The following is a 121,896-nucleotide window of genomic DNA, read 5'->3' as shown; positions in this document are numbered from 1 at the left end:
TTAATTTTAATAAATAATTTTAAATAATATTTTTATATTTATTTATTAAATAAATTAAATATTAATAAAAATTTATTTGGTGTTAATATTCGTAAATAAATTCGTTAAAATTTTTTTATTTATTATTTGTTTATTTTTTAATAATAATAATAATAATAATAAATTATTTTTTTATTTTTTATCTTAATTTTATTTTAACATTCGTTTGAATTTGTTTATATTTATTTAAAATTTATTTATTATTCATAAATATATTTATAAATATATTCATTTAATATTTATAAATGAATTAATTTAATTTTATTAAATTAAATACAAATATTTTTCTATTTAAACGAACCGAATTCAAATGAACGAAATAATTTTTTTTTATGAAACACGAATCAAATCTAAATCCCTTTAAAAACAAATAAATGAATAACCTGCATATATATATATATATATATTTCTGTTCGATTATTGTTGCATTAATAGCTACAATTATAAGTATACAATATAATGGTATTCTTAATCAAGTAGAAATAAATAATAAAGAATTATTGCCTTTATAAAGAACTTGAAGAAGCATTAGATTGAGACACTGTTTGGAATTCCCTTGCCAGTAAGTCCACCTTCACTAGTAGGATAGAGCAAAGTGTATGGCACATGAACTGGACCAACACGGTTCTTCAATTTCTCGTCATTGTTCATCTGCACAATTCTTTCCTCAATTCCTGAAAGCCTGTTTCCGAATTCCTCAAAAGCTGCTAATGGTGTTTCATCTGATGTCCAATCAGGTGTGTCTCTTTGCCCCAGATAAACCTCATCTGATGAGTGCCTTGACAGAATTTCAATCAAGGAAATTCCAAGCAGAGTCTGCAGCTGAGCAGTGATTGTTTTCAAGTAAGCCTTGTCAGGGTTCGACTCGAGCTCAGCATATTCGGAAGTGCCTTTCTCAGGCATGAACCTGCGGCTTATAGTAGGGCGGTTGGGGAGGTAGCCTGCATAAGGATATTGGCCGAAGTTGACTGCTGCATGGAGAGCTGAAGCCACCCATATGATAATGGTGCAAGAATCTATCAGCTCTTCGCGAGTCTGCATTTTAGGCCACCATGGCTCATCCTTCTTGTCACCGTGACCCTCCTCTCGAAGTTCTTTCCACCAGGCTTGAACCTCAGGGTCTTGTTGAACCATTTCATCCGTCTTGTAGTAAAAGGAGCAATAATCCCTCACCCATTTTTCTATTGCAAACCAAATCTCCAATCCATCAACAGCATATGGATAGTCTTTTATCAGTAGGCGAAGACCATTTGGTGAATCCTTATCATCAATTGCAACTCCTCTGAATCCAGAAAAAGGAAGAATGTCATTTGGATAAAACAATAACTAAATGTACCCAAAAATACTCTGAATTTAGATTTGAATCTAATCTATTATCATTTTTGAACCATGAATTTGTCATTACTTAGCTGCAGGATTTACCTTTTCTTGAGATCTCTGGGAAGTGCCTGGTCAAGCAAATTCCAATCCTTATATATTACTGATGACATTTCCATGGCATATTTTGCAGGGAAAACTGTCAACTCTAGGATTCCACCTCCATTAATCAGAATCTGCCGGGCGAAAGCATTTATGTTCATTGTGTCACGGAAGTGAGGTTGGAGAAGCTTATAAATTGGATGAACCACACTTAGCTGCCTGTTTGTTGCAATCACAAATGGCTCAATTGTTGCATGCGTGTTCAACCTGTGACCAAATTAAAAGCATATAAATAAATCCCCTCTCAATTTGAAGCAAACCAACATATAATTGCTATTAAAATTTAAGCCTTCCTAGGCACATATCCATACCAATGGCTTATGAGCTGATGAACACCAGAATCATTTACAGCCACGTAAGCTTTAGCCAGCTGCCATATGGAACCTTCAACTCCATGTTCTGCTGGTGTGTACACCTTGCTAACAGCACCATATTGATCCCCATCTGGATGTGGCAAACTCAATTCAATTGCCAATGGCTTCAAAGTGCCGTCATCCCTCAAAAGTAAGATGGTCCTAGACGCGTAAGTCTTTGTAGTAGTAGAGTTTATCCTCCTGAGGTATGGCATAAGTGTATCATGATGATTCAATATGAACAACCTGTTGCTCGTCAGTGCCTGTTCAACCAATTCTTTTTAAGTTAAAAAAATCCCGAAGCACTAATTTATATACTGTACTTTTGAATGAAATTAAGAAATATACAAAACATTACCCCTTCTATGGTGAGACCCTCTAAGTTGTGTTCTATGTGTTCCTTTGTGATAGCACTATTTTGATTACCATACACTTCAGGATCTAGCTTGCTTGTTGGAGGAAATTCCTGCAATTGAGATCAGAAAACAAAGAAAGGTTGAATTATGAGATAAATTTTAATGTTTTTCTATTTGTTTTCCTTGGATCTACTGGCTTGACAAACAGTAGGAAAAATGAATATTCAGAATGGTGCTCAAGCTTACTTCAAGAAGACTAATGATAACAGGGTCTACTCCAGCAAGCATTTCTCTGGCGAATTCCTCATCAGTCCTCCACGCAGTCTTACTGTCTGCTCCAATTCATCAAATTATAATGCAGATTATCATCTGAAGTCTATATATGATATTAAACTCTCAAATCAGCAATATATATGTATATATATTTGATGTATACCTTGAATCACTTGAGGCACGGGGTATTTTAGAAGCTGTTCCCCATCAGTCCGAAAAATTTCTTTGAGCATCTCCAAGGGAATGTTCTTGATGATATTATCAAGCAAAGGGCCAGAAGGAAGCTTAACTCCTCCGTAGTAGACTTTAAGTACATCCTCAAATGAGTCGAATTCATTATGAGTACGGTCAGTTAGATCTTTTAGCTCAGGTATAATGAATTGAACTATAGACTTTAGTGCATAAGCAAGAAAATCCGACAACTTCAGATGTCCAAATCGTTCATCTCTTGGAACATAAATGTTCAAGCTCATAAGAAGTGTTATCCTACTCTCAGTGTTGGGATCTGTCAATTATTAAGAACAAAACCTTGTCAGACTCAAAATATAAACACACGACAAAGACAATCTGATCAATGTAATTTCTTACCTGTTTCTGTTGGTGGTCTGCCTGTTCTTCCTCTACGAGGATAAGGGTACTCAGCAGATCCTCCAAGAACAGGGCGGGCGTATTCGAGATCCTTATCAGGATTCCCCAAATCATTGTAATAAGCATAGTCATAGACACGGTCCCATTCTTGGAGCTCTCCTTCGCCATTCCCTCTCAATGCCTTTAGCTCTTCTTCTCTGTATTTACGTAGTGGTTCTGGCATCTCATGCGGAAGGTATGTCTGGAGAAACATCAAACACTTGTTACCAAAACACAACATAAAATCCTTTGAAAGTCAATTAATTACAACATTTCATACGTAATTTTATAGCATTTTCTTTTTGCTTGTGTGATGAAAGTATTTACCTTGTTAGTGAAGAAAACACGATCTTTTTCATATCTTTTATCAGGATAAACCCAAGAATTGCAAACAAAGTGAATCCGACCTTGGCCTGGAACATGTTCCAGAGTGATTGTCCTGAGGTAGAATTCACTATGATGGTTATTTTTTATCAGTACAGCTCCAGGTGTTCCAATTTCCTCTTCCCAATCAAAGTCAACACTGAATTTAGATTCCCCTGCTACTGGAGAAGCATCTGTAAGAGTCCAATTCTCCAAATATGCCGGCTTTCCAAGCTTTCCTTGCAACCCATTAGCTACCAACGCAAATCAAATATCAAAGTTAAGCCTTAATTTTAAGCAGCTGATAATCAATCTACAAACAAATTAATTTATTGGTCTAACTCTTTCACATTGTTCATGAATACATATATATAAATTGAAACTAGGTAAATAGGATTAGTAGAAGAAGCGAAATAGAAATAGAAGTGTGCATAAATTGAACCGGATCCAATTGATACTTCTAAAAGCTAAGTTCATGCTCAAGTCCCACCCACTCAAGCTTATCCATTATGGTTTATATTATTTTTAAAATTATTAAAATATTAAAAATATTTTTACCTTAATATTTTAATATTTTATAATTATTATATTATAATTAATTATGATCAAGAAATGTGTATGATCATCAAAATATTTTTTGAAGTTTAAATCTACAAAATATAATTTTATATAAAAAATTATAAAATTATAAATGAAATACTTTCGTATTTATTCTCGAACAAACATAAAACAAGAGCAAATTAAAACATTATTTTCTTGGATATATGAATCAGTAATAAGACAGAGTAAAACTGATTCATTAAAACGAACAAGAGAAAAACAAAAGATGTAGTCAAAGTCAAGTTTAATAGCTTCTGCCTGTCTCCTTCAAATTCCATTAATGTTAATTGATGAAATATTTTCTATTCCCTTTGAAATCAGATTTTGAATTGACCTCATTGCTATATATGTGTTTTGGAGATAGCTATGACTAAGTCATGATTGATGACATATTACCAATTCTCAGCATAAAAAGTATAGAAGAAAAAAAAATTAACAAAATTATTTTGGTAATATAAGAATAAGAATAGTTTCTCTAGTTAGTACCTGGCTAGATCAGATGGCCAAAAGAATTAGCACCTTGATCATGACACATATCTTAATTTTTTTTTCAAAATATAAATATATATATATATATATGAAGTATGGAAATATCATGTTTTTAATCATAAGAGAGACAATTTATGCTACAAATGAAAAAAATCAAGATTTCCTTAATCCATTAGTTGATATGCATAAAACATTAAATTTCGCCAGTTAATTACTACTATAACTTTTGATTAAAAGCTTATGTATTATTTTTTGCCTATTATTTCATGACACACATATATATATATTTGGGTTTCAAAAAATAAATAAATAAAGTTAAGATATTATAAAACTTGGAAAGAAAGTCACTTTCTATTGCATCGGCTGAAAAAATAGACGTCAATTAGATAAATTCGTGTATTTAATTTTTGTTATATTTATTATGATTGAGATGGAGGATAATTTCAAGGAATTAATGATATAGTTATAGTTATTGTTTATGATATTTAAATTTGTACTCATATATATGCTTATTGAAACATAAAGAAAAAACGTACTTAATTTTTTTGTCATTGGAAATCATCCTAGCTAGTAAAAAACAAGAAGTAAATAGTCGAATACAATAATTAATAGCATAGTCAAGCTTTAGTACAGACATAACAAACATGCTTTGGTATCTTTTGCTTTCAGCTTTTTCTCATGAAACAAACGCAGGAAAAAGAAAAAAAAAAAGAGGCAGATTAAAACTCACCAGCATCACCATTTTCAGCACTGATAAGCTGCAAGGAAACTCTTTTCCCTAACAATTCATGAATCCCATCAAGAAAAGATGCCTGGAAATCATTGAAGTCCAAGACATTTTTTTTCATCAAAACAACGGTGCCCTTGATCTTCTCTGATCGCATCTTCTTGCTGCCATTGTCGCCACCGTGGGTGGCCTTTAGTAAATGGCTAAGCATCTTTAAAAATTTGCTTCTCTAGAAAGAAGAAAAAAAGGTTACTAAGACGATGATGGTGGTGAAAGAATATGTTCAATGGTTGGTTTAATTAATTGGCTAAATGTGAGAATCTGTGATAAAGTGTTGGGGCCTTGGGGGTGTTTTTTATAGAGAAAAATTGGCCTCGTAGCCCAATGTGGAATTGACAGGCGAAGCTGCCCTTTACGTTCATATTCATGTGGAGTTTCTGCTCAATTTCCCTTTAATCAAAGACTTGGTTGAAAGTGTAAAGCACTTCGGTCTTGGTACGCTTATCTTTTTTGATAAGTTCTCTCTTTTGAAATTGACTTAAAAGAAATCAACGTGTGCTAGCTGAAGCCACGTCTTTTTTTTTTTTCAATTACTTAACTGTGAAATTTCTATTTTTTGGGATTATTATAGAAACGGGACAGTCCTCTTACTTGGAAAGTAGGCAACACGTTTAAAATTTTAACTTTCAGTCATGATACAAGCAATGAATAAAAATTTGGACCGGACGTTGAACCGATGGAGTTGTCGATTTTTTATTTAGTCGGTTTAATTGATTCAAGTTAAAAGAAATTTTATGGTTAAATACATGATTTTTAATTTAATTTAATTGCATTTATTAGATCGAATAAATCACTTGTTTAATTTATTTGACTTGTCGGTCCACTCTAATTTTTATTAATGGGATACAATAACTATATTTTTTTATTCAATTCGTGCACTTTCTAATTGGATTTTAATTTCAATTCTCTAAAAAACTTAAACATGTCATTAATGGTATTTAATTTTATTGTTTTTTTTTTTTATTTGATAAAATATTTGTTGGTTTAGGCGGCCAGCCGAACCAAATCCTTTACTGCATGTCGGTGTGCTTTTGTGCGGACGATGTATGACAAAGTCTTATTTAAATTAATTAATTCTTTTTTTTTTTTTTTTTGGAAAGCCAAAGAGGACTATGGCACACTGAAAACAAGTAATGTTACCTAAACAAGGGAAAAAAAAGATTAAAAATCTAAGTAATTATTTAAAAAAGCCAAGTTGTGAATTATGTTTTTTCAGAAACTAAGAACAATTCCTTTTAACAACTAAATCATAGGACGATGTCAATTATTGTCGACGAATATATAATTCGGTAAAAATCTGTATATTATTTTGTCTACTCATTTAATTTTGACCTTATTTTATAATGTACATGCATGTGGGTAATTATATAAAACTAAAAAAAAAAAAAAAAAAAAATTATAATATGCTTTAAATTTTTTTTATTTCCTCAAATTATTAAAATTATTTTATTTTTAATAGGAAATATATATGCACAATAACGAATTTAGAAGGCAAGTAAGTAGGAATATTCATTCGGTTAATTGATTAATTTCAAATCAAATTATCTAAAATTGAATTATATTATATTATTTTTATTAATTGAATAAAAAAATTTTTAATTTAAAAAATTAGTTGATCAAAATTAATTCGATCGATTAAGTTAATTTTTGTGATTAATAAAATATATTAAACTATATTATATTTTAAATTTCTATTTTTTTCATATATAAAACAAATTAAATAAAATCATTTAACAAAAATATTCAAATATCAAAGTATTAAATTAAAAATTCTAATAACTTGAAATAAAATGGATAATTTTATATATTTTTAGTTTTATATATAAATTTTATAATATTTTGGTTAATTTGATTAATTTAATTTTAAAATCAAAAACAAAAAATTTTTATAAATTATTTTTTATAATCAATCAAAATTAATTTAGTGATTGATCAACTAACCTAATTAAATCAAATTAATTCAATTAAATCAAATTATAAACATCCCTACAAGCAACAGTTACCACCCTTAAAAGAATAATTATATTATAATTTTTAACTCGACCCTCATTTTTAAAAATTGATAATATTATAATTTCAAGAGTCACGTAAATATATATATATATATATATATCATTAAAATTGATTATTAATTATGTGATTTTTAAATTGACAATGAAAGTATGCCATAACAGCGCGTCCCTCTGCCAAAATGATTCGTGTCAAAAGTGATAGTTCTCAATCGGACAAGGCGTCCGACAAGGCGTCGATCTTTTTTTGACTTCAAACGAAAGGATAATTTTTTAAAAATTCAAAAGAATAGAAGAGGGAGGCGTCTTCACAAGATTATATCCATCTTCCACCAACTTTTTTCATCTATCTTTTTTTAATTTGGAATTTTTTATATATGCAATTTGTTTCCTTTTTGCATAGCAGCCCTAATTTGAATCTTTAAAATAAAAAAATATAAAAATTTTATTATCTTTAAAACCACGTGTGCAAATACAATTAGTGAGATCAAATCAAAGATAGACAGAATCCATATGTTTTTCGTTTTTCTGATCTTGAAAATGTTATCCTTTTTGGAAAATCCTAACTAATAATATAAAAATCTAATCATTTAGCTTTTGATATTTAAATCATTTCCATATATAATGGACTTTTTGTCTTACAAAAACATATATATTTTTTACATTTATATATATATATATGGTAGCTGAGGAATGTCAATTTTCATCATAAAATATGCCTTTCCAAAGCATATTTTACATTGTATAACTTGAGAGTTGAGACTCTAATTTAGATAATTTCAAGTAATTTGAACCTTAAAATTAAATCTAAAAATTTATATATGCGATAATAATTAAGAAAATTTTATTTTTTATTGTATAACTCAAAATTTGATTTTTTTTTTCGACACTTGATAAATCTAATATTAATAAGGATAATTATTGTTAGTATTAGGTAATAGGACTAGTGACTTTGACTAGTTGTTCAGATGGGATGTGCTTAATTTGGCATTTGGTTAACAAACTAATCTACATCATTTGAATTCTAGTTAGCCATCAATTTAAGTTTGGCATCGGTCCATTACTAGTTAGGAATTGAATTTTTTACTCAATATATGCATAAGAAAAACTATTCCAACCATTTCTTAATTAAATAATATTCTATATATGACATTTTATGTAATATCAAACAAAAAGGCGTACTAGATGAGTTTCGATAACGAATACACTATAAATCATTGACGTTTTGAGAAAGAAATAATTCCCCATCTAGTCTATGTTGATCTAACCAAATTCAAGAGGGATTAAGATGAATCTAAATTAATCTTTGTTAGGATTTCCAATGAATTATGATTAAGGGTTTTGATTTTTTTTTATTTTTTATTTTTACATAAGAAGACTTAGGGTGTTCAATTGAAAGTGCATCTCTCTCCTATTACCCCCAAAAAATAAAAGGATTCAAAATTTTCTTTTTTTAATAATTAAACTTTTTTTGTGTAAAAAGTTATCACTAAGGTAATTAAGTTTTGTCATTTACCAAAAACCTTAGATATATAATTGAAATATTCCTATATTTATATCTATTATTTTGGAAAAAAAAAAACCGTAATCTAATGATAAGAGAAATTAATTACAAAATTATTTCTAGAAGTTAATAATTTTTTCGGAGAAAATTTGTTAATTAATTTATGGTAGTAGTTACAGCTTTTTTAAGGATTGTGTTAACTTGTCAATGGTTATAAGATTAATTCGAAGAAGGAAATTCTTCTTAGCAAGAAATTTAGGAGTTGCAATGTTTAATTTGATTGTTGCAGCAAAGATGGTTTTCTCAAATTTGAAAGCTATAAAGTTTTGCTGAAAATCTTCTGAGACAAATGCTTCATAATCAAACATTCAAAATGTTGTGATTAATTTCAAGATTCATAGTTAGGCACGAAACTAGAAAACTTATAACATAATTTAAGATATATATATTTTTAGAACTCGGCTTTGTGCATTAATAATCCGAAAGATAAGAATCAAACTATCGTGTCATTTGCGTGTTAATAATTAATAATTCATAATATTATTTCAAATAAAAAAAATAGACATACGTATATGAATAGATCATCAAATTTCATCACATAAATGGATAAAATATCAATTATTATGATTCAAATTTTGAATAATTCAGCAAAGTTTTGATAAGATATATATGACCAAAATTCAACCATGTGAAAAGAAATTAAGAAAATGGAAATGATGTAACATGTTTATAAAATAATCAGGCAAATTTCTTAAAATTCTCATGTATTCCAAGAGTTTTATTGGTTAAAAAAAATATTTTTAAATAGAAAATTTTAATTAAATTATATCACGTGAATTGATCGTTTCTAATAAGAGCAAACTGAAATCCGAATGGCTTCTACCAAGAATGCTATTTGAGTACAATGCACGTCAGTAATCCCCTGAAATTGACTGTAATCACAAATTTTAAAGAACAGGTTACACAACTGGCTTGGATTTTAGTTGAGGTAGGCAGGCCTCAACTGTCAATGTCAAAAGTCAACTCTTAATTTAAAAAAAAAAATTGAGAAATTGTAAATATTAAATTTATTAATTCTTAAGAATTATTATATAAATTAATTTACTTATAAATCTGAGTTAAAAAATCGACTCTTAATTTGATAAAAAGATTAAGGTTTTCTAACTAATAATTTGTTATTATCATCATTGAATGTAAGTAATAACTAGCTAGGTGATAATTGATAAATAATAGATAAAAATATTTGAAAATTTCGAGAATTTTCAATAAAAAAATTTATTGGTTCATTTAAATAAGAAGTTTCCACACCTATTTTGCTATCTTCCAATCCTTTCTTTGCTCCTTTCTGTATGTGCAGTTGAACACTAGCTGTCATGCTAATCTTCTAGAAAGATAAATATATATATATCATCAATTAAGCTCACTTCAACAAGCAAAATATGCAATTTGTATTTATTTAATTGGCTTCCCTACTTGCATAAATGTTTTATTTGAATCAACTTCTTGTGCAAATATATTTAATTGCATTTTTCATGTATTATTGAATCAAATATTCTTTTTTTTTTCTTTTTGTTCGTTTAATTTAAAACAGAAAATAAAAAGAGCATATTATTTTATAAGATGCTCTCAACCATAAGCTGTTGATTAAAAAAATAGTATATTATAAAATGAAATTTGCACATCTCACACTACTTATTATTAATAGTAATATGACTTGTATATCTCAATAAATGCAAACGACCCCCTTTAATTGTTTTAAAAAAGGAAACATTGCCCATTTAATTATAAATTTCACATCCCTACGTTTTTCAATATTGTAATCATGACGTTATTCACTTGTTTGTATGCCATCACACCTAGCTTTGTATAAATATCAACCACTTCACTTATGAAATAAATTAACATCTGAAATACATTATTAAAATCCATATATAATTAATTTGGATTTGTAGCAAGATAATATAAATTAACGCACCAACAATCATATAATCTGCTAATAAAATTTATAATATGATTTTTGGCAATTCCAAATATAAAAAATATATATTAATGCATTTAAATAATTAGCTAATTAGTGAGCCGATCGATTTGCATCTTCTTATTTTTTTCAAAATGAAAAATAAAAAAAAGGTAAAAATTAACAGTATATATTATTAGCAGAAAAACAATATATATATTTCTCAACTTAAAAACTTAGGGTCTGAATCTCATGTTTATTATTTAAAATTGTATTCAGCGATCATGTTCATGTATGCTTAATTAGAGAATTCAAACACGAGATTTACATGCAAAATTTATTATTGCTTTCACATTAATATTTTGCGTGTTTAAATCAAGAAAACATTCAGATGAGGATGGGGTATCATTAACTAACTAATCATAGCTAGTTATAATTTTGTTTTGTCATTACCTAAGGAAAAAAAAATATATATATTATTCTTTAGTGAGACATCATTTTAGTTGGGAATTGTTTATTTTATTCGGAACGTCAAAAACCATGTTCTTTAATCAACAACGACTCATTTAATTTGAAAGTGATTAAAAAAAAATGTTCTGTGATATAGATAATCACTTTGACCGATTAATTATTAAATTATTGACATTGAATGAACGTTTTATAAAAAAAAAAAACATATTTTCCTTAATGAACAGCGAGGCATTTGGTTAAGGAGTTGGTCATCATTATTTTTTTTTCTTTTGAATAAATCTGGTCATCGTTATTAATTTATAAAAGAAAGAAATAAAAAAAAGACATATTAATTGCCACTTGTGATTATTAATGTCTTTGTGAAAGGCAACGGACATGCCATTGACAAATTAGAAATGCATAAGATCGATTGTTTAGCCTATGAATAAGTCTATATGAGCTTTAGACATAAATTTTTAAGTTTGAATTCAGCTTAATTCATCTCATAGATATATTTATTTGTAATTTTTTAATATTTTGTTATAAAATAAAAATTACTTATATTTGTAATTTTTTTTTTTTGGGATATTCAAATATATTTGTTCCCCTGGTTTAAAAATTAGTTTTGCTTCCATTCAAAAATAAAGTGAAAAACATATTTTATTTCTCCTTATAATTATTTATAACAATTGTTTTAAAAGAAGATGAATTGAAGATATAATTATATTTACTCAAAATAAGTTATTTACTTTATGTAGTATTGGAGTTGACTCATGGTAATCGTGAGTGTCCCATTCAAATTTTAATTGCAACCCAAAAGACAAATAAGTATTCCATTGGACTTGATTGGATTGAACTAAAGCCCACTATGGTCTAAAGTTGGTTCTTTTGGTTTAAAAGTCCAATTCCTAATTCCAACAAAATAAGCCAATTGGATATATTCGGGCTATTTAAAGCCCTGCTTATTAATTAGTAGCGGAGGTTCTTTTTTTAAGTAATGTAATAAATAAAAAATAATAATTTTAATTAATGTTTCAAAATCAAAAATCAATATCTCCGCTCAAAAGCCTCCTTGGTAATCAAGAGATATCTGCCATTTTGACATTTTAAAAATTTATTATATGAGATGTTATTTCATCATTGTACTGATGTGTTTGTTCACGTTGTCGCACCATTCTATGTAAGGACAACAAAGTCTCATCCACTTATTCCAAAGCATATTTCAACACAGACAAAAAAATTTTGCTAAAATGTTTACAAAACTATATTATTTTTATTTCATTGATTCTTGTAGATAATATCATGGGATATACTTTCTGGCCTTTTTTTCTCTTCAAACCTATAATAAGTAATGTAATTTCAGGGAACCTTGTCAGACAACTCCTCTGAATTGAATCCTTCAGCTTCTAAATCCATTCAGGCAATCGATAGAATTAGTAGTAGTTCTGTTCCCCGTTTATATTTTGCATCATGCCTCATGATGCGAAATCCGTGGCAGAATTTTTTTTACATTTGTCACAGTTTATAGTTTTCTTCACCATACGCTATTTGTGTTTAATTTGTAGGGAAAGCTTGTGGGAACAGGGAAAAAGCAAGTTCTATATTTCATTCTTGTTATTGGATTCTGGACTTTTTCATATCACCTTTGTTGTCTAACCTCAGGTAACATAAATTAAGTTATTAGCTTTTTCAACTTTGTCATATCAATCTGATTTTTTTTATGAACTATCTCATTAACTCAAGAGGTAGGGGATTGCTTTCTCCATCTCTTAATGCCAAGCGCTACTAGGCCATTTGGCATGATCAAGTTGCCTAAGAAATAAAAAATTGTACTGTCAAACGAAGAATTCAGCCTGAAAATGCTAAAAGTTGACAGGTAGAATCAGATATGTATTGTCTGAGAAAGATGAGAGTTAAAACCAATAAATAAAGAAAATTCTTATGTTTCCTAATGACTTTGGCTGCAGAGAAAGCTAGGATATATATGCGTGTCAGAGTTTAAAATTCACACCTTACTAGACAGCTAAAGAAAGAAGTGAACAAATTACTTTAGAGCATAGAGAAATATCTGAATGCTGCAGTTTGGATGCATTTTGATTCATAATCGACTAAACACTCCCTTATAGGAATGAAATGAAAATACAGACAAGTATACTGAAGAAACATCAGGAACTTGCTTAGTTCCTAGTACAATTAAATACTCTGAATTTGGACAATGTTAACACTTGACAGTATGCTTCATTACAATAACTTTACATGGAAAAACAGTTAACTACATATGCTAATGAAGGAATCTTATTAAGGCTGTGAATTCTAGGTCCCTTATCATCCATCAACTTGATATACCTTTCCAACTAGGCCAAGCCTCTCTGCCTCTCCCACCTGAGGTCTGAAGAGAATTGAGAGAGTGCAAGTCGGGGATCACCACCTGAAATGGACAAATAGTATTGAGCAGTTCCATCATCAACTTGCATGCTTCTCTTCAATGAGTCAATCACCCTTCTCTTGCCTCGATCGGAGGTCATTCTATTCAACAATGTTCCAGTCTTTTTGTCAGGATTGCCATCAAGATACAGCACTGCCACTTCTCGCTTTGCATAGGTATCCAACTCTATATAGCATGTCCCGTTTATTAGAACGTCTGGATTGCTTATAGGGATCAATAACCTCTCTCTTGAGTAAATCCCATGTTCACTCATCGTGTTATTCAGGCGCTTTATGTCCATAACCTACAAATACAAGTAAGGTATATTTATACCACTAATTCACTTAACATTGAGCGAAGGGCAAAGTTAATGTTGAAAAACTAAAAGAAAAGGTTTGCAACAGAAAAGGGAACTGGAAACCCTAAAGACAAACTCCATGTAGAAGAACCATGATGCTAATCCCTGAAAGAGTACGTAAAGACCAAGGAAGAAGCAATGGTGATTGTTGATGAGAAAAAGGCCAAGGAAGTAGTCACTCTTTCAAGTACAACTAAGAAGAGATTTGAAAGAAAATATTAATAATTTTAGGCAATCAGTTTTCATCAGTGACTTTGTCTATGTTGTTTGTTTGTAGTTAATTATTTCATGCTTTGCTTTCAGCTTTTTCTTTTTCAACATTGTGGTTTAAAAGAGTCTTGTCATTTCCAACAATTTAGAGGTCGAGCTTTAATGAATTTGCTTCTTAGCATGTAGTTCGTCAGTTTTTCCATTCAATTATATACATGAAAAGACGTCACACTTTTGTAGGTTTTGGAGCCAGTATCAAAGTTATGTTCAACCATGAATCATAAAATGAAGAGCTTGTGAATTCTTATAAATTCTCATCTAAGCTGGATAATGAGTAGGCTAATTAACAGAAAAGGAAATTGGAAACCCTGAAGACAAACTCCAAGTAGAGGAGACACAAAATGCTAATCCTTAAAGCAAAAAAAAAAAAAAAAGACTGTTGCATCTCTCATTTCACCAAATTGTAGTCTCATGACTCTCATCTATGCACACCAAATGCCAATCAGTTATCAAGTTATTTCAGCTACCTTAGTAACCAAAACCAGAAACTCTCAACCAACCTAACACAAATCAAACCCTGTCTATTCCTACTGCTTTTGCCTTAAGGCCTAAGCCTCCCCATCTCCACCCAAATCTTAAATCTCGCACCAGAAGATGAACACCCAATTTTCAAAAGGAATACATGAAAAAGGTTGACATTCAAGCAAATTCATTCTTATATACTCTTCATGCTGTGATTAAAGTTTTACCCTTTTTTAACACTATCATTCAATTAAAAAAAGACAATCTTTTATACAAAAGACAAAAGATTTACCAAAACAGAATCATAAATTTCTCAAATTTCCAAGCAAATTTCTTCACTTTCTCATCAAACAAAAATACCCATTTTTTTGTTTACCTGAACAGAGTACTTAACAGCAAGACTAGCAATACTCTCTCCTCTCAAAATCCGATGCGAGATAGCGAACTTCCCAATCCCATTATCTCTCCAGAAACTTCTAGAACTCGGCTTCCCCACCACTTCCAGAAGCTTCCAAGGAGCCATGAATGCCTCCATAACCATCTCGTCATCGGAAGCGACGGCGTTCCAGGCCTTGCAAACGCAGCTGGCACGTGCCAAGTCCGCGAGAGAGAGTTTCTCGAAGATGAGTCGGAGAGTGTCGCCGCACGTCAGAGCTGCGAAATTGGAGTTCATTGGGGAGATGGTGACGTTTGTATCCGTAACGATGAGGTTCGAGGTGGAAGAGAGTGGTGTTGTGAGGGTTGATTCGTCGTCGTTTTGGTCGCAGCAACAGCTCATCTTCGCAGACAAAGAAGCGATAGCGGTGGTCGAAGGAAAATATATCCAAAGGAAACAAAAGAAAAAGTCCAAATATTATTGTTGATAGCCCATTGGACTTAGGCTGATCTGAAGCTCAAATAAGTATAAAACTTTCGGACCCAACTTTAACGATTGATGCATCAAAATTCTAATTCTCTCCTTCACGCCATGCGGTGGTAATTAGAAAAAAATCGAAAAAATTAAAAATTGATTTAAAATTTTAGTGTTCAATTTATTTTAGATGAATTTTTTTGATTTTATTCAGATTAAATTTAAATATTAAATGCATATAATAAAATTTCGAATTGAATTTCAAGAAAGGTAAAAAACTTTAAAAAAAATTCAAATTAAATTATTTTTATACATATTTTAAATTTTTATAAAATATAAATAATAATTTTTAATCAAAATTTATTTAAATATATTAAAATTTTATATTATAATAATATATAAAAACCAATTTTTTTTTTTTAAAATTGATAAATCAAATTAAACAAAACTAATAAAATTTAGTTTAATCTGAATCGATTTATATTTGAATTAAATTTTAAAAATTTATAATATTATATAATAGTTTAAAAAATTAAATTGAATCCGAAATTTTATATCCCGGCTAACCAACTTTGATATACTCTCAAATTGCCAACAAAAATTGTAAAACAGAAAAAAAACAAATCTTTCCTTTTGTAAAGCAAGGCACAGAAGAAGTAGGAAATCCTAATACAAATAAAACTCAGACAGGAACCGCATCTTTCTGAGTCTATATAAATATATAGCTTCAGGCTGAGAAACATAAGTTATAATTCTCGTCTCCATAGCAATTACAGTAGCAGCCAGCAAAGAAAAGAAACATGGGGAAGTTGGGTGGAGAAACATTGGCCACTGTAGGTTCTAGCATCCCTGCCCTAATGTTTACATGTGCAACTTTTAAACAGTTCTTCCCTCATACTGTCAAAATCAAGCTTGAAATTTGGTGGGATAAATTGGTTCACTGGTTGTTTCCTGAAGTGCAAATCACATTCAATGAGTACGGCTCGAGCTTGTACAACCGTAGCGTGGCTTACGATACGGTAGAGAGCTACCTGTGTTCCAAATCTGTAGCACAAGCTGCAAGACTCAAGGCAGTATCTGTGAAGAAAGACCAACCTCTTGTTCTTGCCATGGATGACTATGAGGAGGTTCATGATGAGTTTCAAGGTATCAAGGTTAGTTGGTATAGAGGAAAAGAATCCACTGATCTTCTAACCAACTCAATTTATCCTAGCCAAACCAACTCAATTTATTCTAGGCAACGTGCACCTGAGTCTAGGTACTACCAACTTACCTTCCCTGAGAAACACCGCGAATTCGTTACAGGAAAGTACTTAAAGCATGTGATGCAGGAGGGTAAGGCTCTTAAAAAAGGTAGGCGTTTCCGAAGGCTTTATATGAAGAATCCATCAGATGGTTTCTGGGATTATGCAATTTTTCAGCATCCATCTACCTTTGATACTTATGCTATGGATGCCAAGAGGAAAAAGGCTATAATCAATGATCTTATCACTTTTAGCCGGGCTAAAGACTATTACGCAAAGATTGGAAAGGTTTGGAAGCGGGGCTATTTGCTTTATGGTCCACCAGGAACAGGCAAATCCACCATGATAGCTGCCATGTCTAATCTTTTAGGCTATGACATCTATGATCTTGAGTTGACAACAATTAAGGACAATGCAGAGTTAAAGACCCTTTTGATTAATACAAAAAGTAAATCTATTATTGTTGTTGAAGACATAGATTGTTCACTTGATTTTACAGGAAAACGCAAAGAGACAGATGAAGAGAAAAAGGAAAAGGCTAATTATGGTGAAAGCAAGGTTACATTATCTGGTTTTTTGAATTTTGTTGACGGAATTTGGTCTGCTTGTGAAGGGGAAAGAATCTTTGTATTTACAACTAATCATGTTGAAAAACTTGATCCGGCTTTGATTCGAAGAGGAAGGATGGATATGCACATTGAGTTATCGTATTGCTGCTTTGAAGCATTCAAGGTCTTGGCAAGGAATTATTGGAACATTGATTCACATCCTTTGTTTGAGAAGATTAAACAGTTGTTCAGTGAAGTAAACATGACACCAGCTGATGTTGCAGAAAATTTGATGCCTAAGACCTTGGGAGGAGACGTAATTACAAGCCTGGAAACCCTGATTCAGGCACTCGAAACCGTCAAGGAAGGAGCCGGTGCGAAGACCAAGGAAGAAGCTAAGGTCGATGCTGAAGAGGAAGAGGCCAAGAAGGAAGAAGAAGAAGAAGAAGTATAAGTAACAGTTCTAGGAACTCAGTTCCCATCAGTGGCTTCATCTAACTTGTTTTTTTTTTTTTTTTTAGTTAATTATTTCATGCTTTGTTTCCACCTTTTTTTTTTTCTTGACATTGTTGTTTCCAACAATTTGAATGTCGAGCTTTAAGAGATTCATTTCTTTTTATGTAGTTGATCAGTTCTTCTATTCAATTATATATGCATGAAAAACCATTTTTTGGTATCAATATCAGAGTTATGTTCAACCACGAACCATACATTGAAAGAGGTTCTGAATTCTTATAAATTCTCCTGTAAGCTGGAAAATTAGTAGACTTGGGAACTCTTTATAGGGTTTAAGTTGGTGAAAAGAATCAAATCTTATATACTGCGAAGCATATTAAGCTCAAATTCACATAAAAATCGGCTTCAGAAATAAATTCACAGTTATGATGTAACATCCAAAATGCAGGAAGGGCTTCGAGTTTTCCCTTCAAAAACAGCTCCATGGTATCATCGTAACAACAATCAGTACCTTATTGGCTTGATTTTTTAGTTAGTATATTGTTGCAAAGGTTAGAACTAATATAAACCTTTCTTTCTTAATTGGAAAATATATAAGTCTAGCAAGCTTGCAGAAAACATGCTTTTAGGATTACAATTTAGTAGAAGAATCATGGACAACAATAAGTATCTCAAAAGCGGCATAGAATACCACATGCGGGTAGCGGCACAGCTAGATCTAATCTCTAACTTTAATCTGGTTGATTAAAATAGAAAGAAACAGATTAACTGCCCCAAGTGTGACCAAGACCGTATGCATCCATAAAACCAGCTGCGTGAGCATGGTCGTGCCCATGGGCACTGTGGCCATGACCATGACCATGATGATGATGATGATGATGGTCAGTGCCTTTTGCTTCATCAAACATCTTCTGAATATGCTCAGGAATGGGCTCTTCCTCAACTTGTCTAACTGTTTTTGGCAATGAAGACACAAATTGAGCTACATTCTCAGCTAGTTCACCAGCAGCATCTTCCTGAGGTCGCAAAGACATAGCATGCATGAATTTCAAATGCAGTGAATGCATGTGATTTTAAAAAACACATTGAAGCCATCTAAGGAACTTGGTAAAAAAAGAAAACATCTTCCTTATTATTCTAGAAAACATTAAATCAATCATCATGCTTTTGATTTAAAATCCACAGGGTGCATCCATGATCCTATTAGTTTGGAATGATGCAGTGGGTAAGTGGCAAGCAAAATAAGAGATTATCAGACCAATTTGAACTGAGAGAACAAGATTCATAAATTATGAAAAAGAACCAAGAATGAAATGCATTCAAATATAAATAATTCTCAAAACTGAGCATGTAGTCCCAGTTTACAAGGTTATTTTTCAATACAGTCAATCACATCCTATTAGTTTGGGAAGACATGATTAGCAACAGACTTCCAAATTTTTTATTTTAAATAATTTCATTCACCATAAGAGGGCCTACCCAGGTGTTGGTTGCACTCTCGAAGACCCCAATCATACAATCTATTAAAGACATAAAATGAATCAGTCGTGCATGATTTTAGCAACAATAGAACATGGTTGTACATCTAAAGAACCATATTAGAGCTAAAATCAGGAGTCAAAATATGAGAACTAAAATCTGTCTTTTCCTCATTCATACAAACAAGTCCGAATCAATCACAAACTCATTCAAGAGCATGCTTGTTAACATCCAAAAGCAGCAAGAATTTGATAATTCTACTATGACATGTAATGATGTAAAACACGAACAAAAGAAAGTAATATGTTGACAGAGTCAATGAGTCCTTACCTGAGGCCATCGCCCTCCAGAATGAGTGACAAATTTTGCTCCTGGAAGTGCCTCAGCAATTCGTCCACCCTCTTTGCTCCATTCGTCCGACCAACTATTAGACCAAACTACCTGCATTGGCATACCTTTTATACCATCCAAACCACTCCATTCTTCAATATCAAAACTATAATTTAACTTTTTCCCTATCCCTACAACCGCTCTTCTTGCATCCCATCCCTTCAATAGCACTCTATGTGCCTCCAACTCAGACCAACCAATCCCCTTCGAGCAACACAATTTTATCAACCTTGCATACACAAATGTAAACCTCAACACAATTTCATCAACCACAGGTATGTTCAAAAACCACAAAGGTAAGGCTGGTTTTAGTCCTGTATCAATAAGAGTTACACTTCTAACAAACCTTGAATTCTCAGAAATCCAATTTGCAGCCATAACAAAAGCAGAATCATGTAAAACTAAATGCACAGGAGCTAATCCCATTGTTTCTATAACCTGCCCCAACACCCTTCCCATATCTTCACTTCCCAACTCAATAACCTTAAGACTCTTTTTAACCAAAACTCTAGACTTTATCTCTTCATAAGGGAGTTCACCAGTTTCAACCATTAGATCAAAAGCCCAAAAGATACCCTTTTCTTGAATCAAACTATAAACTTCCTTAAACCTACCTAAAACCCCATTTGTTCCTTCTTCAATCTCTACCCTTGATTTATCTGAAAACCCATTTCCAGGCAAATCAAGGGCTATAACATGAACACCTTTTGAGCCTAAAAGTCTTATGATTTCACTATAAGAATAAGAGCTCAAACCCAAGCCATGAACAACCATAACATTCTCAGATGAAGACAGCTTACCATTTTCAGAAACAAAAACTTCAATTGGTGATTGGTTTGGGGTTATTTGGACCTTGATGATCCTACCATTTGAATAGTGTTGGCGTAGGGAATTAGGCAAAGAAAGGAACCAGGATTTTGGGTCTTGTGCGGACAAAGAGGAAAAAGAGACGAAGAGGAAAGTGATGAGAGAAATACTGAGAGTAAAATAGAACCAGAAGGCAAAAGGGTTTTGAGTTTGGGAGTTTGGGTTAGGATCTGAAGTGGGTTTTGAAGGTTTAGAGTTTGGATTTAAAGTTGGTTTTTTGGGGTTTTTTTCGTTTTCTCTGGTTTTGGGTGATTCTGGCTCTACCTCTTCTGTTATGATCGCCATTTGACTGTAAACTTCAACTGGAAGATCTAATCTTTGAAATCACAACACGAAGAAGAAAGTAAGGACCTTTGTTTGAAACGTAGACACTTCTAACAGTTAAAAAGAGAAAATTTTGAGATTTGAGATCAAGCAGACATTTTTACTTTTTTAGACTTCAGTGCTCACTTCAGTCCTGTCCTCCTTTTTTTTTGCCGGTGCTCTCTTTAGTTCTTATACGACAACGTTTAGTTACCTTTTAGAGTTCAGACATTAAAAGAGAGACGTTCACTTGCAACACAAGCCTCGTCAGTTGTGAGCTGTCGTCTTTGTTCCTTATACGACACAGTTTTCATCCAACTCCCATAATTTCTGGTTTCTCTTCTTTCACAATCCTAAATACCTTATCTTCTCTGTTTGAAGAAAAGGCTTTTTTTTTTTTTTATTCTTTCTATTGGAATTTGCTACTATCAACTATGCACTCCCTACCATCTCAAGCAATGCGTCCTCTATCCCTCAACCCATCCCTGTCCTCTTCTCGTTTTCCTTTCTTTTCCTTCTCAATCCCCATTTTCCACAAATTCAAAAGCAACCCCACAATTTATAAGAAATTACAAAAGGGTCCTCCTTTTTTGACCCTACGATGTTGTAGTTCTGGTTCTGTAACTGCAAAGCCTTCTTCGGAGCTTCGTAGGAACCGTGCTGTTCAAGAACCGGATGAAAAGGTTGTTGCTCTTCGCCAGCTGTTTTCCAAGCCTGGAATTGGTATTGATGCCTATATTATCCCTTCTCAGGATGCTCATCAGGTTCAATTCTCTTTCGTTTCTATACTTTTTTTGTGGTTGTGGGTTGACCCTGGAATTCAATTAGTTTTTGGTTGTTTTGGTCAAAATACTGATGAAATGTTAGCTCAGAATATAGATTATTTGATTTACTTTTGTATGTGTTTATCCATTGATCCTGGAATTTGACTGGGTTTTGGTTGATTCGATAATAGTTTTCTAGTTTGTTTTAAGCGGATTTTAAGTGCTTCTGTTGATAAATTTCTTGAATTATGATATATGATTATTCAGTTTTACTACTTATAAACATTTTTCAAAATGTGACCATTAAGGATTATCGGGCTTATCTGTAAGTGGGACTGAAATTTGTGTAAGTAGAACTTCCAGGTTCTAACATCTATCGTGATTAGTTTAATTGCATTTTGGCATGGTCTCCAGAGTGAGTTTATTGCTGAATGCTACATGAGGAGAGCCTATATATCAGGCTTTACTGGCAGTGCAGGGACTGCTGTTGTCACAAAGGATAAAGCAGCTCTATGGACCGATGGTCGCTATTTTCTGCAGGTTTTTTTTTTTTGTTGGTGAACTTTATGAAGTCATTTTAATGGAAATTTATCTAGTATGATCCACTATGGGATAAATATGTGTTGATAATAGTTCTTTTATTCTGACTGTTTAGGCTGAGAAGCAGTTGAGCTCGAGCTGGATTCTCATGCGTGCTGGTAATCTTGGAGTCCCAGCAACTAGTGAATGGCTTAATGATATACTGGCTCCTGGTGGCAGAGTCGGCATTGATCCTGTGAGCAATATTTCAACTTCTTAAATGGATGCATCTAGCTTTCCATTTGCAATCAGTATACCCCTTATTCATGCTTGGCTGTCTCTGATGATATCTGATCATTTGAAGGGAGCAGTTTCTTTTTTCTTATGATGCTGCAGAAGAACTGAAGGAAGCTATATCTAAGAACAATCTTGAGTTAGTTTACTTGTACGATTTAAATATTGTGGATGAAATATGGAAGGAATCAAGGCCTAAACCTCCAAACAAGCCAATTAGAGTGCATGATCTGAAATATGCTGGTGTAAATGTGTTGTCCAAATTATCTTCCCTGAGGGTTAAACTAGTTGGCACAGGTGCATCTGCAATCGTTATATCCATGCTTGATGAAGTTGCCTGGTTGCTGAACTTGGTATTAATACCTGCTTGTACTTAGTTACTTGTTAATTTTGTAGAAACAAAAAAATGCTGGCAGACTTTGTTTTGTCAAGAATTTTTAGAATGCTGGTTACTGTAGAAGAAATCTGATTGCCCACCTTGCTAAGAGAAATATATATATATATATATATATATAACTTTTCTCTCTAAATCCTCCATCCAACTAATACCTTAAATCTTGTTTTGTAGAGAGGAAGTGATGTCCCACATTCGCCGGTTATGTACGCATACTTAATTGTGGAGGTTGATGCAGCAAAGTTATTTGTAGATAATTCCAAAGTCACCCCAGAGGTGATGGATTACTTGAAGAATGCTGGTGTAGAATTAAGGCCATATGACTCCATCCTTTCTGAAGTAAGGAGGTATGTTTGGGTTGCCATTATTTTGCATTAGAACATTTTGCTCTGAATTGGGCATTTTTTGCATGCTATGGTGAAGTGATGAGTTTCACTTTAGTTTATTAGGAAAGTAGCATGTTTTCATCGGAGCAGATTTTCACAAGATCTCATACATTTTCATTTAGATATCATAGATTATCTTGTTTGAAAAATATGTAATATAAAATGCAAAAGCAGCCAGCAAAGATGTTTATCTTTATCTAAGATTGCAAAAATTTTCAATTAGATCTAGTCTTAGCTGGTTTTGCTGACATGCTAAGGTGGACTTATTTTAGAAATAACTATAGGTTCCTTTTTCAGACTGGCAGCAGAAGGGGCCAACCTGTGGTTAGATACATCATCTGTTAATGCTGCTATTGTGGAGACATATAAGTCTGCTTGTGATAAATATCTTATGAACTCTGGGAATAGACGCAAAATAATGAATAAAGGAAATGGTGAATTCAATGGTCTCTCTATAGGTCCTTCTGGAGTTTATATGCGATCCCCAATCTCCCTGGAAAAGGCATTGAAAAATCCCGCCGAATTAGAAGGGATGCAGAATTGTCACTTGAGGTAATTGATTTCTCCATGTAATGTATGATACCTCAGTTTGTAGTGATAATTTAATTGGCTGAAAACATCTTTTTCTTCCCACTCTTGTTCATCTCTTTCTGCCTCACATCTTCTCTTTCCCTTTTGTAAGCAAAGAGGATTTCTTCCATTGTCTGTGGACATGCATGCCATAGCCCTTCTTGGTTATACTTTCTATTTCGGGGTAGCTAAAAGCTATTTTCTGCGAGAAAAGATATGTAGATAAAGAACTTCAAGAATTATGTTTATGGTGATAATAAACATGCAGGGATGCTGTGGCTCTGGCACAGTTCTGGTGCTGGCTGGAAGAGGAAATTCATAAGAATGTAAAACTCACAGAGGTAGATGTTGCGGACAAACTTCTTGAATTCCGTTCGAAGCAAGATGGTTTCCTAGATACAAGCTTTGATACAATAAGTGGTATATTAATTTGAGAATTCTTGATTACCTCTTTTCCAACTTTAAACATTCCTGTTGAAGTCCAACCTTTGAATTTCTTTTATGCTGGAAAAAGTAAAATTGCCATGCTTTGTTTTTTTGGGAAGCGAATATGTAGATTCATAAACTTTGCAACCAAAAATCAAATTTCTCGTTTTCAATTTATAATTCATAGTTAACATTTAGAATAATATTGCAGGTTCAGGTGCAAATGGTGCTGTTATACACTACAAACCTGAAGCAGAAAGTTGTAGCATTGTGGATCCAAATAAATTGTTCCTTTTGGATAGTGGAGCTCAATATGTTGATGGAACAACTGACATAACAAGAACAGTACATTTTGGTGAGCCAACTGCCAGGGAAAAAGAATGCTTCACCCGAGTTCTAAAGGTGCTGCTTCTGTTTTGATTTATCCTGTTGGTAGTCTAGGAGCCCCATGTACGTGTTACATGTAGATATTGAGTGACTCATATGCCAAATTTTTCTAATAAATTATTTAAAATATTTGAGAATATTGGTAAAAGTTGCTTGTAGGTTGTGAGGCTCACAATTCCTTTTGTCTGGTTCTCCACTTTATTTTTTCTCTCTGCATATATAATCTAAAACCAGTTACGAATGAATGGGGCATGATATTTGATCATTTTTACAGTCCTATGAGTACCTTCAACGATATGATTTCATCATTGTTCTACTTCTAAAGATTACCAAGCTATCATATAGGAGTTGGTTATTTTGGTGTTTCCTGATGCACCATCAAATTGCAGGGTCACATTGCTGTTGATCAGGCAGTATTCCCTGAAAACACTCCAGGTTTTGTGTTGGATGCATTTGCCCGCTCTGCCCTTTGGAAGATTGGACTTGATTACCGCCATGGTATTTCTCCCATCTTTCTGTTGACTTCCACGGTATGGAAATGCTTTGTCTGTTATTGATTTATGACTTGATTGTCTTGCTCCTTTTATGCAGGTACCGGGCATGGCGTTGGAGCTGCATTGAATGTCCATGAAGGCCCACAAAGTATCAGCTATAGATACGGAAATATGACTGCCCTACAAAAAGGCATGATTGTTAGCAACGAACCTGGCTACTATGAAGACCATGCCTTTGGCATTCGGATTGAGGTACGAAGTCATCCAGCCATATCTGTTTGTCCTTAAACTTTGCATTAGCTACAAGAATTCTGGCTGTTTAATTTCCTTGACGAATTCATTTAATTGATCTAACTGCTGTTTAAAACTGAATTGTAGTTGGTCCATGTTCATGCATTACACATAATTTGAGCAAGATGGTGATTAGCGGTTAAAAGTTATATTGGAGTTGAGCATTATTTTGTAGTTGATATTATGAGAAACCATCTAGTTGCTGTTTAACAAGCTTGTTCACTTACTTTTAATTTAATTAGCCCAAATATTGGTTGAATAAACTTGATACTAACTTAGGTTATTTTCATCTTGCAGAATCTCCTTTGTGTGCAAGAGGTTAATACACCTAATAATTATGGAGGAATTGAATACCTTGGCTTCGAAAAAATAACATTTGTTCCCATTCAGGTATGCAGCTGATTTCCTTCTACTATCACTCATGCTGTGTGAATCTTCCTTTATACATTAAAATATGCTTTTCTACCCTCTTTACTGCGTTCTAACTTCACCACATTAGCCTCTTCTGGGCGTGAATTACCAGTCACAACCAGTGCTACTGTAAGAAACTTTGTTAGGGCCTAAAACTAAAATTTGATAATATATTAAGTTGAAATGTTCACTTGTTAGGAATATAAGGCATCTGACCTTCTAGGATTGATATCATGCTAATAACATGAATGTATAGTACTTTGATTTGTTTATAAGAATCACAGCATGTGCTTTATGTCCGAAATCTGCATATTTTCAATCTTTGACTTGATGATGAATCGATGAATAACGTTTTGATGCTTTATACATTCTTCTCTGAGGGCTGGAGCTGATTGCTTAAGGGAGCTTTACAGTTGAATTTACAAATTATTTGCTGCTTAGACTTCCTTAGTTGGATGAAGTAGATTTTGTTAAAATAAGTTCAGCTATAGATTTTAATTTTAACCATGTTTATCTCTTGGCGTGCAGACTAAATTGGTTGACTTATCTTTGCTCTTGGTTGAGGAGATCGAATGGCTAAACAAATACCATTCGCAAGTTTGGGAAAAGGTAGGTATACTGTATTCATATGTATTCTCCTTTTGAGTTTCAAGCTATGGTAGCTAAACTTAAGTTCTGGCAGGTTTCACCGTTGCTGGAAGGCTCTGCTCGTCAATGGCTTTGGAACAACACACGACCCATTGCCAAACAGTGATTTCCAGTCCCAAAATTTCCATCTTTTAATCCAAAAATTATGTTGGTTTGTTTCCTATGCTAGATTACCTTGTAAATGTGTCTCAGAAATTATGGTTTATGGGATATTACATTTTGTAGAGAACATCACATTTTCATGAAAAATATGTGATTAAAGAAACACCGATGAGAGATTTCTTATTGAAAATGCACCAATTTTTATCCCATGAGAATGCCATCGAGGACACTATTTGTTAGGGTGTAAATGAATGGAATACGATCATATATGATTATATTTGTGATTTATTCATTTAATTAATTAATCATGAAATATTATTTATGATAATTTATTAAATTTAATAAATGAGAAGAAACGAATAAAAATCGAGTATATTAAAAAATTGTTCTATTAGTTTTCATAAATGAATTAAATATTTAATTGTATAATTAATAATTTTTAAAATATTATTTATGATCGTTTGTTAAATTTAATAAATAATTATAAATAAATAAAAATCAGATATATTTTTAAATTATTCGTCAAATATTTTATTTGTAGATAATTAAAAAAAAGTTACAGCCAGAGCTCATGACCAAAAGAAGGTATTGGGCTGGACTACCCTAGTTATGATTGGGTTTTTAATAAAAATAAAACAGATTTATAGCCAGGGTTCAAATAGATCATCATGTTCCAGCCCCAATGCCCAAAATATTAATTTTTTCAAAAAATTTCAGGTAAGCCCAATTAGTCAAACTTTGACAAGAGGTATTGAAAGGTGAGTCGAACTTGACTCAACCCAACCCAACTCAAAAAACACATCCACCATTGATATAAATATAGTTTAAACCATTTATAAAAAAAGTATAGTTTAATCAATTATTTCCATTTTTTATATGGTTGGTGTTAATAATAGGTTTTTGAAGTATGCACCATTTCATGAGAATATTCCTAAATACTTATCTAATTAATTTGATCAAAACACTTATATATTTAACACCATTGATTAGACTCAGCCCTCTTTATATATATTAGAAATATAAGAATTAATTAAAAGTAATTTTATTTATTTGGCTTAGAAATTACATGTAGGAAGCATGTTTTTTCTCAATATTATCATATAAAAAAATTTCATATATTAGTTGCGGAATTATTAAACTTCATGAATAAAATTAAAAAACTAACTTATATCTTAATAAAATATATTTATAATATTAAAAAATTAATTAAGTAATAAATAAAACATTTTCAACTCCTCAATTATATTTCAATGAATTTAATATTTTCCCTATTGTACGAAAAAAATATTATCTCATGGGTAAAATACAAACAAAAGAAATCACCATTTTGTGACATTTTCCCCTAAAATATAAATAAAATATGATAATAGCTCTAAACAAAATTCTTAGAAATGATTAAAAAAAAAAGAGAGCAGAGTTTGAACAGATCAGCTAGAAATAACCGCTGTCAAAAACAAATCGATAAATTACACGTGGCGTAGATTGAACATCGACACTCTCTTCTCTCGACCTTTTTCACGCGATGTCGTTCGTAGGTCTCTCGGAGAAGAAACGACTCGTCAAAATCTTCTCACTTCAGTTAGTTTGAACAACTAAGTTGAGAGCATCCGAGTCGAAAGCTCAGCAATGGCGGAGATAGGAAAGACTCTACTTGACTCGGGATGGCTTGCCGCCAGATCCACTGAGGTTGAACTCACCGGAACTCAGCTCACCACCACTCATCCACCCACTGGCCCAACATCTCCTTGGATGGAAGCTGTCGTCCCCGGAACGTAATAATCCTTTGACTTTTGTATATGTAGAAAATAATTACGGTTAATTTTGCATTTATAGCAAGCAATCAAGTTCTGATTTTATTGAAATTTATGCCGAGTTTCGCTTGATTGACTTGATTTTTTGCTTGTTTTAATATGGAAAAAGGATTTATTTGTTTGAATTTAAGAAATTAAAAGGTTTGACTGAGATTGAATTTATGAAAAAGTGGTAGTTAGGTATCATTTAATTTTGAAGAAAAAAGAAAGTGTTTATCTTTAGTAAAAATTTTGATTAAATTGTTAGGATAATAAATCAAATTTCAGATTCCTTAGGTTCTGTTTGGTTGTTAGTCTTTTTTGTTTGCTTTTTTGTTTTGAAACAAATAACAATAATATTTTCAAATAAATTGAAATTAAATATTGAATTTTTTTGATAAAAAGGTATAATTGTAGCATTTTTTTTTTGTTTAATCAAATATATGATTTACTTTTAATATTTTGTCTTGCTTGATGGCAACTTTTTATGAAGCAAAAGGCAAGTAGCCAAAAAAAAAATCAGTCTTTTTTTTTTTTTTAATCAATGTGCTTGAAGATTTCTTAAACCTTGTAATTACTTATTATTTTCAATTTTGGACTATAAATGTTGCTTTTAGCATAATAATTGAAACATTTGATGATATTACATTTGCTACTAGGGACCTATAATTGCAAAAATGATTGTGCTTTTGTATGAAAAATATTATAGTTCCATTTGCATGCAAGTTTAGTTTTCTACAGTAGAGCTAGTACGTGGTTTCTCATGGTAATAGCTAGGATATGATTTCTCATGGTAATGCTCTGGATTAATTGTGTTTGATTGACAGTGTTCTGGCAACTCTAGTAAAGAACAAAGCTGTTGCTGATCCATTCTATGGCTTGGAGAATAAGATGATCATTGATATAGCTGATTCTGGAAGGGAGTACTACACATTCTGGTTTTTCACAAAATTTGAGTGTAAGCTGGTATGCAATGTTTCTACGTGGAACACTCTGTGAGGTTAATATGACTTGAAAAAAAATTGGTTGTGGTCTATATTCCCACTTGGTCTTCAACTGGCCATAAGTCTATGCCCTGACTGTTGCAAATCTTATATGTAACTAACAGATACTCTGATTATTCTTTTTGTAGGTATTCCTCTGTTTCTAATTACTTCATTTTTTGCAGTCAGGAACTCAGCATTTAGATCTAAATTTTCGTGGAATCAATTACTCTTCAGAGGTGTACTTAAATGGCCACCAAAAGGTCCTCCCTAAAGGGATGTTTCGAAGACATTCCCTTGAAGTCACTGATATCCTAAATCCTAATGGTGCTAACTTGCTGGCTGTTCTTGTTCACCCTCCAGACCATCCTGGGAGCATTCCCCCTGAGGGTGGGCAAGGTGGGGATCATGAGGTACATATCTTTGTCCAAAAGAAGCTCATCAATTTGTTTGATCTCATGAAATATGGCTTAAGGTTAAACTTTGGGTATTCAATTAATGTAAGTAAAAACTGCAACCTAACAGCTAAAACTCTTTTTTTCCTCTTAGATTGGAAAAGATGTTGCCACACAATATGTTGAGGGTTGGGACTGGATAGCTCCAGTGAGGTGAATTCTTTTTTGCTTTTGAAACTTCAGAGTTTTGTTTTAGTTTTTTGATTTTATGCTGATATATTTTTTGAATGAATTATGTGACTCATGGTAGTTACTGTAACTTTATTTCTGTTAATTCATAATGCCATTGCAAACCTAAAGCACAAAAAATAAAATAAAATTGTACATTTCCTATATGTTATTCGACTAATTTCACTTGATATTTAGAGTTTTATTTGTGTAGTTCATGTGGTCATAAATGCAGTTGACCTGCATGTATAAGTGCCTGTTCTAATTTGTACCCAAAATCAATTAGTTTGACATTTTGGAAGTTTCTGTTTAGGAGTTGGATTGTGCTTTGTTTTCCGTTCTTATTTTGAGTAGACTGGTGTTATGAGCTAAAGGTTTGTTCGTCAGTTAAATGGGATATGAAAGAGGACAGATATAGTTGTCAAAAATTTTTATTTGGGTACATGGAATAGAGTAGCAGAGGATCAAATGCATATAAATAAAAGTCCAATGAAACTTCTGTGAGCAAAATAGAGGTGAAGTTACGAATGGCAATCCTCTGATAAGTTTTACTTTTAGTTTATAGGTAGATTCTCGTGCATAGGAGCAAGGTCTTTATAGAAAGGGAGAAAAATAATGCAATTTTAATGTCTATGGAGATAAATCAATTTAATTAACTAATTATATTACATTTTTTTGGGTGTTCTATGATCTCATCTAAGAATGTATCTGTCTTAGAAGTTTTTCAACTAGTAGCTAGCATTCAACCTCTGTTTTCTGAAGAAGCAAAAACTTGATATCTTACATATCTGACCTTTACTTGTCTCAGGGATAGGAACACTGGTATTTGGGATGAAGTCTCGATATCTGTTACTGGGGTAAGATTTATGCATAAGACTTAAACTTCCTTCTCATAACCAGGACTATGTGTTTATTTCCTAATAGTAATGAGTATACATTATACTGCACAATGCCAAAAATCTTAGGTGCTATGTTACTTTTCCTTTTTTCTTGCTTTTAAACCTTTTCTCCCTGCTTTGTGGAGGCTTTTCCATCTAATTTCTATGGGTTTATTATGAGTACCTTCATTTATGGCTATGTTATCTGTTAAAGATTAAACCTAAATATTAGTAGTTGTTGGTGCTCTTATTTCTTCACAATATTAAGTTTATGATACTCAGTAATTACTCTAAATGCTGTTTGTTGATGCATTTTCTTTTGATGCAGCCGGTAAAAATAATTGATCCACACTTGGTGTCATCATTTTTTGACAATTACACGAGGGCATACTTGCATGCAACAACTGAATTGGAAAACAAAAGTGCTTGGCTTGTCGAGTGTTCTTTGAATATCCAAGTGACAACAGAACTTGAAGGAAGTGTTTGCTTGGTGGAGCATCTCCAGACTCAACGTGTTTCAATCTCTGCTGGTGCATCTATCCAGTATACATTTCCTCAGGTTAGTGGTGGTATCTTTCTCATTGATTTTTAGATGTGTTTGTAGCATCCTTCATTGCACTAAAGTTAGTTCTTTGTCTTCAATGACCAGTTTTTTTTCTCCATTGTTTATTAGTATTTATGAGTCTTTGAATTTTGACATAGAGAGTAGGGACACATTTGAGAGATTATGAAGCAAGATTTGACTGAATTGGATCTCATTTTTGGAAAAAAGTCAACCATCTTTTTATTTTTTCATTAAGAAGAAATTTAATTATTATTGAGAGGAAACTAATGGTATTCCTCTGCAATAACATTCTTTCTTCTCCTCTATCTGAAATTGGGTATCTGTAGTTAGGGGTTCAAAGCATCCATTTATTGCAAGTTGCCATTCAATTTTACTGACAACCCTTCTTCAAATGCTTTTGAGGTATATTGCAGCTTTTCTTCTACAAGCCCAATTTATGGTGGCCAAATGGCATGGGAAAGCAATCTCTGTATAATGTCAGCATTACTGTTGATGTGAAGGGATCCGGAGAGTCTGATTCATGGGGCCATCAATTTGGTTTTCGCAAAATTGAATCTCATATCGATAGTGCTACTGGAGGGAGGTATACTTTCAGAAATTAATTTTGACTAATATTAAATCATTGCATCTAGAATTTCTATTATCTGTTTTGTTTCTGCCTTCTTTTGACAGGTTGTTCAAGGTGAATGGACAGCCTATTTTTATCCGTGGTGGTAACTGGATATTGTCAGATTGTTTGCTACGGCTTTCTAAGGAGCGTTACGAAACAGACATAAAATTTCATGCAGATATGAATCTAAACATGATTCGTTGTTGGGGTGGTGGGTTGGCTGAGAGGCCAGAATTTTATCATTGTTGTGATGTTTATGGTTTGCTGGTAAGCTCTGGTCCCTCTCTCTCTCTCTCTATATATATATATATATATATATATATATGTTTGTGTGTGTGTGTGTGCATGCTTGCTCATTTTATGGGATGCTTGTAAGTGCTATCATGCATGTAATTTTGTGCGTATATGTTTTCTGAAAGAGAGAGTAAAAATTGGCAGGGTCAAAAAAAAGGATGAGAGTAAGGCATATATAGGATTGTGAAGGTTATAAAGAAATAGGAACCTTTTGGAAGGATGGGCTACTTGTTTAGGAATTTAAAAATTCTTCTAAAGGAAGTGAAACTAAGGAATTACAGCTAGTTTGGGGCAGCATGGCTTATCTAAGCTTGTGTGTGACTCCTCATGCTTCACTGTGCATGTTGTTGTCCAAATGTTAAGTGCACTTGATTAACCTGGAAATAAACAATTTAAAATTTTGTAGGTATGGCAGGAGTTTTGGATTACTGGTGATGTTGATGGAAGAGGTATCCCAGTATCAAATCCAAATGGCCCACTTGACCATGATCTGTTCATGCTATGTGCCAGAGATACTGTCAAGCTTTTAAGGAATCATCCTAGTCTTGCGCTCTGGGTTGGTGGAAACGAACAAGTTCCACCAGCTGACATCAACACAGCTTTAAAGAATGACCTGAAACTACATCCACTTTTTGAGAACCACAGTGAAAATATAACATCTGTGAAAGAATTGTCGACTGTGTTCGAAGACCCTAGCCACTATCTGGATGGCACACGTGTTTATATCCAAGGATCAATGTGGGATGGCTTTGCTAATGGAAAGGGAGACTTCACTGATGGCCCTTATGAAATTCAAAATCCTGAAGACTTCTTCAAGGATGACTATTACCAATATGGTTTCAACCCTGAGGTTGGTTCTGTAGGAATGCCAGTTGCTGCTACTATCAGAGCAACCATGCCTCCAGAGGGATGGCAAATTCCATTATTTAAGAAGCTTCCCAATGGTTACACAGAAGAAGTTCCAAATCCCATTTGGGATTACCATAAATATATTTCTTATTCAAAACCTGAAAAGGTTCATGACCAGATCGAACTGTATGGGACACCAAAGGGTCTGGATGATTTTTGCTTGAAGGTATTATGCAAAAATCTTTCGCTTTTTATGGGGAATGCATGTGATATTTTCTTTTTTTTTTTCTTAATACTAACTTCCTTAAATGATCTCAGGCTCAACTTGTTAACTACATTCAGTATAGAGCTCTATTAGAGGGTTGGACCTCCCGTATGTGGAGCAAATACACTGGGGTTTTGATTTGGAAGACACAAAACCCATGGTCAGGTCTTCGAGGTCAATTTTATGATCACCTCTTAGACCAGACAGCAGGTTTTTATGGTTGTCGCTGTGCAGCGGAGCCAATTCATGTTCAGCTGAATCTTGCTACATATTTTATAGAGGCAAGTGTCTGAGTAATAATGCTTCTAGTTGTTTGGTTTTGATTCTTATTTTCTCTCTTTCTCTCTCTCTCTCTCTTTCCCCTCCCCTTAACCACTGTTCTTAAAGTGGGTTTAGTGACTAGGTGTGGTTGTAATTAATTATTCAATCAAAAGTTCCACTATAAAATTCTGGCCCGCTTTTTCATGAACAGGTAGTCAATACTATGTCAGAGGAATTGTCAAATGTCGCCGTAGAAGCATCAGTATGGGATCTTGAAGGAGCTTGTCCTTATTACGAAGTTTTCGATAAGCTTTCCTTGCCACCAAAGAAAGTAGTTACCATTAGTGAGATGAAGTACCCGAAGTCTAAAAATCCAAAGCCAGTGTACTTTCTCCTTCTCAAACTCTACCAATTGTCAGATTATACCATTATATCCCGAAATTTTTACTGGTTGTATCTTTCTGGTGGAGATTACAAGCTGCTGGAACCATACAGCAACAAGAGAATACCTCTTAAGATAACATCAAAGACGTTTATCAAAGGTTCCTCTTATGAAATCCAAATGAACGTGCAAAACAAATCTGAGAAACCAGATCCCAAAATGTTAACCTACAAGAACAATTATGCTACCAGAAATGATGATGGTGACTTTGATATGGCTTCACTGGAACCTATTCACGATGAAACTGGGGAGAAACAGAAAGCTGGTTTATTTCAGAGACTTTATGGACAATTGTCAAGGGAAACTGATGGTTTGAAGGTTGCAGAGATAAACGGATCTGATGTTGGAGTTGCTTTCTTCCTTAATTTCTCCGTTCATGCTTCAAATACAGATCACAAGGAAGGAGAAGACACTAGAATACTCCCAGTTCATTACTCGGATAACTATTTTTCACTAGTGCCTGGTGAGGAGATGTCCATTAAGATCTTGTTCCAGGTCCCTCAAGGTGTCACTCCAAGAGTAGTACTTAAAGGCTGGAACAACCATCAAGGAGGGCATACTGTTCTTTGACCTAATACTTGCAGTTCTTCAAATCCTTCTTCTCTGTGATTAGATTTTGAGGTTGGTCATCAGCACAAGATCTCAAACAATAGTTCATACTGTTGAGAATTCTGGTTATTCCTGTTGCATTGGTTTCTTTTCTGCCTTTCGGTTAAACAAGCTTCAGTGGAGGTTTATGATAGTGCAACTTGTCCCGTTTCTTTTGTAATTTCCTCCATCTGCTATGATGTAAATAATCTCCAGGGAGAGAAGTTTTATTCATGGGCATTCCTCTTGTTTAAATAAATCTTGTAGCTGGTTAAGTGATAAATAAATTAAATTTAATTGGGTTGTAATTTTCTTTACTAAAAGATATGGATGTTTATAATTAGGTTTTAATCAAATTAATAGATCGAATTAATTTAATTCGATTAATCGGTTGATCATCAAATTAATTTTGGATTGATTAGTGAAAATTATTTTTAAAAAATTTAACAAAATCTAAATATAAAATTAAAAAGATATGAAATGTATCATTTTATTTAACAAATTGTTAGAATTTTTAACATAATATATTGATGTTTTAATATCTTGTAGGATAATTTTATTTAATTTATTCAAAATATAAGAAATTATAAGTTTAAAATATAATTTAGTTTAAATATATTTTTTAATCAAAAAATTAATTGAATTAATTAAATTACATTTGATCGATTAATTTTTAAAATTAATAAATTCGATTCAATTAATAAAAATTAAATTAAATAAAATAATTAATTTAATTTTAAATAATTCGATTCAAATTTTACCGAAATGATTGAATTAACATTTTTAAATATTTCATTGGTGATTCAAAATTACATTAAATCAAAGCCCAATTGACTTTCATCCTACTACCCTTTCTAAAGCCCCGTCCATTGCTTTTAACTTCTTAAAAGGCCCTTGCTTCCCTCCAAACACAACAAAACAAAACATATTTCTATCCTGAACTTTCGAATTTTCGTGGATGAAATCCAAATGGGTTTTCCAAAAACTGACTCCCAACCTTCCTTCATGTTTCTCCTCTCTCTTCTCCCCATTCAAAACCCAAAGACTCTACCAATTCCCATTTTCATATCCCTCCGAACTTGTTCTCAACCATATAGACATAAGCCTCCTGTTATCCATCTTTGGGAAACAAGGATTTTTCCTTCTGGGTTCCTCTATCCACGCTTCCCTCGTAAAAAACCCTGAAATTTTTAATCCAAATGAAGATTTTAAGGATTCCAATAATGCTGTTGTTATTTGTAATTCTCTCCTTGGAATGTACTCAAAATGTGGCACTTTAACTGATTTGACGAAGCTGTTTGATGAAATGCCAATAAGAGATACCATTTCGTGGAACACGATGGTTTCCGGGTTTTTAAGGAATGGGGAGTTTGATAAGGGTTTTGGGTACTTCAAACAGATGAGAAAATCGGGTTTTTGTTGGTTTGATCAAGCGACTTTGACTACTATTTTATCAGCTTGTGATGGTATGGAGTTTTGTTATGTTAATAAGATGATGCACGGATTAGTGTTTTTGAATGGATATGAAAGGGAAATTAGTGTAGGGAATGCTTTGATAACTTCATATTCTAAATGTGGAAGTTTGAGTTCGGGGAGACAGGTTTTTGATGAGATGTTTGAAAGGAATGCTATTACTTGGACAGCTATGATATCAGGGCTAGTGCAAAATGACTTGTATGAAGAAAGCTTGGAATTGTTTAATAACATGCGTTTGGGATCAGTGTGTCCAAATTCTTTAACTTATTTAAGCACATTGATGGCATGTTCTGGTTTGCAAGCACTAAAGGAAGGGCGTCAAATTCATGGTCTTTTATGGAAGCTAGGGTTTCAGTCCGAACTCTGTATTGAGAGTTCACTAATGGACATGTATTCTAAATGTGGAAATGTGAATGATGCTTGGCAGATTTTTGAATCTGCACAAGATCTTGATGAGGTTTCTATGACTGTAATCCTTGTGGGTTTGGCACAAAATGGATTCGAGGAAGAAGCTAAACGGATTTTTGTAAAAATGTTTGAGTCAGGAATTGAAATTGATCCTAACATGCTGTCAGCTGTTTTGGGGGTATTTGGTGAGGATACTTCATTGAGTTTGGGTAAGCAGATTCATTCTTTAAGCATCAAAAGAAATTTTGGTTTTAACTCTTATGTTAATAATGGGCTCATCAACATGTATTCCAAGTGTGGAGATTTAGAGGAGTCAGTCAAAGTCTTCAGTCGAATGGCTCAAAGGAACTCAATCTCGTGGAACTCTATGATTGCAGCTTTTGCTCGTCACGGGCATGGCTTTAGAGCACTACAGTTATATGAGGAGATGAGATCAGAAGGTATAGAGCCAACAGATGTTACATTCCTCTCATTGCTTCATGCTTGTAGCCATGTGGGCTTAGTCGAAAAGGGCATGAAGGTCTTGAAATCCATGACTGATGTGCATGGAATAATTCTCAGGGTAGAACACTATGCATGTGTGGTTGACATGTTAGGCCGGGCAGGGCTCCTAAATGAAGCTAAGACTTTCATCGAGGGATTGCCTATTAAGCGAGATGTGCTTGTTTGGCAAGCATTGCTTGGTGCCTGCGGCATTCACGGTGATTCTGAAACAGGGAAATATGCAGCTGATCAGTTACTTTTGCAAACACCGCAAAGCCCAGTGCCATATGTTTCAATGGCAAACATATATTCTTCAAGAGGCAAATGGAAAGAAAGAGCAACGACCATTAAGAGAATGAAGGAAATAGGGGTGGTGAAAGAAACCGGGATAAGTTGGATAGAGATTGAAAACAAAGTCCACAGCTTTGTTGTTCGGGACAGAATGCACCCGCAAGCTGAGGTCATATATGGGGTTTTGGAGGAGCTATTCAGACTCATGTTAGATGAAGGTTATGTGCCAGACAAGACGTTTATTCTCAGTTACATACACCAAGAAGCCAGGGACTATAAATACATTAATAGAGAAACTATTGAGTATTTTATGTTCTAACCTTTTTGATGTTTTTATCTTCAATTTAACAATGGTAAAATAGCAAGTTCGAGGAAAAAATTTTCGTGAAGTTCTTTAGGTGAAAGTTTTGAAGTTTTTTTTAAAAATAATTTTTTTAAAAGTAATTTAATAAAAACATTAATAAAAATTTCAAATGATAGATTGATAAATTTAATATAAATATCAATAAGGTATAAAAAAATTATTAAAAATATTATTTATAATTTAAATTTGATTGATATTTATTTAATAATAAATATTTTATTAATATTTTTATTAAAAATATCTATTTAAAAATATATATCAAACTTTTTAATTTTTTTAAAAATTTTGTATACTCAATTTATGTAATTTTTAATTTATTGATTTTGATTTAATTATTTTTAGTTAAGAACTTAACGAATCTCACTTGAAAAACCTAGTCTAGTCATTCGGAGCCCCACCCCACCAGATTCGAAACGCTCCGTTTTGCTCTCCCTAATTCTCAGAAAGAAAAAAAAATCCAACCAATTTCTGGCAATGAGTTAGTTATAAAGCACAATAAGAGAGAAACGAACACCAACAGAAAATCAAAATCTAGAGGGAGAGAATGAAATTTTTGTGTCTCTACAGTTCAATCACTCCGGTTCTTCCACTACCGAGAACTGTTACAGATCCCAACGGTCAAATTTTCTCTTCTTTTGGTATGAGGTCCCCACGTCGTCGTTTCTCTTCTCGACCGACAGTTAATTGCAGAGGTAGAACCGGAGAGGATCCTCCTCCGGTTCTCTCCACTTCCTCCGCTTATTCCATCCTCGGCGTCCACCCTTACTGCTCCGCCGACGAGCTCAAAGCTGCTTTCCGCTCCAAAGTAGAGTAAAAATAAATAAAATTGAACTTTTTTTTTTCTTTTCTTTACTTCACAATTAGCTTCAAGGTTTAAATTATCTGTTCATTTGCCAAGAAAACTGAGGGGAAAAGAAAAGAAATTTTTAACGAGATTTAAAAAAGAATTTATTTATTTATATATATATTTCTTTTTGTTCAAAGGTGAAGCAGTATCATCCTGATGTAAACAGAGATGGAGGAGATTCTGATACGATGATCCGCCGTGTAATCCAGGCCTATGAGGTTTTCTATTTTTTTCCTATTTTATTTGTCCATTTAATTTCTAGTCTAAGGATTCCCCTTTATGTTACTTAAATGTAATATCGTTTCATTACTTATTAATATATGTTCGTAATTGTAGGATTTCAATGATTTAGGGTTGCCAATTTGTTCTTTTTGGTAAATTTTCTTATAGGAAATTTAGTGATTAATTTGGTTTGATAATGTCTGCAGCTCTTATCCAATTACAGCCGGTCCGAGATCATTGAGAGGTAAATTTCTTGTTCCGTGTTTTCCCCCCCTTTTATGAAGAATTCAGGAACTATATTTTGCTAGTTTTGAAAATTTTGATCTATTACTTGTATTTGGCAATCATGAATGTGTTTACGGTAGTAAATGTGTTTTTCAATGATTTGTATCAGTTTGGTTTGTTATTGCTCTTTCAGTTCTCTGTTTTGTTAGTTTCTGGTACATTTTTGGGGTGCAATGTTACCGGTTGGATATGTGCATTGTGTAGGGAATGTTTAGATCCCTTTGACAGCCCTGAATGCGAAGCATTTGATGTTTTTGTTAATGAAGTTCTTTGCGTTGGCAAAGGTAATTAATGAGATAATTCAACATTTTATTCGAGCTGCTTTAATTCTGGCAGAAAGTTGTCCAAGTTAGACATATTGCTAGTTTTCTTACGTAAAACAATGATGTGATATGTGTTTATTCTGCCCTCTTAGCATCATCGTTCTGAAACAACTGTAGGGTGTCCATATTCATGTGTAAAGAGAGCCCCTCATGCATTCACATATGATCCTTCAACTGGAACTGCACGTGCAACTTCTCAAGGTTGGTATATACACCAGAAGGTTTCTTGTTTAATTATTTTCTCATGTATTTGACTCGCATCTAGAACAAAATGGCCAGGGGGTGAGATTTCTTTCTGATACTTGAAAGGATGGTATTATATGGTGGTTTTAAACATTTTAAGAACAGTAACAGAGAATTTTACGCAATAACTTTCTCAGTTTCTTTTTCATTACCAATTTGCTATTAATCAGGACATCCTGAAGACTACCAAGTTCAGCTTGCAGTTGGTCAGTGCCCAAGAAGTTGCATCCATTTTGTGACACCTTCCCAAAGAATTATTCTAGAGGAGCTACTTGATAGGTACGTATCTCTTAGCTGTCTCCAAGAAATTTTGGTTGCTATTCTGTAGGAGTACTTAAAGGGCTATGATTGACTTGGATACTACCAGGCCACTTAAATAGGTACCTGCCTCTTCAAATACTGGAGTTTGCTTGTCTTGTGGCTTTGATCTAATTAGCAAGTGAATTTCATTTGTTATGCTGCACATTTTTCCCTAAAGTTCAATGAGTTAAGCTACCTCATCTGCTATGGTTTTACAAACTAGATAGACCTTCTACTTGCGGAAGGCTCTGACAATCTTTTAGTTTCATTAAACATTTCTTATTGGCTTTTTACTGATGTTTTGTGTATGGTTTTCTGTAGCATCCTGAACGTGCCTTTTGATATTTCAGCAGAGGCAGACTTGCTTTATTCTCTTATAGTTAAAGCTAAGTTTGAAAACAATAGGTACCAAAAGCCAAAGAAGCAACCGAAAACTTCCGCCAAAAATGTTGATTGGTTTTGACCTATGAGTAGATCAAAGTAATGTCTGATCCTGAAAACCACATCCAGCCAACAGTGTTTCAGCTTTCGTCAAAGAAAGTGCAACAGATAATATATGAGCATTTGCTGGTGATTTGTTGTGCGTGTTTCTTTGGGGAAAGGTAGCTGAACAGAAGTGTACAATGATAACAGAAAGACATTCACAATGCTAAAACTTGATGTTCTGTTGGTTACTGGAGGAGAGAGGAGCATAACTAAGAGGAATTGCGAGACTCCTTTTGCATTTGGGATATGTAATAATGGTTTGTAGGAAAATGTAAATTGATTTTATAGCCATGTATATGATGCCAGTGCAATTTTGATCCCATCTTCTCTCTATCCTAGATACCATACCTGTAGGGTCATTTTCTTGTTGTCCGAACACTTACAACTTTGAGCCAACCATGAGAGAGATATTACTTATTATCAAAAGGAAAGTACAGTACAGACTGTATCGTAAAATTTACTGATATTAGCAAAAGGAAGGTTTGATTTAGATTGTATCACAAGAGCTAACTTTGAATCTTAAGATTGTATATGCTAGTTTTGTTTTATCAATTAAACGGCAAGGGATTTTTGGGTTTTGCACAGGACATTCTTTTTCAGACAATTCAAGCAGATTTATTTTTATCAGATCTAACGAACTCATGGAAAAATGACGGAGAAGTGTGTGTAAGCAACTAACCTCAAGTTCTTCTGCAACAGGACGGCTCACAAGTTCTTTTGCAAGCAGATATCCGCCAGGCCTGTCTCTATCATCATAAAACACCTTCCATAATCTAGAAATGATCAAAGAAGAGAGGATTTAAGCATGGGAAGGCAGGAAATTAGGAGTAATTGGTAATATATTTCAACCTAATCATAGCAACAGAGTTGATAAATCTTTTGGAGCATCAGACTCAAATTTGGTCAATTACGCAGCAGCTCCATCATCTGGAAATATGGCTCCAACTTTCTTACATACAGATTTTCAGAACTTATATAGGGATAAAGGTGAGAAAATGGTTCACTCGATATTGTAATTCTCCATGTTACAAATCAAAACTTTTGGATTTCATTCACAAACTCCAATTTTCTAGGCATAACTAAGATTGCCATGGTTCTTAAACTTAAAGTTGCAGTTCCAACTAACCTGACATCGAGTTCCTTCTTTAAGTGTATCCAAGAAAATTCTTGATAGTTCCCAAAACTCAGCTTGTACACCTTCACCATCAGGAAACTGTAGCTGAGGTATTAGGAGCTCAACCTGTTAAAAATTAAACAATCTACCATCTTAAATTAAAGTATAGAAATGGGAGTAAGAATTGCATTCAATTCAAAGAACAAGATTATATCTTTCATTGACACATACGGTAGCTCTCATTCCTCCTGAAGAAACAAACAAGGCACTTGCTTGACCTGATTACCTGACTGTACCCTCCAAGTCAGATGGTAAGCAGCTGAAACATAAAAGATAAAACCAAGACCCTTTCACAATTTTTTCATTTTTTTCTTTAAAATGCATCACCAAGAAATGGGTATCAAAATATACATCAAACTGATTCACCAAACTCCTAGATAAACCAATGAGAAAACAAAAAGAAGTAATACCCAGGGAATAAAGAAGTAAGAACATACTAAACGTGTCATCTTTTTCTTGAAGAGTTTGTTGCTGTGTTTGCCCAGAAGAAACTGAAGTATCTTCAAGATTGGCTTCAGAAGGGTCACCTTGGATTTTCTCAAACTTGGCATATGTTCTTGAGGTAAACCCAGTTCTGCTTAGTGAAATTCCATTGCAGCCATTGAAGATTGGACAAGAAAAAGACAAGGGAAAGTTAGTGTATGAAATTGAAGAGTTGTGTTTGGAAGCAGAGCAGTAGCAGCAGTTGAAGCAGCTTGATGATGGGGCAGCCATGAAGTTAAAGTACTATTAATAACTACCAACTGCCAAATTGTCCAAGCAAAAGAGAACATTACTCTGCAGGAATTTTTTAGTTTTCTGTTTTTAATCTGCAGGAACATTATTTTTCTCTTCTTATTTTCTTTCCCGTTACTTTCTTTACTACTCCTTTTTTGGGTTTTTTTTTTTTTTTTTTTTTTTGGGGGGGGGGGGGGGGGGCGGCAATCATCGCCAGAATTTGATAACAAGTATAGGGCATTAAAAATAAACTGCAAGAATGTTGCCTTTTTGAAGGAGCTGGAAACCTGGAAAACATGGATACATGGTACAGTGTACACTACACAAATAATAGACCATATCATAGAAGAAAGAATGTTGTATGTCAGACTTTTGGTAATCTACTAATATGTGCAGCAGAGATGAAAATTTTAGCTGTTATTTAGGTATTGAGCATAAAAGACTCTGAAAGCAAGATTTCATTCCCTCTCAGCTGAAGGTCGTAAAGGCAACAGTGATGATTTTCTGTAACTTTGCATGCCTCTTAACTTGAGCGGACTCCACACCAACGATTTCCTTTGCAAAGCAACAACGGTTGGATGCCTAGGCTTCCATAAACCTGCCGGTTCAGGAGGACTCCCCATGAACTTGCTGCTGCTTCTCATGGCGGAAGGTGTTGTCTCTGATGGGTTCCTAAACTCTGGTAATGGAGAAAACAATCTTGAATATCTTGCCTTCCTGGGATCCCGCACTAATGATGGTCTATCCATTGTACCACCATTGTTGAAACCAAAAGCAGAGCTGCGGAGTGGTGTTGTCATGTGTGAATCTGGCCGGAGGTTAGCAATGGATACTCGCCTTTTAGGCTGAAGAACTTGTGTTGCAGTTGTTGGAGGTCTGACAGCAATGGAAGTACGCCTCGGTTTCAAAAGGTTTTTTGCGTTTGTTGGTGCCATCACAGTTTTGAAGTTGTTTTCTTTGTCATTTATTGCTGCCATGGACGTTCTAGTTGTCTTTTTGTTGGTGGGCATAGGTGATGCTGGGGGCATGAAATTGGTGATTCTTCTCAACGGTAACCTCAGTTTTGATGGACCCAGTGGTGGTTTTTTCTCCATTTTGGTCTTCTCTGCTGCCTGTTGAAGAGATGGTCTAGTAGAAGCAGCAGCAGCAAAAGCTCTGGTTTCCTGCTTTAATCTGGTTTTCCGTTCCTCTGCTAATTGATTTTCAAGGTCACGAACCTATCATCAAATACCAAAGAAGGAAATAAAACAAAACATCATGAAGAAAAAAATCAGATAGGAGATGGAACAGTTCATGCTCAGAAAAAGGCAACAAGCTGTCCCACTACCCAGCAAAGAAGCTGAGAGTAGTTATCATCTCAGAAAGAATTGCTTCGGCTTGTTTGGTAATAATTACCTTTTCTTGGAGACTTTTGCATATATGTTCTCTAGCAGCCAGTCTCAACTGCAAGGACTGTACATTATCCTGCAACTTCTTTGTTTCCTTCTCATCATGTTTTAACTTTTCTGCCTGTTAATCAATAACCAGAGGTCAAACAAATTGAATCAACCTGAAAAGTTGGAAGGAAAATTTTTTAAATTCCACCAATTTGCCATACCATTTGCTTATACTTGTAAAGTTCAGTGAAGTCCACCTGTTTGCGAGCAGGACCACTTTCAATCCCCCTGACTCGGCTAGCAAAATTCAATGAACAGAGGGTCTCCCCAAGGTCTGCAGTACTTGGGCTGATCTGTACAAACATCACGGTCTTGCAATCTCCTCCTGCATTTCGTGATTCAATTAGTAACACCCTCTGATAATGATACCTGATTATGATACCCATAAAGTTTGCAATTAGGCCCCTATAAATGAATATAGATCATTCATGGGCAATCTTTCCGGATCAACTAGCCCCTGGTATAGGGGATCAACTTCCAGTGATACCATGGTGAGACAAAAGCTTACCTAGAGAGCTCTGTAGTATATGTGTTAGCTTGGAGTTCCTGGTTTACCATGGAAAAGTAGAAAGAGTTAAAACCGTTAATGCTAGACATACATATTTTTGCGGTGTTGTGCACATGTGTTGTGTGTGTACGCAAACTAGAGAGAGGGAGAAACCTATAGGGAATATGGCCTGTTTTGGATGCAAGTGCAGAAATCACATCACCAAGCGCTGAGAGAGATTTATTTATAAACTGGGATTCCTTCAACCTTTCACCTTCGACTTCAATCTTTCCCACACGCTCACTGCCAGCCAAATCTACCAGCCACAGGTGACTCCTAGTCTTCTGGCCATTTATCAAATTAGTTCCCCTTACAGTTACACGCAACAAGCTGCAAAGAGACAATTTGGGTCATTATAGACTGGTAAAACAGAAATGCTAGGATGCACCATTGTTGGATAACAAAGTTTTCTGATTTAATTAGATCACAAAAAGTCTAGCCTCTTAAACATAATTCAGAAACAAAACAGAAAATAATATATTACCAGTGAGAACGGCTGCTTAATTCATTGGCATTGGTGGCTCCAACAGATCTGACCTGGCTTCCAGACTTTAGCAGCTCCCAGACTTCCTCTGTGCTGTAAACACGAGCTTCAACAAGTCCTGGAACTTCTTGTGTCCCTTCTGCTGCTTGCTTGATCTCCAACCTTTATCAACATAATGTAGGAATTCAATTAGGACTTAAACCCTCTAAAACTGGTGTTTCCTAAATTACATTTTACAAAACCCTTTAGTAAGAGATTGGTTAGAAATTATGAGGTTTATTTTATTTTCCAAAATCAATGGTGTCTTCTCAACAGATTGCCCATAAGAATAGTCAATGAAGTATGTGCCAATGGATTTCTTTCTTCATGAAGAGAAAAGTAATTAACTGGTGCTCAAGCTAGATAGAGATATAAGTGTGTTTTTTGCAACCATACTACAATAATTGGCCAACCATATAAAAAAAAAAAAAAAAAACCAACGTTAGAGGACTAACTTTTTAGTAGGCTGGTTGGAATTTTCTCCTAGTAGGTCCCTTATCTTTTCATTGTAAACCTCCATCATACTGACAAATAGCTCATATTTCATTACACCACACCTCTCTCCAGAAGCTCGAAACAACTCCTCCAATGTCCTGTAGTTAACTCCCCTATTTTCTGGTGTTCCCTCCATAGTAAATGTCTTCCCAGTTCCAGTTTGCCCATAGGCAAATATGCACACATTATAGCCATCCAATACAGAAATGACAATGGGTTTAGTTCGTGCAAATACAACCTCTGCATGATTAATAAAACACAGAATTAAAAATATTTATACTAAACTCGGTCAAGAGGACTCAGGTTATAGTAAACTGAGTCAATAGATCTTAGGTTACCTTGGCCATCCTCAGGCCTAAATACATGGTCAAACTTGAATTGCTTCTTGGAAGAATCAGAAGAAATAATCTGTAGCTCAGAATCCTGGGACGAGTCAAATTCAACAACAGAAGAGGACCCATTCGCAATTTCAACTTGGTTTAGTGGTCTACATCTGCAGAAGACCCTGATGTTTCCTTTAAGCTCAATCACTTCATTGTTAAGGCGCTTCCTCTCCGATGACTCATCTAGGTATTTCTTCTTCAGAAGTTCATATTCATTATCTATACCAAACAGGAAAAAGAAAAGCAATTCAAACCAAAATAAAAAACACAGATTCAATACGGTAGTTATATTCAATCTATTGGGTACTTACTGAGAAGCTGAAGAGTTCCTACAACTTCATGGCCAGGAAAAGACTTCACTTGATTAGACAGAATTTCATGCTCTTTCTTCAAATTCTATGACATTAAGTTATGAAAGTTACCAAGTCAAATTCTTAAAATAACACAAAGCTCATAAGAAAAAATTCTATTAATCAGAGAAACAATAACCTATTATGCTTTACCTGAACACTGTTACTCAAATTAATAACTTTCTGTAATATAGGAAGAGTTGGCCCCTGAGCAGGAGAAATTTCTTGATTCATGTTGGATGTACTATCCTCATCCATAGAATTGTTAGTCTCTTCTACTAGTTCTAAAGAAAGAGCCAAAAATCTTCACATTAGTATTCTGATTATACAAGTACATAAAAAGCATAAGTTTTGTTCCAAATATTAGCATTTGAAGCATACAAATGTACGAATAAATTAAAGAAAACAGAAGAATTACAACACAATTTCCAGGCAATACGAAGGGTTCATAGACCCTAATCAAGACTTCTAATCAATTGAAAAAAGCGCTTAAAATCAACTTAATGTATGCCACGTTTTCTAAGTTTTGAACTAAACAAGCAAGTCACAAGAATCAATCAATCATCAAAAAATTGCCTAACATGCATAATCCCAGTAAGAATTTTCTAGGGTTTCGAACATGTAAAAATATACCAAATCGCTAATTTCTTTTCCAATTTAGAGAAGATTTCTTCAAAATTTGCCTAAAATTTTCTTTAAAATAAAGAAAGGAAAAAAAAGAAAAAGAAAAGAACAAACCTGTGTCAAAGTTCGGATAAGGCCTTGACTCGCAAGTCTCCACCGTTTGATCTAAAAAATACGGATTCTTTTTTTAACAAATCAGAAATTTCGATAAGCAAAATTGAAGACGAAAAACAAAGAAAACGGAAGCGCTAACCTTTATCATGAACGATCTGATCGCAACTCCCCGAGGACATTTCCACCTTTTGATACAAAAACAAGAACTCGATTACAAGAAAAGAAAATTCGATGAGCAAAATTTATGATCCCAGAAGAGAAATTGAGAGATCAAAGAGACAAGATCGAGAAATTGGCGAGAGAGCTAAGAGAGTTTAAAGCGATAAACTGAAGCGTAGGGTTTTCCTTTTTGATTAGATTCAATTTTGAATTCAAATGGATGAATGTGAGCCGTTCGACTGACAGCTATTTCAAACGGCTATTTCATCTCTTTTAACGGAGCGTAAGCTCGGGTTTTTAAAGTTTGGATTCGGGTTGTTTTAACCCGATTAAATAACATGGAGCAATCTTTCTATTCCGGAAGAACTTTTTTTTATTAAAATTTCCTATTTCAGCCTAGATGGGTTTTTTAGATAATAAAAAAAAAAGTGAAAAATAACCAAGAACTTATCATAGATCTTTAAATACTTTATAATTATATAGTTCTCTCTTAAAATTTTACTGTTTTTTATGTAACTTAAAAACCCTTAAACCATGATTTTTAAGTAATTTTTAAAATCCTTAAATAAATGTAACCTTAATTTAGAATTATTAAATCTCAATTCATCGGATCAAATATCAAAAAAATAAAACTTTTTATAAATGAGGCTTTACAAAGAGTTAATGTCCTTAATGACTTTTAAATTATAATGAAATATTTAATATAATATTTGAACTTTAAAAATTTTTAATGTAATACTTAAATTATAAATATATTAATTAATATGATATTTATTTTTAATGTAAATAATTTCAAATGATAAAACGTGATGCATAAAAAACTTTTTAAGTATCAAATTGGTTAATATATTCATAATTTATATACAAAATTAAAAATTTTTAAAATTTAAGTAACATATTGAATATTCTATTATAATTTAAAAATTATTCTTAAAATTAATTATTTTATATAAGCAAATATCACCTTAAATTAAAAAAAATGCTATTACTTTACATTCTGAATTAGTATTTTGAAAAATAAAAAATAATGTCTTAGTCTCATTTTCTTCATCTATCTTTTTTTTTTTTTTGGATATCCCAAAATTATGTTTTATGTTTTTAATATCTAAAAATCTTATTGTTTTTATATTTTAAAAATATTTTTTATGATTTTTTTTACTTTTTGACATTGAAAATCATGAAATTTTAATTTGTATAAAAAATTTTAAAATTTAATATTAAATATATTAAATGCATTAAAATTATTTTTTTTTTAAATTTCATAAAAATTAATATATGACAAATATTTTAAGATTGAAGGAATATATAATTACATATGTTAAAATTAAATTAAAGTAATTAAAAACTAATAATAGAGACAAACTTATAACAAAAAAAAATTTACATAGTGCTATCTAAGAAAAAAAAAACATGAAATAATCCTTAAAGTATTAAGTGCGGCAATCTAAACAGACTTATACGTACAATGATGAAAGAAAATCTTATAGAACAAATCTTTAAAATTGTAAGAGGCCAGGTAACTCTTGGTATTGTTGGCTCAAATGAGACTTTCTAGTGGCCATCTCAGTCACCACACAGCCAACACTTTATGTTATACCCCAGATCAAATGATAATTAGATTAGACTATTACTAAAATTTATTAAGTTAATTAAAAAGTTAATTACTAAAAAAAAGTGACTGAATGTTTTATTAGAGAAAAACTTAATATTGTAAAATAAAAAAGAAAATATGAGTTTTTTTTTCTTATTTTTCTTAGGATTAAAGAGTATAAAAAAATTAAGTACAAGATTCAAAATTGAAAACTATAATCGAGTTAAACTCTTAAAAGTGAGTATATGCCATCTTTTTATTTAAGAGATATGCTATATTGGTTACTATTATTTAGAGTTGAAGTTCTAAGCGAAAAATCAAGAAAAATTATAAAATATTTCATTAATCTTCATGATCTATTTAGGTAAATTATTGGACTTTGTTTATTTCATGTTCTTAAGATTTATTGATGATTATTGAATGGAGTTTAAAAGTTAAAAGTGAGGATTTGAGTTTTTAAAAATTGAAGGAGAAGTTATGTTTTTGGATAAGACTCTATAATTTGCAACAGTAAATTAAAATAAAATTTTGTATTAATGGATAGATTATTACTATAAGTATTATATATTGTTGGAAAGTTTGTTGAATCTACTTTCTAATGAAATAAATAGAAGTCAAATTTGAGTTTTTTATGGAGAGTTATTTAATTTTTATTTAAGGATATGCATGCTATAAGGTAGTAGCATTAGGGTTGAATTTCAAAAATTATTTTAATTTTTATACAAGGATTTACAGATTCAACCATATATGTTTGGAAAGTTTATTAAGTTTTCTTTCCACCGAAACAAGTGGAATTGAATTTGAAGTTTCTTATGAATTAATATGTAATTTTTATTAGAAGATATATAGGCTGTCTAGTAGTAGCATATGACGTAGATTTCAAAAATTATTATAATTAATCCACAAGAAATTACGAAGTGGGTCATATATGGTTAGAAAGCTTATCAAATCTAATTTCTAATGCATTAAAGAGATCTTAATTCTGAGTTGGATATCTTGATGGTTGTTTTAATGAAATGAGCTCAAGCTATCAATATTAATTAATTGAGTTAACCCTTGTTTAACTTAATTATTTTTTGTATCATTGGTCTTGAAATAGGTTGATTAATTTTTATTATATTGAAATTATCTTGAATAGATCATTAATTATTTTGAGAGAAAAACTAAGTGGTGAAATCAAAAGGAGGTAAGTAAACTCTCATACACTTTACTTGTTTTTAAATATATATATGTATGTTTTTAAATGAATAAACGTTTTATTTCTTTATTTTCGATATATGAAAATAGAATTAAGCATATGATTATTTTGTGTTTTTACTGTATAAATGATGGATCATGCTGATGAATGAAATGAAAAAATAATTTATGCTTAAGGAACGATTTTATGATAATTACGTTTTTATATCTCTGATAAGTGGAATCATCGACACCATAACTAATTTTATGACCATGGCTAACAGGTTATAGTAGTTAACATAGCCATGATCATACAACATTGTTAATGGATTATAGTAGTTAGCGTAAGGTTTTGGTTAGCGGATTATAATAGTTAACAATGATCATGATAATGAAATTATCGATATGATTAATGTCATAGATTATAGTAGTGACCGTAACTAACGATAAACTAATGATAATGATAATTTATAATAACGATGATGATGATTTTTTAAAAATTGATCCATGATTTATATATGGAGATGATTTATAATGATTTTCAAATATTGATTAATGATTTGTTTGATTACGATATTTGAATAACATCATATTTGTAATTATTTATGAATTGACATATTTTGTTATTGATTTATAATTTATAAAATTTTTGATAAAATGATGATTTTTGAAATGTTTTAACATTATGATTTAACGAATGTCTTGAATGATCTATATGTATATATGAAAACAATACTTAATCTAGTAAAGTGTGTGAGCCTATACTTACTGAGCTATGATTTACTTATTTTCTTTTTATTTTTTTTTTACAGATGAGTAAATGATAAATTTGCTTAGTTTTATGAAAAGCTAGAAAATTGGTTTGAAAAAATTACTCGAACATTGGAGATGATGTTAGCCAATGAGATATTATGAAACGATTTTATATTTTTATATGGTTTATATTTGGATATATAAAAATATATCATTAGTTGAAATAAATATATAAATTTTATTTAACAAATTATATCAATTTATTAAAAAATTTTAAAATAATTAAAAATAATTATATTATTTTAATTTTTTTTTTTAAGATAACATGATCATATTACATTTTAATCTCCAAACATAACACTTTATATATAAGCAAAACTAGAAAATTACATCCATAAAATATCGGTAATTTTGGTACATGAATATACTATAAATAACTAATCGCATATCAATCATTACATTCTACGGAGACCCACTGTACATGCTGCAACTATAGCTGATTAATAATTATAGAGTACATGCAGAAACTAGCAAAAGATAGCCCTAATATCATTTAAAAGCTTCAAGGACCTCATAGATGTAACGTAATCAAATTCACTGAAAGCCATGTCAAAGAGAAGTGGCAAACATCTAAACAATTAGATTTTTGTAGCGATCTAGTTATTCCTACAAACAATGCGCTGTCTGCCACATGACTTCAGAAACAATTCAATACGAAGTACCCTCGTGGACTTGGCCCCAGAAACAGAAGTTTGTAAAAACACCATTAGAATAAAGGCAAAAATCTCTGAAAATGGAAAGTAATGTCCCAGTAAAAAAAGGCAATACGCTTAATCAATTCAATCATATGCAGAACAGTGCAGTCATCACTCACAACAATGTTTGGATGTGAAAGATTATTGACAAGCATCATTTCTTTCTCAAGCTTCCTGGCATGAGCGTACTTACATAAGAATAAGCGAATCGAGGTGAGTCATGTTATGACAATTCCTCGTTAACTTCACAACCAGCCAAATTAATACCAATTATCATAAGTTGTAATAATATCGAAAATAAAAATTATAAAAAAATCAGGAAAAGAATAAGAATCTTGATAACTATTGGAGTACAGAAAAGCTTCCCTACAATCCAACACAATAGCTATTATAAACCTAATCCACAAATATGGGTCCAAACAACAAAATATAAATAGAAAATTAATGGGAAAAGCCCGTTGCCTTTCTTCTTTCATTTTCTATTTTTTTGTTCTTCTTGGCTTTCTTGCTTTATGCTTTCTTGTTCATCTCCTCAGCTTTCTTGGCCTTCTTCTTGGGTTTCTCAGCCTTTTTTTGTTGTTCTTTTCTTGTTGTACCTTCTTTTTTGCGATCTCGGTTACTTCTTTTTTCCCTTTCTCTCTTGCACACAGTAGGATTATGAGCAAAAAACTCAGTGACACTATTGAATGTTTTATTAGATGTGGGACAAATCTTATTTCTTCCTATACTTTGTTTTTTCCGTCTGTTATAGTTGATTTGGAGAATGAGAGAATGGGTTGGGTAGATGTAGAGATATAGAAGTAATGTTAGCGCAATACATGTGAATATCTCTGTTTTGAATGTTAGTTAAATGTGTTACATATGTTAAAACGTAATTAACTAAATAAGTTGGATTAGTTATGGGTGATTAGTTTGTAGCGTGAATGGCTTGGATACAGACATTTTCTTTTTCTTCATCTTGGTTTTCAAAATCAACGGTTTGGACACAGATATTTTCTTCATCTTCATCTTAGTCCCCAAAATCAAGGGTTTGGGTATATACATTTTCTTGTTTTACATTTTAGTCCCAAAATCAACGACTTTAGATACAAAAATTTTCTTCTTCATCTTCCCACTTATATATTTTCCTTAAAAAAAAAAACATTAACAGCATACTCTTCACCAATTTAAGTTTTTAAATTACTAAGCACTTGTATTGCTAAACTGTTGCATCAATAGCTGAGATTAAGCCAAGTGAATGACTATCTTAAAGTGCAAGATTACATGAAAATTATATCAGAGTCCTAACTCCACTTCCTTATATCTAAGAAAATTGAGTAATTATATTAATTAATTAAATTATGATTTGTGCGATTTATAGATTAAATTTATCTATTTAAATTTGTGTGAACGCGTAAATCAATATTATTTAATTTACTTGCCTTAATGTATATATAAAATACAAATCCTAATAAGATTAAAATTTTTTAATTAAAAATTGTTAAAATTCAAAATACAAGATAAATAAATATTTGAGGAAGAATTCTCTATCCCCACAAGATCAACAAACAGGAGCAAGAAGTGACCAAAAGTCTCAGCTGCTTCCAAGCTGCGTAGATCATTTTCGCCTTCTGGATTTGATAACAGATGGTGTGCTCCATTGACGAGAAGAAAAGGTTTGCAAAAAAGTGATGGACTGATGAGGGGACTGAAACAATTTCCAGTTGACTTTCTTTTAATTTGGTTTTTAAATTAGATAAATAAATTAATTAAATTTCATGTTTGATCCAATTCGAGCTAAACCTTTCAAAAAAATTTTATTTAATTTAAAAAACCCCAAACCATGAGTTTAGATTTTCAAGTAATTTTTAATTTCTTAATTCGAATGTAACCTTAATTTAGAATTATTAAATCTAAATTCACCATTTCAAATTAAAAAAAAAAAACTCCTTATGAGTGATGATTTTATAGAAGCAACTATCACTTTAAATTTTTGTAAAAAAAAAAAAAAAAAGTTACTACTACTTTACATTTAGAATTAGTATTTTGAAAAAAAAAAATTAATCACATGTGTTAGAATTAAACTGAAAGTAATTCGAAGTTAATAATAAAGACAAGCACAAAAAAAAAAAAAAAAAACGTTTATCACAGTATCAAATAACAAAAAAAAAATCATGAACAAAATAAATTATAGTATTCCCTTGAAGAATTTGGCACCCTTTTCATTGAACAAGATTTGTACTGTCTAGGATGTGTTACAACAATCTTCCAATGTTCATCAGGGTGCCTAAGATTCCTAGGAATCCATCTCCATTTCTTTCTCCTCCAATTCATGTGCACATTCAACCAACAATATTGCTGCAATTTCTCAGGCATTGCATCACAAACTTGCCACCATTTCTCGTGAGCTTTATCACTAGCAAAAATTTGTGTTTCTTTAATGTCCCAATTACAATCATAATCCCTGTAACACATCCACGGCTTCAACCCCAGATAATGTATTGCAGAAACCAATGCCATTCCTTATCTCAAAGGCCGACTGAGGAATTTGGGATCTTACATCATCCCAAATTTGAATACATATTCACTTCCTATTGAGAGCAAATGGTGTGAATTAAAAGAAAAGAAAATGGCCACCATGAAAGGTTCCAACATTTTGAGGACTATAAAAAATTTCCAATTAAGATATGATTACAATTTGGCAATCACTTTCGTCCTTTTAGGTCTATAATGAATCAAGGGTCCTTCAATTTGGTTGGATCATGACCAACAAAGAGAATTTTTAAGTTCACAAATTTGGAATATCATTATTACCAATTGGAGCAAATGCTACTTCAATTAAGTTCAAGAAAGGCGTTTATGTTGCTCTTTTTTCTGTCACTTTGTTTAGTGGAATCTTACTAGAAAAGAACTAAGACATTAGATATTAGTTGATTCACTTTGTCATTAAATTCTACTTCAAATCAACTGACCATGAAACATAAAAGTGAGTATCTAGTTCGCAGGTTTTGTCATTGTTCTAACTCAAGGAGAAGGGACTTCTGTTGGAACAAATTGACACATTCATTGAATTTATCAGATTCCGAAATTGTGAGATCAGAAGTTAAATTCATCAGGTCCAATTTCTAAACCTTTAATCTTCCTTCTGCTGCTGCTTCTTCAACAGTTTTATAGCTTCCTGAGATGTGATGGATGGTGGAAACTTTGGTTTCAGGATTGGTTTATTCCCTGCATCAACCAGGAGACTCTTTTAGTGTAAATTTGCAAGGAAAACTTGGGTGCTCTGCCTTGCTCTTTTTCCTTCTAATCAGCATATGTTTCCTTTTCTTCTTCTGCCGCAGATATACTTCCCATGCCGCTACTATACTATTCCTGGGTGCTTCTGGTCTCTGAGGAAAAGGATGATTCAAAGGCCTGAATAATAGCAAACCCGATCTTGCCCACCAGGAATGAAGTTCTTTAATTTATTTCCGAATTATTGTTAAGTATGTTCCTTCGTTACCTTTCCTGAAAGAAAAGAACAAAACTAATAAAACTACAAACAAAATCTCACAAAAATAAAGCTGAGATGAACCATAAGCTTATCTCCATTTGTTCAATTTGCAGCTTTGATTAAAAATGGCAACATCGATGGGTAAAGGCAAGGCAGTTGAGTCTGATCCTTATATTGCTTTAGGATTAGATGAGTCTGGTAATTGGGTTCCTGGAGCTCCCAGAGTTTTGTCACTTCTGTCTTCTGTTCTTGAAAGGTCCATTCAAAGGAATGAAAAATTACTCCAAGGATCGAAAAGGAAGGATGTTGTTACCATATTCCATGGTTCAAAGCCACCTGCCTTGAGCATTGGACAGTATATCGAACGCATCTTCAAGTACTGTAAATGCAGCAATTCTTGCTTTGTTGTTGCCATCATATATATTGACAGATTCCTGCAACGAATGGATGCTTACCTTACTTCACTCAACGTGCATCGTCTCCTGATTACAAGTGTTATGGTGGCTGCAAAATTTATGGATGACCAGTAAGTGAAGTTACTAGAATAAAACATGTTTCCATTTCTTAGGCTTCTGTCTCTGATGTTTTCTAATGTATTGAATTCTATCTAAACATGAAATTTTATTTTCCTTTCATGTCTTTTGGTTGTTCTCAGGTCTTAATTTTATAGAAAATAATCAGTTGGTTGCTTGCAAACTGCAATACCCTTGTTTCATCATCACTTTTAACTTTGTAACATGGGGTTTCTGTAATCTACAATTATGTCTTTCTAGGTTTCTTTTCCTCATCATCAATTTAATACATTTTCTCATTTCTTGACCAAAACTATCCGAGTATTTGATGATTTTTCCCGTATAAATATTAATATTTACTGAGATTGAACCTGAGACATCAAAATTCCCAAACCTAATACTGATCATTGAGACAAGGTCTCATTGGTAATTTAACAGCTTAACTTAATTAATCTATGATTTTTTTAGTTTTTTTTACTGTCAAATTGTGTTTACCCAATGATTCAGGCTGTGTGCAGGTGTTATAACAATGCATATTACGCCAAAGTGGGAGGAGTTAGCACAGAAGAAATGAACGGATTGGAGATGAAATTCTTATTCAGTTTGGATTTTAGACTTCATGTCACAACCGAGGTCTTCAATAAGTATTGCTTGAAGATGGAAAGAGAAGGTGATGTAGGCTACCAAACCGATCAGAAAATTCATGGCTACCGGCCGAATAAAGATGACCGCAAACTGCCCGTCATGGAGGCAGAGACCACCACACAACAAAACAATAAGCATTGCAACAAAATGATGAAAAATCTGTAGCAAAATTTTTTATTGCACAATCCTTGCACGATAACTCTGTTCAATCATTTTCTCTCTTAGAATGACAGTACGCTCTTGCAGTTTCTTTCTTTTCTACAGACAAGGATTTTCAATATAACCCAGAAAAGTGGGTCGCTGAAATTTGATAAAGCATGACACAGTTGTTTCTAAGAAAGCAAAACCATATTAGTGTCTCAAAGATCGGAAATTCTTCATCCCTCAACTGGAGGCACTTTTCCTTGCAGCATATATGCGATAAGCTGCCAATCCAACAATGGCCACAGCAGCTCCAACTGCAAAACATTGAAAATGATCAACAGTTCTGGCACAGTGACCATTAATAAAAATAAAGAGGGAAGTTCCAAGAATGGAAACTGAAAAAAGAAAGAGCAGTGACATGCAAATCAAAGCAACTTTGAAGCGATACAAGTAGTATACTAGTACCATCTCCAAGAAAAGCACGGCATCCCTTCAAAGGAATAGCATGCCAAAGTGACTTAATAAATAAATCCAATATAGGCTTAAACAGAATCATAACTAGATCTTGTCAAGGATTAAAGGGCACACATTGTATGCAAGTAGACAAAGGCAAAGACAGGCACATTAGTAATTACTCCCGCCCTCATGGCAGGGAGAGAATGAGAAAATTAAAAGATGTGCATGGCAACAAGTCATCAGAAAATCTATTCTAACCATAGTAAACAATATTTTAAAGAACCCCATGCTTCAAGTGCATTGAGAATAAAACAGTTGTTGGATGCTGGACTATCAGCATACCTGAAACAAACATGAGAGATCGGTTTATGAGCCGATGGTACTGCTTCCGGCTTCTCCCAGCCTCAGTTTCAGGAATGCTCAAGTGAGGATGCTCAGCTGCATTTACTATCCTTCCGAATATGTTATTGAAATCACTCAATTTTGAGCTGATAGGTATAGGTGCCTCTATCCCCATATCCTGGCTAACCTGCAAAAGCAAATTTACACCAAAATACATTTCCACTCCAGTTCTTCAAGATGAAAATTCTGAAGGACTTGTTCTACAATTATCCTATTGCAGTGAGACCAACAGTGACATGAACAAACACAGTACCTCTTCAAGGACTTGAACAAAAAAATTTTGCATTTTATGACTCCTCTAAGACATTCTACCTATTCACTTAACCATGAAAGAAAATTGAATTATTAAAAAAAAACTAAAGAACAATACCCTGGTAGAATCCTGTATTGCCATTGGAAATGAATCCAGATCATCTTTAGCAGCAACAATGAGGCATGGCACCTCATAACCAGTGTCTTCACCATGACCAGCGACATCCACCAGCAATTCAGCTGCTCTCTTCCATGAAGACTCATCAGAACTGCAAAGGCCAGACAATCATGACATGGCACTTAGCAAAAGAAACAAATAGCATGTGCATATGCATCTAAATAAATTTTTACAAAATTCAACAATGGAACAAAAATATATATTATCTTTAGTTGCCACAAAAAACAGTACATTCCAAGCACATGAGAGAGCAACCTTTTGCACAAATATGATCACATAACTGAAAATGTTTAACTAGCAATAGAAGATACCCCTGAATTCAAAATCCTATTTCAAAATAATCATGCTCTTGATTTACCTGTCATGAACAAATACTGCTATGTCACAGGCAGCCAATGACTCTTTACCAGACAGCAGTTTTGCAACTCCATCTTCAGGGATTTCTCGCAAGACTAGAGTTTTTTTTATTCCCTACAAATGAAAAAAAAAAAATACACTAAGCCCAAGAGCTGAAATGTCAACACATCAAAGCAACACCAAAGTTAACTGAAGCTCAAATCTTATCAACCTAGATATATATAGTGATTGCTATTATAACAAAATGCTCAAAAGGATATGCCAAGGAAACGATAAGTTTTACGTGCAAAAGTTCCAAAAAGGAATTGTGTTGACAGTTCTTCATCTCAAAGAAAGTACAGTCTTCAAATACTATTTCACCTGAACCTTATTCAACATCTTTCTAGTATATCCATGACATATGGTCTAGACTCCAGAACAGCAAGAAATGCAAACACATGAAAGTCCAAGTCACTTCTGCTGCAATCCCCAATCCCCCAAAATGACAAGAAAGTAGATCCCTGTGTTTTGAGGTGGGGGCTAGCTTTCAATATACAATCAAAAGACATGGTGTATAATTTAATGGCACTCACCCCAGGTAGTTCCACAGCATTCACAGCGTATTGCACATCAGTAGTTGGAGAATATGAATCAGAATAGGGCCTACATTACAGTAGATAAAGTTTAAAAAAGAAATTGGGGAAAAGAAAATTAGCTATCAGGAAAAGAAATTCTAATGAATACCTGCCAAGAAAAGAATTCATTAATGTGGATTTCCCAGCATTCGCTGGACCAAAAACAAAGCACTGGAAAACATTTCTTTCTGATTGTTGCTTCTTTCGATCTAGACGCCTTCTCCTACTGACGCGGATGGCAGAGGAAGGATCACCAGGATATCCAATGCATATCAAATACTCCAAGCTACAAGCTGGGTCTAGGAGTGTCATAAGGGCCCACTGAAGCATACAACATAACTCATAACTTATGAGCACAGGCTGATCTATAATAGCAAAAATATGCAGTGACGATCCACATGTATGCAATAAAAAGTGCAGTACTACATTTTCATAAGCAGCCACAAATGTTTACAAAGGTGCTATTCATTATTCCCATAATCCGTTAATGGTTGGACTGTAAAACTCCAAACAAGGGCATGTCTGAGGTCTTCATAAGCCAATATGTGTAAAAGTTTCTTGTGACTTACAACGAGTTAATTATAATTAGATTAAACAAAGTATGGTATTCCCAATTTCAAGAGAGAGAAAACCATGAATACCTCTGACAAAAATGCATCAAGTGATAGCCCTCCCAATGCAGTTTTTTCTGCAGCATCCTTATATGGAGCATCACTCCAGGGACTGAAGTTAAACAGAAAAATGTCAAGCATTATCCACAACAATGTCGCATTAGCAACTTATAATAATAGAGATCATCTATATGTGCAAATTTTATAGTTACATGCAGCTTATTACAACAGTTTTTTCAAAATAAAAATCCCTCTTTTTCAGTAGGTGAAGATTTTTTTACTAGTCTTTTTAATCAGCAGCAGCCTGTTATCCTGCTTTTTTGGGGACCAAAAACTGGTATGCTCCCACCCACCCCAACCCATCTCAGAGAAAATAAAAAAGGGGAAAAAGTTGAGACAGAAAAGACATCCTGTCCTTTAAATTTGCTTTCTCAATAGGGAACAAATAGCAATTTAGCAAAAGAAATTGACCTAATATTTTTCAAATTGGGAACCATAATACCTTCAGAACTTTCTCAATAGGGAACAAATTGCAATTTAGCAAAAGAAATTGACCTAATATATTTCCAATTGGGAACGGGAACCATAATACCTTTCTGGAGCAGTTGAAAAAACATCCTCAACTTCTATAGGCCGAAGGTTATTGTCCTGAAAAGAATAATATTCCAATTGTTAGAACTTCAAAAACTTTAAGAACAAGTTAAGCGTAGACTGGACAATGGAAATGGCAAGGAATATCAAATTAAAATAAATGCGGAAAAGACTAAGACATACTAAGTCACTGTCAAACAATTCATAGATTCCCTTCAGGAATTCAATAGCTTCATTTGTCAGCTCCACACTCTACATAAATGACAACAGAGCAAAGGAAAGCGTCATAATCAAAAGTTTAAATATGAAACAGTTGAGCATATATTATGAAAACATAGTATATTTATAAAAAAAAAAAAAGTATATTATGCCAATTTGAACAGGACAATTCATAACTCGTCTAATATCAGCCAATTTAGGCACTGTTCATCTTAAAACACAGATAGGCATTCCGTTGGCAACTGAATATAGAATTAATACGAATATTCATATCCAAACTCAGTGTTCATAAACAATTCAGCCCATAGCAGACAGAATTATAACCAATTCTTACTAATGACATATGGAAAATATTGCATGCAAACAATGATGTGTCAGACTATGCTAGTTGAAAATGAACAGCAAAGGAGTAACAGCTAGCTTTAAATGCTTATTTCAGTGCTTTCATAAAAAAGAGAATGTTTATTTCAATGAAGCATTACCTGATCAGGAGCTCGTTTAAATGAAGAATATGGAATTAGATCATCTGAAAGTTTGATATCATTGTCATATCCAAACTTTCTCAGGACAGTCCATGTTGTCTCAAGGCGTCCTTTTTCTATGAATAGTGCATGAAGAAATAGAAAACCAGTCAATGTAAGACCACGTTCATTTACTCCTTCAATCAACTTATCTTGCACAACCCGTTTCACACCAACTATTTCTGAAGGTTGTAATGGAGCATTGAAACATTTGACCTGTTTTGCAACAAATTATTAGATTATTCAACATCCACAAGCACAAGATATCTTAAGTTAACACTGAAAAAAGCTTGTTTCAAGTTTAAAAATATCAGCATTCCATAATCAAGCAGTGAATATGACAATCCTCATTCATGAAACAGTCAACCATCTCCCTACCTCATCCCAACCACCTCCAAAAGACTAACAAATCAAGGAACAGATGAGGAACCTGAAAATCGTTCAATTCTGCATCGCTAAGAGCACCATCCCTGTCATGATCACAGAGAATAAAAATTCTCTTCAAGGCTCTAACACACCGTGGCTTCAGAGTTTGTGATTCCTGATCAAATAATGGGCCTGTTGGATGAAGCACTGCCTTTTGTGCATAGTAGAAGACCTCAGGGATCTACCAAAAAGGAGATACTTTAAAAGTTCAATTTCTAAATGTATCAATGTGTTCTACAAATATCAATTAGTGTCATACAACTAACCACAATGATGCTAATTGTCACATACGTGCAAATAAGATCCAAATACATTCCAGAAGCAAAAAACAGGAAGCGGTGCTAAAACAATCTACATTTTATCAGCATGATTATAGCATTTGCATTTCATATTAAACTCGAAAAGAAACAAAGGTCCTAGATCAATACCTGAATTTGTTTATATGCTGAACACTCAATACAAGTTTCAATCTCCCGAAACTGTTGCATTATCGGTGACATCACCTGTTCCAAGCTCACTTGCTGTTGGTCATCTCTTAAATCCAGCTTACAGCCTACTACTATGACAGGCACCTTCACCTGCTCATCAAAAGTTTACCTCAGTTTCTGCAAAAAGTAGATTCATGAAAGAAAAACTACTCTACATGATCTACAAAGAGCAAAGGTAATGTTGAAATCTTGAGTGAGCCAATTAGCTGCCAAAAGCAGATTTAAGTTGCCTAGACACAGGCTCAAACACTGGAAAATTGAAAATGTAACAACATCAAAAGTTATATTCTGTGAACTTTTCCTTATATTCATAAGTTCATTTTCCTCATACCCATGTCAACCTTGTAGAGTTAGATACAGGGTTTCAAATAGGGCCGGCATTGCGATGTAGAAGCTGCTATTTAGTGGTAGCAGCACCCTTCGCCACCACTATTCACCCGCAATGGGTTTGTGAACAGCAATCACACTCTTAGCAGAGCTTTGCGGCTGCAAATAGCAGCATAACAGCCAATAGCGGTTGTAACAGAATGTTACAGCCGCTTTCCATATTTCCCAAATCAAATCACACAATAAACAAAATCAAACCAAAAAAGAAAACCCACCCTAACTTCAAACAATTAAGTCAAAATCCAACAAATTTAAGCCTCAATGAAACTAAAAATGAAATTAATTCATGGTAAAAAACAAATACCCATTTTTTGAAATTTGAGTTGCGGATCATTTGAAGAAAGAGCTCTCAGCTAGCCTCCACACCCATCAACTTTAGGCTACGCTCTGTGTTTTCTTCTCCAATTTTGACTCTTGAGAGGGATAGATAAATGAGACATGGCAGTTTAAAATCTCTTGGAGAGAGGCAGTGAGGATCTGAGTAAGAGAGGGTGATTGGTTGTGTTTGGTAATTCTGTTGCAAGATGGGGAAGAAAAGTAGAGACAGAGGAGGAGCGAGAAACAGAGGAAAATGAGATGGGGATTTGAAAGGCTGAAGACCATCCTCTACTATTGGCGAGAAGAGAAGAAAATGGGTTTGGAATTTACAAAAAGTAAATATGGATACGAAATAAATATTTGGGAAATTTTTAGTGATTTAAATGAAATTTTAAGAGGGATGTTAGCTCTTAATTAGTTAATTTATTTTTTTATAATTTAATACATGTACAATCATTTAATCTAAAAGAATTGATTTTATTATATACTTTTGATATTATTAAGCTTATTGTTAATTGAAATTTTTTGTAAGTTTGCTTATGGTTATGTTGCTAACTATTAGATTATTTTTGTTAATTAATTATTTAAAATGTTGCACTTGTGTATTTGATTTAATGGTAAAATACAAGTACCTATGTTCAGGGAATTACATTTTAATCCCTTACCCTGATAATTATATCTTATGACAGAAAAATTAAAGTTCATCATTGTTCTTCCTAATAAGATTAAATATGTATTTATAACATTCATGTCCATAAAATTCATGAATATATTAACGAACATGTTACATATACTTATTAATTTATGAGTTGTAACTAAAAATTTTATTTTAACATATAAATGAAAGAATTAAAATGTCATAAATTACTTTAAATATCATAACTAAATGTTATTATGATTATAATAATTATTTAGTTCATTTTACAATAAGTTGTGTAAAATAGAAAAAAATTCATAATCACAATGAACGCAACTACCGTTATTTTAACAGTTACGTCCATAACCGCAATAAATGTGACGCAACCAAAAACATAGCCGTGAATGCAATTTAAATCCCTGTTTGATACAAGTCCAACACAAGAACATGAAGTAGAATTAAGAGCTGGAAGAACATAGTTAAGACGTTTTTAACTACTTAACTTCCACTTACCATATTTTCCATCAAAAGAACAAACTAGCACAATACATGAATACAAATGCAAGTTAAGATAGAAACCTCTAATTGGCGAAGTTCCGGAAGCCAGAAAGTACTCAATCTATTAAGAGTTTCAGGCTGATCACATGCATAAGTAAGCACAACGGCATCCGCTCCCTTCAGCTCTTCTGCTAGTTTACCTCTATCCTCCGAACTAACAAAATCCAACAAAAAAAAAAAAGCCAAGAATCAAAAAGAATAAGAAATTATCTTATCACATTCTACTTCTTTATTCCGTTAAAATCTTATCACATTCTGCTTCTTTATTCCGTTAAACTAAGTCCAGGTTAAGTCGCAGCTAAAGCTATTGCATGAAACGTTAAGGCTCCAAATAACACTAGATATCGCGTCAAATATTTACAAAAAAAAAAAAAATTTGAAGTAATAAAAAGAGTAATGAATAGAAATATACTTGGCGGAGGAGTCGATGATAGTGATTGGGACACGGTCGGGGTAAAAATCTTCCGGCAACCGAGTAGGCGGCAACAACCGGGGCACATTCGTCGGGAAAGTGTCGGCGGCGGCCGTTACAATCAAGCTCGACTTTCCAGTGCCTCGGTCTCCGGCCACCACGATTCGAACCCCGGTCTTCCCTTCCGGTTTCGAAGATTTAGCCATTGAAAAATTAAAAACTACAAAAAAAGCAAGTACATAAATAAGCCAATGAATAAACCTAATTGATTGGTGATTTAAGAAAGTGATGTGGAAAAAGCTAAGGTGCAGTGTCAAAAACGTAAATAAAAAAATTTGTGTTTTGGATTTGAGAAACAAGAAATGAAGGTAAGTGGTAAGGGAGGAGTGCCATGGAAGGTAAATAACCTGAAGATTGAGGTGGACAAGAGAGTGAGAGGTCTTTAGTTTTGGTCACGAAGAGAGGCCGCCGAAAACCCTAGGAAGCGGCGGCGGAGGCGGTGGGCGCTCTTTTTGGGAAAGCTTAAGAAGTTTCCCGGACTCAAAAATAAGATGTTTAAATTTTTGTTTTTCAATTTAATTTGTCTTCGTTTGGAATCTAAAGAGCCGTTTTTTTGCTGGGACGATCGTGGCCGTTGATTCTAAACGGAAACTGGACGGCCAAGATTTTTACTTGGACCAGAATTAAACAAAAGAAAAATCGATTCTCCATGTTGGTTTTTTTTAATTTTTTTAGTTTGAAGGAAAATCCAAAAATATTCAATTCTCATTTGCTACCTTTGTTTTTTCCTTTTTTATAAATTATGTAGCATTAAACGATTTTTATTTTTATATGTAATTGGTATTTTAATATTAGTATTAGTACATATGTTCAATCAGCTGTTTTTGTTTTTTATTTTTACTTTGTAGTAATTTTTTATAAATAAAATTAAAAAAAAAAAGGAAAACTAATGTAGGAAATGACAGAAGTTGGAAATATTTTTTTTATTGTTTTCCTCCGCAAAAATATATCAAACAAGGCAAAAAAAAAAAAATTTAACTCAAATTCAATAATTATTCAAATTCCTATTTTATTGTAATTAATTAAACCCTCGAACAATTATTTACACCAATTGAGTTCTTGTTCGATAAAAAATGTTTAATTATTTTTGTCTAATCAAATGTTTAATTGAGAAAAAATAAAAATATAAAAGTTTAATTTGATAAAAATAAATATTTAAGCATTTAATCGATTTGAATTAAAATATTCAAAAATTAATTGATTATAATAAAATATCAAAAACTTAAATGATTATTAATGAGGGGTTCTATTTGTGTTAGAGATTTTTAAAATAAAATATTTAAAATAATCTCACATTGAAAAAATAAATAAAAATAAACAGTTAAGTCTATTTACAATAAAGAGATAAGTCTATTCAAAATAAATAATTTTAACTGTTAAAAAATAGATAATTTTTGTCTATTTAAAATAAATAATCATATCTGTAGGAAATTACAATTATTTATTTATAAAAGATTCATCTTGTTTTCTTAAAATACACAGAAATAATTTTTGGAACTCTCTCTTTTTCTTAAAACTCTAATTTTTTTTATAAAAATTTTACTGTAAAAAACTTTTATAAAAGTTCAGTGATTTTATGATACACCGGTGATTGCTAGGTGAATAGATTTTGTTAGTGCAAAATGCAGTCAATTACTAGGCTTCATTATATCTTTAAGGTTTATTGTCTGCAACTCTTTTGCATATATACTAATTAAATAATATGGTAGAGGCAAATAAAATATTAAAGAAAGTGGCACTGTTACACACCTTAGAGCTTTTTCTCAAAATTTCAGATTTACCAAAAGTAGTAATTCTAGTTTTTCAGAATTTGCTCTTATAATCTTAAGGTTTTATTTGGTTCGACAATGGCTACTGAAGCAACACTCAAGGAATTGACTTCTAGTTTTGTCAAATTGGATCATTTTAATGGTGGTAATTTTTGAAAATGATAGAAAAAAATGTATTTTATACTTTCAACCTTGAAAGTTGTATATGTTCTAACAACTCTCAGGCCAGAATAAAATGAAACAAAAGAATCTGTAGCTACAACAAGAGAAAGAGGCAAAAATAGGATAATGTAAATTACATGTGTAAATGTTATATTTTGAACGGTCTGTCTAACAGCTATTTGATACATACCAAAATGAAACTACTGCAAATAAGTTATGAGACAACTTGAAGACCAGGTATATGACTGAAGATGCAATAAGTAAAAAAATTCTTATTAGTCATTTCAATAATTATCATATGGTTGATGAAAGTTTTATGATTAAAACAATACATGAAATTGAAAGAATGCTTAATTAGTTTAAATAATATAATATGAGTATAGATGAAATAATTATTGTATCTTCTGTAATAAACAAATTTCCTCTATCATGGAAGAACTTTAAAAGAAGTCTAAAACATAAAAAAGAAAAAATCACTCTTGAGGCTTTAACTAATCATCTTCGAATTGAAGAGGACTACAAAAAGCAAAAATAGAATTTTGGTTATGGTGATATCACAGTTCATGTTTTGGAGGAAAGCCAAACTATAAAGCTTGACAAAAAGAAGTTTAAGTTCAAACAGATTGCTAATCGGCATAAACTCAAAAAGAATAAGAAATGCTCATGTTACCATTGTCGTGAGCTCGGACATTTCAAAAAATAATGTCAGTTACTACAGAAGAAAAATGATTCCTTAAAAGGAGATACTTTTGAAAATTTTGTTACCATGATTTTCGAGATCAACATGCTCGAAAATGATGAATCTTGGTGGGTTAATTATGAGGCAACAAAACATATATGCAAAGATAACAACATGTTCACAACATTCAAACCAAGTGAATATAACAGTGTAGTCTACATGAAAAATTCTTCTGTAGCAACAATTAAAGGTAAAGAGACTATTAACCTTAAATTCATTTATGAAAAAACGCTAACTTTGAATGATGTTTATTATGTACTAGAAGTTAGAAATAACTTAATGTCTGAAAATCTACTGAATAAGTTTGGTTTTAAACTTGTATTTGAGGTAGATAAATTTATTTTGTCTAAAAGAAAAATTTTTGTTGAAAAAGGATATATGTATGAAGGAATATTCAAACTCAATATTATTAATAAAAATAAAATTGTTGTTTTGCTTACATAGTTGAATCTTCATATTTATGACATTATAGATTAGGTCATCTAAATTATAAAAAAATGTAAAATATAAGTAAGCTTCTGTTAATTCTTGAATTTGGTCAAGACATTAATAAATGTAATACATGCATGTTGACTAAAATTACCATAAATCATTTTCATAAGGTTAAAAGAAATATTAAGTTACTTGAGTTAATTCATAATAATGTTTGTGATATGCATAACACTTCTACATCATCTGAAAAAAATATTTTGTCACATTTATAGAAGATTTTACTAAATATTATTATGTTTATCTGTTATATTCCAAAAATAAAGTACTTGATAAGTTTAAAGTATATGACTCTATTTGTTTCGCAAAAAATGATTTTTGTATTTTCAAGTGTTTGTTTGGCAAAAAATTAGCCGATCAACTAAAAATGACTTTTTGGTCAATAAAAAATGAAGCCATTTTTTTTAAAATTGTCATATGGATTTAAAAAGGAAGGTATTTTTTGAAAAAATGTTGTCTATGAGAACTATTTATCAATTCTTTTAAGCATAATTTTACTTATAAATAATATTATATTAATAAATATTATTATAAATAAAAATAGTACTAATATATTAATTTTAATAAATAATATTATAATATATTAATAAATAATATAAAGAATAATAAATAGTTTTATTTTAAGTATTTTTTATATTAACATCATATTTTAATATTAAATATTATTATTAAAATATAATTATTTTTTAATATTAATAATTTTAATAATAAATAATTTTTAATATTTTAAAAGTTTATTAATATTATAATATATTAATAAATAATATACTATTAATATAACATATTAATAAATAATATTATAATATATTAATAAATAATATAAAGAATAATAAATAGTTTTATTTTAAGTATTTTTTATATTAACATCACATTTTAATATTAAATATTATTATTAAAATATAATTATTTTTTAATATTAATAATTTTAATAATAAATAATTTTTAATATTTTAAGAGTTTATTAATATTATTTGAAAAAAAAAGATTTTTCAAAAAATAACCGAACAACAAAAAATATTTTTCATTAATTCATCCAAACAACAAAAAATTTCTTTCAGAAAATGTAAATATTTTTCAGAAGTTATTTTTTGAAAGTCATTTTCTATGAAATAAATCGAGCAAAACTTGAAGTTGAACTTCAGTGTAAATCTTTTATCAAGTTTTTAATGTCAAATAAAGATGAAAAAATTATAATCAAAGTTACTTTGAATCTATCATAATAATCTACCAAGTTATTATTCTTTATACACCATAAAATAATAATATAGCTAAAAGGAAGAATAAGGTCATAACGGAAATGGTAAATGCAATGTTATCATATTCTGATCTTGGACAAGGATTTTGGGGTAAAGTTTTATTAATAGCTTGTCATATACTAAATAAAACTCCTAACAAATAAACAAAAATAACCTCATATGAGCAATGGAAGAAAAGAAAAAAAAATCTTAATTATTTAAAGGTTTATGGATGTATAGCTATAGTTAAAATTTTAGAACCTAAAAGAAAAAAGTTGGGTGAAAAAGGAATATAATGCATATTTATAGGATATGCACAAAATAGTAAAGCATATAAATTCATAGTTATTGAACTAAATGATTTAATTTCAATTAAATTTGTCATTGAATCAAGAGATACAATTTTTTTATGAAAATAGATTTAAATTTATTTCGAAACAACTACAAGCAATTCATCTTATAAATGGCAAAGAAATTCCAAATCCATTGAAACAAATTGAAATTAGTGATGAGTTTTATAAAAAAATAAGGACAAGCAAAAGGGTTAGAAAGGCAAAAGATTTTTAGACCAAATTTTTTTATATTCCTTATGGAAGGGATTAGTGACAGCATAAACAATAAAATTTCTTATTGTTTTAATGCAAAGTCTAATCTTGTTACATATAAAGAGAGAATAAAGTCTCAATATTCTACCTTTTACAGAAAAGCAATAAATGATGAAATGGATTTGATAATGGGAAATAACATTTGCATTTTGGTTAAACTTTCATTTGGTTATAATCTAATAGGTTATAAATAGATTTAAAAAAAAATGAAGATGGATGGAACTGTAGATAAATTTAGTGTAAGGTTGGTAGCCAAGGGCTTTACACAAAAGTAAGAGATAGACTATTTTGATATTTATTCTTTAATAGTTAGAATTGCTACAATTAGGCTTCTAATTTCACTTGTCTCGATTTATAATTTGATTACACATTAAATGAATGTAAAGATGGCATTTTTAAATAATGAATTAAAAGATGAAGTATATATGGAACAACTAGAAGGATTTATCATTCTAGGTTAAGAGCACAACGTTTGTAAACTTATAAAATCCTTGTATAGATTTAAGCAAGCACCAAAATAATAGCACTAAAAGTTTGATGAAATCATTCTTATTAATGATTTTAGAATTAATAAGTCAGATAAGTGCATATATAGCAAATTTGAAAAAGGTAAATGAGTCATAATTTGTTTATGATGTGGATAATATGCCAATATTTGGCATTGATTCAAAACAAGTTAAGGAAACAAAGAAATTTTTGTTAAATAACTTTTCAATAAAATGTATAGGTGTAGTGGATGTTATTCTTAGAATTAGAATTATCCATAATGATAGTGGCATAACCTTGTCACAGTCACATTATGTTGAAAAAGTACTTAAAAAGTTTGATATTTTTTTTTGTATTTCAATATCTACACCTATGGATTCTCAATTAAAATTAGTATCTACTATAGGTAGAACAATCAATTAATTGTAATATGCAAGATTAATTAGTTATCTGATGTATGCAATAACTTATATAAGGCCAGACATAACATTTGTTATTAGAAAGTTAAGTAAATACAAAAGCAATCCAAGTAACTTGCATTGGTAAGCAGTTAAAAAGTACTTCGATATTTAAAGAAAATAATCAATTGTGGATTGTGTTATAATGGATATTCTTCAGTTATAGAAATATATTCTAATACTAGTTGGATTACTAATATGAAAAATCATGCTTCTACAAGTGATAGATCTTTGTACTTGGTGGAGGTGCCATTTATTGGGATTTCAAAAAACAAACACGCATAACAGATTCCACCATGGCAGACGAGTTTATTGCTTTAGCCGTAATAACTAAAGAAGTTAAATAGCTAATAATTTATTATATAAAGTACCTTTATGGCCTAAATCAATTTTTTGAATTTCTATATGATGTGATAGTGAAGCAACTCTAGCAAGGGCATATAGCAAAGTATATAAAGAAAAGTCTAGACATATTGGATTAAGACATAGTTATATTCAACAATTAATTTCAAATAGAGTGATCATTATAAATTATGTAAGGTCAAGTGAAAACTTGGTGAATCCTTCAACCAAAAGTCTTGCTATAGAGTTGGTAAAAAAAACTCCAAAAAATGATGGGGCTCAAGTTCATGAAGTAAAGTCACCTATTATGGAAACTCAACTCAACGTTTAGTATAACGTTAAGTCTTGAGTTCAATGAGACAAAATACATCATCTGTGTTTGACTGTTAACACTATAGTAATGTTTAATGTCATCCTAGATAAAATGCTTTGTACCCGTAATGATAAAGGAATGATAAGTAATATAACATAAATATGTTAGACTATTATAATTACGGAACACTCTAGCTAGGAGCTACCTATGTGAGTGTGAAGTGTGGTTGCTTATTAGAGTTTAAAAGCTTGGTTCTAACAACACTCATAAAAAAAAGATGTAGACTCATGGCCATATATGTGTCACCGAATACCAGGTGTTGAAATCATTGTGTGAGACAAGTTCGGTTAATCAAAGCTGGTTCAAAACATAGTTTACCATACGAATTCAGTTAACTTTAACTTGTTTTCACTAAGTGAAGGTTCAAATCGAAAGATATATATTATTATGTAATTGATTTTCAAGATCATCATAAATCTAGATTATTTTGAAAATGGTAGGGGATTGTTAAAGATTTTTAAAATAAAATATGAAAAATAATCTTATATTAGAAAAGAAAAAATAAAAATAAATAGTTAAGTTTGTTCAAAATAGTGAGATAAGTCTGTTCAAAATGAACATTTTTAACTGTTTAAAAATCGATTATTTTTGTCTATTCAAAATAGACAGTCATTTTTGTAAGAAATAACACTTTTCTATTTATAAAAGGCTTATTTGATTTTTTAAAAATACACAAAAATAATTCTTGGAACTCTCTCTCTTTCTTAAAACTCTATATTTCTTTTATAAAAGTTTTGCTACAAAAAATCTTTATTGAAGTTCAATGATCTTTTGATACGTTAGTGATTGTTAGATGGATTAATTTTGTCAGTGCAAAACGTAATTAATCACTGAGCTTCATTGTATCTTCAAAGTTTACTACTTACAACCCTTTTGCACACTTACTAATTAAATAATATTGTGAGGGCAAATAAAACCTTAAGGAAAGTAGCACCGTTACATGCCTTGGAGTATTTCTTCAAAATTTCATATTTATCGAAAACAATAATTTCAATTTTTTAGTGTTTGCTCTAATTTACACCTTAAGAATTACTCAATAGGCCCTAAAATTTTTATTACAAATTTAACTTTTAGTAAAATTATTTAAATACCTATTAATTAATTTTTTTTTATCCTTTACATACCTTACATTTTTTTTTCTTTTCTTCTCCTTTCCAGACTAGCAGTAGTTTTTTTCTCTTTTTCTTTTTAGTAACAAGTCATATTGTTGTCAAAATTCATAATCAAAATTTGTAATATATTATATACTGCCAAAATAGGAAGTGAACTTAAGAGAAACAATTATTACAATGAAGATTTGAAAATGATGATTGGGTAAGTTGATTTTCAGAAATAGATATTCAAAAGTTTTTAAGAGTTTCTAGAAATCTATTTTCTAAAGTTTCAAATCGTATTGAAACACTTAAACCCTAAATTTTATGAAACTACACAAGAAATAAAACAAAATATATAAAAAAACAAACAATTTACTTTTGATTATAAGTTTTCTAACTTCACATGGGTGAATTTTAATTTGAATCTAGTTTCAAATTTTTAGGGTTTACTGTTGGAAAGAGGAGAGAAAGGAGATGGGGTGTGAGGGAAATTAGATAGGGTGTTTGGATGTTTTGATAAATTTTTATTTTTAGTGTGGAATGTGATGAATAAAAAATGAAATATTAAAACGGTGTTAGGGTGCAAATAGCAACCATCTTATTGAATTTTTATTTGAGGATCTTTTTGACCTTTTTGTCACCAAACAAACATATGCATAAAATATCATCTAATTATTATTTGAAGAAATATTTAAAGACAATTAAATTGGCTTGAACATGAAACTCAAGCTTATAAAAGAAATTATAATTGGTTCAACCTCTTTATGATTTCATTTGATTTTGATTTTGCATGTGAAGTTTAAATCAAAATAATTTAGTATAAAAAATTTACTCACAATTAACCATTCATCCATCTTTTATGAGATAATATTATAAAAAAATTATCGAATCATGCATTAAAATCATGTGTGAATACATAGAATTATAACGATAAATTATATGTAAGGCTTTAGTTTAAAATTAGATTTTTATAAAAAAATCATATTATGAAAATAAAAAATTATAATTTAGATTTTATATGATACAAAATCTTAATCTATGGTCATGATACTCACATTCTTCTTTCTTTTCATTTCTTTAATTTGCACATTGCTTTCAACTTTATATTATAATAAAATAATGTAAACTTTGAGCATACAATGGAATCAAAACCAACAAATATAACATTTGACATTGAAATAAAGTATTATTTTCAATGGTGAAAGTATTCTATTAGTGAAGGTGGTTGACACTAACTTAGTGATTGTCTCTCATCTTCCTTGTTTTGTTGCTCAAACAAGGTTTTATGCTTCCATTAACTTAATAAATATTCTCATTTCCACTTTTCCTAAGCTTAAATTTATCGTATTAAATGTATTCATAATTTGATTTTCAATAATTTTTTTTAATTTAGGAGAATAACAACAACATTTAAAAAAAGGCTAATGAAATCTTCAAAGTTAATTAGATTTTCATTTCTTATATGTTAATAATAATTAAAAAAAAGTAAAAATAAATTATTTACTAATTGCAATTTAAAAATTAAAAATTTTATTTCTTATAGGTACGTTGATGTGTATAATTAGTATCAAATTTGACTTTTTCAAAAATAACAATGAAAAACTATTGTTAGATTATTAGTTTTGAGTTTAATATTATAAAAATATAAATTTTTTAATAAAATATAATTTGTAAAGTGAATAAGTAAATTGCACGAACACCGAATTAAAGATATTTTTGAAAATGTAATAATTATATCAATAAACAATTGACTCAATTAATTAAGATTTATTTTTTTCGATAAAAAATTTTTAAATTTAAATTTTATTAATGATTATTTATTGAGATCATTTTAAATATATGATTTATGATCACTTATCTTATATTATCAAATATAAAATAAATTTGAGGGAATGAATAATTTATTTATCTCGATTTTTTTTACTAACAAAAATAATTATAAAAAAAAAGGAAAAAAAAAAAAAGAAAAACGCCGTTAGTTTCACTTGCAATTAGTGACGACTGACTTGACCGACTTCAAAACAGTGAAATGAGTTATACTACGAGTGTATTCCTACTTACCAACTCACGTGATCTGTTACAAACAAACAACCGACGTTAAGAATCGCCGTTAACATGGACGGAGAAATCCCACGTTTTTCCAAATCCCAATGGAAAACGCCAAAATCTCCGTCACCCCTCAATCACGTTTTTCCTTTTCCAGCCACCTTCCATGTATTCTTCCTATATTACCATATAAAAGCCAGCTGAAATGGTTTCATAGATTCATCAATTTCCAAAGGCCAAAGATCAAGTAATAAAGAGAAAATAAAAAGAAGAGAATTTTTAAGATGGGTGTTGATTTAGAATCTTTATCAGAGGCAACTTCAGGTGCTATAGGTTCACTGTTAAGCACGACGATTTTGTACCCTCTTGATACCTGCAAAACCAAGTATCAAGCCGAGGCTCAAGCCGATAGTCAACGAAAATACAGGTCACCCATTTCTTATTTTCGGTTCTTTTTTATGTTTTCAATTATGGGTTTATTTTGTTTTGTTGTGAAATTTCGTTTCTTTGTTGTTTGGTGTTTGAATTTATGTTGAATTAATCTCTTTTTTAATATGGCTTCACTACTTTTATTTGTTGTGTTGATTGATATGTGAGGTTCAAAGGATCGAAGTTATCTTTTTTTTTTTTTTTAAATTAAAAAATGTTATTTTTTCCTGGTGTTGTATTCTTGAATGAGTTAGCAATGGAAGAGAACAAGCTTAGAGCAGAAGAGTAATTTAACAAGTGAAAACTTGCTACTTATATGTGATTTGCTTATTAATTCACATGAATATAATCCTAGCATAATAAGGTACGTTAATTGTGTTGGATCATAAGATGTTGATTTCATTATAACCTTGCTGTTTTTCTGGTCATGTCTTTCTTTTTTCATAGTTATTGGTGTGGAAAATTGGCGTGGTGGGTCTCAGATGATGACCTGCAAGGCCATAGACAGAAGATTGGAGTTGATTCTGACCTAACCCTTGGGAGCAATGAGTGAGAAAGGAAAGAGAGTAGTAGACGAATAAATTTACCATATTCTTATCGCGCATGATGACATTACCATAATTTCCTTTAGTATAATTATCCGTACTAAGTCATCTGAGATTCTTTTGAGAGGATTGTTTTTCCTTTATGATCAGATCACATGGTTGAAAGGTGAAACTGATTATTCCTATTTCATTGTCCCAACTGCTCCATATGAAGGATGTTTTTTCCACGTGTGCCATACTGCTTGGCCTGTTGGCAATGCAGGAATGATTTTTCTTGGATTAAGCTTGTCATTTTCTGATCTCAATTTCTTATCTTATATAGGAACCTTTCAGATGTATTTTGGGAAGCGATATCCACCCGCCAAGTTCTTTCCTTATACCAGGGCCTAGGCACAAAAAACCTTCAGTCATTCATTGCACAATTTGTCTACTTCTATGGATATAGCTATTTCAAAAGACTGTATCTAGAAAAGAGTGGTTCCAAGTTTATTGGAACAAAAGCAAACTTGGTTCTTGCTGCTGCAGCAGGGGCTTGTACTGCTATTGTCACGCAGGTGAGATATCATTTGGCAAGTCTTTTATGTTTTTGTTTTTAATATATAAATGTTTTTATCCATCCATGCAAACAGTTTCTTTTCTACTTCAAATCTAGCATATCGACACTGAGCTGTAGGATGCTTTGGAAAAATATTGAATACTCAACCTTCTATGTTCACTTGGGAGACTACCTTGTATGATTAGTACTCTTGCTTGGCGGCGTTCCATGTGATTGCTGCAAAGACAGATAATCAGAAAATAAAACGAAAGGAATAAAAATGTAGAATGCAAGTCTTTGGTGTTTAGATTATAGATCCTGGGTGTTGTATTATTGAGCAATAAAAGGGTAAAATATGACTAATCTCTGATTATAGGCAACACTTTCATTGAATATTTTGATTATGAGTGACTGTTCAGAACTTCAGATGAATACCCCTCCAGTTTATCTACGTGGAGATAGGTAACAGTAATATGAAATTGTATACTATTACTAATATTATTAACTTTTGAACTGAAGTGGAAAAGATACTGATGTTGTTGCCAATAAAGTTTCAAGTATCTTTACTTTTTATGTAGAATTTCACATAACCGAAGAGCATGTATATTTTAGTTTGGAGTTTGATGTCGAATACTTGGTTTATCATTTGTAGCCCCTGGATACAGCCTCCTCAAGGATGCAGACTAGTGCGTTCGGAAAATCCAAAGGACTCTGGAAGACCCTCACAGAGGGCACCTTCAGTGATGCATTTGATGGCCTTGGCATCTCTCTTTTGCTGACCTCCAACCCTGCAATTCAGGTGCTAAACCTTGCTTTGAATTTATAAGAGTGGAGTGTCTTGCTTCACACCTTTATTTTCAATTCTTACTCTTGATTTTTAAGTTTCCTTCCTCATAACTAAGGCTAGAACTTTGGTAAACTGCAGTATACAGTTTTTGATCAGCTGAAACAACGACTACTTAAGAAAAGATTGAAGGAAGCAGACAAAGGTTCATCCCCAGTAGTTCTATCTGCCTTCACAGCTTTCCTGTTAGGTGCAATATCAAAGAGTGTTGCAACGTTTTTGACTTATCCAGCAATCAGGTGCATAGCCACTCTCTCAAATTCACACGCTAGAAGAATGCTGTGTTGTGGACTATAAGGAACTAATTCATATGTCTACTCAATGCAGGTGTAAGGTAATGATTCAAGCTGCAGATCCAGATGATGATGATGATAAAACTAAGAGAGCTCGACCAAAATCCCGTAAAACTGTGTCAGCAGTTGCTTTTGCTATTTGGAGAAGGGAAGGGATTCCTGGCTTTTTCAAGGGATTAGAGGCCCAGATCACGAAGACCGTACTAAGCTCTGCTTTGCTTCTGATGATCAAAGAGAAAATTACAGCCACCACTTGGGTTCTCATACTTGCTATCCAAAGGTATCTATTGCTAACAAGGGGTAGATTAAAAAATGTGTGACAAGTATAATATCAACTATTATTTGGAGATAAGTGAATAATCTGGCTTCATTTGAATACAAACCATTTGTAATTTATAGAGTAAGGTACAAATTCTTTGAAGGATAGCTGCCGCAACATTGATGCTCATTTAGGTAAACCAATCAGAGCTATCTCTGGTTGCTTCATCCTCAAAATAAGTTTGTATCGATGCAGGAACATAATGCAAAACACTCACATCGATATTACTGGTATGATATACCCGCATGTTCTGTTTGAATGAAAATTTCATTATTGTTTGTCAATGTTTTTGTGCTACAAGAAGGAAGAGTTATTGCTTGAACCCAGGAAATGGCTGTTTCTAGCCTTCCATCAAGTTTTTGCTGCTTTTATCTAAATGATTCAGGAGCTGTTCCTTGCTAGATGCATTGAAATACTGTTTCCATGACAGGCACAGCCATAAATAAGGCAAATTTTCATGGGATTCTTTTAGTGGCATGTATAAATTGAAACTATTCTAAGATAAAATGTTAGCAAGGCTAATTTCTTTAGAATTTAATTCAGGTATACGGTGAAAGGTTTTAATCTGTGTGTTGTTGACAATAAAGCTTGTTGAGGGGTCAATCACAAGCCAATTAGGTGGCTAGTTTATCAGTCAACTTCTTGTCGGTATGTATCATCCATGATTAGTGTTCATAATTTAATTTTAATCGAATAATTAATTAAATTGATTGAATTTGATTAATTAATTAATCATCGATTTAATTTTGATAAATTAATAATTAATAAAAATAATTGTAAAAATTTTTTGATTTAAGTTAATTCAATTAGAAATTTGATTTAAAAATTAAATTAATTAAATTAATCAAAAAAATTTTGAAATATAATAAAATTTAAATATAAAATATAAAATATGTAAAATAAATTATTTTATTTACATATAAGTAAAATTTTTAATATATATATTTTTTGTGCTAAGGAGGCAATGACGCGTAACCCAGATGTTGCATTGGAGTACTCGTAGGATAGCCAATACCTACAAATTCAGCTAGTAAGAAAAAAAGTCAAATATTTGGGAGAGTACACCAAATTAACAAAACCAAACGGTTGTGTCAGAATGTCAGATTCCATTTTGCCATCCAGTCCGCGGCGCTGTTCCTTTCCCTATGAATCTGTGAGATTTTCCTCTGCCATTCTTTTCGGAGAAGATCATGTTAATGGTATTTATGGAGTCTGACTTAATTTTTACGAATTTAAATACTTTAGTTCAAGCACAAGTAAAACTTTGGTATAAAGCCTAGAATTTTGCAAGATCAATGTAACATTTTGATCTTTGAGTATTTTGATACATAATTTTATTTAATTTATTTAAAATATAAAATATATAAAATATATTTATTATTTGATTAATAAAAAATTAATCAAACTGATTTAATTAAATTCCATCAATTAATTTTTAAAATAAATAAATTCAATTTAATTAATATAAATAATAGAATATAATCCCATTAATTCAATTCAAAATTAATTAAATCAGGAACACTCCTATTCATAACAGCAGCTTTAGCTCTAAAATTACTAGTAAGAATTGGAGCTTAGCCCAAGCCAGTCCGCGTAACCAAACCAAATCAGAAATGTAGTTTCGTTAGTGGGCCAGTTCCCTCCACCCATGAATCGAAACCCTGTCTTAATCCAAACCTTTCGCTCTTCAAAGAAAGACAAAAACATACAAATAATTACCCAAAAAAAAAGGAATAATAAAACAAATAAAACCTCTCGACTTCAATAAGAGGGAGAGACATCGGTAGAACAAAGAGAAGAAGGAAGAAAAAAGTTGAAAAGAAAAGAGAAGAAAAGATGATGTCCGGAGGTTATACCAGCATTGATAATCAGAAAGTTTCTGGATCTGTTCCCGTAAGTTTTATTTAATAAATTATCGCTTTTTAAAATTTTTTTTCTTAATTTAGGATTTTATTACGTTTTTTTAGCTGAAATTAATCAGATCTCATTCGCTAATTATTTTTTCAATCCTTAATTTCTCAGGCAGTTTCAGATCCCGGCCACGTGGCCGTCAAATTCACAGGTGCTCTCTCTCTCTCTCTCTCTCTCTCTCTTTTCCTTTTAATTGTCAAATTATGAATCTGAATTTAAATTCTTGTACTTTGTAGTATTAGTCGTTTGGTTGCTTTAAAATGTAGGAAAGGAAATCAGAGTTTAAAATGGATGTATTGAATGTGTATTTTAATCGATAATGAAGTGTTAGAGTGTGGTTTTAGCTAATTTGTGTATATATGGTTAAATTTTTAATTAATTAATTTATCTAAATTTGTAGATTCGAGCCTTCAAACATTTCCTCCATCCAGTGCGCAGGGGAAGATCTCTGGTGGAACTCAACCTCCTCGTGATGCAGATGGTATTTCCAATTCCATTTGATCTGAATTCCTTTAATTTTGTTTTCGTTTTCGGTGAATCTGATTTGTGACTGTGCTTATGCTTTGATTTGTTTATCCTGATGCATTATGTCTAGGATTCATGATCTCATTAGCTTTATGTGAATGAATTTGTGACTTAAAGATTAGATTTTGTTTTATATTGGGAAAGACGATCCATAACATTGATGACACATTTGAAATAGTTGCTATATGGATCGAGTAGTTGAGCAAAAGTGAATAGATCAAATAGATTAAATGTAGTTTCGGCTATGTTGTAGTTGAAATGAAAGATCTAATTAGCTTGTCGCGTGTACAACATTTGTTGTTATGTTGGTGAAAAATGATGGCATTTCTACTGAGGCAGATTCATTTTCAAGACCTGTTGGTGGCTCTGATGAACCGCAAGGAAGTGGCTGGTTTCGTACATTCACAGTTGCTGCATACAAGCCATACTTCGATGTTGATACTTCAGATGTTTTGGATAGACTTAAGGAGTCACTCTTTCCATTTAGAGGAACATTTACGGAGAAAACATCTACCAGCCCAGATTTGTGAGTTTTCTCCCTGTGACTAATTTATGTTTAGATAGAGTAGTGAGCTAAGCACTGATTAGTTGTTGAATGTAGATGTATGGAAAATTATTTAAGCTTGAGACTGGAAAGTTTCTTTTCTATTTCACATGATTAGAAACATTTATTTAGGAATTGGTGCCTAACACACTGAAAGAAGAGAAAAAAGAGTTGAAATTGGCAGGCTTTAGTGTCCTGGTTTTGGACAATCCTTAGACATGAAATACAAATGTGGATTTTAGAAAATCTGATTTTGCCTTTCTGTAACTATAATCGAATAACTTTAACTTTCATCTGATGGAAATATTCCACTTTGTCTCTTCTGCACCCATCTTTGCCTATCCCTATAAGTAGGAACATGCATGATTTAAAATTTAAATGTTGTGCAGATATGGACCATTCTGGATATGTACCACTCTTATATTTGTAGCAGCATCTATTGGGACTTTTGTGACCTATATAGCACACAAGCTCAAGAAAAAAGAATGGGATTATGACATAAATCTGGTGACATGGTCTGCTGGTGTGTTCTATGGCTATGTCACTGTGGTTCCTCTTGCCTTGTATGTTATTCTCAAGTACTTCTCAGCACCTTCAGGCCTTGTCCAGCTGTTTTGTCTGTATGGATACTCCTTATTTGTCTTTATTCCAGCATTGGTAAGATTTTTGGTTTTTGAATTTTGTTCTCTGAATGATAAGATTGTTTATCTGCCTTCTCATTTTATTTTTTCGGGAACCTTACTTTTAAAGATCTAAGTTGATCCCTCAGCCTCACCTTCTTTGCCCCAAATTTTAAAGAGATTCCAAGCATTAAAAAAACTGAGAAAACTGTCTGAACATTCACTCAAAAGCTAACACTTGGATTTCTAGCAATTTATTTATGGCGAGTCTTATTATTGGAACATTCTTACCCTTAACAACTTAACCTTTTGAAATAAAGCTTAGATGTGAGATATAGCAACCTTCGAGCAATGCTAGAAATTTCTTTTTGTAGCTAAAATTGTTGCTTCTACTTGGTTGCAGTGTCTGTCTGTTGTCCCCTTGGAAATTTTCAGATGGGTAATTGCAGGTGTAGCTGGATTCATGTCGGCAACTTTTGTGGCACTTAATCTCAAAGCTCATATTAAGTCAGCTGGGGAAAGATGGTTCTTGATCGTTGCTAGCATCTTTCTGTTGCAGCTGGCTCTCGCTGTTGTCCTCAAACTCTATTTGTTTACTGTTACCGTGTAAGATTTAACTGTTCTTTGATAAGCCAAAATCAGTTAGTTATAGATCAGAAAGAAAGAGAATTTTGGGCCTTTGACTTTTAATGGTTACAATCTTTGGCGGCAATATTTTATTCTTGATCAAGTAAAACATCTTGTATTCATTCATTTGTAATGCATATAAATGCAAGTGACTATTCCCACATGATTGCTTTCGATCACCATTTTTTCTTCAACCTTGGCTTATAGTTGTTCCTTTCTATATATGTATCTGAGAATGGCCAAAGCTAGCTATGGTCATTACACTGAAGCTCTTATCATGTACTGGTAATGTGCATCAACCATTAGGCTTTAAATACAGTAGATCTAAAATTAAATATATGAAATGTAAGTTTAGTAGTTGTAGAAAAATGAGGGTTAATGTGATTAGGTTGGGTGGTAAGGTAACATCAAAGAATAATTATTTTTTATTTTTGAAATTAATTATTCGAAACGATGTTAAAAATAAAAAGGGATATAAATTATAGGATTTAATCTAGTTGAGTGACATGGTGAAGTACGTCGGCCGTTTTGTGTGATTGCAACATTTTTTAAAATTAAACGTGAAGTTATGTAAGGTTTGCATTGATATATGGGATTAAGTATTAAGGCATTAAAAAAGAATAAGAGAAAAAAAAGATGAGCGTAGTTGAGTTGAGAATATTTAGATGAATGTGTTATAAGAATAAAAGAGATAAAATCAAAAATGAAAATATTTTAAAAAAATTAATAGTAATTCAAATTAAGAAAAAAATGAGAGAAGATTATTTCAGATGATTTAGACATGTGAAATGCAAGTTTATTTATATGTCAATTATGAGAAATAAGCTTATGAATTTAGGAGAGATCAAAACTTTTAGAAATAATTATGACAAACGATGTAAATAATAAAAAATAATACAAGGGTTAAAAAGTAAATGAAAATATTGTTTTTGATAAAAATGATTGATGTAAGAAAATTTAAAATTATAATTTAATATGAATTTTTTTTTAATCTTTTATACAATCAATTTAGAATTATAAGATATAAGATTTTATTTATTGTTATTATTGTTTATATATTTACTTTGTGATCGATTTTTCCATTTGAAATATCGGTTCAGTTCTTAGTTAAATCCTAAACCCATTATTTTGAAACTTGCGTTGATCGCCTTCATCGCCTCGGTGTTTGCCCTCGTGTCTTGAAATTGAACTTTGAACAATTAGAGAGGCAATTTTACAGCAAAAGAAAAGAGGATTCATGATGGTGAACCTGGAGAGTGAGATATCCATTGATGGGTGAAGGCTAAGAACATGGACCAAGTTTGGCTTTTATGGTAATAATCTGTCTCAATACTCAATTTCTTGCATCTTTCAGTCCAATAATTCAACACTGATTACACGGTTTATTATGGACAATTTCATTGAGAAAGCTTTGCTTGAAACAAGCAATTGTCAACATCACATCATTTCATGTTTTGGATCCGATGGAATGGAACAATTGGAAAAGTCATTAGAATGATGCTTCTTGAATTTTGTTTCCATGTCTATCCTTTGAGTCAAAACATGTGGGCTTTGCATCTCTCTTATTGGGGGCCTAAAGTTCTAACAATGCTATAATTAGCATGTTAGGGATGCTTGGACTTTGATTCACATAATAATCATGCAAAAATAAGATAAAAAGGTTGAAGTAAAGATTCAAATAGTAATTATGAATTTACTAAATTCGATATAAATAAGTTTATTAATAAATTTACTTGAATCGATATAAAAATGTATGAAGTAAAATCCGAAAACTCTTACGGCAAAGAAAAAAAAGACAAATCTCAACAGCAAGGTTGTAGAAATCATTATAAACATTGGGCAAGAACTGCCATAAGCAAAGTCCAAGAGAAGAAACAAACTATACTAAAATATTATTGGTTGTAACCCAAACCCTACAGCAGAAAAGATAAAGATGCCTTCTATAAGAAAAATGTGTTTGTTTTCTTCCACAGGCAAGGACCCTGGTTTTTGAAACACAAAAAATTAATTAACAAAATGAAAAGTATAATAAAGAAATGGGAAGTGAGAACTGGTAGCCCTTGAAAACTGCATTAATATGGACATTAGCAACCTAATCTTTAGAAAAGGAAAATGAAGAAATGGAAAACAACTTAGGTAAGAGTCAAATGTAAGATCCTGAAAATGGGGTCCCTTGAAAGACAATTTTTGAGTTAGGTTTGGTTTTACCAATTTTTGGGTTAGGTTTGGCTTTAAATTATTGTTTAGATGTTGGAAATTGAGTGTCATTGGCTGGAACGGTCTGGGATTTGGACTGGAATGGACCAGGTCGGTGTAAATGACTTAACCATTCATCCACTCAAAAGTTCTAAAATGCCCTTAATTTTAATCACATATGATCATTAGTATTAATACATGTATGCTCAACTGTTGCAGGCATGATTGCACATCATAAATACAAGTTGAGTTGCTCCAACTCTTAATTTTCTTTGGTAAGTATTTGTGTCAGAACATAGATATAGAGATCTGACCCTTCAAAAACATTAAAAAAATATATATATATATATTCATATCCGACACTCATCACCGAATTCTAGTAATAAAGATCACATTCATCTGAATAACTCTTAAACAGTACAATCTGTGAATTGTCGTAGCAGTTGGGAAACTGTAATTGGTAACTTGGTTAACTTTCCAAGGCAAACTTCTTTGGAAACATATAGACCTTGTAGTTTTCTTCTTACACTGTTTCCATTGGGGGCAACTTTGTAATCAACATTATTAGACAGGTGCTAGCTGCTTCAATGGGCTTCTCCCATGGAAAGTTGCCCAAGCAAAAGTCTTTAAATCCCTCTCATCATTGTCAATGCAAGGGAATATGACCAAAAAATTTTCACTTTTACACGCAATAACACCTTTTGAATATTTGGCTTTCCTCCCCTATATATTAATTCTACCAACTTAAACTGCTAGTCCAAACTCTTTCTCTGTCCTTATTCTCCAGCTTTAGCTTGTTTTGAAAGAGAGACCATGTTCCCAAGGAGTAGAGTAGGGTGTCTTTTATTGGTACTGCTGAGCATTTCAGCTCTACACCATGGAGTCTTGGGAGCAAGATTTCTAACAGAGAAGTTGGAAGATCAAGAGAAGTCCCAGAAAACTTGGAAGGAAAATCCTGACAACGGAACTGATGGCTTTTTTGCAACTATTAACAGAGAAGTACCCTCTTGTCCTGATCCACTGCACAACAGGTAGCAATGAAGCAACTGATATATTCATATATATATATATATTATTTATCTCTATCCTTGAGAAGCTGTATATATACAAAATGGAAGCTGTTGATTATAGCTCTTACAAAACCTGGAGAATATGGTTTTTCTCCGTTTATTTTTGGATTTATATATTCATAGTTCATTTCAGGAATTCTTAGAAATGAATCTTTTGGTTTGTATAAGACTAGTATGTGCATCTGTAGAACTGCAAAATAATAGGAATTTATATCATATATTAGCTAAAACATATAGCCTTGTTTTCTTAATCAAAATTTTGAGTCAGTGTTAAATTGTTCACAAATCAATGCAAAGATCAATATTTCTCTCTCTCTGATTAATCCCATCCCTTGTTTGCTTGTTCACTTGTTATGGCCTTTGGTTCATGCTTGTGTAAACAAACAACTGGGAGTCTATTCCAGCAAGACATAGCATTTTCAATTTGAGAGGGAAGAATTCATTTCTCCAGCCCATTTGATGGTGGTCAAGATATGTAGGAAAAAAAGTTCAATTTGCAACATATTATAAAATAAACAGTGGGATTATTGTTGAATTTAAAGAAACACTGTTCTTTGGAATTTAAAGAAACACTGTTCTTGTGTTCCTTTTTTCAAAGGTTTAATATAAAACAAAAACGAAATTAAAAGCAAAGCAGTGATAAAATATTTGTGAAAGCATAAATCCCAACAACCTGTTTTTGAGCATGGACTGAAAAGTTACTCAACTTATTTATTTGATCCAAAAATCTTATGATTGTTTTATTAAAAAGTGTTTTATAAGTTTAATTTTAAATTTTAAATTATATATTATAGTAGATTTTCAAAACATCTTATGTAAGATTAAATTATCACACTCTCCTATTAATGTTTGATAGGCATATTAAGTCTAGCACAAAATACAAATAGAATCACACAATAAAAATTACACCAAATGTTATCATGTAGCACTTAGCTAAAATGATACTGTGTAGCACTTAATTTCTTTGAGATTTAGAGATGACTCTCATGATATAATATTTAATTCATATTTGATTGGCGATTATTTTGATATTATTTGTAAAAATTTGTATCTAATTTATAAAATATTATTTATTTTGATCTAAAAATTTAATAATTTTATTTTAAAAAAATAATTGATAAATATAAATTTAAATATTAATTTATATATCATAGTAAAATTTTAAATTATTTTGACATTGGATTAGAGCATCACATTAAAATCAGCAATGCGTCAGAGTCTTTGACTCTCTCGATCCAGAGCTAACAAAGCTACCCCTTTACCATTAACATAGTAGTGTTTGATGCGTCAAACTCTCTACAATTTCAATGTTGTAGACTCTTGTTCAAATGGCAAAGTAGCCATTTTCTAGCTAGATTAGATTCCTAGGTTTGAATTTGATGCAACACTTGGGCCCTCACCTCCCATTTTACATGCTTTACGAGTAGACTAGAAGCAAAAAGACTTCATAACTTTGTCCAGATTTCTAAGACTTTGTAAAAGAAAAATTTAAGATGTAGAACCGACAAATATTATAGCAGTGGTATTTTTTTTATTATTTTTGTTTTTACAATCTTAGATGTAAAACTGACAAATATTAATCCCATGATCAGAATTATAAAAATCCATTCCAAAATTTTTCTAAATTATGAATTACAGCAGCACCACATCAACGATCACCTTACAAGTTACAACAAAAGTTTTTTATCATTTTGATCTTTGATGTTGCAGTACAACATTTCTACACCAAATTGCTATATTACAGCATGATGTTGAACACAAATGTCAGATATATAATATCATAAAACAAAATAAAAAACAAAGTCTCCCACAAATGATACAAGTCACAGACTCAGAAGAGAAACACACGGAAAAAGAGCAGCGGAATTCAAGCAGTTTCACTGCAAAAGACAAAGAACCAATCCCAACAAGAAAAGTACCATGTAATGTCCTAGGCCAACCTTTGCATTAAGCAAAGAATAAGCTCCATTGGCAAGGCTTCCTGCTGGGGTGTTTGAGGCAAGAACAACAACCATCCAATTATCTTCGGAGCTAATCCCGATTCCGGCGAAGCTCGAATCGTTTATGAAGTTGGAGTAATGTGTGTGTGTGTAGTTAGTAAGAACAAGAGTTGGAACCAGTTTTGGAACGCAAACAGGCAATACAATTACATCAGTTGTGGTGTTGGCATCGATTTTGCATTTTGATATAGCCTTTGGATGGTCGGATAATCTAGTCTCGTTGCCATTTGAATTGCTGGGGTTCGTACATGGCTGGTCCTCTATGTCATGGGCAATTTTCTCCGCCACGCAGTGTGCATTTTTGTTCTTGCTGAATGCTGGGAGGTTCACTTATGTTCTGAAACTGTTTAAGTCCTTGAAGAAGATGGTCTTCCTCATCTGTAAAAGCCGAAAGGTATGAAAAAAAAAGTCAAATTATGTGAAGCACATGTGCATCACATTGAACTTAATGTCCATAACTTTTTGTCAAATAATACTAATTCTCTCAAAAAAATGGAAATAAATATACAAAATAACATGCATTAAATTAAGACTACTTTGACTGCAACACTGAAGTCTTGCCTAATTTCCTTTCTTTTTGTCAAATACCAAAAAAAAAAAAAAATAGAAATTAAAGGAGCCAAAAGGCTGGAAAACACACACATGCAAACCTCAGCATATCACAGTTTCATCATGCAAACCAAGATAGGAAAGAGATATAGAGTACCATCACTGTGAACTGGATGAGAAAGCAAGAAAATGGCAAGAACAACTGCAAAGAAAAAGTGGGAAGGTTTGAGAGAGGCCATGGCAAGCTTCTAAATTAATTCCAAATAGAGAGAAAAAACCAACAATCCAAAATCTTTGTTGTGAGAAAAGCTGAGAACATAGCACAAAAAGGCAAGCAAATAAAGGAAAGAAAAGGGGTCTATGGCTCTACAAACTTTTGGGATAAGCTTTATTTGAATTTGAATTGGATACTTCTTCTTCTTCCTTTTTTGTTGATGGTTTGCCTTGGATGTCAAGCCGTTTACAGGTGCCACTTGATGGATTCGTTACTCAATAAGAAAGCTTGTGCCTTACTGACATGTAAGAGTTAAGGCTTGGGGGAGGGGGAGGGGGGGGGCGCTCCACGTGGACTACACTCAAAAGTCTGGAGTTTTTAAAGGCTAGAAGATTTGAGTATAATCCAGCTCTAATTTTACAAACACAGTCATAAAGGCAAACTTGGAACACGAATCCCATTTTTCTCAGAACCTTTTGGCTTGTAATATGAAAAGGGTTTGACATGAAATGCTATTGAACCCAAGTTCATTTTATCTGTAATGTTTTCCTTCATATAATAGTGCAATTAATAGCTTTACAAAAGAAAAAAGGCAATGGAAGGAACGAAAAGGCGGAGGAATTGCTGGTTGTAAAAGGGAAAGGGAAACAAGCAAAACATTTGGAGAGAATATATTGAGAGAAGTGAAAGCATTTTCCTAGAATTTGTATCGTTTTCACCTTGTAAAGTTTCGTTAATTCAATCCAAGTTGTTTCCATATCACTCTTTTCAATGAACCATAGGTTAAGTTTGCAGTGGAATCGATGACAAAAGATTCTGAATTCGAGCCGTATCATTCTTCTCTAACATTAAAAAAATGAAGTAAAAAAACTCAGTCAAGTCCATTTCTCATATCCATTTCTCATTGTTCATATATTCACATTAGAACATATCAATTGATTAGAATTATATTAGAATGTAAATAATATATTAATAGTTATAAATTATTTAAATTTGATTTATATAAAATTTAAATTTAATTCAATTATTATCAAATTGTGTTTAATTCAATTTATCAAATGATTTGAATTTGAATATTTTAATATTCAACTTAAGTAATTTTTGAATTTAATTTAATTTTTATATTTTAATAAAATTTTATTATTTTAATTAAAAAATTATTATTTTATTTTTATTTATTAATTCAAGCTCAAAAACAAATAATTAAATTTAAAATCAAATTCATTTTTTATTTAATAAACAAATATAATTGAATGAACTTAAATAATTATATATTTATTTAAATTTAAATTTAAATTTAAAAATTAAATTTAATCGATTCTAATTTTAAGTTTCAAAGAATTCGAGTTTTTCAGTGTATTAACTCGGATAGAGTAGATTACATCGCATTTCCTGCCAAGAAATTGCCCTGTTCTCAAAGATAATGCTAGAACCTCCTCACTTCACATGGGAACCCATGTCAACAAAAAGTCCGTTTCCACTGACGTGTCCACCGCATGCCGCTGACGTGACACGTGGACACCTCTGCTGCCACGTGACCCTGCGTGTCCTCCTGAAACTCATTAATTAGCCTTTGCTTCAACCTTTCCCATTCACTGCATTGATCAATTCCTACAGTAGATATATGTTTTATTGTTCACTTTGTTCCACAAGAGCCTTAGCCAATGTAGTTTCTAGGTGTCCAAACAAAACCCAACTTAGAGTTGATAGAAATAATTTTTCAAGGAGTCAGAGACCTGTTGGATTGTTAGAGATCAGAATGGCTTCTAATGGGCAGCAGCAATTTCCTCCTCAGAAACGGGATACACAACCTGGAAAAGAACATGTCATGAATCCTATCCCTCAGTTCAGCAACCCTGACTGCAAGCCTTCTAACAAGCTTCAAGTATTGTTTCCTAAACACAAACCAATGTCACGTTATATTATAAGTTCACTTCTTGCATTTCTTGAAAATTATGGTTACCAGCTATCACAAAAATTTTAACAGTTGGAGTGCATAAATGAATTTGCTTCACTGCTCTTAAAGTCTAATCAGTAACCTTCTGTTATTCTATACTTGAAAATTGGACAGTCTTGTTCCTCATGGAAATACACCATGCATGCATGTTCGAATAAATTTCATCTCTTTTTTCAGGGAATGATGGCTTTAGTCACTGGAGGTGATTCTGGGATAGGCCGAGCAGTTTGCCACTGCTTTGTACTAGAGGGTGCAACCGTGGCCTTTACCTACGGGAAGTCTCAGGAGGACAAGGATGCACTACACACTCTTGAGATGCCGAGGAAGGATAAGACACCAGACGCGAGGGACCCAATGGCTATATCTGCTGATTTGGGGTAAGATAAGAACTGCAAACAGGTTGTTGAAGAGGTGGCGAAAGCATTTGGTCGGATTGATATTCTGGTTAACAATGCGGCTGAACAGCATAAGGCTAGCTGTGTGGAGGAGATTGATGAGGAGAGGCTTGAAAAGGTGTTTAGGATTAACATCCTTTCCCAATTCTTCATGGTCAGGTAATGCTTTAAATTTCCCTATCGAAATAAAGCAATAATTGATTGAATAATTGCACTACAAGCTTTAGAAAATCTGCAAAAGGTGATACAATAACTTTGGTAATTGTTTATATGGTTTGTTATTGATAGGCATCCTTTGAAGCACATGAAGGAAGGCAGTTCCATAATAAACACTACATCCATAAATGCATATAAGGGAATGATAAGCTACTTGATTACGCAGCAACCAAGGGTGCAATTGTGGCTTTCACTATAGGCCTTTCACTACAGCTTGTGAGCAGAGGCATACGTGTCAATGGCGTTGTACCTGGGCCCATATGGAATCCACTGATACCGGCATCCTCTGATGAAGAGGAGATTGCCAATTTTGGATCCGAAGTTTCAATGAAAAGAGCTGGCCAGCCTTCGAGGTTGCACCGTGCTTTGTGTTCCTAGCCTGTAACCACTGCTCCTCCTACATAAGTGGCCAAGTCCTCCATCCAAATGGTGGTGCCATAGTGAATGCTTGATGTGGTCATATGGGGTTAAGCCAAGCTCTCTGCTTTCAGTGTATTTTATGTTATAAATAGCGTTTTGTCGTTTGCTGTATGTAAGAGTGGTAAAGAGTATCTGTTTCCAAATGTAGGCAGCCTCGATGCTAAGAGTCAAATCTGTGCTTAGAGTGATGATGTTAGGGTTGTTTTGTTTGTGTAGAAAACATATATGGTGCTTAGTGTCACTAAGAATTAAGAAGTAATAATGGAACAAAGCAGGAGCCTTATCATATTTGGTCAAATGTTTATGTCTGGTGAACTTTTTTGTGGGATGACTGTTTTGGCTTGGGATGAAAACCAACCGGCAATCAGCAGCAGGTTTGCCATTCATTTCCATTCTGCACTTACAAACCTGCCAAAATGGAGATCAAAATTTCCTGCTGTACAGACAGGTTTCCATTAAAAAATATAAAAGGTTTTCAACATAATCATCGATAGGATCTGGGATATCACACGGAATCCATTCAACTTTATGGTTTACCAAGCCGATGTTTCGTCTTTTTTGGATAAATGCAAATTTTTTATTTATCCAACGGGCAAGAATATGCTGCTTCCTACTAAAATAAATCAGTGACAAAACTGATCAAAGAAAGTATTTATAATACAGCATCATCAGCAATCCTCCAACTCTGACATAAACAAGGCATCTTTATCTTTAACCACTTGGGATTAACCTTGAAAAGAGCATCAACATCACGAGCTAGCTTTACAAACTTCCCTGCAATTCCTTTCCATCCAAAGGAAATAGATACAAGCAACCGTGCTATCTTGAGGATAACCACAGGGAAAGATTTTCCTTTCAGCAACTTGCATTGACATTGACCCAAACAAACTCATCTGACCAACTTCAAACAGTCTTGAAAATACCAGAGCAGTGAAGTACTCCGGTCCACAACTGCCTGGAGAAGGAACAGAAGAAGAATAAATGATCTCTATCCTCAAAGAAAACATAAACTGGTAGCAATTGGAATACTCCATGTAGAGAGCCTGTTGAGAGTGGGCAGTTTGTCTAGGATGGTCATCCAAGCAATCATGGCATGCTTGGGAATGTTATATTGAAACTAGTAGCCTATCCCAATCCACTCTAGTCTGTTGATGTCGCATGGCCTGATAAGTGTCTGCAGCATTATATCGGCTAGATTTAGAAACAAACCACTTAACTACAGCATCAGAAGATGTAAAATCCATTAGAGAAGCAACCTGGTGCCTGAGTTTAAGCAGTTTCTTCCAAGCCCAGCTACTGCTTGAGGAGCATTGCACTTGCCCAGGAGCTCGAGCAGATTTTTGAGAGTCGAAATATCCAAAGCATTGATGTTTTATCTGCATGGGCCATAAATCTCACATTTCAAGGACTTCCTTTTGGGCCAACACATTTCAAGGACTTCGGCACCTTCAAGTACCAAGCCGTTCAACTATCCATGAAAAATAAACTGGCTTGGAAGTTCAAATTGCCATGTCTGAAGGTGGTATCTATATTTTTCTGTCCAGCAGTCCAGGAGAGAAAAAAGAATACAAGCTAGAGTGCCAGAGGAAACACTTTGACATTCTCAATAGAGGAATCACGCAAATAAGTTGACAGCAGTTTCAAGAGACGAAAAAACTTGAAAACTGGTAGCGAATAGACTATTGTGATTGTCCTATACAATTGACAGAATTACTCTTATATCTGGGAAAGATCTAGAGTAATGCACTGTCAAATGCAAACTTAGATCCGTTATAGAAGAAGTAAAATGGAAAATGCAGTAATACAAAAGCTATGATGAACCGGATTCAAGGCCTTTCCCATAAAGATTTGACTAAGAAGCTGCCTTAGCATTGTAAAGCTAAAGCTGCTAATGCAAAAACCATAGATCTTAATTGAGGCCTATCAATTTTTTTAAATAAGGAAAGAAACCATTGATATTGTAATGGCTAAAATCCCAATAACTTCAAAAAACATATAAGCAAAGGTTTAACATTCCCTGGTCTTAACAGAAGGTGCAAAGATTAAAAAGAAATCAAATTCAGTAAATGAAAACAATAAAGAAAGAAAATACAGCAAACTAATGTATATAGGTGAGCAGAAACAGCTACAACATTGTTGTTTATTCTTTTTGGTTTAATAGTTATCCGCTAATCAAAAAAAGGTTTACAGAAAACAGAGGTGAACAGAAATAGCTACAACCTTGTATCATCTGCTTCATGTTTTTATTCGAAGAAAGATCTTACTACAACACAGACATGGAGAGGGAAATCAGGAAGATGTTTCAAAGGAAATTTGAACACCTTTCCCACCAATTCCAGCTGTGAAACACTGAAACCCGTATGATTCTAGCTCCTCCACTACTTTATCAACAACTGCCCCTGATAGCTCTGATTCATGTCGTCAAGGGAACAAGTAATTAAGTGATAGAATACGAGATTCAAGAAAGTAATAATGATCCTGCAAAATATTCAATCAAACTGTAAACAAAATGAAGTAATTATGAGGGAAATAATGACCACTTGTTTGGGAAATAATGATCTTATCCAAGCCTATCTTATTCTGATGAGCATCTGCCCCTTCACATGAAAAAAAGATGGAAACAGAGATGAGTAAAATAAAATAAATTCATTTCAACTCGCAGAGAGAAGCAAGGAAAGGATTATATTGCAAATGAATTCAAAACTTATTGAACCTATGTAAGCCTTATGCAGTAGGTTGCATTATCTATATATAGAGAAGACAAAAAAAGATAATTGGAACAGGTATAAATAAACAAATTAAAGAAAATAAGAATGAGGATACGGGTTGGTAAGAGTGTTAGCACACAGCCTCCACCACCGGCTCCTGTCAATTTGGAAGCCAGCTTATACTTCATTGTTGTCTGAAGAACAGTTTCTATAGATGCATGGCTGACACCTATAGATAGGAGCAAACCCTGATTCATTTCCATTAACTCTCCTAGCCTCTCTTCATTCTCGGCTAAATCATCTACAGCATGTGACTGGATAATGGCAGACCATTCATCGCTGATAGCTTCAATGGCATTTAACACAGAACACATGGCATTGGGATGCCTAGATTTCCTTGCTGAAACATTGGCAACCAATGCTTTTGTATCCCTCCCAACTTTTGTGTTGGTAATGAGCACTCTCAGTGGCATATTGGAATTGATACGGGCCATGTCACCTGACTTGAATTTTATCATGTTGCCTGTTCCATGAAAAAGATAAATTAATAATCACATATATATATATATATATCTTGCTTTATAAGGAAATAAGATAACCTTCAACGAGATTGAGGATAAGAAACCACATTGACCAAAATGTCAAATAATGATGCTTTTTGGTCTTATTTGTCTAGTTATAGGAGGAGGAGCATTAAATGTATGAAGAAGAAAGTTCACAAAGAAATCAAAAAGGGATGGGTTGAAATAGGGTGCTTATTTTATGATAATATAACACCCACAATTTAATTTAAAATACTAGCCTATTATGAGGGAAATAATGATCACTTGTGAGGGAAATAGGGGGTTTATGTTACAATCATATAACCCACCTTGCTTAGGCTACTACAATGATCTTTACCATGTCTAACCTTCCTTTTAGATTTCTGATGTTACCAAATGGGTTCTAAAACACAATTTCATTCAAATCCTAGCCAGTCTGGGACAGTGATGCAAAGATAGAAGGAAAACGAATTAATTGTTAAAAGAATCGGGAGTAAAAAAAAAAAAAAGTATTTACAACTTTATTAGAATAAGTTGCATACCAAATGTGCTAACTGAGTTGTCAACTCCAGAGGGCTTTCCATGAATTATCTTCTCTCCTTCCAAAGCCCACCTATTCAGCAATTCAATATCAGTCTCCTTAAAAATCAACCATCCTTTTTGGCTTACGTCCAAATTCACAGAATCTGAAAATGCCAGCAGAGCAGCGGAAAGTGCAACACAATATGCAGCTGATGAACCCAGGCCAGCACCCACTGGAAGCTCAGAAGTAACAATAACTGTAGCTGGCTTAAACCTGACTCATAGGGTCAATAAGTCAGAAACTAAACCATTGAGAGGAAAAAGTTATTTAGAAAAACCAAACTGCATACATACCCTAAGATAGAGGTGTACAACCAAAGAAATGCACAAACCCCAGAAGCAAGTCCAACCTTTGTATCAGGGAAATTTTGGTCATCAATTAGAGTGCTGATGGATTTAACAGTCTCCAGTGAGCATAATGTGGGTGTAGACGAAAATGGAGAACCTAAATGAGATAGCAGTTCTTTGATTCTTTCAACTGGCCAAGAAAAGTCTAATCCAACATCGTTGAGCTGAAGTTGTATTGTATCTTCATCCTCTATGGAAAGAGCAAACACAATAAAATGAAATAAAGTCAAGGGAGACCCCTCTCATTATCAAACAATTACATGAAAAAAAAAAAGAAAAATAAGTATTAGAGTGAAAAAAAAATTACAAATCTTATCGAAGTGCCAAAGGTTATACGAAAAAAGAAACCAAGTTTGATTAATCCATTAATGTTAGTCATTTCACATAGCACTGACGGAAGTCCAGGTAGGATACTCTAAGTAAGCTTGATATCGTTAATTATAGAGATATTACTTTGATTGAAATATCTTAAAAAAGATGGTTTTTAATTCTAATCAGGCTTGGACACTTAAAATTTCCTTTAAATGCTTTCAGTCTCCAGGCAACACTTGTCAAAACAGACTGCTATTAATAGTGAAACAAAAACAGTAGTAACAGAGCTCGAGTTGAGTCCAAATTTAGATGCGAGAGCAAAAATATCAGAAAAAGGCAACAGGCGGCTTTATGCAAATTAGTTCATGCTAACAAATTAGTTAGCAGCCAACTCTAAGCATTCATCAAACCAGAAAGGTTCGTTCCCAAAGGTTCTCTTCACACGTGTTAAAAGCAACTGGACAAGCCCAAATCTAGCAATCTGCATCACTAAAAATCCATCCAATCTGAGTTATCGGCTCCTCATTTGAAAGCAAGCTATAATCAGATCAATATTTGCAGAAAAGATAACAATAACCAACAAACACATCCAAAGTAACGTCTACAAAAAATGAAACATATCTTGACATAACAATAACCAACAAACACATCCAAAGTAACATCTACAAAAATGAAACATATCTTGACATAGTCTCAAAAAGTTGTTTCCCAAATCCTAATCTATTTCATCCAATCCCAAAAATAATATGACTGAAAACAAACTTCACCAAAGACAAAGAATAGTGAGCACCCAAAATTTGCAGAAGCACAATAAAGCTTCACATAGTCTTAAAAGGGAATGCTACAATCATCATTTAAAACAATCCAAAAACAACCCCAACTCAAACGAAAAAAAACCAACAAATTCAACCTATAAATCACCAAAAGCAAATAATAATAAGCAACAAATTCATTTAAAGCAAAACCTTGGAAAACTAAAGTAACGCTTCATATAATCACAAAAGGGTATCTACCAATCAACATTTTACACAATAAAAACAACCCCACTCAAAACAAAACTTCATCCCATCCAATTCAACCCGGAAATCACCACAAACAGCATCAAAACACAAAAAAGATCAAAACTTGCATAACATGTAAATAAATAAAATAAGATATAAAGAGAAATACCAGAACCAAGACGAAGAGAGACAACAGTATAGAGATTAATGGAGGAAGCAACAGCAGCATATCCATGAACCACAGCATGTTCACCGGCGAGTATGATCTTCCCTGGAGCTCTGGCAGTTATCTCCATTTCCCACTTCTTTCTTTTTCCTTCCTTTTCTGATTCAAAATGTTAAATTTGAGCCTTTTAGTTGAAGATGATTATTGGGTTTTCGTCAAAAACAACTCTTTACTTTGATTTACAATTTGGAAGTGAAATGAAGTTGGTGTCAAAGGTTGGATCAGTCTGGTGGATGAAGTTGGCTAGCTTGGAGGCTATAATGACGGCACAGGTGGAGGAGGCTTAAGCAAATCAAAGGGGAAAGCGGAGATTTGGTGGCGGAGGATGCTGAGCTAAGGAAACTGTACTTCCCCGCTAATCAAACCAGCCTAAATTCCTGTTCTTGTTTGTTTGTTCTGTTCCTCCTTTTATAGCTGAGATAGATGTCAACCCACCAGACTTTCTGGCACGTGACTTCTCAACTGTAAATTTGGCAAGCTGTTTTTTTTTTTTTACTTGCCATAAGAAATGTTTTTTCTTTTGGTAATCAATAATACCAACTCACATGACTTGTTCAGGGGTTATTATTATTTGTTTTTTTCAAAAGAGTTATTCTTATTTTGGTTAATAAAAAAACCATGTTTGAAGGTAACATAATCCAAATGTTTGGCAACAAACTTATTGTTGAGGTAAAATGTTCAAAATTTGCATACTTTTTTAAATTATATCATTTTAAAAGTAATTACTAAAATTATTTTATGTAATTTTTTTAGATTTAAAATAAATTTTAAATTATTAAATATAATGTCAAAAAATGTTGAATACTTTTTACTAAATATATATATATATATATTTATATATATAAATGATATCTCATGTACCATCTTAATGCATTATAAAAATTATATTATTATCTAGTTTTTTATGTATAATTCATTAATTCTTATACAAAAGTTCTCTTAAAAAGAGTTAAACTCTTTAACTTTCAATTTACTTTATAACGGTTATTTTACTTTATATATTTCACTTAAGTTTTTAAATTTTTTATCATAATATCATAAACTCTGATGTTTTTTAATTTGTTGTCTAGATCGTTAATATATATTATAGATTGTCTTGTACCGATATTAACTAACTATTCTTAAATAATGTTATATTTAATGATTTGGATAATAATTTTAATTTTAATTTTCAATCAAAATAACCTAAACTTAAATAATTCATTTGGCTAGGAAGCCTTTGGTACACTTGATAAAGTAGGAAAAAAAAATGAAGATTAATGCAAAAAAATGAAGATTAAACTATAAAAAAAAAGAACTAAAATTAAATAATTTGTAAATCTTTATTATTTTATTGCAGTCAATTAAATACAAAAATATTTATTTTTATACGTCATCTTAATGTATTACAAAAATTATATTAGTATCTAATTTTTTATGTATAATATATCAACACTTATAAAAAAAAAAAAAAAACTTACTTAAAATGAGCCTTCATCTTCAATTTACTTTCTAACGATTATGTTATTTTATATAGTTCACTTAAATTATCAAATTTTTTATCATAATATCATAAATTCTAAAGTTTCTTAATTTGTTATCCAGATCATTAATATTTATTATAGATTATCTTGTAACGACATTAACTAATTATTTTTAAATAATTTACATTTAATGATTTGGAGAATGATTTCATTTTTATTTTTCAATTACGGTAACATAAACTTAAGTAATTCATTTGGCCACAAAGCTTTTGGTACACTTGATTCTTTTTTTTTTTTTTTAATAAAGTAGCATCATTTCCATTTTAAATAGTGAAGTCGTATCTCGGGTTACAATGTATGATAGTTCCTCTGGGCATACATTACACCAATGTCTTGTCATCATGTTTTTCACTGCCTTATGGTTACTTGTATCCCGAATTTGCTTTTTACCGTCTCCTTAGCCTTTAGCTTAGTATTTGTATTGAAGAATAAGCCTGACTTGTCGTAATTTATTTTTTGCCCAGAACCTTCTTCGTACCACTTTAGCACATCCATCACTTCTTTGCTTTCTTGTTGGTTTGCTTTGAAAAAATGCAACTATCTTCTGCAAAAAATAAGTGAGTGATTTTAGGACCCCAGACTCTTGCCCTCACTCTTTTTAGCAAGCCCTCTATTTGCAATTAGGAAAAAAAATTGAAGATTAATGCACCAAAAAATGAAGATTAAACTATAAAAAAAAAAACTAAAATTAAATAATTATTTGTCTTTTATTATTTTATTACAACCAATTGAGTTCGAAACATTTATTTTCATCTAATTAAACTTTTATTGGATGAAAATTAATTAATCATTATCATTAATTTTTATCTAATCGATAATTCAATTGAATGCAAATAAATAGTTAAGAGTTTAATTTGATAAAAATAAAATATCTAAGTGCTCCATTAATAGAAATAAAACAATAAAAAATTAAATAATTATTTAATTTTAATTTATAAATATTTTATATTTAAGTAAAAAAAGAAAATGAAGAAAATGAGATAAAGATAATTATAGGAATAAATAATGTATAATTCAACTTTGAAGGAAACAACATTTTTTTTCCAAAGTAAGGCAATACAAATATAATTTTCAGATAACCTAAAAAAAGTCGTTATACATTATTTAATCCATAATTTATATATGGAGTAGTAAAATTTAAGTACAAATTTGATTTTTTATATGAATATTTAAGTTAAATAATGTTGATGGATTTTCTTTGTTTCTCATAATTTTTTATTCCATTTAATATGGGCCGTCGTGTACTACAAGTGCCTTAAAGGCGCTTGGGATGTGGAAGACAATCAATCTGATCCATCACGTTGGCTTTTTCCCAAAAACATATTTCCTTTTAAAGTAAAAAAAAAACTCATGAAATAAATTAAATTAGTCCAAGTCCACCATTGAACTGGATTCAACGTTGATACGCTGAAAAGGGCCACTGCCACCTACCTTCTTTTTTTTTTTAATTTTTAATTTTCCTCTTTTAATTTATTGGGAATTAAATAATTTTTTAATAGTTTCACTGTAATTCAGTTTTCAACATTGGTTGGAAGACCCTAACAATTACTGAATATTTTTTTAATACGATCATATGTTTCTTGAGAATTAAGGATCGAATTTTGATTAATGGAGTTTTTTTGTTAATCTTCGTAAGTGTAAATTTTTTTTTAATAATTTTGAAAAATCTTAGGTAAATGCGTCATTCATACTGTTTCACAATTTTTTTTCAGTTATAAAAAGTAAAGCAAAACATTAAAGATTTTAATTTTTTAAGGTGTAACTGTCAGCCTCAATTATCCCGAGAGGCAGCTGCTTGATAATGACTTGAGCCTAAAGGTGATGAAATCACTGTTCAGCAGCATGTGACTTATCATATAATTCTTTTATATATATATATATATTGTACAATAAAGTACTATATGAGTAAATATATAGGAATCTAAATATGTGGAATCACTCATGTTATGATTTTTTACATTTTAAATCTTTCTGTTTTATCATTTGGTTTATGTTTTTCTGGTAGCATTTAGACCAAATGATATTACGAAATTTCGTTGATATTGTTACATATCATGGATAATGGAGGAGACATCTCTATTTTTCTCTTGAAAATTTTTTTCACTAAAACAAATATATGCATTTTTATTAAGATCATATTCTATAATTACAATTTTATTATATATATATATATGTATTTTTCATTTTATCGAAAATTGATTTTATAATATAGACGCTTATTAAAGCTGTTGATTTTTTTACTTAATAAATCAAAATTATCATAATCCCCAACACCCCCCCCCCCCCCCAAAAAAAAAGTGAAGATTTATCATCATAAAATTCATTTTAGTCAATTTTGTGTTGCTTTGAAAATCTTGAAGGTTAATTCAAAGCATTGACATGGATAACAATAAAAAAAGGAAAAAAAATTCAAATCCTTACGGTTTGTCCTCAATAGGATACCAAATAGCCCAACAATTAAACTTTTAGATTTTTGAGTTGAAGATTTTAGGTTCAAATCTTGAAATGAGAAGTGATTATCTTTCATTAAGTTCAAATTTTTAGTTCTTATGTCTTTTCAACTGAATTGGAGATTAAATTTTATTATCAGCAAATCATCAAGAAGACCAAACTTCATCAGTGATATAATTAGGTTCTACTTCCTCACCTGCAATGGTTCCTCTGAGAGTGTTTCAACCAAAGCCTGTGCATCATTGCACCATAGATAAAGTGTCTCTCATCATTAATTAATTACCAAAAACATTATAACAAGAGACAGAAGTGCAAGGATATCGAAGCTGACAAATAATATTATTGAAGACAACAGCTTTAAGAGCAGTGTTCGAACTTAAACTATATGTTATACAAACTAAGCAGCAATTATCTTCCTATATATTTTACAATTAACTATGGATTCTACAATGAGCATGGACTAAGATCGAGAAATAGGAATTGTGGAACCATGTCTCATGCTTCTGCAGATTGTAATGCTGCATTAACACTATTAGTACGAGAATTCAGTGGCATAATAATTTCTAGCCCTGATAATTTGTCAAAGACAGTGAAATTAGCACTTTATTCTTTCAGCATACCAATTTCTTCTTTGAGGGTGTCATATAAACTCTCAGTAAGATTGAGCAGGAATGCATCTGAACCATGTTTTGCCACCAGGGAAATTGCCACAGGAACATTATCATGCATCCCTAGAGGTATGCTGACCTGTAGAGAACAGATACTAACACATTTCAAAATCCATACCAATGAAAAAGAGGAAAAATGGGAAAAAAAAAACTTGTAGGATTTTCAAGTTTGAACCTGACAGAATCCAGACACTCCAGCAATGGACAACAAGCTAAAAGGCCTAGAAAAAAATAAATCCAATGTGGCTGGATTTGCTTGCACTTTTGGTGGTTCCCCTGGTGTTGTTGGGAGAGCAAGGACGCCATGATCCTAAAAGAGTCCATTTAAGTAGAGTGATTTATAAGAAATGAGTAACTTAATATGAATAATTTTTCTTTTTTTCTTTTTCCATAGTAGCTAGGTCATAACTTTTCTATATTCATGCAATGCGTAAGACATCCAGAAGAACATTTGCCTGTTATCATTAATCAAAGACAGGTTTAGTCATAGGAGAGATTTGTTTGAATCAGCATAATGTTTGACTAACAAAACATTTACAATGAAAGGAACAGAGACTACCCCAAGCAGAGCTGTAAGTGCAGCACGTAATTCGGTCCTGACAGAGTGGCAGAAATCAATATTTTCTCCTGTTACTTTAATGGCATCCCATATCCGCTCAGATATTTCTGGACCAAAATCCGGATTCACTTTGGTGACCCATTCAGCATGGTTATTCTTAAATTCATACCTACAGTAGTTGAACTTAGTAATAATGCTTATATACATGATCTTGGATCATATGAAAATCACCATGCAGGCATACTAGAAAGTTTCAAGATGTTTGGCACCTTTGAAGTAATCGCATTGAACTTGAAAGGGCTGCCAAGGCTGGTGGTATATCATCCTCTTGGTCTTCGTTTACCTTATGTATGAAATGCTGCAAACTTGGTACTTTGTCCTTCACATAGTCTCCAAGGATTACATGCTTTACACATTGACCTGCACTTGCAAATCCATAAAAGTGAGATCCGACTTATTGAGAAGCAACCGGCTTTCAGTACCAAAGCGATGTTGGTCCCAAATGCAGCAAAGTACCTCAGATGGCATATTTAACGGGACAAGATCTATCTTAATATCAGATACATGAAAAGAGACATTGTTAATGAGTCATTTTCTGACAGATCACTGTAAATTCAAAAAATGCAATTCTGGATGCCCTCTAAGCCTAAAAAATTACCACATATTGTTATTCAAGCCAAGCCAAAGAACAAGCTTTCAAAGTAAGGCCAGTTAACAAAGTTTGCAGAAGGCTATGGTATAATTACTTTCCTCCAAAGAGCTTCTCAATTGACTTTACAAGAACTTGGGCTGTTCGATCACTTGGAACACTAGATAGGCGGAAACAATCATCTGGAATTATAATCTGACTTGGTTTGATAGGATCCACATCAGGTAAATGCAGAAGAACACGTCCAACATGGTTTAAAATCACAGGGTCCCGAGCAAACCATCCTAAATGAGAATTCAGAGTCAAAACAATGATACCAAATTAAGGGCTCTACCAGTTATGTGGTTCTGAAATAAAGTATAGATGAAAATAGTTATTAGTGTTGTCTGGTTTCATTGGTAAAAGATATTTGCTATTATACTTTATCAAAAAGCTAAAATTTCTGAGGACATGCTTGAGAGAAAAAAAGAAAAACCGAGGAAAATATTGTTCACAAGTTAATATGTTTGGTCCATAAATTTGTTGACTTTGAACTGTGTTTAAACATTGCAGGTAATCAAGATTAAACAATAATCTTGATATTAGGCTTTTCCAAGTGTACTTCTATGGTCATCAGAATTAAAATTTCTCTTATGTACATTTCAAAAAAGGTGCCATCAGATTTAGCCCTTACCCACAGTATCAAAACTCTGTGACATAGGAACAACTCCTACAGTAGAGATGGCACCAAGTGAAGGCCGAAATCCAAGAATTCCACAATATGATGCAGGGACTCTTACACTTGCTCCAGTGTCAACCGAGGAAAATATTGTTCACAAGTTAATATGTTTGGTCCATAAATTTGTTGACTTTGAACTGTGTTTAAACATTGCAGGTAATCAAGATTAAACAATAATCTTGATATTAGGCTTTTCCAAGTGTACTTCTATGGTCATCAGAATTAAAATTTCTCTTATGTACATTTCAAAAAAGGTGCCATCAGATTTAGCCCTTACCCACAGTATCAAGGAACAACTCCTACAGTAGAGATGGCACCAAGTGAAGGCCGAAATCCAAGAATTCCACAATATGATGCAGGGACTCTTACACTTGCTCCAGTGTCAGTTCCTATGTTAGAAATGAAAATTCACTTGAAGAAGGATGATGAATAAAGAAAGACATATCATTTGAAAAGGACGTTATTACCTAGGGCAAAATCTACTAGTATTGCACCTACTGCAACGGCAGAGCCACTAGAAGATCCTCCAGGCACCCTATCTGGTGCACAAGGATTCGTGGGAGTGCCATAATGTTTATTGACTCCATACATACTGAATGTAAAAATTTACACATGTATAAAACCAACAAGTTTTATGATCAGAAAAGAGGAGTCATAAAAATCTATCAAAACTCTGACCAGTATGCCATTTCATCCATGACAGTCTTTCCCAGACAAGTTGCACCTCCCATTAAGAGGTCCATCACAGCCGGTGCTGTTGATGTGGCAGCTGAATGAGTCCTCGCCCAGTCAGGGTTTCCAAAGCCAGTGACATATCCCTCTATGTCAAATCTATTTCCAACTTTGAAGTTAAACCAGTTAGTCTCAAATACTGAGGTAGCAGAACAGGAAAGACAAGGTCCAGTAATCAAAAGCAGAAATTGATTAGTGAGCTTGCAAATATTAAACACATACCCACACACAAATTATTTACGAGAATACAAGAGAAAAACCAATGACTGAAATTCAAAAGAAAGTACACCAGGTCTCCAGGACAATACAGTTAAAACATGTGGCTGAAAGTTGATTTGTTAGACTGGAGAGTGGAGACACATGCAGACATTCAGGTGAATAAATAGAACTCTAGGCTATAAAGTATAAACAGTAAACACTACAGAAACAGAAGAATATATGGTATGGATAAAAATTGGTGCATGAATTAACTAAGACAAGCATTTTTGTAGATTACTGACAAAATCATATCCCAATAATCCAAAAGCAAGAATTGGTATACAAGTATTAAGATGCAAAAAAATAAGTAGAACATGCTTTAATTGTCATGTTTCCATCATATAGAAGCAAGAGTGACATTAATGAGGAAAAATTAAAAGGTAAAATGCATATAGAGAGAGACAAACATGTCTTTAACAGCAAAAGTGAGGCCACTCAAAGGGAGTTGGTGCGGTGAAGGGCCAGGCTGGAGAGTAAATTTCTCCATGAAAGCTCCAAAGTCCAAGCTTTTTGCCATGTCTGTTGCTGCTATCTTTGTGTAAAATGTGTAGTAAACTCATTTATCTGTAAGTCCTTTTTGTTTCAAGCAGAGAATCCAGCTACAAGAGAAAACAATGTTGTTACTAGTCTTATGTTGGATGCCTTGTCTGCATCGTTCTCAAAATGTAACAAAATTTCTTGTCTAATGACTCTTTTCTCCTTTGTTACATTTTATGTAGGAGTACTTATGATCTACTATAGCTGTCTTAGTGACGTGATGACTTTTGAGTCCGCTATCACATTATTACCAGAGATTGAAAATAATTGCTGATCAATGATTTAGGCGCCCTCCCCTTTCGCTTTTATTAAGGACAAGCGATCAAGATAAGGATAAGCAACAGCAGACACCTGGACTACAAAATCAAGATGCGCACCTAATGTAGTTGAAAAAAAATTGGCTTAAGACAAAGTGAAGATATTTTCATGGTTGTTTAAATATATGGAACAAAAGGTTGAAGGAAACTATGGATATTAATTGATTAAAATGCAGTAGAAGCACTTTTTTTTTTGTTCTAAATGGAACTTCTTCTGAGCTTCTTCAAATCCATGTCAAAGATTTATATGAAGTAATAATTGGTCTGTATAGGTTCTTCTGCAAGCTCAGAATGTTCCAACCCAAACCTTTTGCAGGTATGCATCATATAGGCTTCAATGCTCAAGCCAAAGACAAGTAACAGTTCCAACTCATTCTCAAATTGGTGTGTCTGTTCTTAGTAACGGCAAACTAGGAGTGTCACCACTGCAACTGCGGCAACGGGAAACCTTCTGTTTTAATTCAGGGTTATCAATAGATGAAATATCCATAGCTTGTTTCGTTGGTTGAAACAGATACATCATATTTTAGCTCTTATATACTTGACTGGTTGGGAGATAAAACCTTATTGCTAATAAATATCAGACACCACCACCTCAAGCAGGGAAACAATAATTGATACTGTTCATAATTATATACCTACATAATTTTAATCAGTTTTGAGTATCTACAGTTTCCATGGACTGGAAGTTTTCCATTCTCAATTATTAAATATATATGGATGGAAACAAAACGTCCTCTAACATTTTCATGCTCACATATTATAATCCCAATCCAATTAACTGAGTGGCACTGGCACAACATGCCTAGTTTTGTTATAAAAGAACATAAACTTGCCGAAATATAAAAAACAGATTGAATCCAACTCATTCTCTCAGCATTGCAATTTCTCCCTTGAGGGTGTCATATAAAGTCTCAACAATACTGAGCAGGAATGCATCTGAACCATGTTTTGCTAGCAAGGAGATTGACACGGGAAGATTATTATGCATTCCCAGAGGTATGCTTACCTGTAGACCAGACATATAAGAATTTTGAAAGTACTATTAAAGACAAGGAGAAAAAATAGTCGAAACTTTTTCGAGTTAAAACCTGACAGAATCCAGATAATCCTGCAATGGAGAGCAAGTTAAAAGCCCTAGCACGAAATCTTGCCAGTGTGGCTGGATCAGTTTGTAGTTTTGGTGGATCCCCTGGAGCTGTGGGGATAGCTAGGATGCCATGGTCCTTAAAGAGCATGTTCAAGCAGAGTTATTGGTAAGAGATAGATATGGTTACTAGGAGAAATAAAGAAGACTAGTCTAACTTATAAAAAAGAAATGGGAAGAATATGTCAAAAGTTTAATACTGCAGGCAAACATCTACATATGTTGGTATAAATTGCATTGAATAAAAATATACAAGCAAAGAATCTCTAATTTTTAATGGTAAATCAGGCTTAACTTTTCTATATTAATGTATACATCGTTCAAAAAGAACATTCATCAAGATTATTATCAATTCAAACCCAGGTTACTTCAAGAGAGCATTAGTTAGGTAGCAAAATGTTTAGAGCGAAAGAGTAACAGATCAGAAAGTACCCCAAGCAGAGCAGTAAGTGCAGCACGTAATTCACTTCTCACAGAATTGCAGATGTCAATGTTTTCCTGTGTTGTTCTAATGGCTTTCCATACCCGCCCAGATATTCCTGGACCTAAATCAGGATTCACTTTGGTGACCCATTCAGCATGATTACTCTTAAATTCATACCTGCAGTGATTAAATTTAGTAATAATACTTAAACACATCAGGCTGGCTGAATGGTTACAAGTTACTTGATGTTTTGCACCTTTGAAGCAACTGCATTACACTTGAAAGAGCTGCCAAGGATGGTATATCATACTCTTGGCCTTCATTTTCCTTATCCATGAAATGCTGCAGACTTGGCACATTGTCCTTGACATAGTCTCCAAGGATTACATGCTTTACAAATTGACCTGCACTTTCAAATACCTAAAGTAAAGTCTAATGGCCCTTCTAATCAGCCAGGTTGTGTCTGAACATCCATACTTGAAATGGTTAACAAGTATCATTTCCAAGCCTGGATAAATCTCTATTAGCCTTTAAGTTTAAATAAGCCTATGGTTGATTTACTTACCTCCAAAGAGCTTCTCAACTGATTTAACAAGAATTTGAGCTGTTCTTTCACTTGGAACACTTGATAGGCAGAAACAATCCTCTGGAATAATAATCTGAGTAGGTCTGGTAGGATCCGCATCAGGCAAATGCAGCAGAACACGTCCAACTAGATTCAAAATCACAGGATCCCTAGCAAACCATCCTACATTAGAACTTGACGTCAAAAGGAGTGACCACTAAGGAGCTTTACAAATATAGTTCATTCATGGAGTTTGTAGAACATAAATACAGGCATGGAAACTTTATCACATTTTCAAATAAAGTAGTGACTATTGATTAGTCCTAAACTAGTTTAATTGATAAAATTACTGCTTCTATTGGCATTATTTACTGTATGAAAAAAAATTGCCCCTTAATTTTCAAGTTAGGCTTTTCAGGTTATTAGCATGGTCAATCAGACTAAAAGTTTCTCAGATCAGCTAACTGCAACATATAGATTTTGAAATAGGAACATCGCATTTAATCCTTACCCACAGTATCGAAACTTTGTGCGAAAGGAAGAACTCCAACAGTGGAGACAGTATCATGTGAAGGTCTAAACCCAAGAATTCCACAATATGATGCAGGGAGTCTCACACTTGCTCCAGTGTCAGTTCCTATGCCGGAAATAAAAATTCAGTTCCACAAATTGCGGTCAAATAGAGAGAAGAAATATCTTAGTGAAAAGGAAAATGATCACCTAGGGAGAAGTCCACCAGCATTGCACCTACTGCAACAGCAGAGCCACTGGAAGATCCTCCAGGCACCCTATCTGGTGCACATGGATTCCTGGGAGTGCCATAATGCTTATTTTCTCCATAAATGCTTGAAAAAAAAAAAGAAGATAAAATTACTCAGAGGTATAGCCAGCAAGAGTGATTAATCAAGGAAAGTAATTATATTTGTAATCATAAAATCTATAAAACAAATCTCACCAGTATGCCATTTCATCCATGATAGTTTTTCCAACACAAGTTGCCCCAGCCCTTAAGACATCCAACACAGCTGGTGCCGTAGATGTGGCAGCTGAATGAGTTCTTGCCCAGTCAGGGTTTCCAAAGCCAGTTACATATCCATCCACATCAAATCTGTTTCCATACTTTTAATTTGAGATTATAAACATCAAGCAACCAGAAAGCACAAGAGCCAATAATCAAAAACTGAAATTGATATGAGCTTGCAACAAAGACATATACCAATTACCAACAAAAAAGAATATAGGAAGTCCCAAATGGCTGAAATCACAACCAGGAAGAAGGTTGACTCGCGAAGACATTAGATACTTCAACAGAAGACAGTAGTATGTAATAAATGAATATAATCAGACTCAAGGCTAAATGCAGTTAAAAACTAAATATGCAGAAGAGCTTGTACTTAGAAATAGGTGTATGAATTGGTAAAACACTATCTACACATACAAGCTTTTGCTGACAAAAGATGAAACAAAAAATCCAAAGCAAAAACTAGCATATAAAAGAAAGAAAACAGGTAATCTGCTTTGAGTTATCCAATATCTGGCATCCATGGTTAGAAGAATAATTTCATGAGGAAAAGTTGGAAAAGACAATACTTGCATAAACATGGACTGACATGTCTTTAACAGCAAAAGTGAGGCCACTCAAGGGGAGTTGGTGATGATCGAGAGGTGAAGGACCTGGTCGAAGAGTAAATTTCTCCATGAAAGCTCCATACTCCAAGCTTTCTGCCATGTATGTTACTGCTCTCTCTCTTTCTCTCTCTCTATGCTGTCTGTGAATAGTAGGCTGATCCAGTAATGTCCTTCTTTCCTGAGCAGAGAATTTCACATCCAATTTCCAAGTCCCATGTTAGGTGCGCTGTCTGCATCAATTTTGTGGAAAAATTGTTGTACTGTAACTCGTTTGGAGTTGGACTAACAATCCAACGTTATAATACCGTCCAAAACTAGGGATGCGAATTGGCAGGATATGGATAGATAGTGCATTTTTCAGCATCTTTGAATTTTCGTATTAAATTTATTTTTTATTTATTTAACAGATATTTAAAATTTATTTTAATTTTTATTCTCACAAATATTTAATAAATATAAATAATCTTATATTTATAATTTTTTTAAAAGATAAAAAATAAAAAATTAATTTTTTAATATTTATAAATAACTTATATACATATACATTAAAGTCAAGTCAAATTGATTTAAATTTTAAATATTTTTATTAAGATTCAATTTTGAATTTAAATGAATCTAAAAATTATATTCAAATTTATTTATTTAATTTTAATTTTTTTATTTAATTTTTATTTAAAACTTGTGATTTAATTTAATAAAGTTGAATATTTTGTTAATATTGTTAATAAAGCATTTCAAGGATTACTAAATGGTTTTGTTATGGACACATTATTTGAGAGTAATGCATTTTCGTGCATTGTTAATTGATACTTAGCAGTATCATGCATGTTTATTAATTAAGAATTTATGTTAGAATTATTGATATTATTGCATGTAACCATGCTTGACTCTAGGTATGAGATTTAATATAAAAAATGATTGAATTGTATTATATACATTAGTGAATATAATTTTAATCATGTTTGTGATACTATTGATAAATGATTAAACTTTAGTAATATATTATGATTCCTTAATGAGTTTTAGTGATTGAAAATATATAATTATATGATTAAATTTCAGTCATACATTATGATAGTTTTATGAGTTTTATTGATTGACAAAATATGATTATATTCTTATGCGAGATATATATTACTAAACTCATGATAACATGTCATGTATAACATATTCAAGTAAGGTATAATTTTAAATTGATTGGTGATGATATATCAAACGAAGATAATTTATAACAAAGAAATTATTATCATGTAGGTATATATATATATTAGTAGCAGTACCAAAATCTATACACTCTCACATCGAAGACCGGCGAACTCATGCCAACCATATTTCATGTCCTTCTCCACCCTTCTTAATTGATCCATTAACTTTGTTTCTAGAGCCCGCCATTGTACAATCTTAGTTGGCAACTTTATCAACTTTCTCCAGATTTCTTTTTATACCTTTTCATAGCTGCAAAGAAACAAATGTTAAAAAAGGAAGGAACTATGTATGAAACCAAGCCATGAGTGAAAATTGCCATGAACATAAATCCAAGATTTCCATGACCATTAGGGCACAAGAAATTAGGGAAAGGAATAACAAAATGTTCCCTCACCATTTAAAAAAGCTTGAACACATTTCTTGCTTTCGAACTCTTTCCATTCACTACCATCTGCAACAAGAGGTGGAGAAACATCTGCCTTCTCATCCAGCCTTCTCTGATTCACTTCAAAAGCAATGGCAACAATCAATTGCTCAACTCCAACAATCTCATCACCTGAAATTATATGTCTACTAATCAAGCAGCAACCAAGCAGAAATGATACATAACAAGTTCAAAAAGCAAAATAAAGCAAAATTACCAATAATATTTGCTATAGTCCGAGTTGACATGTACAAGTTGTATGGGGATATGCGGCAGGTTCTTCAACTAAATTCTGCAATCCTATACCAGAATAAGCTTCTCAACAAAGCCCTTAACTCCTGTCAAACCAACTGCCCAAAGGATATGGTGCCTGCTGATGTATCGGTAGCCTTATATCTTCTCCGTGCCTCAGCAATTTTAATCAAGTTGATGACCTCATCAGTAAATGAACCAAAAGGCCCACACTCTAAGACATGAGCAACAGCCCAAGAAAAAAGCCGCATCTGTAAAAGTCAAGTGTTAAAATAATTTAAACATAAGCAATATAATACCCACAAATACACCAACGCATGCAATTATTATCATTATTATAAGTTTATGACCACTTTAAACAACAAACATATGAGACGTACGCTGTCATATCTCCCGCCTGAAAGCATTGAACAGTTTGTTCTCCAAGCTACTTTCTCAAGTATATCCTCCAAATCGGCAGAGGTTAAATGCTTCTTTATATCCAGTACGCCAATATCCCACAAAGTTTCATAACGCAATGCATCTGTAATGCAATAACATGGAGATAAACCATTCTCCATAATTACATGCATCTTTATCTCCTCCTACATGTCCAGTAAGAGTCGAGTCAGATTAACAAATAATTCTTAACAATAGATACATATGAAAATGCATGTAGACACAAATTAAGAAATGAATAAATGGAACCAAACACGTCTGCATATAGATTTTTTGCATGATGGACCAACTCAAATGGGTCAAATATGTACCAAACAGAAAACAAATGCAATAGAACCAGATAATTAACAGCTATAGAAATCAAAAGACCACCAAAATCTACATGACTTAGTGAAAACCCTAGATGTTAAGATGAAGGAGAACAAAAAATCTCCTACCTTCAAAGGAGCAAACTGACACATCATAGTTCTGACCATTTCCACATAACGTTTGTGACGTCCTTTCTAAACAATAAGAAAAATTATCACAAATTCAAAAAAAAAAAAAATAGATTAAGAGAACAAAAATAAATGTCTTAAATTCTCATCATAAATATATTATTACCTCGAAGCAACAGCCCTCAATTTCATCAGTCACAAAATTCATAAACTCAACCTATAGAACACCAACTGAACAAGGCATAATCATCCCAACAGATGAAATACAAAACAATCCTTTAAAAATTCCAACCCATTAAAATGAGAACGGTTAGATATGAAAACAAGCAAGGATTGATTGAATGCACATGTAGTATTTGGGCATTTTCCTCGCCAAGGATGCCATGAAAATAAATTTAACCTATTTAATCATACAAATGATGGTTTCTCAAAACTCTTCAAAATGAGAAAGATTCAATAACAGTTATAAATTCTAATGTTTGGCAGCGAGAGAGGAGAAATTATTTTTTTGAGAGAGGAGAAATTATTTTTTTGGAAAAGGTTACTAATAAATTCTAAATATTTTGGCATCTAAATTATAAATTTGGATGCTTTCCTTGTTACTTGGAATCTTGTTTTAACAAACAAAAAATAATTCAATACGTCACTGAAAAAATACAATTTAAAGAAAATAACAACAGAAATATACCAGAAAAATAACAAAAAAAAATATACCAGAAACCACTATGTAAAAACAGTGGATCATAAACAGAAAGAACCCACGTAGCACAACACTGACTACCAAAACAATTGCACTAGATCCTTGTTGTATTAAAGACAACAACATACCACTACAGCTGGTATCCATTTTCATATGCGCGCTATAAAGTCTGAATAGTACTCCTGCATATGAACAAATATTTTATGGTCATACAACACAATTAGCAGATATCATAAAACCATCCTCTATCAAATATAAATAAAAACAGACACGCCTGAATAAGAAATCCCATATCATACTCCGTCAACAAAGGAAAACCATCTAGAGTTATCTTCCCTTCAGCGATAAGTTTCACAGGGTCATCACAATCCTATAAAAAAGCATAGTGTTTTAATCATCATGTCACATACACAATTTAAATAAAATCAGTAGCTAGGACATTGTTGATGGTGAGCTACCCCAAATTAGCAAGTTGCATTATTTGAGTGTTTTTGAGCTGCATATCTATGTACTTTCATATGTGCATTCATGTGTTTGTCTGTGTGTGTATATATATATATATATAAATAACAAAGGACCATTACTACAAACACAAACCTTTGGAGGTAGAGGTAACAACTTTTCATGATAAAAATTTTTGTTTTCAGATACGATCCTATCATAAAAGTTGAGTCGTTCAAGATCTTCCTGAAAATAGAAAAAAAAAAAAAAAGAATAAGCAAATTGTCTCCCTAGAACTGCAAAGGAACTACAAAGAATTCTGCACTTGTTTAATAACCAGAAATAAGAAGGCATTAAAACCATAAAAGAAGCAAAAGAACACTAAAAATAGAGAAGAAAATTCCATCAAAATAAAGCATATTATAAATAATTTAAATGAGAATGAGGAGAAGAAAACCAGAATAAGTCATAGGAGCAGACTACTCAAGAACCTAGTTCTTAACTAACACAAAGATCCCTTAACATTTTAAAGATCTACCATCAGTTCAAGCCAATTGGAAAGACCCTTAACAAGACCCTTAAATTTTAAAAAACCTACTTTGACTGCATTTATAAACCTTAAGATAGATAAAGGAGCCTTAAAAGTAATATTAATTTCTAGAAGAATAAGTACATTAATAAGAAAATCAACAAAAAGCAAAAATCGATCCTCAAATTGAACTTCTTTCAGTTCCCACTTAAGGCTTGGCAATCAACTCTTAAGCGAAAAAATGTTAAAATAATAAAACTGAGCATTAAAAAAAAAAAGCAAAGTTCATATAAGTAGAGAATGTACCGTATCAAAAATACTTTGAATAAATTTGGCCAAGCTTTTAAACATGCTGTCTTGAAGGGCATTATAAATATGAAACTTTTTTGCACATTTGGCCAAGCTTTCCAAATCTTTCCAACCATTTAACATCCATTGTCGTAGGGTTACCACCGCTAATATTATTGCCATCTGCTTCACCCTTTCTTCCACACAATTGACATCATTACTCAACCAAAATGAAGTGGCGAAAAATACCTTCAAATGGAAACCAACACTAATCAATAAGGTATCATAATAAACCTTTCAAATCCTATTTTCTAATGTTGACACCACTTCTTTTTCTTACTAGAATAAGACACAAATATTTTCTTGAAAAAAAAAAGCAGCATTTGGCTAACTTGTGAAATTAAAGAAATACCACAAGATTATTTAGAAATTAGTGCCACTTACTCCTTGATTGTTGTCTTCCTTCTCTTTTCTGACTTTCAAAATTTTCTAAAACAATAAAAAAGAAAAATCTTAGTGAGTTCATGGATGAAAAAATAAGTTGGAAATACATGAATTATGACAAAAAAGAGATAACAAATTCACATACTTTTATAATCAGCCGGTTTTCTTCATGCCTACTCATCTTTTTTGAGTCTCTCTTTAGCTCTTGGCAAGATTCTATTTCAAACAGTGCCATATCAACAAGCATTGTATTCATTCTCTATAACACAGTCACAACTCACAACCAAAGACAACACAAAAATCAATTAATTACTTTCAAAGACATTCCAAATATGTCTTACTAACGCAAAGCCAAACAGTTGGCATAATTGTATTTACAGGAGTAATCTAAAACAAACCAGACTTGTAACGTAGTTTGCAATTTTGTAAAAGGTATGATGATTTCCAATACCTTGCTGTGAGACATAGTTTGGCTTGAAACCTTCTTCTCCAAGTTTTTCTCCTTGTAACGTTGGCTTGTAACCTTCATATCCGTGGGCCCAATTTGAGAGCTAGGTTTTTCTCCTTATTTTCCTCCTCCTTGATGAGAACCTTGTGAGAGGTAGGTTGTTCATTACTCAGAGACATGTGACAATGACCGTTGAGTGCCCTGCTTGAGGGAAGTCTGCTTTTGTCTCCCATAACGGAACTAGGTTTGCCTAATTTCTTTTTGTCATGCAGATCTTGGGTATTCATGAAAGTTTTTAATCTTGGTTGATATATAGTTTAACTTAAAATGCTTTCAGTTTGCACTTTGCAGATGTTTAAAGGCGAGAAAACTGATGGAAAACTGATTCGGTTGTCGTCCATTGTTGTGCGAATAATACGAGAGGATTATCGATTAATTAAGAAGGCTGGAATGTGCGTATGGTTGGAATGATTTATAGATTACGATAATGATATATGGGCTGTTTCAGTCTTCTGATTCAGTCTAACCCATTTGAATTTGCAGGCTCAATTCCATATGATTGATCCAAGTAGAAATTCAAAAAAAAAAAAAAATCGTTGTACATCTAGATTAAAAAAAAAGGTACATAAGATCAACGCAACATTCTCTTTTCACTTCATATTTTTCTTAAGTCTGTAAGCATGCCCACAAATAAAGTAAATCAATCTCGCCTCCTCTTTCTACTCAATTAGAAATGTAAACTAATTCAATAAAAATGAAATTTGTTATATTGATATAATTTATTTTTACTTAAACGAGAATTAAAATATTATTTATAATATTTTATAAAATTTATTAAAAATATATAAACGAAAAAAATAAAATTTATTCATAAAATTTTCATTGATTGTTATAGTAGTTTATACTTCAACTACAAACAAACTAAATACTATCATAATTTATCATGTTCGTAATTTTTTTATTTAATTAACTAATGTCAAAATATTATTTATGATGGTTTAATCAATTATTAAACTTAACAATCGAATATAAACCAAACTTCAAATCTAATTATCGGTAAAAAATTCTATGTACTTAATGCACTCAAAATTTTTTGATAGCCTTCAATTTCATTATATCCTATTAGCGACGATGATAAAGGAAGGACAGCTTAAAACAAGACAAATGCAAACGCATCAATCAATTACTTTTAGTTTCACGTATTGAAGCGAGATTGATCAAATTGAAATTGATTAGTATATAACCAAATTCATTTGAGTGGTTAAACCAAGGCAGATTCATTTCATAATAGAACAAAATTTATATTCACTAATAGTAAATAGTAAAATACTGGCAAAAAAATTTAAATAGTAAAATAATAAGAGCCTTCAGAGGCAGATCAAAAGTTAAAAGTTATGGGTTGGATATATATTAGTAACAGTATCAAAATCTATGGACTCTTACATCGAAGACTGGCGAACTCATGCCAACCATATTTCATGTCCTTCTCCACCCTTCTTAATTGATCCAATAACTTCGTTTCTGGAGCCCGCCATTGTACAATCTTAGTTGGCAACTTTATCAACTTTCTACCAGCTTTCTTTTTATACCTTTTCACAGCTGCAAAGAAACAAATGTTAGAAAAGGAACCATGTATCAACAAAGAGTGAAAAATGCCATGCATATTATATCCGAGATTTCCATAACCACAAGGGCAGAAGAAATTTGGGAAGGAACAAAACAATGTTTCGTCACCGTTTAAAAACTCTTGAACACATTTCTTGCTTCCGAACTTATTCCATGCACTTCCATCTGCAACAACAGGTGGAGAAACATCTCCCATCCCATTTAGGCTTCTCTGATTCACTTCAAAAGCGATGGCAACAACCAAATGCTCAACTCCGACAATCTCATCACCTGAAATTATATGCCCACTAATCAAAGCAGCAACCAAACAGAAATGCAACAAAACAATTATAAAAACAAGATAAACGAAACTTACCAAGAATATTTGCTATTGTCCGAGCTGACATGTATATGTTGTACGGGGGATATGCTGCAGGTTCTTCAACTAAATTCTGCAATCCTAGACCATTAATAAGCTTCTCAACAAAGCCCTTAACTCCTGTCAAACCAACTGCCCAGAGGATATGGTGCCTGCTGATGTATCGGTGACCTTCATATCTTCTCCGTGCCTCAGCAATTTTAACCAAGTCAATGACCTCATCAGCAAATGAACCAAAAGGCCCAAACATCAATGCATGAGTAACACCCACATATAAAAGGCGCACCTGTAAAAGTCATGTTTTAAAACAATTTAAAAATAAGCAATATAATACCCACAAATACACCAAAGCAAGCAATTGTTGTCATTATTATAAGTTCATGACCACATTAAATAACAAAAATATGAGACGTACGCTGTCGTATCTCCCACCTGACAGCGAAAGCATTGAACAGTTCGTTCTCCAAGCTACTTCCTCAAGCATATCCTCCAAATCGGCAGAGGTTAAATGATTCTTTATATCCAGTATACCAATATCAGACAAAGCTTCATATCGCAATGCATCTGTAATGCAATAACATGGAGATAAACCATTCTCCATAATTGTATGCATCTTTATCTCCTCCTACATGTGCAGTAAGAGCCGAGTCAGATTAAAGAATAATTCTTAGCAATATATACATACGAAAATGCATGTAGACACAAATTAGGAAATGAATGAACGGAACCAAATACGTATGCATTTAGATTTTTTGCATGCTGGCCCAACTCAAAGGGGTCAAATTTGTACCAAACAAAAAACAAAAGAAACAGAACCAGATAATTAACAGCTAGAGAAATTAGAAGACCACCAAAATCTACATGACAAAAAATCTCCTACCTTCAAAGGAGCAAACTGAAGCATCACAGTTCTGGCCATTTCCAGATAACGTTTGTGGCATCCTTTCTAAACAAGAAGAAAAATTATCACAAATTCAAAAAAAATAGTAGATTAAGAGAACAAAAATAAATGTCTTAAATTCTTATCACAAATGTTTTATTACCTTGAAGCAACAGCCTTCAATTTCATCAGTCACAAAATTCATAAACTCAACCTATAGAACACCAAATGAACAAGGCATAAACATCTCAACAGAAGAATGCAAAATAACCCTTAAAAAATTCCAACCCACCAAAATGAGAACGATTGGATATGAAAACAAGCAAGGATTGATTGAATGCACATGAATGGTATTTGGGCGTTTTCCCCGCCAAGGATGTCATGAAAATAAATTTAACCTATTTAATCATACAAATGATGGTTTCTCAAAACTCTTCAAAACAAGAAAGATTCAATAACAGTTATAAATTCTAACATTTGGCAGCCACAGAGGAGAAATTATTTTTTTGGAAAAGGTTGCCAACAAATTCTAAATATTTTGGCATCTAAATTATAAATTTGGATGCTTTCCTTGTTACTTGGAATCTTGTTTTAACAAACAAAAAATAATTCAATGGGTCATTGAACAAATACAATTTAAAGAAAATAACAACAGAAATATACCAGAAACCACTATGTAAAAACAGTGGATCATAACATAAAGAACCCACGTAGCACAACACTGACTACCAAAACAATTGTACTAGATCCTTGTTGTATTAAACACAACAACATACCACTACAGCTGGTGTCCATTTTCGTATGTGCGCCATAAAGTTTAGCTTGTACTCCTGCATATGTACAAATATTTTATGGTCATACAACAATATTAGCAGATATCATAAAAGCATCCTCTAGCAAAGATAAATAAAAACACACACCTGAATAAGAAATCCCATATCATACTCCGTCAACAAAGGAAAACCATCTAGAGTTATCTTCCCTTCAGCAATAAGTTTCGCAGGGTCATCACAATCCTATAAAAAAGGATAGTGTTTTAATCATAATGTCACATACATGATTTAAATAAAATCATTAGCTAGGACATCATTGATGGTGAGCTACCCCAAATTAGCAAGTTGCATTATTTGAGTGTCTTTGAGCTGCATATCTATGCATTTTCATGTGTGCATTCACGTGTTAGTCCGTGTGTGTGTGTGTGTGTGTATATCAATAACAAAGGACATGACTACAAACACAAACCTCTAGAGGTAGAGGTAACAACTTTTCACGATAAAATTTTTTGTTTTCAGATACAATCCTATTATAAAAGTTGAATCGTTCAAGATCTTCCTGCAAAAAAAAAATAATAATAAATAAGCAAATTGTCCCCCTAGAACAGCAAAGGAACTACAAAGAATTCTGCACTTGTTTAATAACCAGAAATAAGAAGGCATTAAAACCATAAGAGAAGCCAAAGAACACTAAAAATAGAAAAGAAAATTCCATCGAAATAAAGCATATTATAAATAATTTAAATGAGAATAAGGAGAAGAAAACCAGAATAAATCATAGGAGCAGACTACTCAAGAACCTAGTTCTTCACTAACACAAAGATCCCTTAACATTTTAAAGATCTACCATCAGTTCAAGCCAATCTCATATTGGAAAGACCCTTACATGTTAAAAAACCTACCTTGACTGCATTTATAAACCTTAAGACAGATAAATGAGCCATAAAAGTAATATTAATTTCTAGAAGAATAAGTATATTAATAAGAAAACCAACAAAAAGCAAACCAAACCTCAAATTGAACTTTTTTCAGTTCCCACTTAAGGCTTGACAATCAACTCTTAAGCGTAGAAATGTTAAAATAATAAAACTGTGCATAAAGAAAAAAGCAAAGTTCATAGAAGCAAAGAATGTACCGTATCAAAAATACTTAGAATAAACTTGGCCAAGCTTTTGAACATGCTGTCTTGAAGGGCATTATAAATATGAGACTTTTTTGCACATTTGGCCAAGCTTTCCAAATCTTTCCAACCATTTAACATCCATTGTCGTAGGGTTACCATCGCTAATATTGTTGCCATCTGCTTCACCCTTTCTTCCACACAACTGACGTCATTACTCAATGAAAATGAAGTGGCGAAAAATACCTTCAAATGGAAACTGACACTAATCAATAAGGTGTCATAATAAACCTTTCAAATCCTATTTTTTGATGTTTGCACCACTGCTTTTTATTACAAGAAAAAGACACAAATATTTTCTTGAAAAAAAAACAGCATTTGGCTTACTTATGAAATTAAAGCAATACCGCAAGATTATTTAGAGATTAGTGCCACTTACCCCTTGATCATTGTGTTCCTTCTCTTTTCTGACTTTCAAAAATTTCTAAAACAATATAAAGATAAATCTCAGTTAGTTCATGAATGAAAAAAAAAGTTGGAAATACATGAATTATGACAAAAAAGAGATAACAAATTCGTATACCTTTAGAATCAGAAGGTTTTCTTCATGCCTACTCATCTTTTTTAAGTCTCTCTTTAGCTCTTGGCAAGACTCTATTTCAAACAATTGCATATCAACAACCATGGTCTGCATTCTCTATAAGACAGTTACAACCAAAGACAACACAGAAATCAAATCAATTACTTTCAAGACACTCCAAATCTGTCTTAAAAAGGCAAACCCAAACAGTTGGCATAATTGTATTTACAGGAGTAATCTAAAACAAACCAGATTTGTAAAAGTTTGCAATTTTGTAGAGGGGTTCTTATAGCAACTCGCAAACGTGATGATTTCCAATACCTTGCTGTGAGACATAGGTAGACTTGAAATCTTCTTCTCCAAGTTTTCCTTCCCATAAGATTGGCTTGTAACCTTCATCTCCCTGTTAATAGGCCCAGTTAGAGTGTTAGGTTTCTTCTCCTTGTCGTCCTCCTCCTTGATGAGAACATCGTCAGTATAAGAGCTAGATTGTTCATTGTTGAAAGACCTGTGACTGTGACACTTGAATGCACTGCTTGTGAGAAATATGCTTTTGTCTTCCATGCTGGAACTAGGTTTGCCTATCCTATGATTCGCAGGCTCAAGTGTAACAAGAAAACGGCAAAACACGAGCAAGTATAAAATATACAACTTTGAAAGGTAAAATTGACAATGGAAAGAGTACAGAATAAACATTGCGTTGGGCCAAAACAAGAGCTACCTCATAATTGACTCTCCTGTGTCAGCAATCTGTATTGTATTCTCTATTTTTGGCATGCGTTTTTCTCTTTTTCTCAAATCTTTGCTACTGTGAGAATTTTCTGGAAACAAAGTGAAAACACCCGAAGAAAAGAGAAGAATAAGAAAAAGAAGACAATAATTTCGAATTAATCTCAGAACCATATCTAAAATCTTCAAATTAGTCGATTCAAAAATTTCAAGCTTTGAAGTATAAAAACCTAGAACAAACCTGAAATCGACCCTCTTCAACCAAAAAGAAACCCCAAAATTTTATGCTTCTAGAGCTTAGACAAAAAACTGTTCGAAGACAAAAAATAAAAAACGAAATCAAAGCACTCACCAAAGTCAGCCATCTTTTATAATACTCCCTGCCGGCTAGAATCTCGAGCTTTCAATTGAGTCAGTCTACAATCTAACTCTTTCCGAAAGACGCAAGAACCGAAGGATCTTTGCTCGTCACCCTAATACGCTCTCACAAAATGACCAATTTAACAACGAAATTTCTTTGGGCGCGCGCAATGCCCCTGGTTTTCAAGTATGGAGGTGGGTTTCTTTAACCCAACGTAAAACATAGCCCAAAATAGGACATAGGGGGCGAGGTATTGGTCAAATTGTACCATTGACCCCCAATGTTAGGTTCTGTATCTTATCAATAAATTGAAAATTTAAATATTAAATTTGATAAGTATTGAATTTCAATTATAAAATTGTTTGATATTTTATGGAAAATTAAATGCTGGATATAAATATATTATTTGGAAATAGTAAGATATTGAATTTTGAAACTGTATTATTTATCATTTTACTTTTATTTTTATTACAAATAAAGAAGTAATGTTTTTAGCAGATAATAGTTTAAAAAATTTAAAAGAAAATTTCATTAAATATTTTTTAAGTTAAGTGATAAGTCGGTATAAATCTACTTATTCAATATTTTTTTATTAAAATAATTTTTTTAAATAATTTTTTTTATTTCAAGAGAGATAGAACCTTACGATAAGAAAAGAGGGACGAGGTTGGAGTTTTTATATCTTTTTAAGCAGTTGAAGACTTTTTTTTAAGTAAATTTTAAAATGTGTTATCAAACACATTAAAAAAAATAAAATATTATTTTTTTCAATTGAATAAATTTTTTTAATAATTTAGCAAATGAAGTCTTAGATTTAGTCCCTCCTTATTAATTCGTAAAAATTGAGTTCAATCGTTAATCAATGAAAATTATTATATTAAATTAGTTTACACATTTACCTTTCGTTGTAAGAATCTTAGTTTGTATTTGATTTATAAAAATATATCTGAAAATAATGATTTTTTTTTTATTTTCATTTTCCTAAAAAATAAAGGACGAGTGAAATTTTTGTTTAGTTGAAAAAACAAAAATTATTTAAAAAAAATGAAAATAGGTTAAAATTAAAGAAAAAAAAATTGGTTTTTTAGCATTTCTAATGAATACGTTTTGACAGAAATTGAGAAGTCGAAAACACGGCATTGCAAAATTTTTTCAATTTTGCAACAAATGTCGCGGGTTCGAATTGGTTGCTCGGCAAAATTTTTTTTTGAATTCTCGTTGCCGTTTTGTCTTTCCTTCTACTCTTTCTACCCCAAAGGCCCCCTTTGTCTGCACCCTAAGAATAATAAGCTGCAGGGTCATACAAAATCCTAAACCATTTCATTGCATCTCATCATCTTTTAATCCAAAAACCAACCAAAAGAATATTGACTCAAACACAGCAGCCTCAAACACGACAACCCGTCGCCGTTTATCCAAATACTATGTCAGGGCAAATACCCCCATCTCATTCTCACTTGGATGGATCCTTGGGAACAATTTTTATATTGCTGGCAGTAATCACTGTTATTTTAGCTATAGTCTGCTTTCTTGGAAGGCTTTGTAATCGGCGCATGAGCCAACCAAAACCCTCCAAGAAAAACCAAAACCATAATGTCCGTCCTCAAGAAAGGGACGTCGAGTTCAGGTTTGACGAAAGGAAGGGTTCCTGCTACCAAACCAACAAGCCATGGTGAACCTAATCAAGGGTTCAAATGGAAAATGAAAATAAAATTTAAATTTTGTGTGATAATTTAAACTAATTTTCATAATTTTCATTTTTGAAAATATTTTTTAATTTTTGTGTGCCAAACATATTTTTCAAAAATTTAAAAATAAAAAATAAAAAATATTTTTAAAAATAAAAATAAAAATATTTTTCTATAACCAGCCTTAATAATTTATTTTTAAAAGCATAAATTAGTAAATAAAATTATTATATTTTAAAATATTACATTTTGAAAATATCTAAAAAATAAATTATGAAATATGAAAAAATTACAAAAATAAAAATTTGTGTTCTTTTATTTTTTCACTCCGTATGTTTTTTTCTTTAATCCAGAAAAGTAACAATTGCATTCTTTGAAAACATACTAATGATCACTTCAAGTTTACGGGTAGAGGTGAGAAAAAATTTGAAAAAATTAAAAATCAATTCAAAATTATAATATTTGTTTCGATTCAAATATAATTTTTTATTTAGTTTGAATTAAGTCTAGATATTAAATATGTATATTGTTATAATAGTTTTGAGATCATCAGACAAAAATATTTTTAAATAAAAAAAAAGGTAGAATCGTCTAGTTGACATAATAGTTTTTATATCACTAAATATAAAAGTTTTAATTTCATGAAAAATAAGAAAAATTGCCACCAAATTTTTTTGAGGTATGATTAATCACTCAAAAATTTTATCTTTTTAA

General features: G+C 32.3%; 19 protein-coding genes and 2 pseudogenes across 47 annotated transcripts; 10 read left to right on the top strand and 11 right to left on the bottom strand.

Annotated features, from left to right (window-relative positions):
- Positions 1 to 410: 410 nt before the first annotated feature.
- LOC111277300 (putative linoleate 9S-lipoxygenase 5) lies at positions 411 to 5,634 on the bottom strand. The gene is made up of 9 exons (XM_022863654.2): positions 5,310 to 5,634; positions 3,455 to 3,744; positions 3,089 to 3,329; positions 2,664 to 3,005; positions 2,474 to 2,559; positions 2,230 to 2,337; positions 1,830 to 2,134; positions 1,462 to 1,725; positions 411 to 1,321 (listed from the first exon to the last, which is right to left on the bottom strand). The coding sequence occupies exons 1-9, from the start codon at positions 5,515 to 5,517 to the stop codon at positions 568 to 570; spliced, it is 2,598 nt and encodes an 865-aa protein (XP_022719389.2). The 5' UTR covers positions 5,518 to 5,634; the 3' UTR covers positions 411 to 567.
- A 7,717-nt stretch (positions 5,635 to 13,351) lies between these two features.
- LOC111277931 (F-box protein At1g55000-like) lies at positions 13,352 to 15,676 on the bottom strand. The gene is made up of 2 exons (XM_022864368.2): positions 15,178 to 15,676; positions 13,352 to 14,015 (listed from the first exon to the last, which is right to left on the bottom strand). Exons 1-2 carry the CDS (start codon positions 15,577 to 15,579, stop codon positions 13,641 to 13,643), a joined length of 777 nt encoding a protein of 258 aa, XP_022720103.1. The 5' UTR covers positions 15,580 to 15,676; the 3' UTR covers positions 13,352 to 13,640.
- A 683-nt stretch (positions 15,677 to 16,359) lies between these two features.
- Positions 16,360 to 18,067, top strand: LOC111277930 (AAA-ATPase ASD, mitochondrial pseudogene; annotated as a pseudogene). The gene has a single exon (XR_016343749.1). The product of XR_016343749.1 is annotated as an AAA-ATPase ASD, mitochondrial pseudogene (transcript).
- A 455-nt stretch (positions 18,068 to 18,522) lies between these two features.
- Positions 18,523 to 21,064, bottom strand: LOC111277299 (protein AUXIN RESPONSE 4-like). The gene is made up of 2 exons (XM_022863653.2): positions 19,709 to 21,064; positions 18,523 to 18,915 (listed from the first exon to the last, which is right to left on the bottom strand). The coding sequence occupies exons 1-2, from the start codon at positions 20,918 to 20,920 to the stop codon at positions 18,664 to 18,666; spliced, it is 1,464 nt and encodes a 487-aa protein (XP_022719388.1). The 5' UTR covers positions 20,921 to 21,064; the 3' UTR covers positions 18,523 to 18,663.
- Positions 21,065 to 21,204: 140 nt separating this feature from the next.
- LOC111277298 (Metallopeptidase M24 family protein) lies at positions 21,205 to 26,814 on the top strand. 2 transcript variants are annotated; one of them, XM_022863650.2, is made up of 13 exons: positions 21,205 to 21,702; positions 22,117 to 22,242; positions 22,358 to 22,477; positions 22,593 to 22,868; positions 23,084 to 23,256; positions 23,593 to 23,847; positions 24,134 to 24,285; positions 24,503 to 24,693; positions 25,068 to 25,176; positions 25,270 to 25,424; positions 25,761 to 25,853; positions 26,403 to 26,483; positions 26,557 to 26,814. In XM_022863650.2, the coding sequence occupies exons 1-13, from the start codon at positions 21,373 to 21,375 to the stop codon at positions 26,626 to 26,628; spliced, it is 2,133 nt and encodes a 710-aa protein (XP_022719385.1). In that variant the 5' UTR covers positions 21,205 to 21,372; the 3' UTR covers positions 26,629 to 26,814. The 2 variants fall into 2 exon arrangements, with proteins under 2 accessions (XP_022719385.1, XP_022719386.1); XM_022863651.2 differs by lacking the exon at positions 22,593 to 22,868 and having other exon boundaries at positions 21,260 to 21,702.
- A 1,301-nt stretch (positions 26,815 to 28,115) lies between these two features.
- On the top strand, positions 28,116 to 35,080 carry LOC111277297 (mannosylglycoprotein endo-beta-mannosidase-like). Of its 2 annotated transcripts, none has more exons than XM_022863649.2 (11): positions 28,116 to 28,396; positions 29,242 to 29,380; positions 29,583 to 29,810; positions 29,947 to 30,005; positions 30,829 to 30,877; positions 31,227 to 31,457; positions 31,877 to 32,046; positions 32,136 to 32,340; positions 32,774 to 33,442; positions 33,535 to 33,762; positions 33,954 to 35,080. In XM_022863649.2, exons 1-11 carry the CDS (start codon positions 28,251 to 28,253, stop codon positions 34,752 to 34,754), a joined length of 2,925 nt encoding a protein of 974 aa, XP_022719384.2. In that variant the 5' UTR covers positions 28,116 to 28,250; the 3' UTR covers positions 34,755 to 35,080. The 2 variants fall into 2 exon arrangements, with proteins under 2 accessions (XP_022719384.2, XP_089620295.1); XM_089764169.1 differs by having other exon boundaries at positions 33,535 to 33,766; positions 33,958 to 35,080.
- Positions 35,081 to 35,616: 536 nt separating this feature from the next.
- Positions 35,617 to 37,825, top strand: LOC149518290 (Tetratricopeptide repeat (TPR)-like superfamily protein). Its single transcript, XM_089764165.1, has one exon. The coding sequence runs from the start codon at positions 35,731 to 35,733 to the stop codon at positions 37,747 to 37,749; it is 2,019 nt and encodes a 672-aa protein (XP_089620291.1). The 5' UTR covers positions 35,617 to 35,730; the 3' UTR covers positions 37,750 to 37,825.
- LOC111277294 (uncharacterized) lies at positions 35,799 to 42,581 on the bottom strand. 2 transcript variants are annotated; one of them, XM_089764168.1, is made up of 5 exons: positions 42,112 to 42,581; positions 41,846 to 41,933; positions 41,627 to 41,740; positions 41,180 to 41,273; positions 35,799 to 35,953 (listed from the first exon to the last, which is right to left on the bottom strand). In XM_089764168.1, exons 1-2 carry the CDS (start codon positions 42,386 to 42,388, stop codon positions 41,854 to 41,856), a joined length of 357 nt encoding a protein of 118 aa, XP_089620294.1. In that variant the 5' UTR covers positions 42,389 to 42,581; the 3' UTR covers positions 35,799 to 35,953; positions 41,180 to 41,273; positions 41,627 to 41,740; positions 41,846 to 41,853. The 2 variants fall into 2 exon arrangements, with proteins under 2 accessions (XP_089620294.1, XP_089620293.1); XM_089764167.1 differs by lacking the exon at positions 35,799 to 35,953 and adding an exon at positions 38,437 to 38,582.
- On the top strand, positions 38,168 to 40,990 carry LOC111277295 (Chaperone DnaJ-domain superfamily protein). Of its 4 annotated transcripts, XR_016343748.1 has the most exons (8): positions 38,170 to 38,599; positions 38,779 to 38,859; positions 39,070 to 39,107; positions 39,353 to 39,432; positions 39,589 to 39,672; positions 39,885 to 39,993; positions 40,082 to 40,200; positions 40,336 to 40,456. XR_016343748.1 is itself a non-coding variant. In XM_089764166.1 (7 exons), exons 1-7 carry the CDS (start codon positions 38,339 to 38,341, stop codon positions 40,092 to 40,094), a joined length of 666 nt encoding a protein of 221 aa, XP_089620292.1. In that variant the 5' UTR covers positions 38,170 to 38,338; the 3' UTR covers positions 40,095 to 40,478. The 4 variants fall into 4 exon arrangements, 2 of the variants coding, with proteins under 2 accessions (XP_089620292.1, XP_022719383.2); XR_016343747.1 differs by having other exon boundaries at positions 38,168 to 38,599; positions 39,885 to 40,094; positions 40,336 to 40,455; XM_089764166.1 differs by having other exon boundaries at positions 40,082 to 40,478.
- A 64-nt stretch (positions 42,582 to 42,645) lies between the features above and the next one.
- On the bottom strand, positions 42,646 to 47,308 carry LOC111277293 (kinesin-like protein KIN-14S). 2 transcript variants are annotated; one of them, XM_022863644.2, is made up of 12 exons: positions 47,003 to 47,308; positions 46,864 to 46,914; positions 46,279 to 46,409; positions 46,087 to 46,171; positions 45,731 to 45,994; positions 45,353 to 45,632; positions 44,859 to 45,020; positions 44,489 to 44,704; positions 44,336 to 44,373; positions 43,989 to 44,152; positions 43,787 to 43,900; positions 42,646 to 43,608 (listed from the first exon to the last, which is right to left on the bottom strand). In XM_022863644.2, exons 1-12 carry the CDS (start codon positions 47,040 to 47,042, stop codon positions 42,850 to 42,852), a joined length of 2,304 nt encoding a protein of 767 aa, XP_022719379.2. In that variant the 5' UTR covers positions 47,043 to 47,308; the 3' UTR covers positions 42,646 to 42,849. The 2 variants fall into 2 exon arrangements, with proteins under 2 accessions (XP_022719379.2, XP_022719380.2); XM_022863645.2 differs by having other exon boundaries at positions 44,025 to 44,152; positions 47,003 to 47,283.
- A 6,776-nt stretch (positions 47,309 to 54,084) lies between these two features.
- On the top strand, positions 54,085 to 56,091 carry LOC111277634 (cyclin-P3-1-like). 5 transcript variants are annotated; one of them, XM_089764161.1, is made up of 5 exons: positions 54,108 to 54,392; positions 54,491 to 54,531; positions 54,618 to 54,761; positions 54,883 to 55,295; positions 55,800 to 56,091. In XM_089764161.1, exons 4-5 carry the CDS (start codon positions 54,895 to 54,897, stop codon positions 56,089 to 56,091), a joined length of 693 nt encoding a protein of 230 aa, XP_089620287.1. In that variant the 5' UTR covers positions 54,108 to 54,392; positions 54,491 to 54,531; positions 54,618 to 54,761; positions 54,883 to 54,894. The 5 variants fall into 5 exon arrangements, with proteins under 5 accessions (XP_089620290.1, XP_089620287.1, XP_089620288.1 ...); XM_089764164.1 differs by having other exon boundaries at positions 54,085 to 54,392; positions 54,491 to 54,761; positions 55,789 to 55,914; XM_089764162.1 differs by lacking the exon at positions 54,491 to 54,531.
- Positions 56,075 to 64,064, bottom strand: LOC111277292 (mitochondrial Rho GTPase 1-like). 2 transcript variants are annotated; one of them, XM_022863642.2, is made up of 15 exons: positions 63,905 to 64,064; positions 63,498 to 63,717; positions 63,107 to 63,239; positions 61,126 to 61,275; positions 60,702 to 60,878; positions 60,233 to 60,487; positions 59,715 to 59,783; positions 59,533 to 59,588; positions 58,971 to 59,052; positions 58,439 to 58,650; positions 58,288 to 58,357; positions 57,717 to 57,829; positions 57,299 to 57,449; positions 56,869 to 57,055; positions 56,075 to 56,384 (listed from the first exon to the last, which is right to left on the bottom strand). In XM_022863642.2, the coding sequence occupies exons 2-15, from the start codon at positions 63,701 to 63,703 to the stop codon at positions 56,311 to 56,313; spliced, it is 1,935 nt and encodes a 644-aa protein (XP_022719377.1). In that variant the 5' UTR covers positions 63,704 to 63,717; positions 63,905 to 64,064; the 3' UTR covers positions 56,075 to 56,310. The 2 variants fall into 2 exon arrangements, with proteins under 2 accessions (XP_022719377.1, XP_022719378.1); XM_022863643.2 differs by lacking the exons at positions 63,107 to 63,239; positions 63,498 to 63,717; positions 63,905 to 64,064 and adding an exon at positions 61,877 to 62,267.
- A 9,499-nt stretch (positions 64,065 to 73,563) lies between these two features.
- Positions 73,564 to 76,604, top strand: LOC111277291 (peroxisomal adenine nucleotide carrier 1-like). Its single transcript, XM_022863641.2, has 5 exons — positions 73,564 to 73,782; positions 74,652 to 74,883; positions 75,517 to 75,663; positions 75,790 to 75,947; positions 76,036 to 76,604. Exons 1-5 carry the CDS (start codon positions 73,640 to 73,642, stop codon positions 76,319 to 76,321), a joined length of 966 nt encoding a protein of 321 aa, XP_022719376.1. The 5' UTR covers positions 73,564 to 73,639; the 3' UTR covers positions 76,322 to 76,604.
- Positions 76,605 to 77,964: 1,360 nt separating this feature from the next.
- Positions 77,965 to 80,710, top strand: LOC111277290 (uncharacterized). The gene is made up of 6 exons (XM_022863639.2): positions 77,965 to 78,213; positions 78,343 to 78,382; positions 78,632 to 78,712; positions 79,096 to 79,282; positions 79,690 to 79,957; positions 80,324 to 80,710. The coding sequence occupies exons 1-6, from the start codon at positions 78,157 to 78,159 to the stop codon at positions 80,528 to 80,530; spliced, it is 840 nt and encodes a 279-aa protein (XP_022719374.1). The 5' UTR covers positions 77,965 to 78,156; the 3' UTR covers positions 80,531 to 80,710.
- A 2,345-nt stretch (positions 80,711 to 83,055) lies between these two features.
- On the top strand, positions 83,056 to 86,373 carry LOC149518289 (uncharacterized). The gene is made up of 2 exons (XM_089764159.1): positions 83,056 to 83,774; positions 85,524 to 86,373. Exons 1-2 carry the CDS (start codon positions 83,557 to 83,559, stop codon positions 85,762 to 85,764), a joined length of 459 nt encoding a protein of 152 aa, XP_089620285.1. The 5' UTR covers positions 83,056 to 83,556; the 3' UTR covers positions 85,765 to 86,373.
- Positions 86,374 to 88,109: 1,736 nt separating this feature from the next.
- On the top strand, positions 88,110 to 89,729 carry LOC111277928 (NADPH-dependent aldehyde reductase 1, chloroplastic-like; annotated as a pseudogene). Its single transcript, XR_016343746.1, has 3 exons — positions 88,110 to 88,461; positions 88,711 to 89,087; positions 89,217 to 89,729. The product of XR_016343746.1 is annotated as an NADPH-dependent aldehyde reductase 1, chloroplastic-like (transcript).
- Positions 89,730 to 89,985: 256 nt separating this feature from the next.
- On the bottom strand, positions 89,986 to 95,662 carry LOC111277289 (mevalonate kinase-like). Of its 2 annotated transcripts, XR_002688703.2 has the most exons (7): positions 95,227 to 95,662; positions 93,691 to 93,934; positions 93,357 to 93,610; positions 92,388 to 92,795; positions 91,785 to 91,972; positions 90,821 to 90,940; positions 89,986 to 90,738 (listed from the first exon to the last, which is right to left on the bottom strand). XR_002688703.2 is itself a non-coding variant. In XM_022863638.2 (5 exons), exons 1-5 carry the CDS (start codon positions 95,351 to 95,353, stop codon positions 91,854 to 91,856), a joined length of 1,152 nt encoding a protein of 383 aa, XP_022719373.1. In that variant the 5' UTR covers positions 95,354 to 95,662; the 3' UTR covers positions 91,607 to 91,853. The 2 variants fall into 2 exon arrangements, 1 of the variants encoding a protein (XP_022719373.1); XM_022863638.2 differs by lacking the exons at positions 89,986 to 90,738; positions 90,821 to 90,940 and having other exon boundaries at positions 91,607 to 91,972.
- A 3,905-nt stretch (positions 95,663 to 99,567) lies between these two features.
- Positions 99,568 to 103,477, bottom strand: LOC111277283 (amidase 1-like). Its single transcript, XM_089764158.1, has 9 exons — positions 103,249 to 103,477; positions 102,530 to 102,682; positions 102,318 to 102,443; positions 101,807 to 101,931; positions 101,237 to 101,417; positions 100,754 to 100,906; positions 100,485 to 100,653; positions 100,101 to 100,235; positions 99,568 to 100,004 (listed from the first exon to the last, which is right to left on the bottom strand). Exons 1-9 carry the CDS (start codon positions 103,356 to 103,358, stop codon positions 99,861 to 99,863), a joined length of 1,296 nt encoding a protein of 431 aa, XP_089620284.1. The 5' UTR covers positions 103,359 to 103,477; the 3' UTR covers positions 99,568 to 99,860.
- An 820-nt stretch (positions 103,478 to 104,297) lies between these two features.
- Positions 104,298 to 107,765, bottom strand: LOC111277282 (amidase 1-like). Of its 3 annotated transcripts, none has more exons than XM_022863627.2 (9): positions 107,426 to 107,765; positions 106,787 to 106,939; positions 106,552 to 106,676; positions 106,343 to 106,468; positions 105,832 to 106,014; positions 105,523 to 105,670; positions 105,275 to 105,443; positions 104,787 to 104,921; positions 104,298 to 104,704 (listed from the first exon to the last, which is right to left on the bottom strand). In XM_022863627.2, exons 1-9 carry the CDS (start codon positions 107,431 to 107,433, stop codon positions 104,561 to 104,563), a joined length of 1,191 nt encoding a protein of 396 aa, XP_022719362.1. In that variant the 5' UTR covers positions 107,434 to 107,765; the 3' UTR covers positions 104,298 to 104,560. The 3 variants fall into 3 exon arrangements, with proteins under 3 accessions (XP_022719362.1, XP_022719358.1, XP_022719363.1); XM_022863623.2 differs by having other exon boundaries at positions 107,442 to 107,758; XM_022863628.2 differs by having other exon boundaries at positions 107,506 to 107,739.
- Positions 107,766 to 108,708: 943 nt separating this feature from the next.
- Positions 108,709 to 110,931, bottom strand: LOC111277621 (uncharacterized). Its single transcript, XM_022864028.2, has 6 exons — positions 110,384 to 110,931; positions 110,218 to 110,283; positions 109,723 to 109,926; positions 109,308 to 109,593; positions 109,061 to 109,222; positions 108,709 to 108,915 (listed from the first exon to the last, which is right to left on the bottom strand). The coding sequence occupies exons 1-4, from the start codon at positions 110,423 to 110,425 to the stop codon at positions 109,432 to 109,434; spliced, it is 474 nt and encodes a 157-aa protein (XP_022719763.2). The 5' UTR covers positions 110,426 to 110,931; the 3' UTR covers positions 108,709 to 108,915; positions 109,061 to 109,222; positions 109,308 to 109,431.
- A 3,416-nt stretch (positions 110,932 to 114,347) lies between these two features.
- Positions 114,348 to 119,690, bottom strand: LOC111277619 (uncharacterized). 12 transcript variants are annotated; one of them, XM_089764154.1, is made up of 15 exons: positions 119,486 to 119,690; positions 119,126 to 119,225; positions 118,726 to 118,918; positions 118,408 to 118,521; positions 118,264 to 118,308; positions 117,840 to 118,070; positions 117,174 to 117,263; positions 116,852 to 116,947; positions 116,708 to 116,761; positions 116,095 to 116,145; positions 115,932 to 115,997; positions 115,467 to 115,676; positions 115,049 to 115,337; positions 114,802 to 114,963; positions 114,348 to 114,666 (listed from the first exon to the last, which is right to left on the bottom strand). In XM_089764154.1, the coding sequence occupies exons 1-15, from the start codon at positions 119,496 to 119,498 to the stop codon at positions 114,497 to 114,499; spliced, it is 1,884 nt and encodes a 627-aa protein (XP_089620280.1). In that variant the 5' UTR covers positions 119,499 to 119,690; the 3' UTR covers positions 114,348 to 114,496. The 12 variants fall into 12 exon arrangements, with proteins under 12 accessions (XP_089620280.1, XP_089620277.1, XP_089620275.1 ...); XM_089764151.1 differs by having other exon boundaries at positions 118,726 to 118,990; positions 119,486 to 119,645; XM_089764149.1 differs by having other exon boundaries at positions 114,348 to 114,963; positions 118,726 to 118,807; positions 118,913 to 118,990; positions 119,486 to 119,645.
- Positions 119,691 to 121,896: the final 2,206 nt, after the last annotated feature.

The sequence above is a fragment of the Durio zibethinus genome, chromosome 7, assembly GCF_047325235.1.
Source record: "Durio zibethinus cultivar Kanyao isolate XHJ-2024 chromosome 7, ASM4732523v1, whole genome shotgun sequence".
In the NCBI taxonomy this organism is placed as follows: Eukaryota; Viridiplantae; Streptophyta; class Magnoliopsida; order Malvales; family Malvaceae; genus Durio; species Durio zibethinus.
The sequence above is the reverse complement of the archived record's forward strand: the minus strand, read 5'-3'. Positions and strand labels throughout refer to the sequence as shown.

What these genes read in the sequence shown, in the direction of transcription:
- LOC111277634 (XM_089764162.1), top strand. Translation starts at nt 54,895, where the DNA reads ATGGCAACATCGATGGGTAAAGGCAAGGCAGTTGAGTCTGATCCTTAT. An exon ending in GCAAAATTTATGGATGACCA is followed by an intron (nt 55,296 to 55,799) that starts GTAAGTGAAGTT and finishes GGCTGTGTGCAG; the next exon opens with GTGTTATAACAATGCATATT.
- LOC111277291 (XM_022863641.2), top strand. Translation starts at nt 73,640, where the DNA reads ATGGGTGTTGATTTAGAATCTTTATCAGAGGCAACTTCAGGTGCTATA. An exon ending in GTACTGCTATTGTCACGCAG is followed by an intron (nt 74,884 to 75,516) that starts GTGAGATATCAT and finishes TATCATTTGTAG; the next exon opens with CCCCTGGATACAGCCTCCTC. An exon ending in CCTCCAACCCTGCAATTCAG is followed by an intron (nt 75,664 to 75,789) that starts GTGCTAAACCTT and finishes GGTAAACTGCAG; the next exon opens with TATACAGTTTTTGATCAGCT.
- LOC111277300 (XM_022863654.2), bottom strand. Translation starts at nt 5,517, where the DNA reads ATGCTTAGCCATTTACTAAAGGCCACCCACGGTGGCGACAATGGCAGC. An exon ending in TTATCATTAGTCTTCTTGAA is followed by an intron (nt 2,338 to 2,473) that starts GTAAGCTTGAGC and finishes TCTCAATTGCAG; the next exon opens with GAATTTCCTCCAACAAGCAA. An exon ending in AGGGTCTCACCATAGAAGGG is followed by an intron (nt 2,135 to 2,229) that starts GTAATGTTTTGT and finishes TTGGTTGAACAG; the next exon opens with GCACTGACGAGCAACAGGTT.
- LOC111277621 (XM_022864028.2), bottom strand. Translation starts at nt 110,425, where the DNA reads ATGAATTTTGTGACTGATGAAATTGAGGGCTGTTGCTTCGAG. An exon ending in TTGAGGGCTGTTGCTTCGAG is followed by an intron (nt 110,284 to 110,383) that starts GTAATAATATAT and finishes CTTATTGTTTAG; the next exon opens with AAAGGACGTCACAAACGTTA. An exon ending in GTCAGTTTGCTCCTTTGAAG is followed by an intron (nt 109,927 to 110,217) that starts GTAGGAGATTTT and finishes CTGGACATGTAG; the next exon opens with GAGGAGATAAAGATGCATGT.
- LOC111277283 (XM_089764158.1), bottom strand. Translation starts at nt 103,358, where the DNA reads ATGGCAAAAAGCTTGGACTTTGGAGCTTTCATGGAGAAATTTACTCTC. An exon ending in ACAGAGTTTTGATACTGTGG is followed by an intron (nt 101,418 to 101,806) that starts GTAAGGGCTAAA and finishes ATTCTCATTTAG; the next exon opens with GATGGTTTGCTCGGGACCCT. An exon ending in TCAATGCGATTACTTCAAAG is followed by an intron (nt 100,654 to 100,753) that starts GTGCCAAACATC and finishes CAACTACTGTAG; the next exon opens with GTATGAATTTAAGAATAACC.
- LOC111277290 (XM_022863639.2), top strand. Translation starts at nt 78,157, where the DNA reads ATGATGTCCGGAGGTTATACCAGCATTGATAATCAGAAAGTTTCTGGA. An exon ending in ACCTCCTCGTGATGCAGATG is followed by an intron (nt 78,713 to 79,095) that starts GTATTTCCAATT and finishes CTACTGAGGCAG; the next exon opens with ATTCATTTTCAAGACCTGTT. An exon ending in TTGTCTTTATTCCAGCATTG is followed by an intron (nt 79,958 to 80,323) that starts GTAAGATTTTTG and finishes ACTTGGTTGCAG; the next exon opens with TGTCTGTCTGTTGTCCCCTT.
- LOC149518290 (XM_089764165.1), top strand. Translation starts at nt 35,731, where the DNA reads ATGAAATCCAAATGGGTTTTCCAAAAACTGACTCCCAACCTTCCTTCA.
- LOC111277293 (XM_022863644.2), bottom strand. Translation starts at nt 47,042, where the DNA reads ATGTCCTCGGGGAGTTGCGATCAGATCGTTCATGATAAAG. An exon ending in TAGGCCTGAGGATGGCCAAG is followed by an intron (nt 45,633 to 45,730) that starts GTAACCTAAGAT and finishes TTAATCATGCAG; the next exon opens with AGGTTGTATTTGCACGAACT. An exon ending in GCAAAAGTCTCCAAGAAAAG is followed by an intron (nt 43,609 to 43,786) that starts GTAATTATTACC and finishes ATTTGATGATAG; the next exon opens with GTTCGTGACCTTGAAAATCA.
- LOC149518289 (XM_089764159.1), top strand. Translation starts at nt 83,557, where the DNA reads ATGTTCCCAAGGAGTAGAGTAGGGTGTCTTTTATTGGTACTGCTGAGC. An exon ending in CCTGATCCACTGCACAACAG is followed by an intron (nt 83,775 to 85,523) that starts GTAGCAATGAAG and finishes TTGATGTTGCAG; the next exon opens with TACAACATTTCTACACCAAA.
- LOC111277295 (XM_022863648.2), top strand. Translation starts at nt 38,339, where the DNA reads ATGAAATTTTTGTGTCTCTACAGTTCAATCACTCCGGTTCTTCCACTA. An exon ending in GTGTAATCCAGGCCTATGAG is followed by an intron (nt 38,860 to 39,069) that starts GTTTTCTATTTT and finishes TAATGTCTGCAG; the next exon opens with CTCTTATCCAATTACAGCCG. An exon ending in CGGTCCGAGATCATTGAGAG is followed by an intron (nt 39,108 to 39,352) that starts GTAAATTTCTTG and finishes TGCATTGTGTAG; the next exon opens with GGAATGTTTAGATCCCTTTG.
- LOC111277619 (XM_089764146.1), bottom strand. An exon ending in ACAGGAGAGTCAATTATGAG is followed by an intron (nt 118,991 to 119,125) that starts GTAGCTCTTGTT and finishes TGCGAATCATAG; the next exon opens with GATAGGCAAACCTAGTTCCA. An exon ending in AATGGACACCAGCTGTAGTG is followed by an intron (nt 116,146 to 116,707) that starts GTATGTTGTTGT and finishes GGTGTTCTATAG; the next exon opens with GTTGAGTTTATGAATTTTGT.
- LOC111277298 (XM_022863650.2), top strand. Translation starts at nt 21,373, where the DNA reads ATGCACTCCCTACCATCTCAAGCAATGCGTCCTCTATCCCTCAACCCA. An exon ending in ATGCAGAATTGTCACTTGAG is followed by an intron (nt 23,848 to 24,133) that starts GTAATTGATTTC and finishes ATAAACATGCAG; the next exon opens with GGATGCTGTGGCTCTGGCAC. An exon ending in AAGCTTTGATACAATAAGTG is followed by an intron (nt 24,286 to 24,502) that starts GTATATTAATTT and finishes ATAATATTGCAG; the next exon opens with GTTCAGGTGCAAATGGTGCT.
- LOC111277289 (XM_022863638.2), bottom strand. Translation starts at nt 95,353, where the DNA reads ATGGAGATAACTGCCAGAGCTCCAGGGAAGATCATACTCGCCGGTGAA. An exon ending in CAACTCAGTTAGCACATTTG is followed by an intron (nt 92,796 to 93,356) that starts GTATGCAACTTA and finishes TTCATGGAACAG; the next exon opens with GCAACATGATAAAATTCAAG. An exon ending in GCTAACACTCTTACCAACCC is followed by an intron (nt 91,973 to 92,387) that starts GTATCCTCATTC and finishes GACATGAATCAG; the next exon opens with AGCTATCAGGGGCAGTTGTT.
- LOC111277297 (XM_022863649.2), top strand. Translation starts at nt 28,251, where the DNA reads ATGGCGGAGATAGGAAAGACTCTACTTGACTCGGGATGGCTTGCCGCC. An exon ending in GAAGCTGTCGTCCCCGGAAC is followed by an intron (nt 28,397 to 29,241) that starts GTAATAATCCTT and finishes TTTGATTGACAG; the next exon opens with TGTTCTGGCAACTCTAGTAA. An exon ending in CAAAATTTGAGTGTAAGCTG is followed by an intron (nt 29,381 to 29,582) that starts GTATGCAATGTT and finishes CATTTTTTGCAG; the next exon opens with TCAGGAACTCAGCATTTAGA.
- LOC111277294 (XM_089764168.1), bottom strand. Translation starts at nt 42,388, where the DNA reads ATGGCTGCCCCATCATCAAGCTGCTTCAACTGCTGCTACTGCTCTGCT. An exon ending in AGAAAAAGATGACACGTTTA is followed by an intron (nt 41,934 to 42,111) that starts GTATGTTCTTAC and finishes TTTATGTTTCAG; the next exon opens with CTGCTTACCATCTGACTTGG.
- LOC111277299 (XM_022863653.2), bottom strand. Translation starts at nt 20,920, where the DNA reads ATGGCGATCATAACAGAAGAGGTAGAGCCAGAATCACCCAAAACCAGA. An exon ending in CTGGAGGGCGATGGCCTCAG is followed by an intron (nt 18,916 to 19,708) that starts GTAAGGACTCAT and finishes TTGCGACCTCAG; the next exon opens with GAAGATGCTGCTGGTGAACT.
- LOC111277282 (XM_022863623.2), bottom strand. Translation starts at nt 107,560, where the DNA reads ATGGCAGAAAGCTTGGAGTATGGAGCTTTCATGGAGAAATTTACTCTT. An exon ending in ACTTTTGCTGTTAAAGACAT is followed by an intron (nt 106,940 to 107,441) that starts GTCAGTCCATGT and finishes GTATGGAAACAG; the next exon opens with ATTTGATGTGGATGGATATG. An exon ending in GATTATCTGGATTCTGTCAG is followed by an intron (nt 104,705 to 104,786) that starts GTTTTAACTCGA and finishes TCTGGTCTACAG; the next exon opens with GTAAGCATACCTCTGGGAAT.
- LOC111277931 (XM_022864368.2), bottom strand. Translation starts at nt 15,579, where the DNA reads ATGAGCTGTTGCTGCGACCAAAACGACGACGAATCAACCCTCACAACA. An exon ending in CTGTTAAGTACTCTGTTCAG is followed by an intron (nt 14,016 to 15,177) that starts GTAAACAAAAAA and finishes TTGTATTTGTAG; the next exon opens with GTTATGGACATAAAGCGCCT.
- LOC111277292 (XM_022863642.2), bottom strand. Translation starts at nt 63,703, where the DNA reads ATGGCTAAATCTTCGAAACCGGAAGGGAAGACCGGGGTTCGAATCGTG. An exon ending in CGGAACTTCGCCAATTAGAG is followed by an intron (nt 61,276 to 63,106) that starts GTTTCTATCTTA and finishes TTTGATGAGCAG; the next exon opens with GTGAAGGTGCCTGTCATAGT. An exon ending in TTTTCAACTGCTCCAGAAAG is followed by an intron (nt 59,053 to 59,532) that starts GTATTATGGTTC and finishes GTTTAACTTCAG; the next exon opens with TCCCTGGAGTGATGCTCCAT.